The 140,351-nt window shown below is 48.4% G+C and overlaps 4 protein-coding genes across 10 annotated transcripts; 2 read left to right on the top strand and 2 right to left on the bottom strand.

Annotated features, from left to right (window-relative positions):
* The first annotated feature begins 41,566 nt into the window (after positions 1-41,566).
* LOC104308749 (embryonic polyadenylate-binding protein) lies at positions 41,567-51,747 on the top strand. Its single transcript, XM_054173552.1, has 14 exons — positions 41,567-41,759; positions 42,495-42,688; positions 43,201-43,316; positions 44,084-44,223; positions 45,102-45,196; positions 45,446-45,583; positions 46,115-46,210; positions 47,107-47,373; positions 47,907-47,997; positions 48,273-48,398; positions 49,569-49,708; positions 50,022-50,115; positions 50,748-50,878; positions 51,664-51,747. The coding sequence occupies exons 1-14, from the start codon at positions 41,567-41,569 to the stop codon at positions 51,745-51,747; spliced, it is 1,905 nt and encodes a 634-aa protein (XP_054029527.1).
* A 2,676-nt stretch (positions 51,748-54,423) lies between these two features.
* TOMM34 (translocase of outer mitochondrial membrane 34) lies at positions 54,424-58,852 on the bottom strand. The gene is made up of 7 exons (XM_054173703.1): positions 58,699-58,852; positions 58,499-58,598; positions 58,137-58,289; positions 57,099-57,256; positions 56,698-56,842; positions 55,980-56,106; positions 54,424-55,490 (listed from the first exon to the last, which is right to left on the bottom strand). Exons 1-7 carry the CDS (start codon positions 58,811-58,813, stop codon positions 55,392-55,394), a joined length of 897 nt encoding a protein of 298 aa, XP_054029678.1. The 5' UTR covers positions 58,814-58,852; the 3' UTR covers positions 54,424-55,391.
* Positions 58,853-58,950: 98 nt separating this feature from the next.
* LOC104308751 (serine/threonine-protein kinase 4) lies at positions 58,951-108,824 on the top strand. 2 transcript variants are annotated; one of them, XM_054173527.1, is made up of 12 exons: positions 58,951-59,068; positions 62,718-62,798; positions 63,960-64,088; positions 65,905-66,019; positions 66,732-66,896; positions 67,307-67,474; positions 68,013-68,150; positions 68,879-69,007; positions 69,449-69,502; positions 71,226-71,412; positions 87,074-87,231; positions 105,655-108,824. In XM_054173527.1, exons 1-12 carry the CDS (start codon positions 59,037-59,039, stop codon positions 105,811-105,813), a joined length of 1,515 nt encoding a protein of 504 aa, XP_054029502.1. In that variant the 5' UTR covers positions 58,951-59,036; the 3' UTR covers positions 105,814-108,824. The 2 variants fall into 2 exon arrangements, with proteins under 2 accessions (XP_054029502.1, XP_054029503.1); XM_054173528.1 differs by lacking the exon at positions 69,449-69,502.
* A 4,494-nt stretch (positions 108,825-113,318) lies between these two features.
* On the bottom strand, positions 113,319-127,849 carry LOC104308752 (potassium voltage-gated channel subfamily S member 1). Of its 6 annotated transcripts, XM_054173459.1 has the most exons (4): positions 125,959-126,421; positions 125,181-125,459; positions 120,871-121,863; positions 113,319-115,473 (listed from the first exon to the last, which is right to left on the bottom strand). In XM_054173459.1, the coding sequence occupies exons 3-4, from the start codon at positions 121,834-121,836 to the stop codon at positions 115,018-115,020; spliced, it is 1,422 nt and encodes a 473-aa protein (XP_054029434.1). In that variant the 5' UTR covers positions 121,837-121,863; positions 125,181-125,459; positions 125,959-126,421; the 3' UTR covers positions 113,319-115,017. The 6 variants fall into 6 exon arrangements, with proteins under 6 accessions (XP_054029434.1, XP_054029433.1, XP_054029435.1 ...); XM_054173458.1 differs by lacking the exons at positions 125,181-125,459; positions 125,959-126,421 and adding an exon at positions 127,003-127,849; XM_054173460.1 differs by lacking the exons at positions 125,181-125,459; positions 125,959-126,421 and adding an exon at positions 126,439-126,662.
* Positions 127,850-140,351: the final 12,502 nt, after the last annotated feature.

The following is a 140,351-nucleotide window of genomic DNA, read 5'->3' as shown; positions in this document are numbered from 1 at the left end:
GTACCTGCAAGATGTTAATAAGCACTCCAAAGGCAACAAGTGGCTTGAATGAGCCCTGTGGATAAATGCTTAGATTTGTAGGAAACATTTTTCACCTGTGAAAACAAAAGTAAATTTTGCAACTCCTGGGCTTTTTGGAAAAGTCTTCCAGCATGTCTCTCCCAAGGCATTACAAGTTCTGCTTCTGCCCTGCAGACTCCAGCTCCCTGGTGACTAATCCTCTCCCTCTGCAGGGTATTACACGGATCATTGTGCAGACACTCTCTGTCTGTTAGCAGACTTACTGGCATAGCTCACACTACCTTACAGCAGATCTCTTTTCTTTTAAAAACTTCTGATGGAGTATTTAACATTCATTCCCCCCCTCCCATTCTTCAATCAATCCACTCAGGCAAATTCCTAAGCAGATGCAAGAATACATTCAAGTGGAATTTCAGGGGATACTTATTGCATGTTAAATACCACTAGGCAATTATTTAATGAGGTTTAACAAGTATGTAATAGATAGATTACTTATGACCCAGATGTGAAACCTCAATGAATATGTTTAATCAATTGGCATTCAATTAACATACATTAGGGCTTTTCCTGCAGCACGCTGCTTTATTTCAGCTGCCTGGCTAACAGACAAGGCTTACGTACTTGTTAACCACTTGCAGTCCATAATTTGAGGTCCAATATTCTACCTGCAATAAAGAAAGAAAAAAAAAAGATCTCATATTCTAGAATCATAGAATTGTTTCAGTTGGAAAAACTTTCTAAGATCACAGAGTCCAACCATCACCCCAACACCACCATGGCCATTAAGCCGTGTCCCGAAGCGCCACGTCCACACATTTCAGGGTGACTCCACCACCTCTCTGGGCAGCCTGTTCCAATCCCTGACCACTCTTGCAGCAAAAAAATAATTTTTCCTGATCTCCAACTTAAATTTCCCCTGGCACAACTTCAGGCTATTTCCTCTTGTTCAATCACCTGATAGTAGGGAGAAGAGACCAACCCTCCCATTACTCCAGCCTCCTTTCAGGGAGCTATAGAGAGCAATGAGGCCTCTCCTCAGCCTCCTTTTCTCTAGAGTAAACAATCCAGTGTCCTCAGCCACTCCTTATAAGACTTATGACAGAATCACCAAGGTTGGAAGAGACCTCAAAGATCATCAAGTCCAACCTCTCACCACAGACCCCATGATTAAACCATGGCACCAAGTGCCACATCCAATCCCCTCTTGAGCACCTCCAGGGATGGGAACTCCACCACCTCCCTGGGCAGCACATTCCAACAGCTAACAACTCTCTCTGTGAAGAACTTACTCCTCACCTCAAGCCTAAACTTCCCCTGGCACAGCTTGAGACTGTATCCTCTTATGCTCAGATCCTTCACCAGCTCTGTTGCTCCAGCATCTCAACTGCAGAGGTGCTCTTGGTGAGTTTATTTGCCTGTGAATACCCATTTAGAAGCATAGATCCCACCTGGTGTGTCAGTATACTCAATCATCTTCTCTGCAGTCACAACTGTAAGGACTTTTCCATGCCCCAGACACTTGTGTCCCCACCTTTGTTGTGATTCAGCAAAGGAAACCAGCCAGTCTCTTCCTTTGACAGGATTTTCAGTGCCTGTGAAGAGGTAATACAGGATTAAAGTGTAATCTAAATTTGCAATGCTGATGGATGTCCTAGGGTAGAGTTACTCTCTTGAAACATCACAAACAACCCAGAAACTCCTCTGCATCTCTGCAGTGCTACAGTTTAATTGAGGCTTAATAAAGAACAACAAATGTGGGGGGGTCTTTGTCCAGTTGCACTCATTAATTTACATGTGACTTTGTGGCTTTTTGTTCTGCTCAGCAGTAGAAGAAAATTGCCTCCAAAAATTGTCAGAAATAGATGGAGCACTCTGAAATAATGTTGAAGGCAAGCTTAGCCAGGAGAACTGAGAGAGGAATTCATTTTCAGCCCCACTATAAAAGTGCAACAGAGGCCAGGTAGCAACTGATGGCTTCAGCTTCCTCTAGAGATTTGGATACACTCTTGTTCTACCTCTGAGAGCACAAAAAACTAAGCCATTTGCTTCACATGGTTGAAAAGGAAGGTAAAAAACCTGCATAATGCTGAAGAATATTTTCTGTAAACTGGTTTATTGTGCTGCAGAGTCTTACAGCTTCCTCCACCAAAACTGACTCACAGAGCTCTGCAATATGGCTTCTAAAGTCTGTCCTTTGATCCCAGTCTAACTCCCCATCTGACCTCACAGGCTTCACGCCACCCCGTGCAGCACAAGGAGTCATGCAGAATTTCTGGGGAGAGGAAAAAGGCTTTGTGACCACAGAAGCCACAGTGGGAGAAGTGAGAAAACAACCCAGCTCCTGGCATACTGCAAACTGGCTTAAGAACACATAAAATGCCAGTTTTGGTTCCATTCCCAATCCTTCAAACAGAAAAAGCCTTGGCGTGCTCTGAGGGGAGAGCTGGAGTGGAGGTTCAAACACTGCAGAATCCTCACACATCCACTCTCTGCACGCAAACTGAGACACCATGTGCCAGGAGGGGAGCTGTGTGCTCTTGTCCAATTTCAATCTGCATCTTTGTCTTGGGATAGGTTTCTTTCTGGGTATTCTGACTCCGGCTAACCTGCCAGGTTCCGCACTTCCAAGCACGGCTTTGAAGCACCAACGCTCATAGTCACAGGCAAACTTTGGTGTCAGAATCTGAAGGGCTACAAAGCAAGAAGATGCATTTTGTACTTTTCTTCTGCAGAGAGGACACCCTGCAAGATGAAAGTAACTGGGTTTTGATCAGCATTTCCCATTTGCACTGGGCTCTTTACGAATTGAAATGTAAAAGGTCAAAGCTCCAAAAGCATTTTTCATTTCTAAAGAGGTTTGTTCACCACTGTAATTTAATAGCCATGCCAAAGCTGATAAGATTTTGGAACCTGTCCATGGCGTGTATTGATGTCACAGGTCAAAAATAAAGGCTTCAATGTAATTTATTTCTCCAAGCACAGTGAAGATAATAACTCAAACACAGAGCAATATGTTAAAACTAAATTATATTCAATAAAGATGACTTATGCCAGTCTTCTAAAAACTAAATACACTTGGCTCATTGCTGTGGTATGGTGGCCTTCGAGAGGTACTTCAGCCTTGCACAGAGGCCAAGGTATGGTTCTGGGTCTCAGCTGTGGGGTTTGAGAGTACTGCAAGGGGGAGGAGATGGTTCCTCCTTTCTCTGTTGAAAATCTGACTTGAAGGAGCATTTTCCTGCCCTGGCTTCTTGTTCTGGTTTGCTTTCTGCTGGATGGAATGATGCATAAGAACAAAAATTGGCTCCTGCTATAAATAGAGGCTGTGCATGTGATGCAAGGAGGAGGAGAGCAGATGCTGCACACATAGCTTCAACTGGAGTGTCATGCTGTAATGTGTGGTTAGACATGGGGGAAGGAGACACTTACAAAACAGCAGGAAAGAAAATCATCAACAGAATAGGTGCAGCAGAGCCAGCCAGGAACAGCTTCTCCTCGACTGCCCAAGCTGTAATATAAAGCATCTAACACTGAAGTTCAGCAGGTGGTCCACTCCTAGTCTTTCATCCAGTGATCTGAAGGAGGAAGCCGACAGTGCTGCTCTTCCTCCATGTGGATATTTACTGGCTGCAGGAAAACCCACACTGTCATCAGTGGAGTGTTTAACTTTGCCCTTGCAGCAAAACAGCAATCAGCAAGTCTCAGTCCCAGCCTTGATATATCTTTCAGCTTTCGCCTCTCTTTATCGCTCTTTTAGCACATTGCTTCTGCTTCTAAGAGTTTTTTATGTGACCAAAGGTTTCTCCTCATGCTTCTTGTTTGAGGCAATGAGACTTGATTTGGGCTTCTTGTTTCTGACTGGGTGCCACTGGGTTATTTTAGGCAGTGAGTCCTCCTGAGAACTGGTAAAGTCACAAAAGGGTTGTATTTAATTTCAGAGAATTTCGTAGGGTTGTGTCATCAGACTGTGGATTCAGCTCCTGAGACGTCATAAGAGCTGATGAGGCAAACTCTGCCTCCCAGTTGCAGGACTGTGGGACTGTCCAAGCACTGGAGACACCATAAGGAGAATATAGGTTGCTCTTCTCATAGCCCTGGTTGAGACACAGCGAGGGAGAGGCAGAGACCCTGTGATCCCAATATGCAGGCAAATGCTGCACTGGACAAGCCTACAGGATCTATAATGGGCCCTAGGATCCATAAACCAATACAACACCAGCTGCTGTGCTTCTCCTGAGCTGCAGGCACTTCTAGCAGCAAAGTCCTGCTGGGAGCAGCAATACTTCTGTACAGGTTGGCATTGAGGTTGAAATCTTTACGTTATCTAGATGATTTCGGTTTCAGTACAGTGCCTGCACAACTAATTTTGAGTAACTTACACGTCAGAATTGCTTCTAGGCTGGTTCCCAGTTAGCTGATCATAATTTATTTAACACCACACTCTTAAAAAGAGCTGCAGGGACGAGAGTAAGGGTCAGGGCTGTAGCTGTCTCCAGGCTCTAATGAAAATCCAGGCATGGCTTCCTCTAAACAATGGGAGATTTCAGCAGGAAAAAAAATCAACCACTGTGAGGAAAAGCAATCAAATAGCAGTCCTGATTATGAAAATCAAAATAGTGAAAGGTTGGTGACATTTACCCTGCTATCACAGCTGCCAGTGCAGAACAACCAATGGTGCAGACTGAATGAGGTTTAGAAGGATTCATAATGTGCATGGAAAGGTTTAGGATTAAACTAAAACCCCAAATAAAGCTCTAATTCATTAACAAAATTGACAGTGGAAGGCTGTAAGAAAGGCAATCAATTTCAATTTGAACTGAAGAATAAATCAGGTGCTACAAGACACTGATTTACAGGTTCTCACATGTTCCTGCAGGATGCCATCAACTAGTAACAACCACTGCAGTTTACAGGCAAGTAAACCTGAACTCAGGATAGATGAGGCCATCTACCTCTGTAGCACCTCCCCTCTGGGGACAGGATGAAAGAGCTGGGGTTGTTCAGTCTGGAGAAAAGAAGGCATCAGGGAGACTTTAGAGCAGCCTTCAGTACCCGAAAGGGCCTGCAGGAAATCTGGAGAGGAGCCATCTACAAGGGCTTGGCGTGATAGGATGCGGAGCAATGGATTGAAGCTGGAAGAGGCGAGACTAAGACAGAGATTAGGAAGAAATTCTTTCCAGTGAGGGTGCTGAGACACTGGAACAGGTTGCTCAGCGAGATCATGAATTCCCCCTTCCTGGAGATGTTCAAGGTCAGGCTGGATGGAGCCTTGAGCAACCTATCTAGTGAAGGTGTCCCTGCCCATGGCAAGGAGATTGGAGCTAGGTGATCTTTAAGGTGCCTTCCAACCCAAACCATTCTATGACTGTCTGATCTAGAGTACATGTGAAAGAGTTGAAACAGCACCATCATCTTCTCCAAAACACCCTCACAAATGCAGTGGAAGAAATTCTCTGTAAAACAGAGAACAATACTGGAAAATGCCATCTGAGTTAGACAAGAGGAAGGATTTGGATCATGAAGCCAAAGAGGCTTTTCAGAGAACTGACAGGAAAACACTTCATCTGCTTGTTCAGGTCCTTTTGTCAGGTTGCTGCAGCTGCAGTCCCTCTTAGTGATTAACAAAGGAAGATTGCTAATAGGAAAAAGCAAAAGGTAAAGTGGCCAAACCACTTTTTAAAAGCACCAAACAGGCAGAAACTCCATGAAACTATTGACTCTGGCAAATAAACTTCTAGCACTGAGCAAAACAACAGTGAAACAGCACAGAAAACTCATCTCAGGTTTGCTCAAAGCAGAAGTCCGTCAGTGGTACTGGAACTAGGGTGGATGCATGGAGGAAAGCACCTGACTGCTCTGCAAAATCTTGGCTAACAAAGCTCTGCAAGGAAACAGAAATGACTCTGTGGGCCCAATGGGAAAGAAAGAATGTCAGTAAAATGGGAAGGTCTTCTGCAGTGGCCTTCTCTGCAGAAGAGTTGGTCATGGTAAGCTCTGTGAGAGGAGTATCACTGTTTGAACCAGAAAACTGTATGTTGAGCAAGCTGCCCAGAGAGGTTGTAAAGACTCCTTCTCTGGACAGATTCCAAACCCTCTTGGGTATTGTGATCCCGGGCAGGCTGCTGTGTGTGACACATTTCACACCCTCAAGAAATTTGGAGAATATTTGCTTTTGAATCATAGACCCATAAAATCGTTTGGGTTGGAAAAGACCTTTAAGATCGTGGAGTCCAACCATTCTCTAACTCTAGGAAGTCTGGTGCTAAACTGTGGCCCCAGAGCACCGCATCTCTGCCCCTTTTAAACGCCTTCCAGGGATGAGGATTCAGCCATTTCCTTGCAGAGCATGCTCCAGCATCTGAGAACCCTTACAGTAAAGAAGTTTATTCTAATATCTGCTTCAGAGGTGGGGGTGGCGGGAGGGGGTGTGTGTTGACTAGATGATCTCCAGAGGTCCCTTCTAACCCCCACCATGCTGGGATTCTGTGATGCTGTAATTAAAACAAACAAATGATTATAAGCAGATGAGTCTCTAGGCTCAGGGAAGCATCATCATGCAACTTCTAGGCTGCAAAATGAGCTCGATGGTGTCTGTTGCAAGTGCAGCTGAGATGTCAGGAGTGCAAATGCAAATAACAATATGCACTCTGCCAGGTGCCACCTCAAGGCCAGGGCAAAAGCAGTGGCATCTTGGTCGCCTGATGCCAGAGCAATGCTGAAGTCAAAGGCAAGTTCTCCCACACCTACTACTCAGGATCACCACAGACTTCACTACAAGAAATAAAGAACAAGTTTCCTTATGAAATACATGATGTGCTCCCAACCAGAGCTATGCTAAAAAAATCAGATATGGTACTGACAGCATCACTCTTGTACATGACAGCTTAGCCAACACTGAAGTGAGGACCAGAAGGCTATGTGGGGAAAACACAGATAATATTCATGTTGCAAATGAGCTTTGCAATCACTGCAGTAGTTTCAAACTCAAGAAGGTTAAGGGACAGCAATCAGCAATGCTCTTTGCATGTGTGCCATGGAGATTCCAGGAAGGAAATGATGTTACTGCCTGTACCACCTTTAAAAACAAACAAACAAACAAACAAACAAAAAAGGTTTGGTTGTTGAAACTCTGCAGCTTAGTATAAAAAAAGAGCATTTTTTTGGGTTTGTTTTGTTTTTCATTTCCATCTTGTCTTGTGGATGTGAAAACTGAAAATCTGTAGCAGCTACAGGCAGCTATGGAATGCCTTTGAAAGGAAATGCTGTAGGAAACTGTTGACAGCAAATAGAATTCATTTCTACAATTAATGAGCTCTGGTGGTTTAACCCCAGCCAACAACTGAGCACAATGCAGCCACTTGCTCACTCCTCCCGTCTCCCAGTGGGGTAGAGGGGAATGGGATGGGACAAACAAAACAAAACCTAAGCCAAACAAAACAAAACCTAAGCCAAACCAAATAAAGAAAAAGACATACACCAAACATCAAACCAAAACCAACCACCACCACAAAACCAAACAAAAAACCCCCACCAGAGACAAAACAAAACAAAACAGAGCCACCAACAACCTGACTTGGAAAGATTCCAGTGTGTGGGCATCTCCTATCTCTCTGAGCAGCCTGGGCATGACTCTCACCACTCTCAGTGTAAACAATTCCATCCTTCTTGCAAGTGTAAATCTCCCTCTTTTAATTTCAATCCATCACCCTTTCTCCTTGTCACAACAGGCCCTGATAAAAAGTGTGTCCCTAGATTTCTTCAGTACTCAAGGGCCACAAGGTGGTCTCTCTAGTAACTTCTCTTCTTCGTGCTGAGCAACCCTAACTCTCTCAGCCTGGCCTCAAAGCAGAGGATTTCCAGCCCTTGCATCGCTTTTCAAGACCCACTCCAACAGGTCCACGTCCTTCTTGTGTGAGGCCTCCAGAGCTGGACACATGGTTTCCATCCACCCAGCACAGCCCAGCTACAGTTAGAACAGGGATCTTATCTGTTGGCTTTCAGTGACCACTGCCACCGCTGCTCAAAGTCCCCACAATGAGCTTAGCACCCCCAGCCTGGCCGGCTGCTGCTGCACCAGGGAAGCAAACCCCAGCAAAGCCCCAGCTAAGCAGCTCATCAGCTGCTGGCAGCCAGGGATGTCCTCACTGATAAATAACAGCACAACCGTGCTGCACCCGTGACCAGGGGGCTGGTGTCAGGCTAATGGGAAAATATCACAGGGCATAAATAGGAAGGCATCCTTCCCACTGCTAGCAGCTCATTATGGCTCTGACCTAGGGGGATCTGGGCTTATTTCTGTAGCTGGTGGAACTAGTGGTTTACATATAAATTATCTGATGAATGTAGCCTTGTTTTCTGTTCATGAATCATTCATGCCCTGAGTCCAGTTTTGGCAAAAGTGTGTATATTCTGTAAGTATCCTCTGAACCCTCTGAGGAGCACTGAGCTCAGGGCTGTTTGCTGCACACAGCCTGCAACCAGGCAGGTACCACTCATGATCTGATTTCTGCCTTCTTCTCTGGGTAACTTAACTGTTTAAAACCAGGTGTGAAAATCATGGCACTAAATTGTAGTTTCCTTCAGACATTAATTCCTTTGCTTCCTTCAAAGATGTGTGTTTTACAAGCTGCACCTGTTCTTCCAACATCCCTATAGACAAAAAAATCTTCTTTACCTCCAACTGGACTGCCATCACATAACATATTCCTCATCTACTTGGAGATGTCCCTGCTCACTGTAGGAGTGTTGGACAAGGTAACCTTTATGGGTCCCTTCCAGCCAGATGCATTCTGTGATATTCCAGCCTCAGGCTGCCCAGTCCTTCCTGAAACACATCACATAGGAACATTCCCTGATGCTGACACCCAGGTCCTGTTGGCCTCTTGAAGCTCCATTAACAAGCCTTGTAATACACTCTTCACCCTTCACCTCACATGGCTGCTAAAGGGGCTTGCTCCTGCAGCCTGCTATGTAGACTTGCTGCTAATTTCAAGCCTATATTAACTCCTGGCTTATTTAAACCATTTGTCCTCATGCCCATCACTGTTAGTTCTTTTCAGCAGTAATTGTCTCCTTTGGGTGTTTTTCTCCCCAAATGTTCCACTCCCAATCTTTACCTAACTAAACTAAGTGCTTTTTCCTCTCTCTCAGACGAAGAGTCCTTGCATTCCTCTGATTGTCCAAATCCCTTTGCTGGACCATTTACTGTTTGAATTCTTCCCTCTCACACTTGGGGGAAGAGAACTGTGCACACTGTTCTGATGAGGTCAGACCAACCTTTGCAAAATTGAATTGGTGCTCTGCTAGACTTGTAGGCTTAAGTGGCAATCCAAGGTGGGTATATTTGATCATTACACGAGACCAGATAATTGGCACTTAATAGTTACCCTGTGACATCCAAGTACCCTCGAGTCTTTCTCACCCTCAGTCATTTCTAACAAATAGCTGAAATTCTCTCTACAGCTCCATAAGTACTTGTCCATATGTTAGATATTATTGCATTTTATCCATTTCCCATTCCTTCAGTTTTCAAGGTCAGCCTTCAGTTAATAGCCCCATCCTGGTCCGCATTGACAATGCTCCTACCATCGCATCAGCTCCAAGTGTCATTGGCACGCTCATTCCCTTCCAAGGTCAATACAGAAATGAAATATGTTCAGGCCCACTCCTGATCCTCAGGGATGTTTACTGGTAACCTCACTTCAGAGTGATAATTCCCCTCTCGGTGTTCCCTGTCACCGGCTCCCCTTTAGCCAGCGCTGTGCCCACTTTACAGCTCCTGTATAAATCCTCAGCGCTTTCGCTTGAGCTGATAATTTCCCATGTGGCACTATATCAAATGATGCCTTCGGCCCAGATAGATGAGGTACCTTGCATTTCCTTTGTCTAGGAAAATCATTTATCTTATCAATTTTATCATGAATGGACACAGTTTGCCCAGAAGAATTTAATCGTCAGCAGGACGCTCGTGACCGCAACAGGAAATCAGACAGCAGGCTGCTCTCCCCCGCAGCTCTGCTGGGTGCTCTCACTTATCCAGGGGACCCTAATTTCAGAGACAATACTTCCTGCACTGCTACCCCTTGAAATGACCTCTTCTGCCACCTGAGGCTGCGAGTAGATGGTGACTCTCGTTCCTGCTATGGAGGCTGAAGTCAGCAGAAGTGATGTATTTTCGCACAGCTGCGCCCTGGCACTCCGAGGAAAGCAGCCGCAGCGTTCACCTGGTTTGTTTTGGTTGCTGTTATATATCAATTTGTTTATTGCAAGGGAGAAGGAGCACGCTTTTTACACAAACCTGATACGTTTAGTGCTTTCATTTTATGTTTTGAGCAGTTAAGCTATTCAGTGTTTTAAAGGTGGTATTGGATCTTTATAACTCTGTGCCGACAATAGGAGGCTGAGATAATGGAGCCTAAAGAGAGAGATTTTTTCCATTCCCACATTGTTTCTGAAATATAGAGCGATCAAAGGCACTCAGTAGAAGGTTTCTATCAGTAAATCTTCAGTAAAAGTGCCTTTAAAAGTTAGGCAGAAAGATTGTGGAAGGGAAAATGGCTTGAGGTTATGGTAAGAATTTACAGAAGTTTTGTGAGAATTCCTTAAAGGCACTGGAGCAGGTTTTCTTTAATGGTGATATCCAAATGCCTCTCACATCCTTCTCAATCTGGCAGTTTGGATCCATTTCAGCCAAGCTCATGAGTAATGAACACCTGTATTAACTGGAACAGAAAACAAACATTCTTAACATACTCACCTGGAGTACTGTGTCCAGCTCTGGGGCCCTCAACAAAAGAAGGACATGGACCGGATCGAGAAGGTCCAGAGGATGTCCACAAAGATGATCAGAGAGCTGGAGCACCTCTCCTGTGAAGACAGGCTGAAAGAATTGTTCAGCCTGGTGAAGAGAAGGCTCCAGGGAGACCTTATAGCAGTGTTATCAGAAGGGGACCTACAGAAAGGCCGGGGAAGGACTGTTTAAAAGGGCTTTTAATGATAGGATGAGGGGCAATGGCTTGAAATTGGAGGAGGGTTAGATTGAGGTTGGACATTAGGGGGAAGTTCTTCACAGTGAGAGTGGTGAAATGCTGAAACAGATTGGAGATCTTTGCTCACAGCAGGGGGTTTGGACAAGATGATCTTTAAGATCATCACCTCCAAACATTCTCTAACTCTACAATGAGAATGAGAACCCAGGAATCGGTATCTCACTTTTCCTCATCTTCTGCACATCTCTTGCCTTGCTCTGGACAGGAGAGGGAATGGTTAATATGAACCATGCTGTCCAAGCAGAGCACTCCCCATCTGAGGCTGTGGAAGGCTGGTGCTGGTCCCCTCTGGGTGCCTGGCTCTGCTGTGGGGTATCCTGAACGTGCATCATAAATATCTTCTCATTTCTCAGGTTCATAATCTTCACCAAATCCTGCCTGCTGATTACAGCCTGGACGCTCGTTGTTTCCTTTCCAAAGGAAAATTTCATCCCTCTTGGGTGTCTGCTTTTCAATTCCTGCTTGTGCACATTTCCTGAAGTGAATAGAAATGTGGGACTTATCTGCACAGGCAGCTGATAGGATCTTCTGCAAAAACCTGCCCATGGGCAATTATGCATTGAAAGGGCAATTACACACACAGCCACCCCATTTGCATACAAAATCCAAATTATTGCCAAGAATTGCATGTACACCTCTGTGCAATATTCAGCAAATTGGGCCCCAAAGACATCAGCACTTTCTTCTGCCATCAAATAGCTTTTTAATTTCAGCAAGAAATGGAATATATATGAGTCCTATTAGAACAAATATTATTATCAGAAAATGCAAATGGCTACCCCAGGTCAGAGTGCAGGGCTGTCCCTGCTCTCACCCCATCCCTCTGTTGGCCAGTGCATCCCAGGGTTTACCCAGTGTCCTCTCCCAGCTGCCTGGACTCCATGGCTCAGGGACTTTCAGAGTCAAAGAAGGGATCTCAGTATTTAATAGCCTAATAAATGGCTTATTCTCACAGATAAAAATTCAAATACAGAATAAACCAATTCTGTTGGCACACATTTGTCCATATCAATATAGCAACTGATGAGTAAATATGCCTCAGTGAGCAGATTCCCCTTTCCTGCCTTTGCACTTCAGTGGTGACAGGGCAAGGAAGGGTGAAAAAACAGGTGTCACTGCTGGGGCTGGCAGTGTGTGTCCATAAAGACCTCTGCCAGCACAGCAGGCTGTCAGAGCCAAGGAACAGACAGTCCTCCTGCAAACCTTCTCACAGGGCAACTTGGACCTTGGCTGCAACAAGAAGGGGTAGAGCAAGGGGAAACCACAACTGGGCAGACCCCACCAGTGCTCAAAGCCTGTGCAAGCATCAGACAGAGCCTGGGTTTGGAAAACAGACACTGATCTATATGTTGGGAAAGATAAACAAACATATTTACAGAAGGGAAAAAAGACACATATTTATGGAAAGAGATGAATAAATGAAGAACAAAGAACAAGTCTTTAAATCACCACCATCTCCACCAGTCCCTAAATCTTCATCACACTTGGAAGCAAAGGCAGCAATGTGGCCATTGGCCTACTGAGCAGCCCTTGATGGGCACTGGATGTGCCACAGCCCTGCTAACCTGTTCCAGTGTCTCACCACCCTTACTCTAAGGAATTTCTACCTAATCTCCAGTTTAAATCTCTCTTCTTCCAGCTCAAAGCCATTGCCCTTTCATCCTATCACCACGTGCCCTTGTCAAATTTCCCTTCTCAGCTCTCCAGGTACTGGAAGGCTGCTATAAGGCTTCACTGAAACTTTCCAAAGGCTGAACAGACCAAATTCTCTCAGCCTGTCCCCACAGGGGAGGTGCTCCAGCCCTCTGACCATCTTCATGGCCCTCCCACTCAAATAGTTAGATGTCCTTCCTGTGTTAAGTGTCCAAGAACTGGATGCAGAGCCGAGGAGGGGAAGGTTTATTTCATGACATGTGGAGACATCTTCATGAAACTGTACATTTTTTAGTGTCTCTGCCTCAGAGACAAAAAGAGGTGGGGGGTAAAGCAAGGAAGCCAGACATCAAGAAAACTGTTTATTTGCTTCACAAACCACCTGTTAGCAAGGCCAAGAGAGCCTTCCTGCCAGACAGCCCACAAAACACCCGGCGTGCTTGGCTTTGTCACCGAGATGTGGCCAATAAACTTTACTCCAGTAAATGTTCTCATTTAGCCAGTATATTTCCATAGCCCCACTTCCCACTGTCACAGGTATTCAGATTCAAAAATAAAGCCACACTTTATAGAAGTCCACTTAATGAGAGTTTAACATTGGTGCAGTAAATCTGCGAGCAGCTGGATGTGTTTTTAAGTTGCCTTGACGCCTTTTATTTGTTTAATACATGGCTCTATAAAAACCACTTCTCTGAGCCTGCTAATGAGCAATAGGGGACTTGCAGCTATTTGAAACCTGGAACAAGGCATCAAAATGAAGAATGGAGCAAAGGCTGCTGGAGCAGGGAGCTCCAGATGTGACAAATGGTGCTTTATGGTGCAGGAAGATGGAGCACCAGACACGTGGCTGCAGTGGCACACCAGATAAGGGCTTGCTCACAGGAATCCAGAGCATTGCTTTCCGTTGGGCTGAACACCAGCTGACAAGCTTGCTTCCTACAGATGCTAATGAGCTTGGCATTTCACAGAATCCTGGCCTTGTGGGGGTTGGAAGGGACCTTTACAGATCATCCAGTCCAACACCTCTAAGGGTCAACCACAGCAGGCACCCAAATCACATCTAGGTGAGTTCAGAATCTCTCCAGGGAAGGAGACACCAGAACCTCCCTGGGCAGCCTGCTCATGTTCAGGTGGAACTTCCTGGGTTCCAATTTGTATCCATTGCCCCTCGTCCTATCACAGAACACCACTGAAACGAGCCTGGTCCCTTCTTCTTGACATCAACCCTGCAGATATTGATAAACATTGAAAAGATCCTCTCTCAGTCCTCTCTTTTACAGATTAAATAGCCCCAGGTCTCTCAGTCTTTCTTAATATGCAAGATGTTTCAGTCCCTTGATAATCCTTGTAGCTTCCATTGCACACTCTCCAGCACATCCCTGTTCCTTTTGAACTGGGGAACCCAGAACTGGACACAATACTCCAGATGTGCATTATTCTTTTTAAATTTTATTTGATGTATTAGTCTCTTTTCATTCCTGTTTAAAAGCATCTCTAACTGTATCTGGCTCCACTACACAGACACATACATCAGACACTCTACCCTCTATCCCTATACAAACCTCTGCACTTGCACAGAGGCATTCAGCCACATGCAAGCACAGTTTTGTTCAGCCAAAGTCATGTCCCTTCATCTGTGTCACCTGTGAGATCAGCTTCCCTGAGTTGGCTGGAACATCTCCATCTCAAAATGGAAAGATGTCTATTGGGAATGTCACTCCACGAGAGCCTCCCCCTGCCTGGCGAGGAGACCGTTTCAGCTGCACCATATAGCGTGATGCGAGGATGTGCAGAAACCTGTGTTGCAACACCTCCCTTCAAAGGAGACTGAGCCACCTCTTCCCAGAGACATCAAATATTCACCAGTGTGGAAGGATGTCCATAGCCCAGAGCCCGTGGCCACCTCATATCCAGTTCCCTGTTGCCTTGATTACAGCAACATCTGCCTCGTCTTAGCGGATTCTCCTCTCAGGCGGCCAAGTAGTTTCTGTCAATAATAAAAATAAGCAGCAGAGCATCCAATGTATTATTGATCAGATAATAAATATTTTACTCTTTTTCAATAATTCAGCATTATCTTAAAAAAAAACACCAAAACAACAAAAAAACCCAACTACCAACCCAAAGGCCCATGAACAACGGAGAAAAACCCCCCAAGTCCTGAGAGGGCTTTGGGAAGAATGTAAAAAGGATGAAATCTGTGTTAAAAGTAGGCATGTCTCTCTCACTTTGAAAAAAAAAAAAGGTTTTCAGGTTGGATTGAATAATAGAGAGTTTGATGCACTTAATGATTCGCCTGAGCTGCTTGGGAGGGTAAAATATCTTTCCTGTCTCAATAATTTATCAGAAATAATGTTGCAGGGGGAAGTATACAAAGGGCTGAACCCTAATGGAGCAAAACAGCAAGTATCTGCTGCAATGCCATGTAGCTGCATATTTATGTGCTACCTCTTTCTCTTCTCTTAGGCTATAGTTTGTGCCAGATTTACTTATCTTTACCCCTAGGTGAAAAACCCAGCCTTCTACTTTCAGTTGCAGTGGGATGGAGAAGCATAGACCTGGTGATAGCCTGCTGAGCATTAAATACTCTTATGGCTTTTCCCAGTGCATTTACTGGCAGAGTTCTCACAGAATCCTGGCATTGTGGGTGTTGGAAGGGACTGCTGGGGATCATCTTGTCCAACACCTCTGCTAAAGCAGGGTCACCCACAGCAGCTTGCCCAGGATCACAATGTCCAGGTAGGTTTGGAATCTCTCCAGAGAGGAAGACTCCACTACCTCTCTGGGCAGCCTGCTCCAGGGCTCTGGCACCCTCATGGCAAAGAATTTTTTCCTCATGATCAGGTGGAACCTCCTGGGTTCCATTTTGTGCCTGTTGTCCCTTGTCCTACCACTGGGCATCACTGAAAGGAGTCTGGCCTTGTCCTCTTGACACTCACCTCTTAGCTCTTGCTGAGCATTGATCAGATCCCCTCTGGGGCTGCTCTTCTCCAGGCTCAGCAGCCCCAGGGCTCGCAGCCTTTCCTCCTCACAGAGATGCTCCAGGCTCCTCAGCATCTTTGTACCTTCTGCTGGACTCTCTCCAGTAGTTCCTTGTTTCTCTTGAACTGGGGAGCCCAGAAGCAGCCCCAGTACTCCAGATGTGGCCTCACCAGGGTGGGGTAGATACACAACCAGTATAGCTCCTCAAAACTACGAAGATCATAGGGAAAACATTTCTGCTCTGAAACTTGACTGTGTGAACACGGCACTAGCAACTCCGTGGCTGCTATCTTTTACCACATTTCTCCCATTTACAGCTCCAGAGGGATGGTTTCCTAAATGCTCAGTGCTACCTCAGCACCCACACCTGGTGATGAAGCCCCTTGGCTCTGAACCAGTAATCAGTCAAAACTTCAGCAGTGCTGTTATTTAAATGATGCCTGCACTAGAGCAGGATTTCCCTTACTCCCTGAAATTCCCCCAACAGCTGTGAAATGATGGAAATACCTTCTCCCCATGTTTTTCTGCCAGAATTGTTTGCCTCAGCAGTTGACAGACTCAGATTGGGTAAACAAAATCAATTTAATTCCTACAAAATCAACACCAATTTATGAATGGAATCAGAGTAAGAATGTGGTAAATACAACTGGATCTGAAATACTTCTCTGCTACCTCCTCTGCATCAGTAGTGGAGGGGGGAATGGAGGTCACAGTCAGTCCCAATCTGTTCCATGTTTTTCCTGCCATTCCTTCCTCCTCAGTGAGAAAACTCCTCACAGGCTTCCCCTGCAGCAATGTGAGGAGCACTCAAGGGCCAGCTTTGGTTAGCAAAGCTAGACCAGGGGATGTATCCAGGGCTGATCTGAAGTGGATGGCAAATGGACAAGAGGGATCTGCTTGTGATACATCTCTGCAGCCTCTTTGAAGAACAGCTGATGGTGACAGGGCTCTGCCCAATGATTAAAGCATGAAAGTCCTCTCAAGGTGTAGCACAAAACCTCCTCAGGATCCTACTGAAACTCTGCTAAGGCACATAAAAAAAGGAGGAGGTGATTGGTGGCAGCCAGCATGGCTCATCTGCCTTAAAATAGAGAGGCTCCATAACAGTACTGATGAAAGTAGATACCTGTGAGAAATAGAGGGGAGATTTACAGGCATAATTCTCTGTCCTCTTTCATTTCTTTAGCCATCACTCTTCTTTCCATGTTGATAATAACCATTTGTGTAGCTCTGAGAAAGCACCTTGTACCCCATAGAATGCTACTACAAAAGATATGTCCATCTCAGTCTAACCTAGTGCAGTTCAGCTCCAACAAAGGAGGAAGTGGAGACTGTTTGAGAGTGCTGACACCTCTCATGACCCATGTGCCCCCACACTCTGCTTGTGTAAGCCCATGTTAAATGTTCATTCTGCTGGGACATAGAAACATAGAGTTGTTTTTGTTGGAAAAGACTTTTAAAATCATCAAGTCCAAGTGTTCTCTAACCTTAGCAAGTCTGGTGCTAAACCATGGCCTGTATCTGCCTCTTAGAAACACCTCCAGGGATGGGGACTCAGCCACCTCCCTGGGCAGCCTGCTTCAATGCCTAAGAACCCTTTCAGGGAGGAAACTTCTTCTAATGTCCAATCTAAACCTCCCCTGGTGCAACTTGAGGTCATTTCCTCTCGTCCTATCACTTATTACTTGGGAGACTGACCCCCACCTCACTCCGACCTCTTTTCAGGGAGCTGTAGAGAGCAATGTGGTCTCTCTTCAGTCTTCTTTTCTGCAGTCTAAACAACCCCAGTTCCCTTAGCTGCTCCTCACCAGCCCTGTTTTCCAGACCCTTCACCAGCTTTCTTGCCCTTCTCTGCTCCAGCCCCTCAATGTCCTTCTTGTAATGGGTGGCCCAAAACTGACCCCATTACTCAAGGTGTGGCCCCACCAGTGCTGAGCACAGCTACTCTTTATTATCCCTTAGCTAGCAAACAGTCAGGTTTGCTTTGCTCAGCCACTCTCAGAAAGGAAGATGCTATTTGATTTTATTTTAGATGCAGACCTTTTGTTTATTAATGTGAGCTGCAGCAGCATGGACTACACTTAACCCCCACAAATGGCAGCTCTTTGAAAGAATGCCCTAGCTGGGGGAGGAAGGACCATCTCTTATGCCACAGGGAGGAGGTTCAGGTGCAACGTGTTGCTGTTGTTGGTTCTGTCCTCACTGAGCTCCAGTTCCTAATGGAGATCAAAGATCTCATTAGATGTATTTGATGAAGAGACAGTCCCTCATTACAGACTTGGATCAAGCTGAGCAAAAGGAAAAAAAGCCATTAAAAAAACCACAAGGTCTGCCCTTTCTCTGGGCACAGAACCTGGTTCTTCCTCCAGCAGGCATGTGCTGGTCTGAAGCATCCCAAGCAAACATTTTACAGGCTCACTTCCCAAACTTTCTGGAGTCCTACCTAATCTGTCCTGCTTTCCAACATGGAAGAAAGGGTGCAGGAATAGCTCTTTAGTTCAAGTTAAAAATAAACAAGGGGAAACCAAGGTATTAGGGCTTGAGTGCAATTTAAATAAGCAACTTCTGTGGGATAAAAGTGAGAATTCAAGCATTAGAAGAACTTTGGGGTTGGGGGGTTTTTTGGCTTCTACACAGGGACTTCAGCTGTGCTCTTCCTCCTAATGCCCAGGGGAAAGCCACACTGAGAAAGGACCAGAAGCAAAGCTGATGGGGCTGATGTTTATCTAAGTGTCCTGCTGAAGGCAATCCTCTTGTCACTGCCTACCGGAGGAGCTGCTACATCACCTCTGAAGCCTGCACTTGCAGGCCAAGCAGCTAAGTCATCTTTCCAACAGCCTTAGTGTAGCCTACAGCAGCTGGTAAGGCTCTTTACTAGCCAAAGACACCATCTCCAGTACTTTTCCTGTCCCTTCTTGGCCACTGTATAAATATCTATATGTTCTGCCTGCCCTTGAGGTCCCATGTTATTGGCATCCTCTAATATTAGATCAACATACACCATGGACCAGACAAGGTGAAAATCAAGATTTGCATTTCTGTGGCAAACATATTTTAAAACCTGGTGTCATTCTGCATTGTAACTCCCTTCACCTTCTCCTTATTGATATTAAATCAGGATTCCTGGGGGAAATAAACAAACCAAAACAAACACAAAAACCCAACACAAACCAACAAATGAAAAAAAAAAACAACCCAAACCCAAACAGCTATATATTTTTTAAGTCTGCTTCAGCTTATTTGCTAAAATCTCTGATCTTCATTTAGACTGGAGATGAAGAAGTAATTCTTTACAGTGAGGGTGGACTGGAACAGGTTGCCCAGGCAGGTTGTGGATGCCCGCTCCCTGGAGGTGTTCAAGGTCAGGCTGCACGTGGCCTAGAGCAACCTGATCTAGTGGAAGGCAGTGGGGTTGGAACTAGATGACCTTTAAGGTCCCTGTGATACCATGATTCATCAGCAGAAGTTCAGCCTGACACACTTTTGAGTTCCAATCTGTGGGGTGTTCTGGCTGTCTGCTAGCTTCATCATCCCTTGATGACTGGAAATGGCTTTCCCTAGAGTGGCAAGTCCTCTGCCACTTCCCAGCTCCTGCTGCTCAGTGCCTACCTGGAGAGAACAAAACAGAAATTCAGTGCAAGAAGCTTCTAGTTTTCTAGAATAGAATAGAATAGAATAGAATAGAATAGAATAGAATAGAATAGAATAGAATAGAATAGAATAGAATAGAACAGAAATAACCAGGTAGGAAGAGACCTTCGAGATCATTGAGTCCAACATATCCAACACCATCTGATCAACTAAACCATGGCACCAAGCACCCCATCCAGTCTCTTCCTAAACACCTCCAGTGATGGTGACTCCACCACCTCCCTGGGCAGCACATTCCAATGGCCAATCTCTCTTTCTATGAAGAACTAACATCCAGCCTAAACGTCCCCTGATGCAGCTTGAGACTGTGTCCTCTTGTTCTGGTGCTGGTTGCCTGGGAGAAGAGACCAACCCCCTCCTGGCTACAACCTCCCTTCAGGTAGTTGTAGAGAGCAATAAGGTCTCCTCTGAGCCTTCTCTTCTCCAGGCTAAGCAACCCCAGCTCCCTCAGCCTCTCCTCATAGGGCTTGTGCTCCAAACTTAGTGCAGCCCAGTGGCTGCAGCCTCAGTCAGCTGCACACTAAGCACTTTAGTTAATTGGCAACAAATTGGGAGCTATGAGCTGATTGCAATAAATATTTTATTAATTTCAAAAAACAAAGGGTTGCCTCCCTTCTAGCCTGCTTTGATTGTGCACAGTCACACGTATTAATGTGTAATTGCCACATCAATTGGCAATCGTGGGCTCAGAAGGAGCTCATTATGAGCAACACTTACGCCTGTAGCCTCAGTAGGTGTCAATCAGCAGCCTGCCATTGAGATCAGCGGAGCTCAGCTTATTTATAGAGCTGCAGCTCCAGTGATTCACCTGGAAAATAAACCCAACACTATTTCCTCATATTTAAGCTGGGCAGAGAATGGAATGAAATGGAATAGAATAGAATAGAATAGAATAGAATAGAATAGAATAGAATAGAATAGACCAGGTTGAAAGAGACCTTCGAGATCATCGTGTCCAACCCATCATCCAACACCACCTAATCAACTAAACCATGCAACCAAGCACCCTATCAAGTCTTCTTCTAAACACCTCCAGTGATGGTGACTCCACCACCTCCCTGGGCAGCTCATTCCAATGGGCAATCACTCTCTCTGTGTAGAATTTCTTCCTAACCTCCGGCCTAAACCTCCCCTGGTGCAGCTTGAGACTGTGTCCTCTTGTCCTGGTGCTGATTTCCTGAAGAACAGGTTTTCATCTGTGGTGTTTTTGTTGACATAAAAATGCAATTTTGTCTGCACCTATTCTTGGAAGCAAGATATTATTAATTTTTTTTTTTTCAGTAAACCCCTCAGCTAAAATATAAATATTCAAAGCAAATAATGTTACAGTTCTCCATGAGCCATGTTTGTCACCTTGGTTTTGGGGGACATGGTTGTCAAGGGTAAGGGCTGGGCCAGTCACTAGATGAGTGACAGTGGCCTTCTGTGAACCCTCTGCCTTCCCAAAGGGAAGAAAGGAGAGAGACTGATGGGGGGGGGGGGGGGGGGGGGGAAGAAACTAAACCAGCTGGGATGGAAAGAAGAACAATCCAATGAAATAGAGACAAAGAGACACAAACTAATATAGACCCAACTGCTGGTGGCAATGACATGACCAGTGCCACCACTGATGCTGGGGACAGGCACTGGAGGAGTCCCAGACTGGACTCAGTAACAGATGGGAATCAGATTCAGGAGTTGGGTCCTGGAAATGGATTCCAGAAAAGGACTCCAGAACACACAGGATTCAAGGCAGAATGGACAGAGTCCTCTCTGGCCACTGGCCACTGAAGAAGAGGCTTGACCCTGGTTTGACCCTGAAGATTCCATCCATGGGCTCCAACCTCTTGTTGGTCATTTTAGGGTCACCTGTCCTGTCTGCTCCTTCCCACAGGTGCCAGCTCTGACTGACTCCACCCCAAGATGTGGCACAAGATGTGGCAGTGCCCTTGGTGTGCCCAGGAGCAAGTCTAAGCCAGAGCCTTTCTGCAACCCAGCCCTTGGCAGGAAAACTCCCCATCAGCTTCTCTCTGCTAGAAGCAGCCTCTGGCTGTGCAAACCTGCCCTGAACTTCAGAAAGTGCCTCACTGAGCAGAGACTGAGCTGAAGATTCAAATCCCTGAGCAGAATCAGTTCTGGTCTAGCTCAAACCAGGACAATATTGCTGACATGAGCCACGAGTTGTCGTGATGCTGTTGGTGGTACCTGGCTGCTGCCCATCCCATGCAGAGCTGCACCCCACACCCACAGAGTGTGGGGAATGTTTCTGGCTGGGGAGGGTGGAATTGGGAACCCACATTGTGCTCTTTCCATCTCCAGTTTTAAGGTTTCAATGATAAAATCAAATGCAGCGTGTGACAGAAACGTGTGGCAAAGCACTGACAAGAAGTGGTTGAATTACTCATGGGGAATGAATTAGCAACGAGCACAGCCCCTTCCCAGCTCAGGAAGATTCTGAGAAGGGCAACAAAGCTGGGGAGGGGTTTGGAGCACAAGCCCTAAGAGGAGAGGCTGAGGGAGCTGGGGTTGCTTAGCCTGGAGAAGAGAAGGCTCAGAGGAGACCTTATTGCTCTCTACAACTACCTGAAGGGAGGTTGTAGCCAGGAGGGGGTTGGTCTCTTCTCCCAGGCAACCAGCACCAGAACAAGAGGACACAGTCTCAGCTGTGCCAGGGGAGGTTTAGGCTAGATGTTAGGAAGAAGTTCTTCATAGAAAGAGAGATTGGCCATTGGAATGTGCTGCCCAGGGAGGTGGTGGAGTCACCATCACTGGAGGTGTTTAGGGAGAGACTGGATGGGGTGCTTGGTGCCATGGTTTAGTTGATCAGATGGTGTTGGATAATAGGTTGGACTCGATCTCTGAGGTCTTTTCCTACCTGGTTAATTCTATTCTATTCTATCTCTGAGATTATGGAGCCTTGCATAGATCAAGAGCACATTGAGTTAACTCGACACCATGCTGCTGAGAGGCAGCTGGCATTGTGTTCAGGCCCAGTATTTAGAAGCAGGCACTAGAGCTGTCATTGTGTTTTGTTAGCAAATGTGATTTTCATTTTCATCAAAATGTTGCACAGGAAACTGCTGATTTCCACAACATTTTTGATGGGCAAAAGTCAAAATAAAGTGCTTCTCTCATTCTGATGAGGAAGAAAACATCACATCCTCTCCTTAGCTGACTTGATTCAGTTCTTTGCTTCTCTGCATGATTCTGATGTTCTTGCACTTTGGAAACAGAGAGCCACAATTAGATCAAATATTTTATTCTGGTTTGTGTAACATGCTTGTTCTGTAGAAAAGATAAACAGTTACTTGGGATATTTCAGCCTAGCACATGCCTGCCAGCGGAAGAGCCAAGCCGGTGAAGGGTCTGGAGAACAGGTCTTGTGAGGAGCAGCTGAGGGAACCAGAGGAGGCTGAGGGGAGACCTTCTAGCTCGCTCTCCTCTGAGACTGGAGTCAGTCTCTCCTCCCAGGAAACAAGTGATAGGACAAGAGGAAATGGCCTCTTGAGGTTTAGATTGGACTCCCTGCCTGAAAGGTTTCTCAAACACTGGAAGAGGCTGCCCAGGGAGGTGGTTGAATCCCCATCCCCGGAGGTGTTTCAAAGACTTGATAGAGTTACAGAATGGTTGGACTGGATGACTTAAAATGCTTTTCTGACCAAAACAATTCTATGGTTCTACAGTTTTTCTCCTCTCTGACTTTTAATGTAAGGGTTTTGTGTAGCACATACATTCCTTTCTCTGACCATTCTGTGGAAGGGATGAATAATTTTTCAGGCTGTATTTTAATCATAAGCTGTTTACTTTGACTACTTACTAGTCATTCTGTGTATTTGAGCTGTCACTGAAGTCATTGTGGCTTTCCTTCTGCTCCTGGAAGAGAGGACAACATGTTTAAACAGAAAACCAAAAAGCAACAAATTATGAAGAGCAACTAAAGAAATGTAAATAATTCATAAATTCTTCTTTCTGGCCATCCTGGCACTCATGCATGGCACAGCCCTTCTCAAGCAGCTACACAAACACATGCTGTGTGTGCAGCACTGCTCACAGCCTCTTTCTTGGCACTATTCATCAACAGCAGCCTGGAAGAAGAGAGAATAGAATAAGAATAGAATAAGAATTAGAATAAGAATTAGAATAAACCAGGTTGGAAAAGACCTTCAAGATCATCAATTCCAACCTATCATCCAACAACATCTAATCAACTAAGTGCCTCATCCAGTCTCTTCTTAAACACCTCCAGTGAAGGTGACTCTACCACCTCCCTGGGCAGCACATTCCAATGGCCAGACTCTTTCTATAAAGAACTTCTTCCTAACATGCTGCCTGAACCTCCCCTGATGCAACTTGAGACTGTGTCCTCTTGTTCTGGTGCTGGTTGCCTGGGAGAAGAGATCAACCCCCACGTGGCTACAACCTCCCTTCAGGTAGCTGTAGAGAGCAATAAGGTCTCCTCTGAGCCTCCTCTTCTGCAGGCTACAACCAGTTGTACTGGGCAAGATAAGACACAGCAAGAAATATTTTCCTATCACAACTAAGCATGATTAGTCTCATCTCAGTCGTGTCTGATATGATACAGAGTTCAGCATGGTGCAGAGGCTCAGGATTTGCAACGTGGTGATCAGCCTGTTCGTCTCACAGCTTATGGTAATGTCACAAAGCTAAATTCATCAGGTTTATTAAATGTTTGGAGGCTTTGCAGGAGTGGTGCAGGTTGAGGCCATGGACACTTGTGGCTTCTATGTGTATCAGGCAGGGAAAGGAGCAAGCTGGACTCATTGTAAGGGTTCCTGTGAGACTGGGAGAAGTGATGAGGAAGGAGGAGCCAACCTAATAATCACACTCTCCAACACAAGGTCTCTGGGAAATAACTCCATCAACAATGGTAAATATTTCCCAGGGAAGCATGTCTCCATCTAAGTTTCCAGAAGCACTAAATCTGTCCAAGAAATAGAGCCAGACGTTTCTCTTGGCAACTCTTCCACCTTTCCCACGGTGCTTTGGCAGTTCTGAAACAGAGATAAGTCATTGCACAGCTGACCAGAACAACACCAGCTGCTCCAGGCTCCCAATGACCCCATACCCAGCTGCTCAGACCCAGTCTCCAGGCACAAGGCAGAACCTTCTAATGGTGGTGGCCATGGGCCACCCAAGAGATGCTCCACACTAGCCCATGCCAGCAGTTGGCTCTGGGAGTTGTGCACAGAGTGCTCAACCTTTCATTTAAAGATACAGCTGAGGAAATAAACAATAAAGAATGAAGTATTTTAGACTTCCCATTTTAACATGGGCACCAAGGGTTTCTCCCACCTTATTGTATTCTTTATATTGTCAACAGGGAAAAAAAATGACAGTAGTATCTAGATGTGAGTGGCTAGATTTGGATGACCCCTGGAGCCAGCTCTCCAAGTGAATCATTTACCTCCATGAAAGTACAAATTTACTACTGGCTCCCTTCCAACTCTTTTCTCCCTTAATTTCTCTTTTCTTCACCAGCACAGTCAGTCACTGAACTTTTCTTCTCCACAAAGGGTCATTATTTATACAAGGTGAAACAAGAAGGGGAAGAGAAATGGGTGGCAGGAGTGCCAGGACTCTCTCATACTGTAAGTCTAGCTCTCTACTGTGGTTTATGGTATGACAGAAAAACCCAAAACAACATACCAAACAAACAAATCATAAGCAAACCTCCTTCCCTACCATTCTTCCAGCAGAGAGAACTTCCAGGGTTGGAGCAGAGTGGGTGAAGTATTCCAGTGGGCCCCCGACATCACCCCGCAGAGAGCTGCCAAGTCCCCTCTCTCTTAAATCCCTCTTTGTGTTTTACTCAGCCTAATTAAGTTGCTTAATTCCACTTGGTGGATACATTGTGGGAGCAAAGCTCTGTTCCAACAATGCTAATGAGCCTGGGTTAGAAGTTAAAGAAGCCACTAATGTGTTTAAATGAGTTCTTACTTTAGCTTCACAATCCACTAGAAGATGCCTGGCTGGTACTTTTGGTGGCAGTGGGACTGGGTAGGGTCAATCTCAGGTTAAGGTCTCTCTTCCCACACCTCAGCTCTCACTCTGAGCTCCTCAGATTAATCACAGCCTGCTGAAACCTCTTGAAGGAGTTGAGACATTCCCACGTACCTCTTCAGCTTTGTCCTTTGGGATATCTTTGAACTTCAATGATTTGGGGTTTTCCTCAAACAGTTCCTCTTGGGACATGTCTCCATCCCAGGAGGAGAAGGAATTTTATTGCATACCAGCTGCAACAAATCTCTGCCTCCTCCTGCCAAGAAACCCTCCCAGTGCCCAGCAGATCCTTCACACACACCCAGGATCAATTCTGCAGAGATAATTGATGGCTCCTTCATCAAGTCTTTCTTCTCTCAGTAAATGCACTTCCTGGTAGCAGGCATTAGCATAGCCAACCAAACTCTTTGCAGTCAATGGCTGAGGGTGAGGAAGTTGTGCTGAGCAAAAGATTGCCTTAACCAACTTGGAGCCTTGCTGCTGGGGCAGAGCAGGAGCCCTGACAGGAGCAGCGTTTGGCTGCTCTGGGGCTGGTTTATTCCTATACTTTTTTTGTGTACTTTGCATAATAATGCAATAGAGTTGACAAAAGATTTATTCCCAGTGTCTCTAAAATGACACAATACAATGAGTTTTAAATGGAGAGGAGAGGGGGGAAAAAATCAAGAGAAAAGGTAATTATGCAGGCTCTTCTTAAAGCCTGTAAACATTATGGACAGAAATTCAATTAGTGCAGAGGAAGCTGCAGAAGCACTCATTTTACCTTTCTGTTATTTTGTTGGTTTTGGTTTTGGTTTTTTTCCAAGCCTTTTAATGTCCAGGCAACAGGGCATATTTAGAAGATGCCAGTTGTGATGTGCACCAGCATGCAGGCACATACTCATAGACTCATAGAATTGTTAGGGCTGAAAGGGACCTCAAGGTCCCATGGGCAGGGACACCTCACACTACAGCAGGTTGCTCACAGCCACATCCAGCCTGGCCTTAAAAATCTCCAGGAATGAGGTTTCCACCACCTCCCTGGGCAACCTGTGCCAGCCTCTCACCACCCTCATGGGGAACAACTTCTTCCTAACATCCAATCTCAATCTACTCATTTCTATTTTTTTCCCATTTCCTCTAGTCCTATCATTACCTGACACCCTAAAAAGTCCCTCCCCAGCTTTCTTGTAGGCCCCCTTGAGATACTGGAAGGGCACAATTAGGCCCTACATTGCTGCCACAATTAGGCAGCATACATCTGCCTGTGTGTTATCATCACTGTTCTCCTTCAGATCCACGTGCAGCAGTTCTGCTCGGTGCTGGAGCACCCCTTGCTTAAGTAGCAATATTTCTGTAGCTTATTTATAATCTTAACTGGTGGTGCTCAGCCAGGGGCTGGAGCCTGTGCATCTAATTTTTATAAATCAATGACTCTCACAGAGGGCATTTTGGGTTGAAGTACATGTTCAGGCTGCTAAGGAGATGTTTATACAAGCGTGGGGCACCCAAAGCTTTTCCAGCGTGCCTGGCTTTTTGAGGCCTTGTTGAGTTGTCATCCTGAATTGTAACAGTCCCCAGAAAGGATTTCACATGGCTCTGTATCCTCTTGGAAAGCATTTTTACCTTGAAACACTGGCTCAGATTGCCCAGAGAAGTGGTGTATGCCCCATCCCTGGAACCATTCCAGGTCAGGTTGTCTGGGGCTCTGAGCAACGTGCTCTAGTTGCAGATGTCCCTGCTGACTGCACGAGGGTCAGACTACACACTGAAAGGTCCCTTCCAACCCAACCCAAATCCATGATTCTGTGATTCTGCCTGCTGATACATCCTCTCAGGTACAAAGTGTCATCAGCGGTGATGCAGCCACTCATGGAAGTGAAACCTAAATGTGGAAGCTGTAATTGCTATCATTTAAAATGCGTGGCTGGACAAAGCTGGCTGGTGCAGCACCCAGAACAGATGGTTAAGCTCCATCTCTGCACCAGTTGCCAGGGCCAAGGCTGTGCTGAACCTGTGGTGGGTGTGTGTGTCCACCACCCTGTCAGACTTCCCCAGCTCCATTTCATCTGGCTTCACAATTCCTACAAAGAGAACACCATAAACCACAATTCTTGCTTCATCTCTTCTGTCAGGAGTAGGAACTGGCTGGAGCTGAGGAGGGTTTTGCATATCTGTGAACTCTGTGCCAGCTGACCAGAGGAGCTGGAGCTCATGCAGACCATGCTGTTGCCTGCAGCAAGCTGCAGCACCAACCCACAGACACAGCCAAGCCCTGGGGGTATTATAGAATAGAATGGAATGGAATGGAATGGAATGGAATGGAATGGAATGGAATGGAATGGAATGGAATGGAATGGAATAGATTAGAATAGAATAGAATAGAATAAGCCAGGTTGGAAAATACCTTTGAGATGATCTTCCCTCTGCAGAAGGATGTCTCTGGGAGATGGTTGCAAGGAGCCATGGAAGAACTGACTAGTTGCCTCCCCTTTCCAGTGAGGGTGATGAGACACTGGAACAGGTTGCCCAGAGAAGTTGTGGATGCCCCCTCCCTGGAGGTGTTCAAGGCCAGGTTGGATGGTGCCTGGAGCAAGCTGGTCTAGTGGGAGGTGTCCCTGCCCGTGGTAAGGGGATTAGAACTAGAGGATTTTTAATGTCCCTTCCCACCCAAACCACTCTCGGATTCTAACCTTGTCTCAAGGCCCACATTTTGAACTCTGAAGACGTTGGAATTGTGATCTGACATCCCACCGCAGGGGCACAGCACTGCAAGGGGAGCATGGCTGCTGTACGCATAATGAGCCTCAGCACCTTCATGAAGGACAGGTCAGTGCACTGCATACATTATGCTTTGGAGACTGTCCCTATCAGAAGACTTAGCAAGGCAAATAAAATGCTTGGGTATCTCCAGTTTTGCTTCCTGAAGGACTGTTTGACGAAGGACAGGCTGAAGAATGGACAACCTCTTCCCGGTGTCTGCAGGCAACTAATGCAAACCAAGAGCACCATCTGCTGTCGTGTTCTGCAGCACTATCGACGTTCAATAAAGGAGCTGTTTTTCCAGCCAGGTTTCCTGCCTGTTGCACCGAACGTTGCTCAATACCTTATTAGAGTTTACTAATAAGGAAACCTCGTGGAGGAATGGATTTTTCTGTTCAGCACTTGGGCTGAAGGAGCCTGGCATCCTGGGCTTTGTCAGCTCTGTAGAAAAGAGCTTTTCTTAATGCAGTGTATGAGTCACATGGCCCAGGGCTGGGGTCCATCATCACCAAGCTGTGCAGTGGCCTATCTGCAGCCTGCCACAAGAAACACTTGTGTGCTGTAGATGTTCCTCCCCAGGTGTTTTTCCATGAATAACCCAATTTCGTAGGGAAAAACAAACAAACAGGGGAAAAACCCCAAACAAACAAACAAAACAAACCCCCTTTCTCCAGAACATGGCCACAGGATGAAGTAAAGGTTGTGAGGCATGGAAGTACAGGATAGCACTTAAGGAAGGACTATAACAATGCTGGGGACAGACTTTACAGCAGGGCCTGCTGTGACAGGACCAGGGGTAATGGTTTGAAGCTAAAAGAGAGTGATTCAGACTGGAGAGAAGAAAGGAATTTTTTACACTGAGCGTGGTGAAACCCTGGCATAAATTGCCCAGAGACGTGGTAGATGCCCCACCCCTGGAACCATTCCAGGTCAGGTTGTTTGAGGTTCTAGCAACCTGCTCTAGTTGCAAATGTCCCTGCTGACTGCAGGGGGATTGGACTGGAGGAGCATGAAAGGTCCCTTCCAACCCAAGCCATTCCATGATTCTATGCCTCTGATAGTGGTCATGAGGATGGGTCAAGATTCTGCTCCACTTAGTATCTTCATTATTAACCTGAACCCCACCTTGACTGGGAGTCCATGCTGTGGCTGCAAGAACAGAAGCAAACTGGACTTAGCCCTTTCTTGGTCATCAGGAGGCCATATCTGCACCCCATTTGGGCCACCCACTAGAAGATAAACTTCAGTGTGAGCACTGGGACAGGGCTAAGATGCACTCTGCAGCTGGCAGCAAGCATTGCCATTTTACAGTAGCATTTTACACCCACTTTGATTTTTGTGTAACAAACAGCCAAGGCACAGATCAACTGCCCTCATTTTTACAGGGAGGCTTTGAAACCCTTTGCTGCCAGATGAAGAAATGTATAATTTGCAGTCAGATTTATCCACAATGCATTTCACAGAATCACAAAATGGTAGGGGCTGGAAGGGACCTCTGGAGATCACTGAATACAACCCCATTGCCAAGCCATGTTCACCTAGAGAAGGTCACACAGGAACACATCCTGGTGGGTTTTGAATGTCTTGAGAGATGGAGACTCCACCACCGCTCTGGGCAGCCTGCTCCAGTGCTCAGTCACCCTAAAATTAAGGAAGTTCTTGCTCATGTTTAGATGGAACTCCTTATGTTCAAGTTTCTTGTCCTGTCACTGGGCACCACTGAACAAAGGCTGGTCCCATCCCCCTGACACCCACCCTATTATAAGCACTTATGGGATCCCTCTTAATCTACTCTTTTCTGGATGGATTTGGTTTGATGCTTGCTGTGAAAATGAAGGTGGAGGTGAAAACCCAAATCTAAAGAACTTCATTTGCTTCATTTTCTGTTACTTTCCTTTTCTTGTCCACTTTACACATGTCCCAAATTCAAGCAGCTCACAAGAGCTGCTGTAAGTGCTGGGGCCAGGCTGCGACTGCAGGAGTTTTCCTCTCAGTCCTATCAATCTCTCTTGATGGGGTCTCATTTTTCTTGCCATTGCTGCCACATCCACTGTGGGACATGGGAGAGGTGGGGTCCATCACAGAATTGAACACTGCCAGGGGCAGGGTAGGGCTCACCAGCTTGGTGTGATTTTTGACTAGCACCTGCAGCACAATGAGGCACTCCAGAAAGCGATCGCTTCGCTTTTGATGTGTTCTCAGAAAACAATTAACAGCAGGAGTGATGAATGCACTTCTAATTATACCCTCCCTGTCTCACTCCCTCCTAATCCTGAACTACTTTAACAGCAAAGGGCATTCAGTAAAACAACTGCTTCATTCAGTGATGAGAAACTCAATGAAGGCTTCCCACACCTAGTCTAGCATCCAGTTCTGGGCTCCCCAGTTTAAGGGAGACAGGGAACTACTGGAGAGACTCCAGTAGAGGCTACAAAGATGCTAAGGTGCCTGGAGCATCTCTGTGAAGAGGAAAGGGTGAGAGGTCTGGGATTATTTAGCCTGGAGAAGTGCAGCCTGAGAGGGGATCTGACCAATGCTCAGCAACAGCTAAAGGGTAGGAGGGCAAGAGGGTGTTCCAGTATTTCACCATTGTCATTGTGAAGAACTTCCTCCTAACATCCTACCTAAACCTACCCTTCTCCAGTTTTAAACCATTGTCCCTCATCCTATCACCACAGGCCCTTCTGAACAGTCTTTCCCCACCCTTCCTGCAGGTCCCCTTCAGATACTAAAATTACTATAATACATCAGATATTATCATTCCATCTCCATCATGTGCATATGACCCCAGGGCTGCACATGTGGGTCTTTGTCTCCAGGCACTTTTCTCCTCCCCTCTCTTAAAAGGTATCGATAGGCATATCTTTAAAATGTCTCATCATGGATGTATCACCTGAGGATCTATTTCTAACCAAGGCTGGCACTGAGCAAGCATTATCCCTGCTAGAATTTTTCATGCATGAGGCTGGAAGCAAACATTGATCAATGGGAGTTAAAATAACACTGAGCTACATAAATATAGTGCTTTATTTTGTAATTATTTGTGATACTCCACTAGAAGCTAGAAAATAAAATTTATCTCCTCAAGCATGACCTTCTCCATGTGCTGGGGCTGTTTAGCCTGGAGAGGAGCAGGCTGAGAGGGAATCACCTGAGAAGCTGATGGCTTCAGACTCCCCTGTGAGCGAGCAGCCCAATCAGTCTTCGGAGAGGAGCGTGGTTTGGGTGCTGGAGAAGAGCCACCATTTCCAGCCTGGGAGTGCAAAGGAAAGGGTAGCTGCAATGATTTGACATGATACCCTAACCTTGAAAAGATATGGGCCACAAACTACATTTAAAATGGGCTAACACCTGGATTGCCAAGTGCCAGCAAACAAACTGATCTTATTCTCAGCTTTGGTAAAGGGCACAGAGCAAGACAAGGTGGGACATGATCAGAGACTGCTGCAGACCATGGCTCCTTGCAGTGTGCTCAGCGACCCCAGCAGTGAATAGGGCAGGGATGCCATGATTTTTCCCAGCATTGGGGCAGGCTGAGGTTGCCTCAGCAGTGGGCAGCTGTCAGAAAAGCTTCTTCACATCTCTTTCCTGAACTCCTCTGATGACAGCTCTGTGGTGGCTGAGGCTGGGACCGCAGCTGGTTTGCCGTCACTGAGGCTGACTCTGTATAATTTTAAATCCATTATCCAAAATACATAGCACCCTGCATTTTACACCATAATTGAGACTTCTTTTTTCCTCTGTGGATTTATTCTTTTCATGAGTTGACTCATGGCAATCAGATAGATCTCTTCATCTACCCCAGGAACACTTCCAGTTCATTAAAACCCTTCTTTCTTTTCACTTCTTTTTGTTGTTCTTTTGCTTTCCTCCCCTCCCCCCCCCCTCTTTTTTTCTTTTTGTGTTGTTTTTGTAATTAATATTTTCTATTTGGAATCCTGTTATTTGTAGACAGTAGCCAAACATGTTTGGTTAGCAGCCAGATGCTAAGCATATGCAGCAGAGGAGTGAGAGGAGCTAGATGAAAGGCTGTAGGAAAACAGGGAAGACACACGCTGATCGCCAGACCCACCGACCTCCCCCTACCGAGCTGCTGCTCCTGCTAACAGAGATGCCAGTCTGCAAGGTAAAGGAAAGCCAAATTCTGATGGAAACCAGAAGTGATTTGGAGGATAAATTTTTAATTTAAAAAAGAGGAAAAAAAAAAGGAAAAAACAAAACAAAACAAAACAACAAAAGAAAGGCAGTGTGGGATAGCAGGTTTAGAAAGATTGCTCCTAAAAGCTTAAGGTTCTGTTTCTCTTCTCTCTATCTTCAGCCTTTTTTTTGTTTTATTGATGTGGAATGAGGAAAGAGCTTCTTCTAGGCACAATGCAGGAAAGCCCAATTCCTGCTATAAGCATCTTTCTCATTTCCATCCAATATTATTGCTCTGCTCCTTGAAAGGCTGCAAAAAAACCCTCCAAGTAAAGAAGAAAGGGGCTATCTGCTTGCCAAATTATGTATTTCAAGCAGGGAGCACATAGGTCCAGAGCTGTAACAGCTTTTAATTATCTTGCAGGGGTAATTTAAATTAGTTCAACTCTTATTTAGAAGGGTGACATTTATTTCTTTGTATTGCAGCCACTCTTAAATGCCTTAACATGGGATCAATATCTCTTTGCAGAAAGCCAGACCTGCACGATGTGCTTCTCCCCAGAAAGCATTTGTTTTGCCAGCCAGGGCTTTTTACTTGACCCACCTGGCAGTGAAGAAGTGAAGAAGGTTCTGCAAGGTGATATTTGCTTCCTGATTGCTTGCTTGTGTGTGGTTCCTGGTGTCCAGCCAGGAATTTTGGTGGCAATGCCAACCACTCACCACAGCACTTGTGGCCTTTTGCCTGGATAGAGATAAATCTCCATGTGTGTGATGTGAGCATTGCCCTTTACTCCTTGCCCTGTCTCTGGGCACCACTGAACAAAGCCTGGTCCCACCCTCCTGGCACCCACTCTTTAAGTATCTATAAGCATTTATGTGATGCCCCTCAGTCTTCTCTTTTCCAGATTAATTTGGTTTGATTTTTGCTGTCAAAATTAGCGTGGAAGTAAAATCCCAAATCTAAAGAACTTAATTTGCTTCATTTTCTGTTATTTCCCTGTTATTTTTGTTGATATCCAGGCAGAAGACATCAGATCTGAAAGCTTTGTACTGGAGTAGAGATACAGTTCAGACCAGCCTCAGTCCAGTTCTGCAAAATTCAGAGACAGGAATATCCTGACAGTGCCCAACTAACCAACTGCATGATGTTCATCTATCAAACCAAAAGTAGAGTCTCAAAATCTGGCCATTGGAAGGTAATTCAGCCTGTACTTCAGGACCTAAAGTGGTGTCAAGGATGCTGTCATGCTTAGAGTGTATCAACATGGACAGACACAGATAGCTGCCTGTTATCACCATCTCTTCTCCAAAGCAGACAGTTCAGAGACAGCTCTAGCCCAGATAATCCTAACAGTCATATTAGCATGGCACAGAGCCCAAGGTAATATGCCAAACCTCTCATCCTATTCCTACATTGTTTGTGTGTGTTTATAATCTTTAAATCACAGCTCTCTCACATCCTAAAAGATCCCAAACAGATGCAGCAACAAACTGAAATTCAAGACAAACAGATTGTGAGGCAGAGAGAGCAGAAAACAGGACTGGTGAATCATGAGCACTGAAACCAAATAAATGAATCAGTCCTAAATAGTGTAATTAATAAAGGTTAATTTATTTGTCATCCCAGCTAACCTGGTATCTCTGAACTCATTTGAATTAATGCAAAATGAACAAAGCACAGAAAGGGCAGCAGTAATTGGAAAGCCTCTGTAGAATCATTTTCCAGAAGCTTCTTTTTCTCCAGCTTAAAAAGCACCATTAGCACATCAGCATGGTCAGGGTGCACAGACCTGCTCACTCACAGTCTGGTTCACAACAGCCTAATTAAAAGGATGTTAATGGATTAACTCTTCTTGAGTTAGAGACAGATCCCTTTTCCTTTTGTCATGAAAGGCATTAGGGATGGTCACCAAGACCAGCCCCACTCATAGATAAAGTGGGTTCCAGTTTGTGCCCATTGAGCCTTGTCCTGTCACTGGGCACCAATGAAAAGATTCTGGACCCATTCTCTTGCACCCCACCCTTTAGCTCTTGCTGAGCATTGATCAGATTCCCTCTCAGGCTATTCCTCCCCAGGGCTCTCAGTCTTTGTTCACTGTAGAGATGCTCCAGGTCCCTCAGCATCTTTGTAGCCTCTACTGGACTCTCTCCAGTGGTTCCCTGTCTCTCTTGGATCCAGTACTCCAGATGCGTCCTCACTAGGGTAGAGTGGGAGAAGACCCTCCCGCTGGTCACACTCTACTTAATGTACCCAAATCTGAGATTACACAGCAGAGTTCAGGTCATAAATTACTCCTTTGCTTTTCTTTCTTTCTCTCTCTCTTCCTTTTTTTTTTTAAGAGTCTTTTTGGATTTCTGTACCCTGTACACTGTAGGTGGCTGTTTCATTTCTAAAGGCAAAAGTGGCTGTCACTTAACAAGCAGCTACGTGTGGGAGATGGCAGGAAAGCATGTCAGAACCTTCACTTTCAGATGGACATGTGTATTTTTCATTACTTTCCTTGACAATTCTGCAGATGTTAAGGAATCTTTCTTCCTCTCTCAGAAGTGAAGGAGACGACGTTTAGGACTGTATTTGTCTGGGGTTTAAGAGCTAAGTGCACTTTTGGGAAGTGCAGGTAACTTCCCACTCTCTCTGAGCAGACCTGGGAGAGCTCTGAGGCGTCACTGGAGAAAACAGCAGAGCAATTCTGGGAGGTTTTATAAGCCATGGCTTAACTGAACTGTAATGGACTTTCACACATTGATCTGTTATGATTAGTGTTTGCTTAGAAATCAAAGGTTGTTTGATTTGAAGTTATTTTACTGCTCCCAGAGACCAGAAACCCTCAGACGCCTCCAAATTTGGTTATTCCACCAAAACAAAACCAACCAAACAAACAATTGAGAAATTTTAATTCCAGCAAGGCTCTCTTCTTCCCTTCACTCCAGACTTAACTTTTCAACACCCTGTGGAGACTTTGCTTAGCTCTAGGGAAACTTCTGCTTGGCTTTGGCGTCTTTATTATTGTGAGCACTACCCTTTAATATCTTCCAGCTTCCAAATGGATATGGTCAGCAAGATTCTTCAGAAGTGGCTGCTCAGTGAAAGCATCTTCTTCAAACATGCTTACTAGAGGTAAAACAACTCCTTGGTGCTTTCTGCATTGTTATACTGACCCATGCAAGGCAGTCATGGGTTGTAGCCACCAGAAGGTCCCAGGCTTCCATCAAAAGAGTAGAAACTCTTTCACCTTTCATTTCCACAGGTCCTGGTGACTTTATTGCTGACATCATGAAGAGCAGACACACCTCCACAGCCTGAGTGCCCAAGTGGTTTAGTGAGAAATCATTTCCAATTGCTTATTCATTGACTACTGAGGGGAAGAAAGCTGCAGATGTTTCATTTGATGAACATAATCTCATCTGTTTTGGTTTGTTGTTTGTTTGTCTTTTCAATTACCAGTAAATAAGAAAACAGACAGCTTAAAAACTATGTATAACTCCCTTATGAATTACCAGACATTCTTGGAATAGAGTTGTGATTATTAGTCCAAATTCTCATCTCAGCCCCAGCTTGGCAAATTTAATGTCTTCTTAACCTTCATCTTACAAGATCAGTTTGCTGGATCCACTGAGGTTTGCGTCTCTAGGAAGTTAAATTTTCATAACAAAAATTATGGTGATATAAACTTCAATTTCCTGGTTGAAAAGCAGTGAATTTCATACAGGTACATGACTCCACTTGGGACTTGCTGAGATGCTGCAGAAGAAAAGCTGAACCACAATGGCTAGAGGAAGTGTCTGAAGCTCCTGGGACATGACTTTAAAATTACAGCCAGGTATTGAGCGTAACTGGCACTAACATGTATTAATCCCCAGTGTGGCAACTGGTTTTGTTTGGCTGTGCACAGCAGCTAGCAGAAGAAGGTCCTGGGCACAACAGTAGGATAAATAATATAAATAACTTGGGCAGTGACCATATGAGACCAGACCCGAAGCTAGAGCAAGATGAGCTGATCTCCTGTGGAGGATGGAACCATGCCAGCCTATGCTGAGGAAACAGCCCAAGTTCATCATGTTTATGGGAACCAGATGGTGCCTTCTGATTTTTTATTTATTTTTTTTATTTAAAGTTCCTCAGACTGACAAGGGGAAAAGTGGGACAAGAGATGTGTGTTGGAGCAGGTTGGTGGGTTATAATGTGGAGAGGGGAGGAAACAGCAGCATTCCCCTAGCTTTGCGGAGTATGATGTGGAATGAACCAGTGCTTGACACTCTTGGATGTGAATATGTATTCCTGCTACTCACAGAATGCATCAGGTTGGAATGGACCCTCAAAGGTTATCTTGTCCAACTGCCCCACAGTGAGCAGAGACATCTCCAAGTAGACCAGGTTACTCAGGTTGCTCAAAGCTTATGGGATAAAAGCTTTTCCATCTTCTGTTCCACTGAAGCCAATATGGGTCCTGGCTGGTTTGCTCCAGCTGTGGGTTAAGTCTAAGTCTCCTGCATGTTTATCCTCCTCATTGGAGGCTACAAGGAGACTGCTAACAAAAGTGAGCCCATCAGTTCTCCTGCAGGTTTCTCCACTCAAACCTCTACCCACATTTCACCAATGGAAAGAGTGAGTAAACTACCACACTACTTTACTCCTATCCTTTTTTAAAAGGAGCTTTACTTAATCTGAAATGTTGAAGAGCAACAACTCCACAAAGAGCAATGTGGAGGCCAAGAAGCTATTTAAGACCTTCCCAGCACCCTCACCTTTTGGAGAAAATTAATAAGCTGCTAAGCAGGCAGTAGCACATAGTAACTTTTCAGAAGAGAAGAGCTCAGCAGCAGCTCTGCCTCACTCTGCCAGGCAGAAGCTCCCCTGGAGAGCTTGCCTGACGGATGAATGGCAGGAGCCTTGGTAGAGTGGCTGTCAGGCCACTGACAGTCCCAGCATGAGTGTTCATTTGGGCTTCTGGCTTTGTCTCCATCTGTGGATGTGCAGATATAGGTGTGTGCCATGCACAGACAGAGCTACAGACCCTCAGTCAGACTTGTGTAATGTAGACCCTGAACCACCATAGTTAACAATTCTGCAATGGCTCAGAAGAGTCATTTGGAGCTGACCCAGCTCAGGATTGTCAAGTGGTTGTCAGTTAAGTGGGTGCCAAGGAGGAACAGGGCTCCTGGTGCAGACCCTGTTATTCCTGGCCAACCTTAAACTGAAAAGAGCAGACAAGGTGGGCAGAGCAGTCAGAAGTTGTATCAAGACATCCCACAGTCAACCAATCAAAACTCACTGGCTGTGATCACCCCCTTGCTGAGAAGAACCAGCTGGTCCTCCAAATCACTTCGTGTTCACTGCTGGGCTGAGGGTATCTCCTGCCACCTCCCCTCCTCTGCAGGATGTAAGGACCAGATCCCATTTCCACATTAGCATCTCCCAGCACCTGCTTCCCACTGTGGAGAAATTTGCCCAGGGAATGGCATCAGTAGCTCCAGACTGAGCCTATCTGCTCTTGGGGAACACTGCAGAGACAATGATGAAACCACTGATACTGCTTCTAATTGCAGACATTACCCCTGGGAGACGTGGTCTTAATTAATGCAATTATGATGTAGCCAAAGGCAGGCAGTGCTTTTGCTGACCTTGGGAGGGGAACAGAGGCCTTTAGTCACCAAGGGAAATTGCTTCTTTCCCTGGCAAATGGCACACAACCCAGTATGCTCCCATTCCTGCAGGTGAACCAGCTTGTCATCTGACCACGGTGAGTAAATTCCTGTTTGGTGCCACCTCCCTCGCTCTTGCAAATCAGCCAACTGTTTTCAAGTCAGTCTTTTGGTAAAGGAAAATCAACAATAAGTAAAACTTAAAATGGTACTAGAAGTGCACTCTTATGCCTTGATTTACCAGAAAAAAAAAAAAATTAAAAAGTAGCAATAACAACCCTTAAAGAGTACTAATTACAACTATTCAGACCTCTGATTTAATTGTAATTTGAGGCTTCAGTTCAATTAGCCTGAAGGCATTCAGCATGGAGACCTGCTTTCAACAGAAATGTTTCCAGAAATTGAGATTCTCTATCATGGCAAGAAGCTGCCCTTAACAGCAACAACAAGGTGATTAGGTGAACTTTCCTTAATCATTCAAGAAGGTGATCGGTGACCACATGCTACAGACTTGTAACCAAAGCAGGTTATAACCTCAGAGCATCATCTAATCTTACTCAAAAGAACATCTGAGAAGGTCTCATACAAGCTTTCTAAGTACCAATCTGAGAGAGGATTACCAATTGTGCTTGGACTGTAAATGATGGGGAAAAAAAACACCTTCTCCAGACATTAGTCCCAGATCTGTATCTCCAGAAGCTCTAAGAGTGCACTGACTACCATTAAGTTTTGAGTTTCCCCATGTAATAGATCAATCAAAGAAACAACTAAAGGACATGCCAGGACTGGACATCTCAGTTTGAGTACTCAAGGCAGACAGTCAGTAGAAAAGTGAGAACTGTTACTTTAAATAAAATCATACTGAGACCTGGAGGAGTGGGATGGCTTGCTCAAGGTCATTCAAGAAACTGTCAACACAGTTATGGAATGTCCTGGTGGCATTGTCCCTACCTTTGCTGCTGCTGGCTGTGGTGTGCTGCTGGTGGCCCCAGGATAGCCTGTGTGCCAGCCACTAGGTCTTTGGCTGGGCTTCACTGCAGCAAGTAAAGTTGCTGCCTTCAGCACTTTTCACCCACAAAGACCTTGTTGGGGGTCATCTGGGTTTTGTAAGTCAAGGAGACCTGCAAGATCTGTTTTTTTTTTCAAAGTACCAGTAAAAAGGACGAGACCTGTAAGGTCATTTTCCAAAGGAGAGGACCGAGAATGAAGAAAAATAAATTAAGGCATTCAGGGGCTTGAAGGGCAGGTTGGACAGGTTGCCTGCACCTACCCTGAGGACACTTTTCTTTGGTGCAACAGGTAGATGCTATGATGAGGCCCTAAGGAACCATAAAGGCCCAGAGAACTAAACACCTTCACATATTGTGAAGGAATGAGACATGGACAGATGCTTTTAGTCAGATGATTCATCTTCAAGAAGCCTAAAGGCCAGAGTTTTCAAAGACATAATAATACATTAATCAATCTTCAAGTAAAGGCTTCTGTGGACCTCAATATCTTAAAATAATGCTGCCTTAGAGTCTTGGCCAAGGTTGCACAGAAACTCTGACAGTTCCTTTCAGCCCTAGACCACCCAGCTGCTCTTCCTCAGAACAAACACCCATTAACGAGCACAGAGGGATTTGCATGACTTTTACTGTGCTGCTCACAGCTCATGAGAGCTTTGCCTTTTGCATGATGCTGTACTTCAGTCTCCTACTGTTAAGCATGAAAAACTGCCATAAAGCAACAGCTGGTGCTAGCAATATCTGCTCAGTCCCTAACACCACCCAGCCTGTACTGGTGCTGAATATTGATGAAACTCAGCTCTCATTACCATATAGCACAATATGTTCCTTGCCTATAGATTCCTTCCAAAAAAAAAAAACCAACCCTGAGATGCAAAATGAGGATCCAGGTCAAGAAGAGGAAGCTCTGGAGCTCACCAGATCCTGCCTGGTTTTCTTAACTGAATTATGCACAGGACGGGAAGTGCCTGCCGAGAACGGGTGGGTGGGACAAGCAGGTGGGACAAGCGCTGTCAGTGCCAGGGACATGTCCCCGCACCTGCACCTCCTGGTCGTGTCAGGAGACCCGAGAGCTGCTGGCGTCTGTTTCCGCTTCCAGCTGCAGCAACCGGGAGAAGTTCTGTCCCAGACCCGCAGCTCCTGGGACCGACGGCTACCGCTGCCCTGCCCGACGCGATGCCTCCCGAAGCCCAGGGCGGGGCGGGGCCGGGACGCAGCTGGCGGAGGGCGGAGAGCCCCTCCCGCCCCGCCCCCGGCGCCGCCGCGGGAAGAAGCGGCCGGTGCCGGCGCCGGGAGGGGTGCTCCACACCGAGTCAAGTCCGCCGAAGCGCTCGGCGTGAGTGCGGGGTTGGGGTGCCGCTGCCCCGGGCGGGGCTCGGCCGGGCCCGGCTCGGGCTCTGCCTCTGCTCCGGTCCCGGTGTGCTGCTGGTTCTTGACTGTGCACAGCCCCTCCGGTGTGGTTGGGCGCAGGGGCTCTGCTACGGGGTCTCGCTGTCTGGGGCTGGAGCAGGACCGCATCGGTGTCGGTCCCGCCGCACCCTGGTCCGGTGCTCTGCTTCTCCTGTGCTGCCTCCTGCGCCCCGTTCTGCCCCGCGCTCTGTGGCTGGGTGTGCTTTGCAGTGCAGGGCTAGGGGGGGCCTTTGGGGCTCCTTCTGGGGGCGTGCGCCGTGGGGCTGTGTCACGGAGCTGGTGCGGGGCACCTCCGTGTCCTGCTCTTGGTGGTGGCTTGTCCGTGATTGAGTGTTCAAGGTCAGGCTGGACAGAGCTGAGTGCAGCCTGCTGTGGTGGGATATGTGGTTGTCTATGGCAGGGGATTTGGAACCAGACGATTATTATGAGCCGCTTCCAGCTCTAATCGGTCTGTGATTGCTTAATGCACTTTTTGCTGGTGTGTGCAATTCAGTGTCCGTTTATTTGGGGAATCCACAGGGTGTCTCAACAAGTGTTTTGGGTCTTTCAAACATTAAGGTAGGAACCCCCAAGAAAGACTTACAAGCTTCCAGGGCAGGAGCTGTGTTTCTTTTTTCCCCAGGCATTACCTTGGGGATCCCAAGCGGTGATGATCACCTTCATGTACAACTTTACATCCAGTTAAAAACAGTAGAAGGCTGAGCATGAGTTTTCTGTTCTGGAGACCTTGTGAGCAAGCTGAGAAATTGGGAAAGGCTGAATAAATACTTGTGATGGCCTTGTTAGAGATGAAGATATTGGATGGGAGCAGTGTGGGCTGCAGGGCTGCTGGTGGGAAGCTGCTCTCCTGGCACAGCAGTGCCTGCAGCAAAGCAAACCTGTGCCCCTCAGGTTTGGTTCCTCTGGAGGGGGGCCATTAAGGAGGGACTAAAATGAAAGTGTCTGGTGGAGAAAGGCTCTTTCTATCTTCTGGGGAACTGAACTCCATATTATTTCTCTTGGTTTTCGAGCATTAAAAGATGTCTATGGTGTGTCACTCTGTCTGCTCCACGGGTGTGTGCAGGTTGCCTCAGCTCAGCTTTTGCACCAGCATTGAAATGTCCCTGAAAAATTTGGGAACTGCAATATCTTTGGAGCTTCCCAGACTGCTAGGAAGCTGCTTCCCAGGCTGCTTGCACTGCTGTGGTAGAGCCAGCCCCAGCATGGGTCTGTGCAATATGAATCCTGTGCATTGGGTCTGTCTTCCTCCACAGCTGAGCTTTGTGGTTGATCATGAATGCTAGTGGCCCTGGCTATCCATTAGCCTCTCTTTATGTGGGAGACCTCCACCCAGATGTGACTGAAGCCATGCTCTATGAGAAGTTCTCACCTGCTGGACCCATCATGTCCATCAGGGTCTGCCGGGACGTTGCTACGCGCCGCTCGCTGGGCTATGCCTACATAAACTTCCAGCAGCCTGTGGATGGTATGTGCCAAGTAACACAGCCCCAAGGAGCTGCCTTGAAGTACAGGCTTGGGGTGTGCAGCAGATGGAAGGGCAGTGGTGGAAAAGGGAGGGCACTTGTGTGAGTGGGTGGATCAGCTGTTGGGTCTTGGGCAGTACTGTTGAGTGGTGGTTGTAGCTAAACCCAGTCTGCTCTCAGGTGGTGACCCATCCCACTCCCATCCCTTTTTAAGGACTGGGAGAGGATACAGCAGCTAGGCTTGGGGGTTGGGGGGGAAGAAGCTTCTCCATAAGCTGATGAAGAAGGCCACCAAGACCCCTTCTGCCCTTCCCTCAGGCAGCCAGCTGCCCAGTGGATCACAGCATGAGGGGTGCTCCCTCTCCTGGCAGGCATTGCAGTGACACACTGCTGTAACCTAAAGGTGTTTCATGCTGGAGTGAGGCAGATAAGATGGGAAGGTATTGGGTTAGTTGCCCTGGAGACCAAGATCCTCACTGGGTAAATGAGTTGGGCATCTGCCATCCTGTGAGAGTCAGACATGCTTTGGAGAAGGGAAAAAATAAATTAAAAAGGAAGGAGTGTTGTGGCTGGATGAGAAGAGAGCAGCTCCTGCCTGGCCCTGCTGCCCTGTAAGGCAGAACTGCCAGCCTCATTTAGGTTAATGAGCCCCTGTGCCTGTCTCAGCTGCTGTAGGACATGAAGGGGATCTCTCTTGGTTACCCTCCTTTCTCCTTCTGTCTTTGCTTCTTTGCCAGCTGAGCGAGCCCTGGACACCATGAACTTTGAAGTGATCAAGGGCCGTCCCATCCGCATTATGTGGTCCCAGCGGGACCCTGGGCTCCGAAAGTCAGGGGTTGGAAACATCTTCATCAAGAACCTGGATGACTCCATTGATAACAAAGCCCTGTATGACACATTCTCTGCCTTTGGAAACATCTTGTCCTGCAAGGTACATGCTCTCATGGGTCCTGGAGGAAAGGGCTTGCTGCAGAGATGCCCTGGGTTCTTGGCAGCATTCCCCAGCCAGCTGAAATTCACTTTATTTCCATCTCATGAAGTTTCCTCTGAATTCCCACCTGCTCTGAAGACAAAAGACCCTGCTGTATTTCACTTGGGAATGTGGACTTTCCCTTCTTCCCTGTCCCTGCACAGAATTGTTGTGTGTTGTTCTGTCAGAGCTCAGTGCACTGATGGCACAAGCACTTGGGCATCATATAAAGTACTGGGTGCTGGCAGGAAACACCTTGGCCTCAGCAGGGCATCTGGCCCTGGTCAGCCACGGGGCATAGTGCTGACTTGCTGCCAGCACCTCAGTGCAGCACAGTTGCAGTGGGAGGAGTGGGATGTCAGGGAGGGAAAATTCCCCTGGAAAATGGCAATGGATTTTCCTGTGACTTGCTTGTGCAAGTGTAGAGAAACCCAATGTCTGACTCTTTCCTCCTCCTGGCTCTGCATTCATAGGTGGTTTGTGATGAGAACGGATCTCGTGGCTATGGCTTTGTTCACTTTGAGACTCATGAGGCAGCAGCTCGGGCCATTGACACCATGAATGGGATGCTGCTCAATGACAGGAAGGTGTAAGTGCTGGCAAGCAGAGTGTTTCCTGGCTCTGCCCTTGCCTTGGTGCATGCTCAGGAGCAAACCCCTGCCCTGCTTGGGTTGCCACCTCCTGCTGCTCTGTTTTATCTTCTTTTCCCATCCTTTTCTGCTGGGCACGGCTCTGCTGTGCTGTGGAGTGTTGAGTCACTCCTGGTTGATGCTGGCGGAAGCATGATAGTGGTTTGGAGAAGTTCCTGATGGCAAGGAGGGAGTTCAGCCCCAGGCTGTGTGGTGTTGCTGAGGCAGTGTAACTAGTGCCCACAAAGCAGGGCTGGTCCTTGATCCCAGCTGTCAGCATCAGATAGTCTGGGCAGGAATAGTGTTCGTTGTTCTTCAGCTCTCTGCTGACATTCCATCACCTTACTCTCTTCAGCTCTCGCTGGTGCAGAGGCAAGCAGCTGCCCAAAAAGGGCTTGGAGACTCCTTGGAGTAAGACAGCTGGCACATGGTGGCATCCTTTGGCCTCTTTTGTGGTTTCCTGGGATGTCTTCCCCAGGATGTGTCTGTGCCATGTGTTACCAGCCTCTCCATTTCAGTAGTGCCAAGTAGGGTCTTGGGAGGGGAATGGCAAAGTGGAACATGCTGCAGTTGGTGGATGTGAAACACAGGGTGGGTTTATGGGTGAGCAAAGCATGGCCTGAGGTGCTGGCATGTCTCTTGGCCTGTGCTGATATAGATGAGCCTGTGTCTAGCTTCTCCCTGCAGGGGACACAGGGGTTCAGGTCCCTTTCCTTGCTGCCCGCAGGTTTGTTGGCCATTTCAAATCCCGCAAGGAGCGCGAGGCCGAGTTTGGGGCTCGGGCAATGGAGTTCACCAACGTCTACATCAAGAACTTTGGGGATGACATGGATGATGAGAGGCTGCGGGCAATCTTCTCCAGGTTTGGTGAGTGCAGCTGCTGGAGGCAAACCTCCGCTTCTGAAAACGTGGGCTTGGGGTAGTGGTAAGGAAAGTCAGGGAGAGTGGTTGACTGAAATACTGAGCCCCTCCTCTTGGTGGGACTTGACTTGCTTAAAACCACCTCTCTGAAGGGCCTGAGTGGCTTAAATTATCAGGACATTGTGTGCTTTCCTGCTGTGATGGAGGAGGATGATTTGGTTTGGATGCTGTCTTGTAAAAAAAACAAACCAACCAAACAAAAAACCCACCCACAAAACCAAACCCAAAAAGCTTTTACTCTCCTGGGCTACAAAAGTGGAAATTTTTGGTTTATGAGTTTTGGGGCTTTTTTTCCAGTTGTCTCAAAGCCAGTGTGCTACCTGAGTACAGGAGCTCTGGGAACAAGAGGTACTGAGTCTGAACTGAAAGCACAAAGGGCTTTTTAGTTTAGTCCATAACTGGAGGATGCCTCTTTTGACAGGGCTTGGGTGTTGCATCAACCCATGGACCATACTGTCCATGCTTGGCCAGGGTTAGCTCTGGTGATTTGTGAATACCCCTCCATACAAACCCAGTACCTGTGTTCATATGTAAAGGAGATGAGAACTTCTGACCACAGCAACTTGCTGTGCTGCCTGGAGAAACCAAAAAAGCTAAGAGCAGTCCAGGGTGGGAGGAGTTGCCCTCACCATACACACAGACTCCCATTCCTGCCTCATCGTGGTGATTCCACTGTGTCCTCTTGTTTGAATCTTCCATACTGTCATAGCCATCCAATCTCCTTGCTGGACTGGCATCTCGTGGTGGCTCCTGAGCATGGTGCTGTATGCCAGCAGCACTCCCTTGGTGGGCACCTTTCTTCAAATGATACTTTGCTTTTGCAGGAAAGACTCTAAGTGTCAAAGTCATGATGGACAGCACTGGCCGCTCCAAGGGCTTTGGGTTTGTCAACTTTGAGAAGCACGAAGAAGCCCAGAAGGCAAGCAGTTCCTCGCTGCCCATCTGCTGTCTCAGCTCTGAGCTTGCACCCTGCTCATCTTCTCACCTCTCCTCTGGGGGAACTTCACCAGCTTCATGCTTGCCTGGGATGTCTGGGTGGGCAGGGCCTGGGAAAAGGGAGCAGAGCTGCTTCCCTGCCCTTGTGGTGGGGCTGGAACGGAGTGGTGGGCGCACAGCAGGGATGTGGCTGTCAACTTCTCTCTTCTGAGAGCCCTTCCTTCCATGGCAGGCAGTGGCTGACATGAATGGGAAGGAGATCAATGGCCGCATGGTGTATGTGGGCCGGGCCCAGAAGCGGCTGGAGCGCCAGAGTGAGCTGAAGAGGAAGTTTGAGCAGCTCAAGCAGGAACGAGTGAGCAAGTACCAGGTAAAGGGAGAGCAGGATGCCCCTTCCAAAAGGCCTGCACCAGGGACATGCCCTGGGCATCCAGGGACATCTCAGCACAGGGCTCTCCAGAGCAGACCAGGGTGCTGGGTCCCTTCTGTAACGGAAGACCTGCACAGGGGTCTAGTCACTGCCTGGTAACGTCCTGTGAAGCAGTGCTGGGGGAGAAGAGAAAAATCTAAACCCAGGATGATGTTGGCAGGTGAGCAAACAGATCTGCTCCTTTCCAAGAATTTAAATATTAGCCTGGAAATGAAGGAGCTTCCTGAGGTCTTAGAGCAGCTCCATAACAGTGGTCTGGGTACCCTCTTCACTAAGTGTCTTGCCTAGGAGTGGAGCTCCTGTGTGATCCTGGCTCTTCTCCACATCACTGGTCCTGTGGCAGCTTTGGAAAGGATGTCTGGAATGTTGCAACCTCCATCTGAGCTGCTGGTGAAGGGCATGTCCAGCTTGAAAATCTGCTGTAAACTTTGGGAGCCCAGAAGCCAAACTGCTTTTTTTGCCTGTTTGCAGGGAGTCAACCTGTATGTGAAGAACCTGGATGATGGGATAGATGATGAGAGGCTGAGGAAGGAGTTTTCTCCCTATGGCACTATCACTAGTGCCAAGGTGAGGGACCAGGCCTGTCACTGGGACTCTGGGGCTGGCCAGCTGGTGTGCTCAGTCCTGGGAAATGGATCAGGATTATCATGCTGTTGAGTCATGGTTCTCTGCTGATGGCTTGGATCTCAAGCCAAGTGTGAAGGACATGCCACTTGTACTCAATGCTGTCCTCAGGAGCTTCCTGATCTCAGCAAATATTTGGTAGCCTTACTGAGTTACCCCAGCCCTGGTGAGGTGCAGGGTATGGGACCTTAAAGCCACATAATTGAGTATTGCACAGCTGCTCTGCGGTTTGGGAACCAAAGTCACACTGATACAAGTGGAAGTGACCCACAAGCCACTTTGCTCTGGGGAAAGCAGGGTGACAAGCTGGCATTTGGCCTTTTGGAAAACTATAAACATGTCAGTCTTGCCACCCAGACTGGTGTCAACCTTCTCAAAGGCTGCATGCCTGAGTGCAGAAGGAGGTTTAGCTTTAAGGTCAGCTGCCTGTAACCTGACAGATGTAGGGGACAGATATTGCCTGGCCCTTAGGCAGGGCATGGTGTCCTGCTGATCCCCACCATTTGTTGGTTTCTGTGGCATTAAGCACTGGAGCATTGCTGTCCCATGTGCCCCGTGGGCTGGGGCACAGGTTCCCTGAAAAGCCACAGGCCACAGAGCTTGGGCTGGCACAAACTGCCATTTCATTTCCCAAACCTACCGGATAAACCTCTCCATGGTGCCCCAAGGGTGCAGCCCCATCTGTCCCACCCTGGGCAAGGGGGCTGCAATGGGCTGCTGAGAGCCACAGTGAGGTGCCTGCGGGTGGTGGGCCCCAGGTACTTCCCCAATGTGCCACACATTTTGTGAGTGCTGCAGTGATCTGTGAACTTAGCTGTCTTGTTCTAATCCAATTTTAGGTGATGACAGAGGGTGGCCACAGCAAAGGGTTTGGCTTTGTATGTTTTTCCTCTCCAGAAGAGGCCACCAAGGCTGTGACAGAAATGAATGGGAGGATCGTCAGTACTAAGCCTCTCTACGTTGCACTTGCTCAAAGGAAAGAGGAGCGGAAAGCCATCCTCACCAACCAGTACATGCAGAGATTAGCCACCATGAGGGCCCTGCCTGGCCCTCTGCTGGGCTCCTTCCAGCCCCCCCCGGGGTACTTCCTGCCCCCAATCCCCCCGGTGAGTCTCTGCCCCCAAACTCCTTACACTGGGACCTCAGTTTGCCCTGGCTGCCAGAGTGGGGTGGCAGTAAGGCTCAGAAGCATGTCTTGAGTTGTGCAGACCCACACACACGCTGGGGTGGGATCAGTGGGGCTGGTGGGATCAGCTCTGGGCTTCTTTGTAAGCAGCAGGGCTTGCCAAAGGGGTTGAGTGGGGGTGTTCTAGGCAGTGGGCTGGGGATTTAGTAGCTGCTGACTGCTCCTCAGAGGAGGGAACTGAGGAGGAGTTTGAGAGGGTGTGAGCATAGAGCACAAGTCTGATGATGAAATGAGGGAAAGGAAAAGGGTGACAGAGGTGCAGAAGCTTGTGAGGAGGAGATAAGTGGAGATGAAAATGGACACACAGGCAGCAGGGCTGCAGGCTGACCTTTCAAGTGCTCTGGCGTGCTGCAAGAGGTGGTTTTGGCTTGTCTGTCCATGTGTAGCAGCCACTGAGTTAGACTGGCTCACTTCAGCTCCCAAGTCACCTGTAGATGACATGTTCTTTCCTAGCCACAAACCAGAGCAACCTTCTACACCCCGACCCCAGTGGTCCCGGTCCGTCCTGCTACTCGCTGGAGTGCGCAGCCCTCGCGGCCTCCCCGTGAGTCAGCCTGTCCCTCCCTGGGACTCCAGGCTTGAGCTGGGCTTGGTGAGGGGCTGAGGGTCTCTAAAAGCAGCACAAAGCCCGTGGCCACAGGGTGCTGTTGCCTGGAGAAGTATGTGTGGATTTGGTGCAGGGGTCATGGTGTTGGGCACCATGTTAAGGTTGACCCCAGAGGTGAGGTGTTTCTGGGCTTTTCCCTGTTGCTCCCCACCACATTTTCCACAACTCTGCTACTGAGAAGCTGTACTGATCGTGCTCCATCTCTGCCACAGCATATCCTTCATCTACCCCCATCCTGAGGGCTACTGTACCACCCCGGCGCCTGCTGTCCAACATCAGCACCATGAGACAAGCCTCTACCCAGGTGCCCCGTGTGCCCCACCAGGCCCAGAGAGTGGGTGAGTGGGGGAAGGACCCAGCTTTAGTGGCTGCACATTGGCAAGGGTGCTTGCTGTGAGCTTGTGCCTGCCTCTGAAGATGGATCACTTGTGGAGGAGCAGATAGTGTCCTTCCATGTGATGGGGCTGGTCAATGTCTGCAGTAGATAAATGTCACTTCTGGGGTAGTTTGTCTTCTTTCAGGTGATGGGACAGGTCTCTGATCTGCAGATGGGTCTTGCTGGCAGCTGCTCCTTGAGTATGTTCATTAAAGATGATGATGATGCAGCCAGAGCACTGTAAGCTTAGTGTTCAGACTGAGATGGAGATTGGGAAGGGACCTCTTGGGCAGAAGCGGAGGTTCTTGCTGTCTGTGGCTGAACCTATGCCCAAGACTAAGCCTCCAGTAAAAGACATCTGTGTTAGATACATTTGGAGCTGTGACCTGAGAACCAGACCTTGCTGACATCTACAGTGCCTGGCTGTCCCAGGATGTCCTCTCCACCTTGCTGGCTGTGCTCCTGGTGGGGTGGTGACCAAGCTGCTGTCCTGCCCCAGAGTGCTTCAACCCCATTCCTGTCCCATCACCCTTCTGCCTTTCCTGTGAGTGAGGAAGAAGAGGCTCACAGCACAGCCCCTGTTGAGGCTCCTCTGTAGACAAGCTTTGAAGAGGTGCTGAAGTAGCACAGGGTGAATGTTTCCCACCTGGTGAGATGGTGAAGGTCTGATATCCCCCAAAACATAGGACTGTTTGGTGGGGCCATATCTACTTGCAACCATCCCAGCTTCATGTAATTTGTTCCAAGGTCATCTTCAGTGTTGAGTGCTTATTGCTGGAGTGAGCAGAGGGACAGGAGAGAACCCAGGAGGTTCCACCTAAACATAAGGAAAAAAATTCTTTGGTGTGAGGGTGCTGGAGCCCTGGAGCAGGTCTGCTCAGAGAGGTTGTAGAGTCTCCTTTTCTGCCAAACCTTCCTGGACCCTGGTCCTGAACAAGCTGCTGTGGGTGACCCCTGCAGGCAGGATGACAGTGCCCTGCCGGTCTTGGGGAAGCTGCCTTTGACCCGGGGGCTGCTTTAAGTCGCTGAGGATCCCTCTAGTTGAGCACACTGTCCTTGTGGCTGCAGTCTCCTTGGCACAGATACCTGTTTAATGGATTCCTTCTTACAGACGTTCCCATCCCTATTGCAGTCAACATCGGGACGCAAACGGTCAGTGCCCGGGTGCCCTCCTCGCCCACCCTGCCGCGGGGACCCCCCCAGTACAAGTACTCCTCCACCGTCAGGAATGCCCAGCACATAGGACACATGCCACCCATGGTGGCCTCACAGGTAACTGACTCCCAGGCACTGCACCACCTGTGAGCCCTAGTCCTGCTCTGGACTAATGTGACTGCTGACCCCAGGCATCCCCCTGGCTCTGGCTGGTGCTACAGGGGCCTTTTCTGGGGGCTGTTGGGGTAACTGGGGCTATGGATCCAGCAGTCATGCAGCTGGGATGCCAGGCAATGCTGGAGTCTGCATCAGACTCCCAGAAAGGTCAAATGCTCCCCTACAGTTGGGGACCAGCATGGCTCCTGCAAGCCAGGGAACTCAAGCATTGCTACCAGCCTTTGACTGTAGCTCTCCTCTGGTTTATCTCCAGGTGGCAGAACCTGCTGTGCATGTCCACGGGCAGGAGCCACTGACAGCATCCATGCTTGCAGCAGCCCCTCCTCAGGAGCAGAAGCAAATGATAGGTGGGTATCACAGCTGCCCTGCTGGTAGAGGCTGGGCTTTGGGTGTGGGGATTTGCATCCACCAGCTAGGAGAAGCTGTAAAAGCTTTGTGGGATTACTATTCAACAAAAAATGCCCAGGATGGGTTGAAATGGCTTGGAAGCAGCAAAGCCACTCCCTGTCTGTATTAACTGCCTGGCACTGAGACAAGTGTCTGGTGGAGCTCTGCAGGAGAGGCAGAGCCCCATGCTGCCAGGCTGCTCCTGGTCATCGACAATGCTCCAGAGCTCTCAGCTATCCTGCACCACTGCTTTTGGGCTCTGAGGAGCAGTTTGGTGACCACAGGGCTTGGGGTCAGCTCCACTGTTATGTTCCTTGTGCTTTGGGTGCTGTCTGATGTCCACTGCCCTGCTCCCACAGCAGGTCACTGCTGCTGTCTGCCTTCATCCAGCAGCTCCCCTGCCAGCAGACAATGGTGCTGTGACATGCTAGAGTAGGTTTTCTTGTAGCAGAGTTTTTACCACCACCATCCCCACCCTTGTATCCCTTTTCAGTTGAAAGGACAGAGCTGGGTGGGCAGGAGGGCTTGTGCTGGGTGTGAAAATGCTGGAGATCTTGCACAGGGCTGATGTCCTTCCTGGTGTCTGGAGCAGGTGAGCGCCTTTACCCTTTCATCCTCTCGATGCATCCCTCATTGGCTGGCAAGATCACTGGGATGCTGCTGGAGATAGACAACTCTGAGCTGCTGCTGCTCCTGGAGTCTCCTGACTCCCTGCGCTCCAAGGTAGGAGGCATTCAGTGCCCTAGCAAGCCACATCCCAGAGGGCTAACTACCTGATGCTGCAAGGGAGGTGATCATGGCCCAGAAGATGGCCAGGGACATTGATAGCCACTAGAACAGTAAATAGCTGCTCTTTTTGAAGTGAAAATTGAGCATAAAGGCCCCTGGGTTGATGGCGCCCAGTGGTCAGCACACCTGCCTGCCTTCAGCAAAAGAAAGTCAGAGCAGCTTCCCAGAGGCACAGGCCAAGCTCTGAGAGTAGTTTAGAGGTAGCTGGGAAGCAAGAGGTAAAAGGCAGGGTGGGTGTTGCTCCCCAGAAGGAGATGGACAGTTGCTTTTCCCCAGATTATAAACCAGACAACAGTTGCCTCTCTGCAGCTTTTCCTGTTTCCTCTTTAATCCTGGTGAACGTTTGGCTTTGGTTCCCATTAGAGCAGTTGCAGCAAACTGATTACACCTCCTTGGAGACAAGATTTGCTTCCACCCTTTCACTGATCTTTTCTTGGTTCTGCTGGGTGCTCTCAGGCAACTTCACCTACAGAGAAGTCCAATTTCTCTGGGAAGTCCTGACTCCTACAGAAAAGGAGAAATGCCCTAGCATTTCCCTAGGGAAGACACAGAAGAGGTCTTTAGGCTGATCAGTCTCCTGTGGAAGCAGCAGGCTTGGATTTTATAATTATTATTAAAGTCCCTGACCTCTTGGAAGTGGCCTGGAATATTGCATTTTGTGTGCAGTGCTCTTACACTGGAGCAACTCAACCTCTCCTTGTCCTGTGCTCTGTTGCCAGATCGAGGAGGCAGTGGCTGTTCTGCAGGCACACCAGGTCACAGAGACATCACACAAGGGCAGTGCTGTGGCATTCCTGCAGTGATCCTGGGTATGTGCAAGGAGCTGTCATAGGTCTTGGCATGTGTGTGGTGTGCTCAGGGTTTCTGTGTTCTGGCTCTGAAACTGGGGATTTGGTTTCTTGTCCAGCCCAAGTCTGATGAGAAACTAAACTACCTCTGACTATAGTATTCCATTTCTTAAACTGCATTCTCCATTTTCCAGACTTAATTGTGCTGCAGAGAGCTGGTTCTGTGTGGGTTTGTTTGGGGATTTTGGGTTTTGTTTTATTCTTGGTTTTGTTTTTTTTCCTGTTGGTGAGGGCAATGACTGTACAACCAGAGAGGAAGGTAGGAAAGGACCTGTTTTTTCTGTAGGTCTAGTGGAAACCAGCACACTCTTTCCTGGGACTGCCCAGTGCTTTTTGCAGACCTCTGTCAGTATATTCTCCATATAATGTTAGCAGCCCTGCATTCTCCTGGGCTGGGCCAGGAGAGCTGCCCCTGCTGCTGAGGCTGGGACAGATGCATTGGCAGATAAGTCAGACTCTCATGTAGCCCTCTGAAGATTTTCTTGACTTGTGGTCTCAAGGAAACCATGTTAAAACAAGTTGAGGTAAATTTCACCTTGTGTGGGTGAAGTTCTTCCTCTAGCAGCTGACAAAATGCATGTGTGGGTTCTCTGTTTCTTGTAGACTTTGAGCCCTGAGAGCGATGCCTGTGAAGAACAGCAGCAGCACTCCCACTGTGCCCTACAGTGCCCCTGGCTCATCTTCAATGCCCCATCCTGATGTTTGTGTGTATTCTAAGCCTCCTACACTTGCACCAGAAAATATTCCCACATTGGTTTTTGTTTTGTTTTGTCTTTCTCACTACTGACAGCACCCTGTAAAATGTAGTGTGGAACCCAGGCTGGTTCAGTTACCCAGGAAATTGACAAGTGAGTTTACTGGGTTCTGTAGTCTTATTTGTTCCTGACACTAATAAAAAACTGATGCTTCCACACCTGAAGCATGGGTTGGTTCCCTCTGCAGAAAGACAGCAAATAGTTTTTCTGTTTCATGGAGGTGGAGGGCTGGACTTGGGTCATGCTGCTCTTTGAAGCTTGTATTGCTGGTGGGGCAGCAGTCCTGAGAGCTGACAGGATGAGCTATGTAGGTTTAAATGATCAAATTGTCAACCACCAGGCTCCCCCGATCCTTTCTGGCTCTCTAGGACAATGGCTTTAGACAAATTTCAGGTGATCTGCCTGGATTTCATGCTCTCTGGATAGCTGTTTTTAATTTCCTTTTCAAAGGCACCATCTTCCTGTGGTTCATTGGAACAGGCTGCCCAGGGAGGTGGTTGAATTGCCATCCCTGGATGTGTTCAAAGGTAATTTAGATGTAGTGCTTGGGGGATAGGGCTTAGGGGTGAACTTTGCAGAGTAAGGTCAATGGTTGGACTTGATGATCCCAGGGATCTTTTCCAGCCTTAATGGTTCTATGATTCTCTCTGTGCAGTCAGTCTTGTATGCCTGCAGGAGTGCTGGCACCAAGGGTCTCCTGCTATTCACCACACTGAGTGTGTCTATGGTAAAAAGCACCATCTTTTGAGGTGGTGTGGAGTAGCTGTAAATCAAAAGCTGCCCGTGCAGTGTCGAGGAGTCACTGATGGGCCTGGAAACATTCATAAGCACACTGTGTCCCACTGGGCCTCTCCTGTTTTCAGGAGTATCTGGGACCTGTTATTGCTGTTTTCTGCCCTCTGGGCCCTTCCCCGGAGCATGTCACTGTCTTCATCCTTGCCTTAATGCTCTGCTTTTCCTAGTTAGGAAAGAAATTTTGAGTCCTTAGAAGCTCTTTTGGTACTTGAGACTGGTGATGTATTGACCTTACTTGACTGCTCCCTCAAGCTGACAGGAGCACACCTCCATCAGCACCACCTCCCTTCTTTCTGTCTATCTTGAGCGCTGGTGTTGCTGTCTCACTCTCCCTTCTGTGCTGTGTCATGCTCTCACTCCTGAGTCATCCCTCCTACCTTGTTTCCCTTCCAGCATTTCAACAGAATCACAAGTTTGCTCCTGCATTGTGGCTGCTCTGCCCAGCAGAGGCAGCAAGTCCTTCTTCCCTTTTAAAACCACTGCAACAGCGCCACGGCAAGGCAAAGGGCAGGCATTGCACTAGAGAACTCGCCCCTCTGCACACCTCCCTTTATGATTTGGAGGGAAAGCCCCTGCCAAACGGTGTAAAAGGACTGCAGTGGCCAGGGTCCACATGTTGCATCTACTCCACCAGACCCTGCTGGGATGTACAGCTCCCCCTGAAGGATCCAAGGAGTGGTGGTACCCTTGTCTGTCTTTGACTTCTTTTTTCCCCCCCTCTCCTTTTTCTTCCCTTTTCCCTCTGCTCCAACCCATTACCGAGTCTCCCTTGACTCTGACAAACCCACATCAGCAGCTTTTTGGTGTCTGTTTGCTTTAATTTATTCCAAGGGCACTTTTAAAGCTTAGCAGGACCTCCCCCGCTGTCGACAGGGTTGTGACAAGCACTCTGCCCATGCACTGTGTAAGGCTAAAACAAGGGTGAGAAATCTTGATGTACTCTCACTGTTACAGAGGAAGGCACTGCACAGCAGTGCTTGAGGTCCTCTGACAAAAGAAGGAAGACAGTATGGAGTGGTTTAAAGAGCATTTCAGTTTCCCTATAGCATTAATCACAAAACCACACAGCTCTAAAGTGAAAATAAAAATGGCTTTAATGAGAACTGGATTTAACGGTTCATAGAATACCTCCAGGTATCTCCTTACCTCCCATTCTGTCAGTGCCATCACTACCAGGTAAGAAGACCAAAAAGTATCATCATGCATGAAGTAGCAAGCCAGACCTCAGCTGGGATGTTACTGCATATCCTCCTCCCTCTTAACATCCCCTAACTGCTCCAAAAGGCACAGAGGAGCTAAAGTGGTGTAAAAAAACAACCCCCAAAACACACTAAACCCCAAACAAACAAAAAGACCCCCACCTCAAACACAATTGTGAAATTCCCAAGCACCCAGAATGCACAGTGTAACAAGGCAGGCTTAACTTGCTGTTGTTTTCTTAAATGTGCAGAGTAATCGAAACTGAAGTAAAGCTACTACTGTAAACATCTGCCCAGCCACACTAAGCAGCAGAAACTCAGCTGAGGGCCAGCAGGCATCAAGGGGGAAAGAGAACAAGCTCAGCCCTGCACAAGTAACTGTGCCTCCATTACAAGAATGGTACTACTGGTGCAGGGGTAACTGCAGCAGTTCCTGAAGCAACCTTAGGTAATAGCAGCACAAATGCCAGCAGAACTGTCACCTGATTAAGGACAAAAAAGCTCTGTAGCTCCTCAGAAAGAGAACAGCCACTTCACATGCATTTCAGCCAACCTAAAAAGTCCCTGAGGCCAATGGTTACAGAAAAGGTGACTTCACCCAGGGAAGTTAAAACTGTATGCCTCTCAGAGAGGGGTATTAACTTCGAGTGATCACAGAGCCAAATAGCAGAGTTTGATACAGATTGTGTCTTAACATTCATTGTGCTGGCACAGAACCTGGTACATCTCAGCAGCAGTGAAAGATAGATTTCAACACTGATCCTGCGTTAAGATTGGTCCCTCTAACATCAGAAGGGAAAAAGCTTTCTTCTGTAGTGGAAAACAAAGCTTTCCTTGTTGCTTGGTTACCCTAGGTTCTGTTCAGTTCTTGCAGCAATCTCAGTGCAGCTGTGTTCTTTGGTTCAGTTTTCAACAAGCTCTTGATATCAGCAATGCTTGATTTGTAATCCTAGAAGGAAAAGAGATTTTAAGTGTCAGGGCATTAGAAATGCTAAGGCTGCAGAATTACTACCCAGCAACAGGCAAAGGCAACACAACTAAGCCTGTGACTCCCTAATTGCTTAAGCACTGGCATCAATGTGGCTGTTCTAAAACATGCTCACACTACAGCTGAGAAGACAACACTTGCAGTACTCCTGTACGTTCTGAGTCCAACACCAAAGCAGTATGTCATCCAGTACTGCCCACAGAACCTCTCACCAGCTATAAAAAGATAAAGCTCAACACAGCTGCTTTCAGCACACTGGAAACAGGACCTAATGCTGAGAAACTCATGGGATGCAAACAGTGATGTGAAAGAAAACCCCCACTCTGTCCATACCGGTCTCAGCTATCTGATGACAGATGTTGGCTAGCACAGAAACAAGTTCTAAAGGGCATCTCTGGCCCTGATCCTGCATGCACAGGATAGCCCCAAACCATCCAAAAACTGACTTACCTTCAGTTCTTTCAGTGCTTGAGCACGTCTGTAGAGTGCCTTAACGTTTTTGGGATCTAACCTCAGAGCTTCAGTACAGTCCTGTACTGCCTCCTTGTACTGCTTCAGAGTCAAGTAACAGAGAGCTCTGCAACACAGGAACCTGGTTAGAATCTGACGCTTCTGCAACCCCAGCACAACACAAAACTGGACTCTAGTAACAGTCTATATCTTTCCACATGATGTCATCTCACTCCTTCACCTCAAGTTTGTTTCAGTAAAAAGAAGAAAAAAAAAGAGAAATAGTTTTTTTGGTCTGGAAAACAAAAGAGAATTTGGAGAGCAACCTGCTCTAAAGCTGAGAAGCTGCATTTCAAGGATGCAGGTCCCTATCTACACCAGTCCAGAACATCCTGTGCTGGCTGCAATTGTCTTACAGGCACTTAGGAGTCTTTAAGTACAATAGACTGCAGCCTGTGGTTCCTGGGGCAGCAGACGCCACTCAAAAATACCACAGCCCTGACAGGCAAGCATTAAAGGGAGAAATCCCTTAACAGCCCTAACCGACTGCTTCCAAGAATATTACACAACTACAGGGAAGTCTGCACTCAGAGGGTTTGTGTGAGGGTGGTTTGGGTTTATTCACTTGTAGGAGCAAACAATAGGCAGCACTGTCTAAAGTACCCCAAGAGGTTTTAGCCAGGGTCAAGGGGTACTTGGGCAAATTTCTGAGCAGTACCTGTTGGTGTAAGTGGCACATTCCTGGTTGAGCTTTAAACTCTCACTGTACTTCTCCACTGCTTTTTTATGGTTTCCTTTCTTTACAAGTTCATTTCCTTCTTCCTTCAGAGTTCGAGCTCTCTCTCTGCCAGCAGCATACTGGTCTGAAAACAGGGTGAAAGAGAACAGAACACCATAAACCTGACAAGAGCCTCTCAGAAAGCAAACACTGCCATACCAGAGGCAAGACACAGAGACATCAAAGGATCCAGAGTTGACCGAAGAGGCTGTGGCAGAACCAGGCCCAGGTTTCTCCAGGCCTCAGCCACAGCTGCAGACATGCCAAGCAGGCACGGCAGCTGTCTTGTGCATCATCCTGAGCTACAGGGCTCTATGCCCAGTTCAGGGGCATGCTCTCACCTGGTTCTCCACTCTGTGCAGTCACAGGAGAAGCGTTCGCCCCAGGGCCTCCAGCAGGACCGCTCCACCTCGTCTGGGCAGAAACTGGGACTGTGGGGATTGGCGGGAGCTTCTGGCGCCAGTTCACACCATCCTTCTCCAGCAGGGCTTTAGTCATCCTGGGAGAGACAGACACCCTGCCTGCTGGGCCATGCTGTAGCCAGTAGGGTCACTTTTTAATCTGTCTCAGGTAGTGAGGACACCATCTCTCCACTAACCTCTCCCCATGCATCTAAACTAAGTTAATTCTACACACAGGACATTAAGGAAAGGACCTTCTTCATGTCAGCATGGCTAAAAATATCATGGCACAAGGACTGAAGCTGTCAGTACTCAGCTGGCAAGAGACATGCCTGTCACTCCTCAGTCAGCAATGAAGTGAAGCAGACAGCCCCAGGAGGAAATAAGGAAGAACTACAGCAGCCTGTAAACCTAGTCAGCACAGGGAGGCTTAGAGGACAGGGCACTGGAATTTGTATGCATTACTTCCTTTAAAGCAGGCACACAGCAAAGCACAAACAGTGCCAGGGAATTCATCCCCAGCTCTCAACCAGCACCTTGCAAAGAGTGCTAGAAGACAAAGGGAGCACGGCTGAGCCTTGTGTGAAGCATCAGAGGCCTGCCTTGGATACTTGATTTAGGGTGCCCTTAGGACAAGAGGAAATGACCTCAGGTTGCATCAGGGGAGGTTTAGGTTGGGTATTAGAAGAAACTTTTTCACTGAATGGGTTTGCAAAGACTGGAACAGGTTTCCCAGGGAGGTGGTAGAATCCCCATCCCCAGAAATGTTTTAAAAGATGCAGAGATGTGCTTCTGAGGAACATGGGTTAGCACCAGCCTTGGAAGAGTTAGAGAATGGTTGGACTTGATCCTAAAGGATGATTTGTGTGCTTGGGACCCAGCTTGCTCCTGCCACGATTGCAAGAGCAGCACCAGGCCGGCAGGAGCAGCTAACAGAGCCGTGGTGCTTCCGGGCCCACCGGTACCGAGCAGCGTTACCTGTTGACGCCGTCGTGAGCTGCCTGGATGGTGCAGTCCACCTGCAGCACCGTCTTGTAGTCCACGTAAGCTAGCCGGTACCTCTCTAGGGCCTCGTAGGCCGCGGCCCGCCGCAGGAGGGGTTTCACCCCGAAAGGGACGAGCTGGAGGGCGCTGCAACAGAGGAGAGCGGCCGGGTCGGCGTGAGCCCGGCGGGGATGGGCGGCCTCGGACGGCGCCGCGGACACGGCGCGGCCAAGTCAGGCATGCGGTGCTCTGGAGCTGACACCGGCCCTGCCTCGCCTACCGCCCTAACCTTACGGTGAGGATGCAGATGTATGAGACCCCCATCCCCGCCACCCCTGGTCCCCGTCGCCACTCACGTGCTGCAGTCCGCGACGCAGAGGCTGCAGGCTCCGTCCTTGAGGTAGCAGGCGGCACGGTTGGAGAGCAGCACGCTGCGCTCCTCGACGGCGGCCTCCCCTACGCCGGGACACAAGCGGGATTGGTGATCACCCGGGAACCCCCTGCCCAGCCCAGGCCAGCCCGGTTCGGTCCGGTCCCAGTCCGGGAAGGACTGTACCTGCGGCTTCCAGCAGCTCCAGCGCACGGGTGTACAGCTCGGCAGCCGGCCCGTACTGCCCGCGGCGGAACTCCTCGTTCCCGGCCCGCCGCAGGGCGCTGGGCGATGCCGCCATCGCGCCGCCGCTGCCCGCGCCGGGCCGGGCCAGGAGGCCACGCCCCCTCTGCGGGGGCCGCGGGGCGAGGCCAGCTGACACGGCGCCTCCTGCCGGCGGGGCGGGCACTCGCCGCTGGCTTCCGGCGGCGGGCGGAAGTGGCGGCGCGGCGGGCTGCGATGGTGAGGGAGTGATCGGCCGTCCGCTCGCCTGCCTGTCTGACCGACTGCTGCTGCGCCGCGCCATGGAGACGGTGCAGCTGCGGAACCCGCGCCGGTAAGCAAAGGGGTGCATACCAGCGGGGACCGGGGGTGCTCCGGTCCAGCTGGCTCCGCATAGGCCTTCCTGGTGCCGGCGCGTCCCAGTCCTGAGGGGCGTCGGCGCGGGTCCTAGCATCCGTGGGAGCCAGGTAGCCGGCCCCATTGAGTCTCTGCCTCTCCGTATCCCCGGGGTACTGCCGGTAAATCTCACCCCGGGTTGCCGGGCAGCAGCTGAGGAGTGCCGGGGCTGATGGGGTTGGACGTTTTCGCACCGGGACGAACCGAGCAGTCAGCGAAGGTTCAGGCTTCGGCGGCTGTGAAGCTTGCACCGGTTAATGTGACTACACCGGGGATGTACTGACCAGAGCAGGTGTACTGCCAGAAGCTCTCGATAACTTGCTCGTTCCTCTCGCCTCTTTGGGTGGGTTGTGGGCAGGTTCGTTGCCTTCCTGGTCTTTGCCTAGTCGGGGCGCACCCCACAGCCCCTGTCGAGCGCAGCCCCATCGAGGGGCCAGCCTGGGTCCCAAGAGGTGCCGGGACGAGCTCCGTCTATCTCTGTCCGTCGAGCTGTGGCGGAGCGGGTCTGGCAGGGAGCGGTTCGGAGATCAGCGCGGTTTGAATGGAGTGTCCGTCTGTCAGGGTGCTGCTATCAACCCCCTGCAGCTGGGGCCGGGAACAAAGGAAGCCGCTGGATTTGGCCTTCGTGGCCAGGGTCTGTTTAACAAAACAGCCATATGTCTTCTGTTAAAAAATGAAAAGTCTGGCGTTTTTCTGTAATTGCTTAGGCCGGTGTTTAACTGGAAGGTGACTGAGATTAGATCAGCAGCTTGGGCAAGGTTGGGTTTGTATTGCTGTTACATCGCGTGGTATAAACAGGCAGGGAACAGAACAGGCAGAGTGTGTCTGGCAGCAGCAGGGACAGGCTGGACCCTCCACAGTAACTGCACTCCTGAACTGTGGCAAAAATGAGGTAGTTTGATGCAAGCACAGTAGTTATTTGGTGATTGAGTGTTGATGTGTGAAAAACTTTTTTTGGGGGGTGTGTTTGGTGGAATTTAGTCCTCAATTTCAGCTAGAAGGATCTGCCTCTTGCATTTGCACTTCTGGACTCCTTGGACACATTTTGGGCTCCTTGGAAATGGCAGCTTGTGTGGTCACCGATACCTAGATTGTTTTTTCTCTTCTCTTCCCACACCTTCCTCCCTCCCTGTTTTTACAAGGACAAGTAATGTTCTGTTGGTTGACACTTGTCTTTGCAGGGAAGCAAGTGACTACTTTCAGTATTTCACCACTTCCTGCGTCTGCTTCTTTATAATGTTTCCTTTGCTTCAGGAAGCCATTGTATGTACTCCATGCGTGAGCTGCCCCTCCTGTATGGCCTTTGTACATAAACATAATAGCCAGGGATCCATGAGTGGTTTCTCACTCAGTTTCTGAAGAAGTTAGGAAAGGAAAAAAATGACATATTTAGTATCAAAATTAGCAGGCTTGTGGCTAGGACTGTGATCTTTGAGAGCAGCAGTAAGAGCTTTCAGCAGGGTCGGAGTGGCTGGAGAGCTGCCAAACAGAAAGGGACCTGGGGGTGCTGATTGTCAGCCAGCTGAACATGAGCCAGCAGTGTGCCCAGGTGGCCAAGAAGGCCAAGGGCATCCTGGCATGCATCAAGAATAGTGTGGCCAGCAGGAGCAGGGAAGTCATTCTGCCCTGTACTCAGCACTGGTTAGGCCACACCTTGAGTCCTGTGTCCAGTTTAAGAAGGACATTGAGACACTTGAATGTGTCCAGAATAGGCCAACGAGGCTGGGGAGAGGCCTCGAGCACAAGCCCTATGAGGAGAGGCTGAGGGAGCTGGGGTTGTTTAGCCTGGAGAAGAGGCTCAGGGGAGACCTTATTGCTCTTTACAACTACCTGAAGGGTGGTTGTAACCAGGAGGGGGTTGGTCTCTTCTCCCAGGCAACCAGCACCAGAACAAGAGGACACAGTCTCAAGCTGTGCCAGGGGAAGTTTAGGCTGGAGGTGAGGAGAAAGTTCTTCACTGGGAGAATCGTTAGCCATTGGAATGTGCTGCCCAAGGAAGTGGTGGAGTCACCGTCCCTGGAGGTGTTCAAGAGGAGATTGGACGTGGCACTTGGTGCCATGGTTTAGTCATGAGGTCTTGGATGACAGGTTGGACTTGATGATCATTGAGGTCTCTTCCAACCTTGGTGATTCTGTGATTCTGTAATTTGCAGTTGCAAGCAACCACATGCATTTAACTTTAAGCATGGCTCTTGGTGAGAGCAATGAATTCTGAAAAACCTGAGATTAGTAAGTTTCTGTGTTTCAAAAACTTGTGGGAAGTTTGGAGTTGGGGGTGGTTTTGGTTTGGGGTTTTTGTTTGGGGGGGGGCGGGGGTAGCTTTTGTGGGTTTATTTTGTTGTTGTTTCAAATGTTTGTTTAGTTGGTGTGGAAATGAAAGAGCACTTGTTTGTGGGCTGGTCGGCAGTTTCAGAACACTTTCAATGCAGCTCTTGGCTAATTCAGGAGGTTTGCTGGTGAACTGCTCTCACCCGTGGTAGAGCAGGACTGAAACAAACGCAGCTGATCTTGGTGTTTTGTGTACACAATCTCCCTGAAAGCTGCACTGGAGTCGAAGTGAAGTATCGCAGTGCACACAGGGTGGTTTTCCTCTCTAGCAGTTATTTCAGCTGACTCCTCTTAGCAATGCATTTCAAAGGGATGGACCAAGCAGTGCTAAGATCTAAAGAGTCAGGTACCAATTTCCTTTCATTCATTTTTCTTTCTGATAGACTTTTCCTAGTATATGTCCAGGCCCACACAGTCAAGATTTCAACTTTGGATGTTAAAAATGTGCGAGTGAGATCAATATTGCCTCTTTTCTCCCATCAAATGTGTTCCATGTGTACTGTGAGGTGCTGGGGAAGATGATGTTCCCCTTTGCATGCCCCTGGCCTTACATGATGTATCTTTACATATCCATATGAGATATTCAACTTATCAGATGCATTCAGTAGCTGCAGGGCTCTGCAGTGCTGTGTTAGTATTTGACCACCAGCCTCTAGATGCTGAGGTATGTTTCCATTCAAAGGAACTGTAGATTTGTGTTGCCTCATCAAATTCTGCCCCCTGTAATTCCTAATCATCTTTTGTTATTGGATGCTAATAATATTCACTCTCCTGGTCAGGTGAAATAAACTTAGGGAGGCCTTGTAGCTCTCCACAACTACCCTGAAAGAAGGTTGTAGAGAGGTGGGTGTTGGTCACTCCTCACAAGTCACAACTGATAGGACAAGAGGAATGGCATCAAGTTATACCAGGGGAGATTTAAGTCAGACCTTAGTAAAAACTTCTGTGCTGAAAGGATTACCAAGGACTGGAACAGGCTGCCCAGGGAAGTGGTTGAACTGCCATCCCAGGATGTATATAAAAGTTGTTTAGATAGGGTACTCAAGGATATGGTGTAGTAGTGGCCCTAGCACAGTTAGATAATGGTTGGATTTGGTGGTCTTAGAGGTCTTTTTCAACCATGGTGATTCTGTGATCATCAATTTTCCTCAAGCTAAACCTTGTGTATGTTCAAGTGATGCTCTTTATTCTTCTGTTTCAACAAAGCCCCAACTGCTGTAAAATCAAATGTAATAATTTCTCTGTTCTTACATATACAGGCAGCTGAAGAAGTTAGATGAAGATAGTTTAACCAAACAGCCTGAAGAAGTGTTTGATGTACTGGAGAAGCTTGGAGAAGGGTATGTGTTCATGCTTCTCTGAGGACAAACCTGTGTAATGCATACACATTTCAGTGATCTTTGATTTGTCACTTTCATCATGATCCTGTTACTGCAGAGGTGTGTTCTACCATAGTGACTGCTGGTTAACAACAGAATAAGGAATTCTTTCCTCAGGAGTGTGGTATGTTAATCCAGACAGCATCTTCTGGGTCAGCAGCAGGGAGTTAAAGCACTGCTCAAAAGGCCAGTTTGGAGTTGACAGAGCTCGGTGGGAACTGGAGAGGTTTTGTAGCTCATCCCTGGCAGAAGATCCACATAGAAAGGAACTTCTGTTGCTTTGTGCTACTTGGTGAGGCAGAGCAGCATGGGAACGCTGGACAAGTGACATGTCTGCCTTTATAAGCAGTCCATATGAAAAATGAGCTGTAAGTCTGGTTGCCTGATGTAAGTGAAGAGGCTGGAAATCAGACAGATAATATCTGACAAAACCAAGCAAACCTCTGACCAGAGCTGTAGTTTGTACTGGTGCTCACCTGGTACTGTGGGCTGGAAGAAGAGAATTGTATTTGTTTGATTTGTGTAAAAGGCCCTTCCAGAGCTATGGGCAGTGTAATGATGGTTGGCTCCTTTCTCACTGTCTCAGTGTGCTGTGATTAACTTGTGTTTTTGTCACAGAATCACAGAATATTAGGGGTTGGAAGGGACCTCTACAGATCATCCAGTCCAACTCCCCTGCCAGAGAAGGTCACACAGGAAGTTATCCAGGCAGGTTATGAATGTCTCCAGAGAGGGAGACTCCACAACCTCTCTGGGCAGCCTGTTCCAGTGTTTTGTTAGAAACTGGAGGATGGTTACTTACATTAATGTGATGGTGACAGAGCACTGGAACAGGCTGCCCAGAGATGTTTGGAGTCTCCTTCTCTGAAGCTATTCAGACCCTGTCTGGATGTGATCCTGGGCAACCTGCTCTGCTTTAGCAAGGGAATTGGACTAGATGATCTCCAGAGATCTCTTCCAACCCTTATTGTTCTATGAACCTGTGATCAAAAGACAAAATATTTTTAGCAGGAGGATTTATATTTTTTTTCTGATGTCTGCACTTGTAAAAAGCAAACCCACAGCACCTGCTGCTGTTAAATGTTACTGTGCTTGGTGTTTATGTAGTATTTTGTTTTGTAGCTCCTATGGCAGTGTGTTCAAAGCCATTCATAAAGAAACGGGTCAAGTTGTTGCAATTAAACAAGTTCCTGTGGAGTCTGACCTGCAAGAGATTATAAAGGAAATATCCATAATGCAGCAGTGTGACAGGTAAGCACGTCCTGCAAACCCCACTGTCAGCACACAAAGGAAAGTGTTGGCTGTGATCTGGCATTTAATCAGACAGAAGACATGATGTTGCCTTAAATGTTTTTCAAAAGGCTGGACTTGTAGGATCAAGTTGCCTCCTGTCACCCAAGTCATGTTAGCTGACCCTTTGGGTAGTGGTAATCCAGGCAAAGGTAAGAGCAGAAATGGAGCTTGGCAAGAGGGCATTGAGCTGAGTTAATAACCTTGCACTTGCTGCAGCACAGAGCCGAGCGTGTGAGTGGTGACCACAGTCCCACCCTGTGCCATCACCTGTTGAACTGTATAGTAACTCGACTGGGTGCTGAACAGCAGCTCCCATCCCCAAAGGGGTAATGAAATCTGAACAAGTTTTGGTATGGAAGTAGAAAACTGTTAGAGGAGGTGGTTTTGTTTGTTTTTTAAGGGGCACGTGGCTGAGAGCCACTAATGCATGACTGCTCTTGCATGTGCGCAATGTACCTGCTGTCATCTGCTGGGGTGGCAGAACTGTTCTTCCTGGCTGTTTTCTGCCTGTGCAGGTTCTAGTGCAGTACAAGCTCTTTGCTGACCTGAGCATCCCCAGAATAACTTGCTGGCACCTCTGCAGGCTGATGGTTGGCTTATGGATGAGCTTATGGATGAGGAAGACCTCCTTAAAGCGTGTCCTGGGCTGAAAGTTTAAAATACACCAATTTCTTCTGATACTATGGATTTAGCCTTGAGAAACACTACTATGATGGACTTCAGGCATGGAAAACCATTTAAAATAAATGACATTAGCAATATAAAACTATAGTCCTAGTCACTTACTCTGCTGCACTTCAATCTCTTTACATGAAGGTGACTGGTGGCAGACTACAAAACGTAACTTGAAAAGAATTTGTTGGTGACAAGTCTTACTGTGTAACTTGGGAAGCATTACTAAGAGTCTCTTTCTTAATAGAAATTAAATATTAGCATTGCAAGGCCTAAAATGAGACCTTACAGTTAGGAACAGCAGAGGGAGTGCATCACTGGAGCATCACATCTTCTGTGCAGGCATTGAGGGATGCCGGGTGGGTGACTGACTTAGTTTTGCTGGGTTCGTGCTTTTCATTGGCAAATATTCAGCAGAGAATAGACCAAGTGCACTTCTGTTTCTTAGCTCTATTCCTATGAAGTTGGGATTAATCTTTCTTAGTTTTCTCCTTTTCCTTTTGCAGAGGGCAGGTGGTTATTCTGACCAGTAGAGTTTGCTTTTTTGTGAGATTAGCTGAGGCCATACTGGATTCCTAAAATACATTGTGGACAACACTGTAGATGCATGTGGTAGTGGGGGAACATTCCTCTTAATTAATGTTACAGCTATTTTCCAGCAAACTTTGGACCTTATGTTACATTTCCATTGCATTGCCACTGCTCTGCAGCAGGTTTCAGGGACCACCATGGTCTCTTTCTCATTCCCTTGGCCTGCCGCCTTGCTTGCTGCAGCATTGACCTTGTAATCCTGTTCAGGGAGCTAAACCAGATGAAGACCGGTGGCTCCTTATTTTTATAGGGTTTATTTTCAGGTGGTTTAGCTCCCTGAACTGGCTTAGGGGCAGGTCAGGTGAGCACTGCTGTGGGGAAGAAGCTTGGCAGGACTGCAGTGGCCCTGTGCAAGTTCAGACTAGTTTTGGAGTGCTTGTGGTTGAGGCTTCGGTGACGCTTCCATTTTTAAAACTTACTGAGGGGATCTGCAGTATATTGTGCTTATTCATTTATGCTGGTTCCTGGTATTTGACCCTTGGTTTTCTTCTCCTTTCTTTACATCTCACAGTCCTCATGTGGTGAAATACTATGGCAGCTATTTTAAGAACACAGACCTGTGGATAGTCATGGAATACTGCGGCGCTGGCTCTGTCTCCGACATCATTCGGTTACGAAATAAAACCGTATGTTCTCTTTACTTTGAGTGTGGGAGTGGGAAATACAGGTGTCCAGCAGCTCAGGGAAACCAAGCAGTTAGATTAGACATTAGGAAGAAATTCTTCCCCATGAGAGTTGTGAAGCATTAGAACAGGTTACTCAGAGAAGCTGTGTAGGCTTCAACCCTGAAAGTGCTTAAAGCCTTGAACAACCTGGCTGAGTAGGAGATGTCCCACCCATGGCAAGGGGTTTGGATCTAGATAACCTTTGAGGTCCCTTCCAACCCAAGCCCTTGCAGGATTCTATGAATTTGGGCATAATTCTCCTGGTGTTCATTGTCTGACACTGGCCATAGCATGAGATGCAGGTACTTTGTTCCTCTAAAGATGGAAAAGCTGATTGCATTGATCAAGTTTTGGTTATCTGGGGAATTTAATTGGTGGAGGAGATTTGGAGTTGACTTTCCTGAAAATGCAGACTGATTCTGAATACCAGACTCTACTCTGCCTTACTTTGGTTATTGCAGGATAGGAATTACTAGTGGAGAAAGGGGCTTGGTGTTTGTGTGTGTTGATTGTAATATAATTCAACATAATGCTGTAAGTCACTAATTCCCCATTAGTGTGGCAGCCTTTAGTGAAGGCAATTAAATGGCAATTAGAGAATCTCAGGAAAACAGGCTGATGCAGAATCACGTAAACATCTCAGCAGCTGACAGTTTGGCTTTTTGTTTTGTAGCTCACAGAAGAGGAAATTGCTACAATAGTGCAGTCCACACTGAAAGGACTAGAGTATCTGCATTTTATGAGGAAAATACACAGGGATATCAAGGCTGGCAATATATTGCTGAATACAGAGGGACATGCAAAACTGGCTGATTTTGGAGTGGCAGGACAGCTTACAGTAAGTAAACCCATGACAGCTGTGTGCACTTCAGTTTGTTGTTTTAACCTGCCTGTGAGGGTGATGTGCTTGTAGAGTCTTTGAGAAATTGTTCTGAACTGTTTTTTAGCACTTTACATCCCATAATGAAATACTGGAACAGCAGCACTTTAGAGCAGATCTTTCTCTGGGGAAGCTGCTATACCCGCACGATGGTTTGCAGTGGCATTTGCAATTTGCTTCAGGGTATTTGTGACTTCTGTAAGCACATTTAATTTCCTCTCTGCAGCCCTCCATAGCACAGTCTTGCTGAATTTAACAGTGTGTGTGTACATGCAAATGGAAGGTAATTTGGGTGATAATTCATTAAAAAATGTTTATGGCTAATACAGTTGCCGTTGTCTGGATCTTTATCTCGCTGCTCTTCCCAGGACACCATGGCAAAGCGGAACACAGTTATAGGGACCCCATTTTGGATGGCTCCAGAAGTGATTCAAGAAATTGGGTATAATTGTGTGGCAGACATCTGGTCTCTGGGGATCACTGCAATAGAAATGGCTGAAGGCAAACCACCATATGCAGATATTCATCCTATGAGGGTAAGGACTGTAGCCTGTGAAAAATCTGCTGCTGTATGGAAAGGTTTTGCTGTCACAGCTGGCTGAAAAACATCAATTTGCCACCTTGCTTTTGGTTTAGAGTAAATGACTTGTTTTCTGGCAGTTCTTTGTGTTGTTGATTAAGTGAAAACCAAGTCTTTGAGAAGGAGAATCTGCATGGGAGGGAAAATCAGGAGCCTCTTCTGTTAAGACATAGCTGCTGGGTGTGAAGAAATATATTTTCAAGTTTATTACCAAAGTGATTTTCTCATATAAGCACAAATTTTTAAGACTTGAAATTGGCAGATTCACACCTATTGGGAGACATAATGGCTCAAACAGACATGTAAACACCTAGTAAGAAGAGAGTGATTTCTTCATCCCTCTGGGCAAATTCATGATATTGGCACAAGCTCTCCAGAAGCAGCAAAGGTGAAATGTCCATCATTCCTTGGTGCCAGTGTATGTGTGAATTTGTTGTATTGGTGGAAATCTTTTAAGCTTTGTTTGCCAGTCTGGAATGTTCTTCTGTTCTCAGGCAATTTTCATGATTCCAACCAATCCACCTCCAACGTTCCGGAGGCCAGAGATCTGGTCAGACAACTTCACTGACTTTGTAAAGCAGTGTCTTGTGAAGAGCCCAGAGCAGCGTGCCACAGCAACACAGCTTCTGCAGGTCTGCCTTTTCTTAGTGGAATGTAAGCTCTAGAGAAGGCCAGTTGGGGTAGGCAGCGCTGCTTGTCCGTTGAGATGTTTGGTTTGGTACTTGCTGTTCCTGCTCACTCCAGGTTTTACTTCTTGCTGTCTTATTTTAAAAATCTTAAGTTTGACTTCAACTTTTCTTCTTTAAGAGCCAGTCTAACATCATCTTCCTGCCTTTTTCTTCTCTGGGTGGTTCTTTCGTTAGTTTGCCTTTTGGAGAAGTTTTTCCCTTTCAAATTCTCACCAGCACTGCCAAGAAACTGCTTCATAAAGCACTAAGAAAGTGGAAACTAAGTGAAAGTGGTTGCTGAGAATGGTCTAGGCATGGTGATGAGCTGTGTGAATGATTCTTGACAGCTAAGCTGCTAAGGAAAGAAATAAGGGTTTAATACAAGTTTAATGTGGGAGGGGAATGAGCCTAAGTATGTTGTAGGTTAAGGGTTAACTATTGGACCCTGAGATCCCATGGGTTTTTGCCCTGGAGGCTTAAACCAGGACAAAGTCTCACAGCCGTAGTGCCCTTTGGAGCATGATCTCGTTCAGAGGGTGGGAGGTCTCCCTCCTGTGCCAGTCCTGCACAGGATTTTTATTTTAGTAACATACTGAATTAAACCTTAATTTTGATAGGAAGTAGACCACAGTAAGAGTGGTTTATGTCTTGATTGGGATGCAGTGCTTATTTGCTTCTAAAATGCTTCTCAGCACCCCTTTGTTAAAAGTGCCAAAGGAGTCTCAATTCTGCGGGACTTGATTAACGAAGCCATGGATATCAAGTTGAAAAGGCAAGAGGCACAGCAACGTGAACTGGATCAAGATGATGAAGAGAATTCAGTGAGTATTTAATAGCAATGGTGTACACAGTCCAAACCTTTGCTCCTTTCACAAAATTTAGCTGCTTTAGTGTTTGATTTTGCAGTATTTTGTCCAGTTGCTGGTGGATTTGGTTTAGGTATTGAGTTTTCTGGTTTAGAACTGCTTAAGCTGAGGCTTGGTCCCTGCTCAGTCTTTCTATTTGAAGGGAATAGCCAGCATGTGTGGCTTACTGCTTAGCTCAGAGTGTAGCACAAGACCTGTGATTGAACAGGGCTACGAAGTAGTGTATGCAAAAGACCTGATCTGCTCTCCCAGTTGGACTGTACTACATTATTTATGCAGCAGTGAGAATTCTTCACTGTAGATTCAGGGTTTACACTGCTCTCCTAGTAGAAAATAATATCTGTGATGCATTATGATATACATATGTTGTGTTGTTTTACTATTGTTGTGCTTTAGAACCCCCCTTATAGAAACTTTCTACTGCACAAGAGCAACCGACAGAAAGCCAAGGTGAGGGCATGACAAATGGTTCAGGGGATTGCTGTGAGTTGAAGTTTGGGCTCCTTGTTCCAGTGGTTACAGCATGTGAATATGGAACGCATGTTGGGTTTGAGCCTCTGCTTGCTTCAGCCTGAATAAATGAACAACAAAAGGCTTTGTATGCCACTTCTTTTCAGAGGTCAGACCTGAAGAGCATGATCCACGGTATCTGTGCTGAAGATCACCCAGTTTTCCGGTTCAGGGCCGCCTCTTTATTCAGTGTGGAAGCCACTTTAATGGTCATGTTGGCTTAATGTTGGCTCCGAGTGTTGTCCCTACCCTCTCTTCTTCATTTCTGACCCATCTGGAGTCACGCTGCTGGGAGATGGAGTCTGTGTAGTGGAGTTGAATTGTCTCATGTCAGTGTGTGTCTTTTCCCAAACTCTGTCTACTGGCAGAAAAGTGTTCCCAAGCACTTCCCAAGTGCTGTGGAAGTTTCTGCTGCAGTCCTTTGTTAAACGATGTGTAGCTAACAAATCTATTACTTTCTCTCACCCACTCATCTCCACATAAAGTTACTTCTCCTCCATTAACCTCTTGTGTAGTTTTCTTCTCCTCTTGCTATTGGTTTTGAGGTTGAGAAGTAAACTCTATGGACAGCTTGGCTGAACAGATAAAATGCTTGGAACACCAGAATGTGGAGGGGTCTAGCTTCTCTGTGACATTGAGATGTAGTATTGCAGCTTGATGTGTGAGGCCTATGTTTTTTCCTCTAGCACTGATAAAGATCAGTAAGTCCATGTCACACAGGACAGTGAACTTTGTCCTTATAACAAGAGCATTTCATCCAAGGTGTGATGAATAGAAACTCTACAATAAACCTAGGAAGTGACTTCTGTTCTAGTAGATACTTGGTCCACATTTCTAAGAAACTAAGTGGACTGTGGAAATTTTGACCTTGATTAAATCCTGGTCAGAATATATACTTAGTGAAGCACACACCACCTAATGAAGCTCCTACCTCTGGCTAATTTAACTCTCTCCCACAAATTGTCCTACCAGAACTTGTTTCAGGAGCTTATATTTTCCTACAGTCAGTCTCTTGTGCCTTGACTGCAGTAATTCCACTTCTGTAATATTAGTACCTATTAACAAACCAATAATTTTAATTTCAAAACAAATTACTAGACCAATAGTAATTAATTCCTCTTGAAAGATTTGCAAATTCAGTTAGTTTTGCTTCAGTGCTTCTGAAGTTTGTAGCAGGTAAAACTGTCTAAGTGCTAAAGAGAGACTCCTTAAAAACAAGGTGATTGTTTTTCTTCAGTGTCCCACAAGCACTCCAGACCTAGTCCTGTTGCTGTCTAATACCTAACAACTCCTCAGTGAGCTGAACCACTTGAGATAAGGGGTTTAGGTCTACTGTTTAAAGGAGCAGCATGAATAGAAACACTGAATGAATATTGGACAGGTCACCAGGTCAGAAATGAGCCACAGCTTGCACTGAGGAGTTTCTGCTGATTATCTGTTCTCTTATGTTTTTCATGCTGGCAGAAAAGTATGAAGACTTTTCCTTACCTGTTTGGAGATGACAGGGAGAGAACCAAGTGCATAAACCAAAATGTTGCTTCTATGTGTATTTGTGTAATTAATCTCTGAATTAGTAAGGCTTGCCAGTGTCCTTGGCTACAGATATTCTTCACAGGACTTCACCACCATGAGTAAAAAAATCCTTTATGGCATCCTTGTCCAGGAAGAAGATGAAACTGATTCCGGGACCATGGTGAGGGCAAGCGGAGATGAAACTGGTACCATAAGAGCTGTCAACACGCTGAGTGATGGAGCCAACACCATGATCGAACATGACGGCACCTTGGAATCCCAGCTGGGTACAATGGTCATAAACACAGAAGAGGAGGAGGAGGAGGGCACCATGAAAAGTAAGGAAACACCTTTATTTTTATAGAATATTACTTAGAACCTAATGTGGGCTGTGATGGGTGTTTCCAGCCTGGTTTGATATTTTGGTGGCTTGTCATGATGTCTTTTGGTTCTGGAGAGCTGAAAGTCTTAGGTCCATGCCTGATTTTAGGTAATATGAAGGCTTTTTGTTGATCCTTTTTTACCTGTTTTGTGAAACTCTAATATAAGGGTAATCAAAACATTTTGTGTCACCTTAGAAAGTGATCTGGCTGTAACCTGGCATCTGTAAACAGCAAGCTTGTTTCAGAAGTGATGCATCCAATTAAGGGCTACATGTGTGAAATGACAAATCCCTTGCAGGGCTCAAGCACAGCAAGGCACATGGTGGGAGAAGCAGGCATCTATAGGCTTGTGTGCATCTGTAGTGGTACTTCAGTCACTAGGAACAACTAAATAAACTGCTGCTGTTCTGAGGCACTCAAGGTGAAATCTGTTATGCCCTAAAAGAGAGAAGCTTGCTTTAAAACTACAATCCTTGTGATAGGATGTAGGGTTTAGAAATAGGTGACTTTGATCCCTGATAGTCTGTGGAAGACCTCACAGCTTGAGCTGCAGAAGGGTTAAAACTGTGTCTTTGATTAAAGAAATGGCAGGGAGACCCTGCTCAGAAAGGTACAACTAGAACAGAAGGAATCTTTTCTCAGTTCTGGAATCTCATAGAAACCTGTTCCCACTGACTGGGTAGTGGGAACACTGCCTCAGCAGTGTTGAGGCAGAGGTAGTCATAGATGACTCAGCTGCTCAGCATAGGTGCTCCTCCAAGGGCAGAGGAAAAGTGCTGAGTTGGGGCTCAGCAGTAGTAAAATGTTGTGGCTCTTGCACTTCTTCCAAAGACTTCCTGATTTTGGACCTTTAGCTATTGTGGGAGAAGGAAAAAAAAAAATCTCAACAGGTGTTTGGAAAAGTCCTTTTCTTAGGTGTTTCTCTGTTGAAAGCACCTTCTGTGGGGGAGCCTGTAAGGCTCATGGAAAGATGCTGGGTTTGTGAGTGAAATTTCAGCAGAAGCAGTTTAAAGAGTTTTCTCAACTTTGGCAAACACTGATTTAGTGTCAGAAACCAGAGGTGTCAGCCCACAAAGCAGCTTCTGGCAACAAAGACAATGGTGTAATGCCCTGAGATTTTGTGGAACCAGGTAGCTTTAGCAAGGAGACTGACGCTGAGAGTAGCTAAAAAGTCATCCCAAGAGTGGGATGACTTGCCAGCCTTTACTAAACCTGGTGAAATCTGTGGTTTTCTTTACAAACAGACAGCAGTTCATTTCTCATCATCAGTGTGTGTGGTTGCATTTTGTGGTTCACAGGGGCAGGTTTTCCTGTCTGTGGTGCTCCTGCACTGGTTGCCAAGGGTGCGCCTCTTCCCGTCTTCATCACAAGCGTATCTTCTCACTGTCCAGTCATAGTTGCAGCGTTTGTATCTCAAGACCATCCAGTGCTCTCTGTAAAGCAGTGTACAGAAGTTTGAGGAGATGTTATTAAAAGCATCTCCTTTAAAAGGACCTAACTAGTTTTGAGCAGCGTGGGTTGTGAGGATGTAGCAGTGTCTGTAATGCAGTGCAGTGTCTAAACTCAAGAGGGAGCTCCAGAACAAGCTCTGAGAGCTCCGGATCTCTGGGTACTAGAAAGTCCAGGTTTTATTTTAACCTCTCCTCTTAGAATTCAGATTTCTTAAACCCCTCTGTTCTCCAGCTGCTGCTCTGTAACAGTGTTGAAAGCTAAGTGTGTGGCAGTGCTTGAGCAGTTTTGTGTTCTGGAGGAAGCATCTTGAGAGCCTGGGTGCAAGTGATGGTTTACACCGGTGTCACTTTGATATTGGTGGGCTTCACAAAGCACTATCTAGTGAAGACCCAGCCACAGTCAGCACTCTGCTGCAGGTTGTGTTGCATTTTAAAACCTCCTGCTTGATTCCAAGAAATCTGACATTAATGAAATGATTGCACCAGACTAAAATTTAACTTCTCCTTTACACCTTGTTCTCCTCCTTACCCAGCAGCCTAATTCTGAAGTCCTGGCTGCTACGCAGAGCAGGTCTGTGCTTGTTCTCTGGATGCTGTGCACAGCAGTGTCTCTGAGCAGCATGCCCTTCATGAGAATTGCCTATAGCTCCATTTCTCAGCTCACCATTTCCATATTCATGGTCTCATAACATTCAGTTCAATTGATTTAACTGCAAAGCTCATCAGCCTGCTGCAGAACTCTCTGGAGCAAGGTCTTTTTGTGATCTTAAATATAAATGTGATAATACTGTTTGGAAACCACAGAGTTTGAAGAAGCATCATTGATTCATATTTTTAAAGATGTCTATATTTCATTTGGCAGCTTGTATTATGACTCACAATAAAACCTAGTTGAAGTCAATAAAAGAGTTCTTGCATGGCATTAGCAGGAGAATTTAGCTTCACTGGGTGTCTTGGGCTCTTTAATTGCAGGCTTCTGCGCTTGTGTTTCAGCCCTTCCTTCTCGAAAAACCTCTTAACTTCACCAGTTTGGGGGTTGGTTTTATTTCTTTTTAATGTAAAAAGTGCTTATAGGACATTAAAATACAGTGTTTCAGATAGGGTTGTCTTAAAAATCTCTAGCACAGAATCACTGGGTACTAGGAAGTCCAGGTTTGATTTTAACCTCCCCTCTTAGACTTCAGATTTCTTAAACCCCTCTGTTTTCCAGCTGCTGCTCCATAACAGTATTGAAAGCTCAGTGTGTGGCAGTGCTTGAGCAGTTTTGCCTTCTGGAGGAAGCATCTTGAGAGCCTGCTGAGGTTGGAAGAGACCTTTTAGATCATCAAGTCCCTTCCAGTAGGCTTGAAAGAGATTCTTGCATAAATTAATTCCTGGTTCTTCAGAAGGGAAAGGATTCCTCAATTCCAGCTTTTTGCATTGGGGGGGGGGGGAAAGTTTTGTGTTGTAGTCAAATGAGCTCCATTTGCTTAAATTCTTTCCTTTGCTTGCCTTTCTATTTTTCTTCTGGGCACTCAACATAACTACTGGGGCAGCATTAAAAATGTCACAGTGACATTCTGTTACATGTTTTGAAAGCTCTCAGGCAATTGCCTGAAACCGCAGATACTAAATGAGGCGGCAGCACGTTTTACTGGGACATTGATCCCTGACAGATTGCTTATGGATGGCAGCGAAACTATTCCAGGAAAACTCCAGAAGTGGCTTGAAGGACTGTAGATGAGCGGTGCTTTGCCATAACTGGCCTTCAGTAGATTCACAGAATGGTTTGGGTTGGAAGGGACCTTCAAGATCATCCAGTTCTGATCCCCCTGCCATGGGTGGGGATACCACCACTAGCCCTGGTTGCTCAAGGCCTCATCCAGGCTGGCCTAGAACACCTCCAGGGAGGCAGCATCCATGACCTCCCTGGGCAACCTGTTCCAGTGTCTCACCACCCTCACTGGAAAAAGTTTCTTTGTAATGTCCAGTCTAAATGTCCCCTCTTCAAGCTTCAATCCCCTCCATCTTGTCCTGTCACAACAAGCCAAATCCAAGCTGTGTTTCATAAAAGTTCTGTTTTCATGAAGGAATGAAAGAGCCAAAGAAGGAAGCACATAAAGTGACAATGGTAGTTTATAATCCTGAAGAGTACCATAGGATTTCTCGCTTCTTACTGCAGGATTGTTGGATTAGATGACCTCTAGAGGTCTCTTTCAACCCATGATTCTGTGATTTCCTTCCCCCCCCAGTACAAGTGACTGAAAAGCTGGTGGGCTGCAGCAGAAGGCTATAGGGACATCGAAGTGGTATCCACCATACAGAAAGCGTGGGAAGAAAGGGTTTTTTTCAGCCTGGGGGTGGCAGGAGAGACTCTCGCTGCAGTCTCCTACCCCAGCAGGCCATCAGAGCCCTACTCTCCCCAGTGAAAGGATGACAGAAGAGTCTGAACCACATCAAGTATGAACACTCAGCTGAACATGAGGAAGTAAGTTTTCACAACAGAGATGGTTGTGCAGTAGAGCAGGGCTGGAAAGACTGTGCAAGGCCCTGGGCAGCCTGGTCCCAGCCATCACACAGGCAACCAGACTAGTGACTTCCAGAGGTCCCTGCCAAGCCCAGCTCCTCTGACTCATGCTCATCACATTGTCAGACCCCCCCCAGTCCTGCAGTCTCTTCAGGTCTTTCCATCATGTGCTACATTTCATCACCAATTTTAATGCGTGTCTACACATGGGCATCTTTGTTTAGTGTTAGCTGGGGTTTTGTTTAAGCTAATTAAAGTAGAGATTGCTTGCTGGCACACAAAAAATGGGAGAAAAGATGTTATCAAATGAAAACCAGCCAGAAGACGTCAGAAATGTTCACTGCTGCTGTGATCTCAGTTGGGGTGCGTATGCAACAAGACCGACAGAAACTGGAGACTGAAAGACATCAAATCAATCATCATCCCAGCACAACTGGATTTCTTTTCCTCAGTCTGGGCACTTAACAGCAGTGGTATCTTTCCAAAGATGATCTGCTATTAATTCACTGCTATATCTTTAAGAGTTTGATAACAGGCGGCCAAAGACAGAAATCGATCACTGCTATTTGCAGAAGCAGCTCCTGCTGAAAGATGACACAGCACTAAATGAGTCTGTGCCAAAAGCATTTAACTTCCTAGTTTTATAGGGTTAGACTGAAATATGAACATTTGACAGAAAGTGAGATCACAGCTGTGGCAGAGAAGAGCCTTTCATGAGAAGGTCACCCTGCAGGGATAAGAAAGGCTTCACCATGCATTGATCCTGAAACCGGGAGAGCTGCTTATAAGGATGAGCTATGAGAGCTCCCTGGAGCCATGAGCAGGCCCCCATTTCCATACGCAGTCATCTTTGAGGAGCTGTATTAATTACACAAATGGAGCACCACAGCTCTGCTGGAGCTGGTCCAGCTGACTGCAGAAGTGCAGGTCTGTGTTAGCTGCACAGAGCCACAGGCACTGTGAGGACCAGAACTGCTCGTTGTTCAGCCTGTTGTGTGGTGAAGAACAAAGTCCTCCATGGAACACTTACAAGCACTGCCTGGCGTAAAGCCATGGTTAGAAAAGTGTAAGAACATCAGCATTGTGTGTGAGAACAAAAAAAGATGTGGAATTGGTGGTTTCAAAGGTAGAGAATGCTGTAAATTATGAGCAACAAGCATCCTAGATTCTGATTTTACAGGAGCACCACAGTGACCTCACTGCTCTTTTAGTACCAGCATACCTCACTCAGCACTGGAAAGCAAAGTCCAACTGCACATGGTAGCATGCAAGTTGCAACAGTCCCTACCTAAAGCACAAACAGCCCAGACAAGCCCAAAGACAACTGACAGGTACAAGGAGGGCACTGCAAGAAGCCAGCAAGGCCACACCAGCAACAGGCAGTGGCCTCAGCATCCTGGATCCTCTCCTCTGCCTGGCCACAGCAAGGGCAAGTTTTAAGGAAAAACTTTACCTGTGTGCTTCCTCCCCAGAAATGTGACCTGAGGGGATGGCTGACTGCAGCATTCAGACCTCCTTACATCAAGCTTTTTTGACAGAGAACATGAGGAGAATCTGCAGGCTGCTTGCATTTCGGTGTGATGCTGCAGAGAAAGTAGAATGATAAAGAAACAGTGTGGTCAGTTAAACCAGAAAGAGCTTTACTTTTCTTTCCAGCAGTGAAGAATATCCATGAAACCAGATCATCCAGAGTCATCTAGTCCAAAGAATCAAAGCACTCATTTTGTTGATTTTTGTCAAATTAGTTCTCACAACTGAAAAAAATCTCAGAAGCCTGTCAGCTTTATGGAAGGCTTCAAAAGGAAAGTGGGAGTTACAGAGTTCTTCTGTCTGAGCAAGCTTGCCAAGTAATGAAACTGAAATTTCTGCCTTTCTCAAAAATTATTCTTCCCTGCTCAAACTCTAGAGCAGAAGAATCCTTGTTTAATTATTCTTTCCTCTGGAAAGAGATTGCTGTTTTCTACCTAGGGCGAGCATTCTAGAGTCACAAAGATTGTCATAAGATAACCTCAGGAGCACTGCATGCTCTCTGCCTAGGTCAGTTTATACAGTTAATACTTAAAACATCTACTCCTGAAGCCATGGTGAGAATCTTCCTGCCTTATATCACAAAAATTGGAGCTAGAGTGATGGCATGGAACAGTCAGGGCATGCTGCTACAAATTTGTCTACAAAAGGTAGTGCAGATCAGCAAGGAAGCGATCGCTTGCTAATTAGCAACATCAAACTAAACCATGATAGGTAGTACATGTGCTTGTCAGGAGTGCAGGAGGCTGCAGTCTGCAGAAAGACGACTGGCCTCAGCTCTGGAGACCTCTTGTGTTTAGGAGATTGAGGTGTCAGAAGCAACAAGGCCAAGAATTTGTACGTTGGCTTGCGCTAGGGAAGTATCACAGACACCAGACACAGCCCAGAAAGAGCCCAGGGAGCAGCAGCTCTGGACAGCCCTGCTGGAGTGAAGTGAAAAGCACTGATGGTAGCTTTAAAGGAGGCAGAGCTATCACTGCACCAGCAAGGATCCCCTGGGACAAGCAGCAGTCTTGTGCTCTTGGATACAAGATTAAATAGTCCCTTTCACAGCAGGATCAGCATCTGTCACAAGGCAAGTGGCTTGCTTTGTCCTTGCCGCTGTCAGACTCGTTCTGGAGTTACAAACTCTCTCATCTCCAGCCTGAAGTTTTTGTGCGCTCGCTCTTGAGCATGCCTCAGCTCCTTAGTATTCAAAACAACCTCCTCCACAGTGTGTACCCATTTTTAATTGTGATTATTTAGGAGGTCTCACATCTAATCTCATTTTTCATTTTAGTGGTCTGAGTAAGCATAGATCTTCCACTGACTTCTATGTAAAAGGCTTAGCCCCCAGTAGTCTCAGGAAGCTTCTGTCTGCTTTAGTCTAAGTTATGGAACTTTAAGGCTTATAATGCACACACATTTGGGATGCACAGAACAGTGCCTGCACTTCATTAATATTAAATTTCAAATGGAATTGCAGTTTTGTTTGCTTCAGGCTATTTCTTGAAGATCACAGATAAACTTTAGCAGCTGGACAGCGTAATTTGTACAGTACATTGAGAAGTGAGTGCTTTTAAGCAGCAAAGAAGAGAGATGCCAGTTTATTCAACCAGAGCAAAAAGTGCTCCATCATTAATGAACTCACTCCATGGCAACACAGGCTGAGATTTCCTCACATTAAAAGTTGGCCACATATCACTTCATGTCTATTGAAGCTTATGAGGACAAGTCTTCCCATAATTATAGCCTATCTCAAACTAAATCAAAGCAGAACATTACCTGACAGGTCTTGCTAATAAGAAGGTGACCTTAAATGACCATAAAAATCGACATTGCATGTCCTAACCTCTTTTAATTAATATAGGACATCTAAGGAAAAGAGTACTGACAGTCACCCAATGCCATGGTGTCAAAAACTGAGGATTCTTCCTGAAAGAGGAGAAAGTTCTCACAGTAATTAAAGCTATTTAAGACCAGGTTACCTCCTTTTGGATCTCCTCTACACAAAAACTCAGAAAATATTATAAATACGTAGTAGATTTCTTCTGCCATCACAGATATTCAGCAGAGACCTCATATCTTCCACCTTGTTAGCTTTCATTGCTGACTTAGTCCAGCAAGCACAGTACATGACCTAGGCAGCGAGTTGTGAAAGTGCATCAGTAAGAGGTGAAGGTTTCTTATCCTACATCAGCTGGCTCAGGTTCTGATGAACCTTGATGAGGAACAATCTCATCAACAGGGATGAGGTCTTCGGATCCAGCACACTGTGGGCAGGAGCTCAGGCTCCCTCCCCAAATGATTTATAACCAAGGAAGCATTTGCTACCACCCTTTCTATCCAAACCCCAGAAACTCATTTGCTTATCTAGGGAGAACAGAAAACAGCATAGCAATGAACACTTTCTTTTTTCCCCTGAAGCTTGAAAATCTGCTGGTAAAAAGCTAATTTGGTTATAAACTTCTGCAATTAAGGAATTCAAAGTTTATAGGTTTTTCCTTATTCCTATTCAGGAGGAAAGCTTCCTCCAGGGTGTGTTTTGATCCAGTCGGGAGTTTATTCTTAGAAGAGACAGGTTTGCAAATATATGCATATGTATGGGACAGAGCCATACTTACTCTGTGGTTTACTGCAACTCTGTCTCTTGGTTGAGTCTCCTGAACCATACTGCCTCCTGTATGCTGTTCAGGGCTGGGGCAGTCATGCTTCTCATCTTCCTCAAGCCAGCACATGTGTCAAAAACCCCTATGCCCCTGCTTTCTGTCCCTCACCATCACAAATGCAGGAGCTTAATGATAAAGTGTTGGGAACAGCAAAACCAGCTGTGGTAAACACAGACATCTTTCTCCAGTGTCAGTGTTTTTGCAGATACTAACACATGATTAACTTTGTCTTGGTTAAAGCTCTGTCAAATGCTCAGAAGAACAAAAGGTAGGCAAGCATCCAACTTAGATATAACTCTTCACGCATCAGTCTGTGCATAGCCACTATTCCAAGTCCTAGCATGCTGCAGAGGACTGTTGTTCAAAGCCCACAGCAAAAATCTCACAATGAAGTGACAGCATGTACAACTCCTCCCATGGCTCAAAAATCCTGTCTGCCGGGCTGCACAGCTTGATATCCTTTCTTCCTACTCTTTCTTCACAGAAAGAGTAATTGGCCATTGGAATGTGCTGCCCAGGGAGGTGGTGGAGTCACCATCCCTGGAGGTGTTCAAAAAGGGATTGGATGTGGCACTTGAAACCATGGCTTAGTTAGTCATGAGGTGTTAGGTAATAGGTTGGACTTGATGACCTCTGAGGTCTTTTCCAACCTGGTTGATTCTATGATCCTTAAGCTGTGCTGGCCCCTCTATGTCAAGTTTGCCAGCAAGGCTGCTAGGAAGAAAAAAGTCAAAAGTAATGCAGCTGGAGGAGTTATCTGTGAAGATTTGGCTGTACAATGCTGCTACAGTTCAAGAAGAGTTTCATCACTGTAGGTGTTTCTGTAAAGAGTGTGGTATTTAAATGCCTAATGCCAAGAGTGGTTTATGGTCCAGTTATGCCTAAATCGATCCATTCATTTTAAACACAGAACTGTACCACTGGACATTAATAACACTAAGTAGTGGGAAGCTGCTAAGAAAAGCTCTTGTCTACAGAGCAAATCAGAAGCCAAACACAGCCAATATTTTTGACATAGCTGTGATGTAAATCCTGACAAGATGTGGGGTACCTGCATCAGCTACTTGGCTAATGTGCGTCTGATACGGCACCAGTTACAGCTACCAGTAATACTTTATTCAGTTATAAACCTTCTGCCATCCATACTCATTCTTCTGGTCACATTACAGCTTTTATGGTCATTGCATTAGATGACAAATCACAGGTTAATTAGCGGGGAAGAAAAGTTTCCTGAGTCTTGGCAGTGGCACTTCTCTGCTTTAGGTTGAAGCGTCACCCACTGGCTGTCTCACAAAGCCACCAAGACTAACGAGCTTCTCTGAATCATTTTTCTAATAGGAAATTGCCAAGTTTGCATCTTAGCTCATTTAATTTGCTAATGAAACCCAATCTGCCCTCAAAAGGGGAAATGGCTTTTCAAAAAGGACACAGCCAGGCTTAGCAGCGTGGGCATGGGAAAAGCGTAATGAAACCCAAACCATCCCTAACTGCATGACAAGAATAAAGCCTGGGATTTCTTGCTTTAAACATTCACTGACTATTAATACAGTGTGCAGGTAAGAATTCTTATCTAGGCAAAGGCAACAGGAAGAAAGGCAGCAAGAAAGAAATTCAGGGCAGCAGATGTGTCTTTTATTTCCAGCAGGGGTAAACTGACTGATGTACTCCAGTTTATACCTGCTATTTTTTGTATCATTAGTTCTAGTCTGTAGATCAGAAAAGTCGTATTTTAACCTCAAAATATTTCAAAACACTTTCCTAACATGGTAATTGTTTACCAATAGTGAAGACTGGAGTCTTGCCTAATGTAGGAAATAGGAAGTGCTGTGCAGTAATGCAATATTCTGACAATTTCCTGTCAATTTCCTCTGAAGGATGCTGGGCAGAAGGGAGGTAGTGGAGGTGGCAAGGGGCAGGGCTGGGCACCCGGGGGGGGGCACATCACCCTGATGGCACAATGCCATCACCTGGCATCAGCAGCACAACAGTGACTGTGCCCCGGGACACTATAAAAGGGAGCATCCTCCTGTGTCAGCTGCCAGATCCTGGCCTGGGAGCAGCCCAGAGACATCCCCGAGGAGGCCCTTGAAGAGCCAGTGGAAGCAGTTGGTGAGGGCTGAGTGAGGAAGACCAGAAGCTAGACTAGGTTGCTGGCTATGAGAGGAACCACCAATTTCTGGAGGTGCCTGAGGAAATCAGGATTTTTCAGCTTTGAGGAGCACTGCAAAGCATCCCTTCTGGAGCCAGTAGTTGTAAGAAATGGGATGTAGAGATGTTGCCAGGGTATCCAGTGCTTTGGAGCACCTATTGGTGTCATGCCAGGGTTCCTGCCCCGAGGGTCATTCAGGCCAGGGGCATTTAACCACTCTCAAAATGCCCTGAGGTGGCAGCAGGTTGAGGGAGAATAGGGCTCGGGCATCTCTTGGGAGGCGTGACCAGCCTGTGGGAGGAGGAAGCAGGTCCTGCCCACATGCTCAGGGAGTAGCCTATCGCGGGTGCCGGGGTCAGGAAGGAATTTTTTCCCCCGGGGCAGATTGGCTCTGGTCCCTGGGGGTTTTTTGCCTTCCTCTGCAGCACTGAGCATGACCACTTGTCAAAGCTCCTCTGGTCCCGTTTGGCTGGGTTACTGCCTGCTGCTCGTGCACCACGAAGACGGCCTCTCGTGCCCTGCAGCTGGGGGGAGGAAGGCTTTTTTCCCCCAGGTGAGCTAGTAAATGCCTATGGGGTTTTTTTGCCTTCCTCTGCAGCACTGAGCACGGCCCCTTAAGGGCCAGGCCTCCTTTGGGCCATTCTGGCCAGGAGCCTGCTTTGTGCTTCCATGAAGGTGGCCTCTCGTGCCCCGCATCTGGGGGGAGGAAAATTTATTTACTCCCAGGACGGGAAAGCTTCTTGGGTTCCCCAGGAGCTGCTTTTTCCTCTGTAGCATTGAGCACATCCCCTTGTTGGGCCTCCTCTGGTCCTTCTTGGCTAGGTTCATACTGCTGCTCATGCACCACGGAGATCTCTCGGGCCCCACATCCAGGGAGAGGAAGCTTTCTGGACTCTGCAGACGGGGAAGCTTCTTGGGTTCTCCAGGAGTTGTTTCTTTGCCTCTGTAGCACTGAGCACAGCCCCTTGTCAGCACCCCCTCGGGCCCTTTTGGCTCTGTTCTTTGCTGCTGCTGCTCATGCACCATGGAGATGGCCTCTCGTGGCCCACATCTGGGGGGAGGAAGCTTTCTACGCTCCTAGGACAGGGAAACTTCTTGGGTTCCCCTGGAGCTGCTTCCTTTCCTCTGTAGCATTGAGCACAAGTCTTTGTCAGGGTTTCTCTGGGCCCTTTTGGCTCGATTCTTGCTGCTGCTTTTACACCTCCAAGGCACCACTCAAACCCAGGCATCAACTCTGAAACAGGTTAAGGAAAACAAAACTAAATCCTCTTCCAATTGTAACCTTTGTGTTGTGTGTCCTTGAAAGAGTTTTGGGGCTGAACACCTCCTGACATTTCAGGCACATGGCAGTCTTACTGTTGCCTGATTCATGGTGAGTGCAGGGAGTGGAATGGAATGACAAACTCTGACACGGGTCCAGGGGCTCCATCCATAAGAGCTCTCTGCAGTTAGGCACACTTCTAAGACACTCCTAAGTCTGGTGTGGCCATTAGGGTTGGCCAAGGAGTAGAGAGGTGATTGTCCCCTTGTACTCAGCTCTGGTGAGGCCACACCTCAAGTATTTTGCTCAGTTTTGGGCACCTCTATACAAGAGAGATGTGGAGGTGCTGGAGCCAGTGCAGAGGAGGGCAAGGAAGCTGTGAAAGGCCTGGAGAATAAATGTTATGTAGGGCAGCTGAAGGAACTGGTGCTGCTTAGCTTGAAAAAGGAGGCTGAGGGTAGACCTCACTGTTCTGTACAACTACCTGAAAGGACATTGTAGGGAGGCTGGTGCTGGTCTCTTCTCACAGGTAATTAGTGATAGAACAAGAGGGAATAGCCTCAAGCTGCAACTGGGTAGGTTTAGAGTGGACAGTAGGAAAAAAAATATTCACAGAAAGAGTGGTCAGGCATTGGAATGAGCTGCCCAGGGAGGTGGTTGAGTCACCAACCCTGGATGTGTTTAAAAGTCATTTAGCTGTGGTGCTTGGGGATGTGGTTTAGGGGTGACCCTTGTAGAGTAAGGTTATCAGTGGGACTTGGTGATCCCGAGGGTCTTTTCCAACCTGAATGTTTCTGTGATTCTGTGAGTAGTTTCTGGTCTCCCTCTGCATCAGACACTCCTGAAAACATGCACTGACAAAACCCACCCATCCCCACCCACAATTCTTTTACCATCTCTAGATCCCTCATTCATTTTGACCCAAAATCCAGACAGCCTACCTCAGGCCACCTCTGGCAGCTCTACATTCTCCAGTGTCCTTTTATTTGGTACTTGAACAAGCCAGAGACACTTCAACATAGAACACAGGGCAGATTATGATACTAGACAAACTAGATCCTGTTTCACTTGGATCTGATCATATTGCAGTGTCCAAGGAATGCAATATGTTTATCTGCTTTATTATGAAATTATGTCCCACTCTTTAAATCCAAGAGACAAACTCATGCCAAGTTCCCACTACCTAAAAGCCTGCAGCAAACAAAGCATAAAAAGGAAAAGAAAGAGTGAAAATGCTGCACTGCTTACTAGCACTGTATATTCCCACAGAAAAATTAAAAACCAGTTGCATACATGCTAACAGTTCACAACATTGTTCTGGCTCTCAAGCACAATGGAAATTGTGGCAAAGCATGCTCAGGGAGAAGGACTTGTGGGTGTCAGCTGATGATAAACTCAACATGAACCTGCAGTGGTTGCTGGCAGCCCAGAAGGCAACCATGTGCTGGGCTCCATCAAAAGAGGTGTGACCAGCAGGACAGGGAGAGGACTCTGCCCTGTGCTCTGGTGAGACCCCCTAGGAGCATTATGTCCAGTTCTGGTGCCCCCAGCATAAGAGGGACATGAAACTGCTGGAGATGATCCAGAGGAGGCCAGAAAGATGATCAGGGTGCTGGGGAACCTTCCTACACAGGAAGCTGTGTATTTCATACCCATAATGTCCTGCTCCCTATAGATCAATCTGCAAGGTCTCACACTTCCTCTTTCTTCCCTTGCTGCCCCTGTGGGTAATGGAGGGGGAGTTATCTCAAGGCCTCTTAGGCCTAATGCCAGGAGGAAAAGGGGGAAGGGCAATCTCAGATCTGGCCAGCTGAGATTAGCCTAACGGTGGAGACTGGGGAAGAAAGAGCCCTGGGGGTTTTGGCTGTACCCTCAGGTAGGGAGAAGGGAAGTGCTGGGAGGTTTCTGGGTATGCTATAAGGGAGTCTGTGTGCTTTGGGATCTCTTTTGTCACTGTGCTTGTAGCTTCTGTAAAACACTCACTGCTTTCCCATTTAAACTCTCCATCACTTCTGCAACCCGTTTGTCTGAGTCGTTTTTCTGCCCCGGTGGGGGGCAAGGGAGGATCTGCCTCAAACTGTGGCACTTAGAAAGAAAACCCCAAAAATAACTGACTAAGCCAGTGTCATTTTAGTCTCCCATGCTGCAAACAATAGTTGTCAAGACACAGAGTAGAAGCTTGATTTACATTTTCTTCTTTTCCTTGGGAAGCCCGAATTCCTGAGCCCTGGGCTGGCTAGCAGTAAGCCCTGTGTGGATCAGCCCAGGTTGTTACAAATTCCTCTGTTTCTGCCAGATGTGCTGGTGTTAAGCACTGCCATGATTTGCCATAACAGCTCACCTCCTGCTTCAGCCAGGCTGGGCTGCAGCAGAGTGCAAAGGGGGTGTTTGCTTCCTTCTAGATAAATGTTTTATCACTTAGCAGTAATTGGATTGCTGTTGTGTTGCAGTGATTATTCCCAGCAGCACCTCTCTTCTGCACTTCATAGATGTGTTCCCTGCCTGACCTTCACGCAGAGCCTGTCTGAAGGTGTCTGTCTTTCTGCGCTGGGTTAGGAACTGGCTGGAGGGCCGAGCCCAGAGAGTGGTGATGAATGATGATGACATCCAGCTGGCAGCCAGTCACTAGTGGTGTTCCCCAGGGATCAGTGCTGGGCCCCATCCTGTTCAGTATCTTTATTCATGATCTGGATGAGGGGATTGAGTCCATCACTAGTAAATTTGCAGATGACACCAAGCTGGGGGCAGGAGTTGATCTGTTAGAGGGTAGGAGAGCCATTCTATTCTATTCTATTCTATGCTATGCTATGCTATGCTATTCTATATCTAATTCTGTACAATGAGGGGTTTGGTTTGATTTGGTTTGGTTTGGTTTTGTTGTGGCTTTTGTTTTTTTCAAAAGGGGAACTACTGCCAGGGGTAGAACAATTTGTCTTTGCTCCAGTTGTCGTGGTGCAAAAATGTAAGCATTCAGTTCATGCTTGAGCTTTTAGCTGACCCTGGAGAGGCAGTGCCATGCAGGGCTTTGCAAAATGCCTGGTGACATCTGAGGCTGTGTGGAGCCACAGGTCTCTTGCTCTCAGAACCCATCCACCCTGCCAGCAGTTCTCATATTTGGCAGAAATGTGTTCTGTATTTAACATGTCTGTAGACAAATAACTTCCTACAGTATGTCATAGCTGACCAAGGGATTGATATGTACTTGTCTGAGGATGAGACAGTACCTGCCAAGGAATTTCTGGATCACTGGATGTCAGTTTTATGGAACTTTGTGTATTTTGCAGTGCATGCAACCTGGCTCTCCTCCTGAACACCTCTAATGATGGTGACTCCACCACCTCCCCCGGCAGCACATTGCAATGGGCAGTCACCCTCTCTGTGTAGAACCTCTTCCTAACCTCCAGCCTAAACCTCCCCTGGCACAGCTTGAGACTGTGTCCTCTTATTCTGGTGCTGGTTGCCTGGGAGAAGAGACCAACCTCCACCTGTCCACAACCTTCCTTCAAGTAGCTGTAGAGAGCTGTAGAGAGGTCTCCCCTGAGCCTCCTCTTCTCCAGGCTAAGCAACCCCAGCTCCCTCAGTCTCTCCTCATAGGGCTTGTGTTCTAAACCCCTCACCAACTTTGTTGCCCTTCTCTGGACTCGTTCCAGCAACTCAACATCCTTCCTAAACTGAGGGGCCCAGAACTGGACACAGTACTCAAGGTGTGGCCTAACCAGTGCAGTGTACAGGGGCAGTTCTTCAGTGCCTTAAGCTTGGTTCCCTGGTACCATTCTTTGATGGGTGGGTTGCAAGTCTAGAGGCCAATCCCTCCAGCATTGTAATCACTTGTGTGGTAGACTTCAAGCCTCTCTTCTGCAGTTTTCTCACTGTACAGTCAGCTACATGATCAAAAAGCTGCCGAAAAATCATGCTTTGAGAAAATACTTGAGCAGTGCTACCTGGTCCAGTCTGTGCTAAATAAAAACACAAAAAAAAAGAAGAAACCCCTCTGGGGTATAATCTAAGTCTGTATGACTGAAAGGATATTTTTCAAAGCAACTGATCTTTGTTTGTTATTGGTAACATTTCCAGGGAGGGACGAAACGATGCAGCCAGCCCGACCATCGTTCCTTGAATATTTTGAGCAGAAAGAGAAGGAGAATCAAATCAATACCTTTGGGAAGAATGTGTCTGGCCAGACAAAAAATTCATCTGATTGGAAAGTACCACAGGATGGAGACTACGAATTTGTAAGTCTATACTTTGAAATCTAATCAGTGTGGCAATCTCGAAGAGTTTCAGTCCAAGCTGCTATAAGATGACTCTGTGTTTTGACAGGCTAATGGAAATTTGAGGAGATTCTAATTGCTAATGCACTTGGAATGGGGCATTTTGGAAGACTCATTTTCTGTAGGTATTTCTTGGTAGTTACAACCAGTCATCACCTGCATACTTCCCTTGTTTAGAAGCAAACAAATGAGCCAAAAAAAAAAGAAAAAGCCTGAGGCTGGGAGGGTACAAGCTGTGTATCACAGGGTCTGGACCAAAGACATAATCCCAGTCAAGTCAGATACTTCATTTATCTCAATCACCTTGCATGCTGTAACTTAATTTAATGCTAAACAATTAATTTTCAATGTGTGGTGTTTCCCAGGGGAGGTGGGCTGGTTTGGAGTACCTTGGAAGTCTTTTGTAGTCTGCAGAAGATGGCCCAAGGGGAAACTTGCTGTAATTATTTCACTTTCTAATTTGGTTGATAACATGTTTAGCAATTACCCTTATTTCCCCTGCATAGGATGAATTCCACCCTGCACACTGGAAGCTGTGGGAGCTTTAGGTGCAGGCTACACCCCTGCAGCTGCACAGGCAGCAGAAGGCATGAGGAAAGGTCGGTGCCATGCCAGCAAACAGGACCTGCCAGTATTTGTAGAGTATGCAGAGCAGGGGTTTGCCACACATGTGACCCTGTTTACTGATTTCCATTAGGATTGCCATGTGCATGGATTACCAGTGTGCTGGAAGCAATAAAGGCAGGCAGTAAAAGCTAGCAATAACTTGGGCTTTGGGTCACCTTCATGTAGTAATTTGTAGACAATTTGTTTCCCAGCTCTCTGTATTTCTCTGGTTCAGCTGTGGATGAATCTAGCAGCCTGCCTTGCTTGCAGATTTTCTAGCAGAGCTACTCTCTTTTCTGTAGAATAAAAAAAAACCCAAACAAACTTGAAAGCAACCTTACTAAATACCCCTGGGTACTTGTATAGTCCTCCTTTGAGGGTTAGGAGCAGTAACCTTGCATTGTGTGAGGTATTCCAAGACTTAAAACTAGGTATTAGTCTCATTTGGCTAAAAATGGATCCACTTGATGGCTTTCTATGGTTAAAAGTCATGTTTATTCATGGTTTATTAATTGGTGTCACCAATTCATTCCATTCAGTCCATTCAGGTTGGACTCGATGATCCTCGAGGTCTCTTCCAACCTTAGTGATACTGTGATTCATGGACTTGATCTGGGAGCTTTTTCCAGCCTTAATGATTCCATGATTCTATGCAATGAGCACTTTGGAATAAGAAAAAAGTGTATGTTCCTTAGATGTATCAAGTACATCTGCCCTCAACCTGCCTGCAGCTTGGGCTTATTTCTGCAGTAGCAGAGCAGACAGGTTGGAGCAGACTTTGTCTGTAGAATTTGCAGGATTTCTAGAAGAGATGAGATCAGGGAGATGCTGGGTGAGTACTAGTTCCTCCTGGGCATTAAGGAATGATTGAAATATTATTGCTTTGTGCTACTGCAGGCTAGATAAATATGCCTTGTCTTCTCTTCTCTAGTCCTCTCCCTGCTATGTGATTAGCACCTGGAGTCTCCTGTCCTCCAGAATAAAAAAAAAAGGCAATATTAAATTACTGATGATTTTTGCTCTTTTCCCTCATGGCAAAAGCACTTGACCTTTTCTTGACTAACATTGTTCCTCTGAAGCAGGCAAATAAGACACTATTTATATCACAAAGGCAATGTCATGCTGGATAAGGGTTAGACTGAGTCAGCCCCATCCACCACAGAGCTGGAAACCAAGAGATCCTATTCTAAGAGGTGATGAACTCCAGTCCTCCCAAACGTGATGCTCTGGCTGTGTCCTGGTTGTGGTCAGAGATGGCATAAACCCAGCACTGTATTTCAGCCTTGAATTATTCAGTTACTATTAACTGATTAGTCAATGCCTGCCATTGTTCATGTTTGTCCCCACTCATGCTCCAAAGGATCTCCAAAGATTTCAGGCCAGCTTGATTACAAAGAATGTTTTCCAGAACATTATGATTTATGTAACATGGGGAGAAGATAATAATAATTATGGGCAAAAATTCTTACTTTTAAGAAACCTGTAACAAAACCATAAGAGGAAAATGCTGCAGGGGTAGGCCAGTAATGGGCAGGCTGCATTGGATGTGGAATTATTGCTGCAGTCAGAGCTCCTAATTTTTGTAGTTGAATTTAATTTTGCCAGTGAACATTAGTCACATACTGTTTCACAGACTTGAATTAATAATGCTGGAAGATTTGTTTAGACAATGTCATACTCTTTTTTTTTCTTCCCTTTCATCTTTCAGTAGTACTGTAACACCCAGCACAATTAATTGGGCAATGTTTCCTGCCCTTGGACACAACAAACTGCTTGCTTGTTCCTGTTTTAAAAGCCTTTTAACTGGTCTGAGCAGGTCAGTGTTCTACTACTGCTTGTGACTAAACTGGAATCACTGAGGTGGTTTTGTTCTGGCCCTGCTTGAAGGGCCTCCTTTCTTGCCAAGGCTAGTGTAGCACATATTTGTGGATCATCCAGTCATGAATGTTGTGTGTTCTACCACTAATGCTTTTACTGACAGCCTATTTTGGTAGCAAATTAGCGGGTGCCAGACATTCATGGCTTGTGGTAACTGTGCCAATATTGAAACCTTTCCAATTTTATTTCATGAGTGTGGTTTCACTGGTGAGGGCCAGTGGCTGTGGAGTCCCTCTCAGCCTGGAATTTTGCCATCGTGATCAGCTGCTGTTTTATTAATACCTGTAGAGTTAGCTTACATTTTGCTGTAACTCTAATTGGTATTTTTTACATATATCAGCGAATCCATGCAAATTAAGTACCCTCTGAGCTTACATTTTAAGGCCAGGCTGGATTTGTCAGCCTGATCTAGTGTGAGGTGTCCCTGCCCATGGCAGGGGGTTTGGAATTAGATGATCCTTGAGGTCCTTTCCAACCCTAACAATTCTATTATTCTATGATTCTAAGCCTTTACTTAGTAGTTTGAAGCATTATATTGGAAAGAGATACTTAAAAATAAGTAAGTAAAGCCACTTTACCAGCAGAAAAGGGCAGTGTGTTAGTACAGCAGTGTCTCCAGCTTGTTCAGTTGGACAAATGGATGTTGGTTTGCAGGAAAATCACAAATGTGAATCCTTTTCCTTCTAGTTAGGCAAGGGAGGGATTGGTGTAATAGCAAGAGACTGAAGTTCTTACTGAAAAGTTTTTAGAAAGCTTCATCCCTTCAAAGCAAGTCAGATCACATTAGGATCATGCTGGTGGCAGACACCAGCCTGACAGTTCCTGCAGAACAGTCTGATAACACATACCAGGTGTGGTCTGGGTGGCGAGAATGCCAGGCACGATGGATTGCTGCATGCTGGAGTCCAAACCAGGGACATGCCGTGGCTGATAGACACTGCAGCTCCACAGGCAGCTCGGCCCTGCCAGGATCCTGCAGAAGCTGCATCTGGTATCTCACTGTGCACAGTGCTATGGCTCTTGCATTGCCATCCTGCTTCCCCTACTCTGCTGTAGAGCAACTACAGTTAAAAATGAGCATGGCTCAGCACAGTGTATTTCTTCTCCCAGCTCAGGGCTGTGGTGAGGAATGGCTGCGTGGTGGAACCATCTGTTTCTTTCATTGTAAGTGATTTATAGGGAGGAACTGTTAGCGGGCAGGTGATTTATTGCTTATCAATAACAGTAAACACACTCTGTTTTACAATGACCAGAGCCTCTAATTTATTGTATTCTGTCTGTGAAGGTGTCATTTGTCTTGTGAACAGCTTGTTGTCTACAGTACCTGGAACATTCAATGTCTTTGGTTTCTCTTGAACATTCATTTGGATAGCATTTATTAGCAGTCTAGCAGTGATGCTTTAAAGCTTTGCTACCTTTTTGTCCTTCTAAAAGTTCGATCGATTCAAAACTTGGGAGCACTTTCTGTGCAGTTGCAGGCTTGAAAACGATGACAGGCTAAATAATTGCCCCTTGTTTTGTTGGCAGTGGTTTTGGGGTCTTTTCTAAGCAGCAGGAGGAAAGCATGATGAGGATACCTGGATAAGGCAGGTGCTAGAGGAAAAGAACCTGCATAATGTGGGTAAGCTGCTGTTGTGTGACTTTTTTCAGCCAATCATTCTGCAGTGTTTCCTGACTCTGCTGTGATCTTCCCAGCTTCATCTTCTTTTTACTTCTGTCTTTTTAAGCAGCTTGGTAAAGGTGTCAGATGCAGGACTCTATACAGTAATCTTTCTGTTCCTTCTTTTTGCCATCCAAATTACTCAAGTGAATAATCTGAGCTGGTTGCTAAGATTCCAGAAAGTCTATCCACTCAGACAGGAGCAAAAAAAAAAACCCTTCATTAGAATCTGCACATTTGCAGGTCATTTAAAGAGATTATTCCAGAATCAAACAATCCTGAGACTTGCATTGAATTACTATGAAACATGCCATACAGTGTTTCTTTGCCAAGAGAAAAAGTTACTCTGACCTTAGTGTGATGAAGATGGATTGTTCCAGAGATGCATTTGGATAGGTGTAGTTTTGCCTAGAAGAAAAAAAAAAGGTAATGCTTGGTTAAAGTGGAGCTTGTTCCAATCACATCTTTTTCCTGAGACTAAAATGAACACTTTGACTGAATCTTCAGGGATTTCTCTGTCCAAAAGTTTCTTCCCTTCATCTATCATGAACTCCTGTTTTCCCAGCAGTAGCTGGGATGAAAATTACTTCTCAGGCACTGATTTCTTCCAATAAGCTTACTTAGATTGTGAAGTGAACTTCTTAGCCAGGGCATTCTTCAGTTTGAGAGAGAAACCCAGCTCTGGGATGGCTGATAGATATTCCTGCCTAGGCCCCATGGCACTAGGGCAGATTCCTGCTTGAGGAGGTGACAGAAGAGAAATTCAGAAATTGAGGTGGGTACCTGTTGAACTGGTCTGCAGGATCCTGGAGAGGAGCTATGAGTGTGCCCTTGGGTTTATCAGAAGGGAAGCATCTTGATAGCATTGCTGGCAGCAAGGGACCTTAGAGCATCCCTGCCAACACCTGAAGAGATCCTACAGGAAGGCTGGAGAGGGACTTTTCATGAGGGGACAAGGGGGAATGGTTTGAAACTGAGGGAGAGCAGGGTTAGCCTGGATCTTAGGAGGAAGTTCTTCAGGGTGGTGAGACTCTGGAACAGGCTGCCCAGGGAGGGTGCCTCCTTCCTGGGGGGTGTTTAGGGTCAGGTTGGAGGAGGCATTGAGCAGCTGAGTCCAGTGAAGAGCAGGTGATCTCGGAGGTCTCTGCCAACCTAATTCATTCTATGATTCTAATGTCCACAGCTGAAATCATGCTATGGTACCTCCTGCTCATGGAGGAAGAAGTAAAATGTGGTACCTAGATGCAGTTTCACTGTGAAGTATGATATATAAAAAGAGACAGGGTTTTGTGATGTTTTATTCATTTGTTTTAAATGTCACCTGTCTTGATTCATAACATTGATGTCCCCTGCATGGATTTCCTTTTCCTTCAGCCATCTGCCAAGAGCTGTTAATGCTCTGTTAGTTGTGTTTCTTTTGAGCATTACCTTTTCAGCCTATTTATTATGTTCTTCCCAGGAAATACTTTCATACTTGTGACATCCTTTTTTAAGGGGAAAATGGTTCATTTTGACACTTTGTAATCAAACATACAGTCATTTTAAAAGTAAGCCCAGGAACAGCTTGCTTATCTTCTTGATAGTTTGTTAAGTGATCTTGAATCTTCTGTACCATTTGCATGAGGAAGACACTCTGAAGCCTACTGCAAACCTCACTGAGTTCACAGCTGCTTCAAACCACCATTGTCATTTACAGCAAGTCCTGTGTGTGGAGATCTTAGAAACCTTTCCAACTTCCCCTTACAACAACCAGGGGAAAACCCCAACAAAACAGAAGACCTTAAAGTTTGCTAGCAGTATTTGAGATTGGAAGTGGTAGTTCAGTGGCTTGACTCTTTGATCTGCTGCAGAAGAGAATAGATATCTGCTGTCTTCCTCTTGGTAGCAGGGTCATTGTTCACCACCTGCTTTCACTTTGGTGCACATTGACATTGATTGCAAAGCACTTACTGCCACAACTTGCTGTCAAAATCTCCTTTTGGCTGTATTTTTGTATACAGCAGGCTTTCTGTGACATAAGGCTTTTAAATGCAACTTGCGGTGAGTGGGAAGCAGAATGAGTTGCTGTTTGTGTTGAATTACTTAGGTCATAGCTCTTAATGGAGACTGAAATAATGTAACCTGAAATCCACTTCCCATGAGAGTGTTCAGACTTGTAAATTCAACATCCTGGATTGCCTTGGAGGCCCCTTTCCTACCTTAATCAGCTGAGACACTGACTGAAAGTTAGGTGGCTGAACTAAGTAACTAACAGAACTTCATCCAGGCGCTTCGACTGTGGGATTTGTTCCACTACTGCTGCATGTTTAAGGTCAGGCTGCAATGTGCATTTCTGCTTGGGAGGAAGGGAAGAGGAATTAATAATTGAAGGTGTGATGCTGGAAAAATGTCTGAGCATACTGAATTCTTCAGAAAACCTGTTTGAGCCTCCTTATGCCTTGAGATCTATTTTCAAGGCTGGGTGTGTTCCTGGCACAGCATCTCCCTTAAAGAAAGAACACTGTGGCTTAAATGACAGCTATTTGAAATGCTTCTAAAATCTCCTTGCAACTCCTCTGTCAATATAAATGTTTGTAATGGGTAGTGTAGCTTAAAAAGACAAAGTGTGTCCAGGCTTTTCTCATCTATAGCAAAAAGGGCTCCTTCTGGGGACTCTCTGCATCAGGAGCCTCTTGGAGGATGGAGAGTAGGGGCCATAAGGGAAAAGCCAGGGATAAAGGCTCCATCAGGCTTCTCCAAAGGGCCAGATCTCATCCAAACAAGCACCTGAAATGCTGTGCCATGGAGGAGCAAAGTTCTCTCAGCTCTGACTTCAGGATCTGGTGCATCTGCCTTTGTGCACCCTCTCATATTGCTATAAAGCCTATGGGAAAAGCTAAATGTTGCTTATTGACAGTGTTATTTGGTACATGTAGTTACTGGGTGTCTCTCTGCTTTACCCCACCAGGAGACTTTGCAGCAGGGAGTTTCATCATGAGTGAGGCATGTTTGAGGTCTTGCTCATATAGAGAAGGTAATAGGGTTTGCAACTAGCCACAGCTGCTTCCAACAGCCAAGGTGTCCTGGGAGCTTGGCCTTAGCTTTTATTTCAGTAACCTCAGTGACCAAACAGCTTCAAAACCCTTTGACCTTCAAGAAAGAGTAGCCTAATACACAATATAGCCTGATACAGTCTGAAAGGAATGTTACTCAGAAACGGAATGCTCAATTCCTTCTTGTTTTGTGACTTACCAGCATGCAGGATTGTTATAAATAGTGAACATCTGGGAAAACCTTGTATGGTGAGGTGTGCAGGTTCATGAGACATGGATTCTGTGGAGATGGTTCACTGGGGGACTGTTTCACACAAATATTTGTCTCTGAGTTATTAAACACTTGCTCCTGGTTTTAAGGACAACAGCTTCTCCCCTGGTCATGCAGTCATTCATTTTTCAGAATGCCCTGGGAATCTCTAGCTCAGTCTTTCCTCAGAAAGCTTTATTTTTTCTCTCCCATCTTCTTTGCTATTACTTCCTTTCCCTCAGCAGTGGAGGAGAGGCAGAGCAGCACCAGCCTGTGGTCTTGTGACAACAAGCCTCACTTTTGGGTATAGCAGGTGGGGAATTGGTGTGGACTGCTGGGAGATAGACCTCCTGCAGCAGCTCTGCTGGGCCTGGAAATAAATAGACTACGACTTTTTGTTGAACAAAGGTTAATACTCTTAAGTGTTAAGATAGTTTAAAACAGCTTTAACCTAATACCATGGATGATGTAGTCTAAAGCCTTTGAAAATGAAACTGGGTGTCTTAAGCCTTCATTTTGCACTCAGATGTAAGTGTGAAGGCTTCAGATACTTTAATGATGCCAATATACCAGTAAGCAAACTTCTCAGTCTCTTGTGGCAGAAGACTATTTCCATACTCATCTCTTTTTCCAGTTATGACAGCATGATAGGGGATTAACTACATTGATTTCCATTATGTTATTCTGCCTTGGTTTGCTGGATGTAAGCACAGAAGCTAATAGTGCAACTTTGATAGGGCATATCCATTTTTTATGTATCTTTAGAAGCAGAAAATTTGTCACTTCAGAATATCAGCCATGGAACACTGCATGACAGCTAGTTGGTTTCCATGCCAGTTCCATTTGTGTTTCATGAGTTTAGTACACTGAATGATACTGCACCAGGATCCCTTTGCTTCAGGATACCCTTGCTTCAGGTACTCTCAATTTTACTCCTTCAGCAGTTCTGCTTTGCTCAGGCTAAGTGATCCTGACTAAATCAGTTAATTGTTAATCCTCAGGTGAGTAGAGCCCTTAGGAGCAAGGGAGAGAGGAGGAAAGGGTATGTCAGACTGGAGGGAAATTCTGTTACAGACCCAAATATCTTTTGTAGCAGAACCTCAGATTTCTAACAGAAATGACTTGGTATAAAAGGATCAATGTTTTCTGACAAATTGCTTCTCTTAAGAAAGGAGGAAAAAAAACCCCACAGTGGCCAGCTGTGTACTTTACAGCAAATTTGTGCAGCTAGCCAGTGCCTCAAAGCCCAGTGACATGATTTATGTCCAGAAGTGTTTTGTTATTCTTACTTAAGAAAATGAAAGCACAATCACTTAAAGAAGGGGAAAGAAAAAAGCCCCTCTGCTTTGTTTTCCCTTAATCAAATCTCTGGCATGCAAGTGTTTTCTCTAACCAATTGATGCTTCTTTCTTGCTTCTTTCCTTCTTTTCAATTTTCCCTTGTCCAGGCAGACTGCCCTTTTAGCTTGGTTTCTAATTCAGTTGCTGGAGAAAAGCACCAAGGTAACTTGTCTTTGTGCTTGCTGGACTAGTCAGCTGCTTTCCAAGGCCCAAAAGGATTTTTCCAGTTTGGACTTCCTGAAGTTCACTGCTGCAGAGTGACACAGACAAAATGTGTCACTTGCTTTGTTCAGACTGTTTATGGTACTCAGGATGATTTTGGTAGTGAATAAGGTTATTCATACTTAAAATAGATGCTGGGACTTAAACAGGAAATGTAATCGTGGAGCTCAGAGGATTAACATGCATTGCTCTGTTTAAAACCCCTTTTAATGACCACTTATATCAAAGAGCAGAGCTTTGCATGGATTTTTTTTCCTTGGTATGGCTTCTCTATAGAGCTGAGGGCAGTGACAGCATGCAGAGGTTATATGGTTGGGCTGGCTGTAACACCAAGGCTTTCTTGATCCTTTTAAGGATTACAGTAAGGATTAATAAAGTGCACTTCTTGGCTAAGAGCAGCCCAGGGATGCCAATGTTATTGATGTTCCTGCAGTTGTAAAATCTTTGGTCTGTTAGTAGCAGCTCTGCACAATTGCTGTGTGGTTGTGTCTGGGTAGCCAGAGTAGCCAGGGAGATCTGGATGTTTGCTGTAATTCTCTGAAATTGGTTTCTGTTGGGGGGATTTTTGTTATGTTGCCAGCAGCAAAGCTTCCCCCTGAGTCTTACAGGCTCTTGAGAAATGGAGGGGGGGAATTGCTAAACTGTGGGGAGAGTGAGAAAGCAAAACAAAGATGCCTCTTAGCTGCTGAAGGAGCAGTTTGTGTGACTGAAGCTGTGGTGTCTTTTCCATAGTGGTCACAGGAATTAGCTGCTGGAAGCGTGCTTGAGGATGGTCCTTGCTGAAGCAGCAGGATCCAACACTGCATGTGTAACTACAGCCTGACAGAAGACGTAGTTGAGTAATAAAACTGTCCAGTTCTTGCTAGAGATGAGCAGCAACCTCAGCAGCCACTAGTGGGTGAAATTCCATCAGTCAGTGCTGCCAGTGGCAGCTTCCCAAGAAGCCCTTCAAACTGTGATCCTGTGACAGCTTGACAGAAGCCTTGCTAAGCTGTAAGAAGTCTTGGCAGTTGTCCTTCCTGCACATGCAGGACAGAGGGAAGTTGCCAGTTCAGACATGGTCTTCCTGGTGTGTCTGACAGGAAGCAGGGCAGGAAGGAGGCTGGCACACACTGCCTGCCAGTAGTTCTGCAGGCATACTATGGATGCACTGGCCTGGTGTTACAACCTGTATTTTAAACAAGCAAGCAGAGCTCCCTAGAAAAATACCACAGATCCTCACAGGCATTGTAGCAGGAAGATGTTTCACTTTCAGCAGCCAGAAAACTCCACATTTGTGAAAGTAAGGTCAAACCTTGCCCAGGGTGTCACATGAGGAGGCCTGGGTCTTCTCTGAGATAGTTCTATGGCAATACTTCTTTCCAGTTCTCATCACAAAAGGTGATGATGTGATTGTACTCATTTGACCATTTGAACTGCTTGACTTGCACTGTGGCTTAAGTTGACTTGGCTTCTGAACCATGCCCGGGGAGGTGATGGAGTCGCCATCACTGGGGGTGTTTAGGAGGAGACTTGATGAGGTGCTTGATGCCATGGTTTGGTTGATTAGATAGTGTTGGATGATGGGTTGGACATGGTGATCTCAAAGGTCTCTTCCAACCTGGTCTGGTCTGGTTCTGTTCCATTCCATTCCATTCCATTCCATTCCATTCCATTCCATTCCATTCCATTCCATTTGATTATACAGTGAAAATTGAGTGTTACTTCTTTGTGGGAAATCATCTACTGTCCAAATGAGGTGGCCTGAAACAGCTGTCTCCAGATGTGCCCTGATCATGGGTCCTCTACACTTGGTTTTGGGAGGTGCTAGCTGCTGTGCTGGTTTGACATGTGCTAGAAGCCTCAGCCCATGATGTGTTTTGCCAGCACATTGCCTAAATAATTAAGATGCATTAAAAGCAGAGGCTTGTGCAGCTGAGACTTATTTTTCAAATGCTTTGAAAGATTAATATCTGTGTCTTTAATCTTGCATGAAATCCCACAGTGAGTGCCTTTCATCCATTGCTTTCACAACAGTGAGGAACTTTCCTGATGCTAAAAAGAGGGGGGGAAATAGCAGTAGTTGATGCTTGTGTAGGCACTGAGGTTGTTCTGATTTACTGTAGCCCCTCTGTAGGATGACTTCTTGATAGGCTTGTGAAGTTGTAGGGACCTGCCAGTCATGTTGAACAGCGGGTACTAAGTGCCTGTAGGTTCTTAAGATTATTGTGTCCCTTGTGCTGGACAGCTTACAGTGAGTAAATAGTTAATGCCTGCTCATACATTACAGCAAGGCCTCCTTCTGTTAGAAACATAAATGAGAACAAGGCACTTAATTTTTAGATCAGTGATTGAAAGTATGCCAAATGGTATGGAGCCAGCATTTCAGGAAAAATGCTAAGGAGAAGAAATGGCACACTATTGCAGCACCAATTTATGTCACCGTTTTCAGGACCTGAAGTCTGGAGCGCTGCTGAGCGTGAGAAATCACCCTCTGCATTTAATTTTGGCCAGAGAAGTGGAATGCTTTTTTTGCTGGTATAGTGTATAGTACTATTCAGTAATCTGTTCCCTCAGAGTATATTTGATATGAGCAAATTAATTGATGGCCTGTTTAACCAGTCCGTGAAGCTGCAGAAGGCTAATTCCAGCTTAATCCCGGTTTGTTTCTTGTCAGAGCTCATAAACCAGTGAGATGTGACACCTCTCCCTAGCTGGTGCTCTTCTCTAGCACCCATGCACTCTCGCCTGCTGCAGGCTGAATTACACTCCAAGGTGGTTGCCACAAATAGTTGCAGCAAGTGGTATCCAATGGGTGATTGCCTCCCAAAAATAAAAGCCTGCTTGAGGAGGTGACAGAAGAGAAATTCAGAAGCTGAGGTGGGTACATGTTGAACTGGTCTGCAGGGTCCTGGAGAGGAACTATGAGTGTGCCCTTGGGTTTATCAGAAGGGAAGCATCTTGATAGCATTGCTGGCAGCCAAGGTCAAGTGAAGCAAGACTTCCATGAAGAGCCTCCCTTCCCAGAGAACATCTGAACACTTACTAGGCTTAATGCAGGAATTCTTTTCTACTCATTTCTGGTACATAGCCACTTCTGATGATCATCAATAGCCTCCTGTGAAGGACTGACGCACTTCCATGTAGTTGTAGTCCCAGTTGAACATTTTGATTCTGGTTTTGGTTTGTTTGTTTCACAGTAGCCTGTTGCTACTGTATTATAGTGGTAATATTTTTTCATTACCTCCAGCAGCAAATTCCTACTTGGCATTTAATGTTTAGTGTAGCTTGGATAAAGTGGTTTGGATAAAACCCTTCTTTGAGCCATGCTGAGGTTTTTCCTGTCCAGATACTCACAAATAAGTGAAGACTCCTGCTCCCTACTGATGTGATTCAAGCTGTCTTGAGTGTCTTTAGGGGGCTTTCATAACTGGGCATGAAGTCAAGAGCTGTTAGATTGCAGCGTAAAACTAGGCAGAAAGGAAGATATAACAATAAAAGCTATGCTAAATAGACAATTAATTTGTGTTTTCTTTAGTTCCCATCTAGCTCATATCTTTTCCACTAAGAATTTATTTTCCTGTGTAGCGTGGGAAGCTGCAATTTTATTACTTCTGTATTTTAGTCTTCAAACTCCCACTGCCCCTTATGAAGTGATAATTGCTGAAGCCAAGTTTTTCTAAGGCTATTTAAAACTTTCAAGTTTGACATTAGGTTGTGTTGAGCAGTAAATGCCACCTGGAATATTTGGGTGAAAGGCAGCTGAGTGTTTCCTTTTGAACAAAGGTGGGAGGATGTTCAGAGGATATCATGAACGTGTGGAAGAGAAGTGTTCAGACTCACAGAAATGGTGGCAGAGGGGTGTGCCAGGAGGCTAAGGAAGGGAGAACAGCATCATTTATTTGTAGGCTTTGCTCTAGCATCAAGACTTGAAAATCTTCTCTTTCTGCAAACTGTTCAAATACTTAGACCACGAGGAAAAAAATATCTTACCAAAGTCCTTTGTCTTCCTTTCTTGTTTGAGAAGACAAGATACTCCTGAGCATGATAGTAGAACAACTGCATCCTCCCTGGAGATGGAGGGTTCGTGTTTGACACAAACTTCAAGACTTCTAAGGCAGCATGTACAAACAGAGCCCAGCTAGCTTGAACTGTTGCAAAGAAAAGGCTTTGTGCAAAATCTGGGGATCAAATTCAGTGTCAGCAACTAAGAAGCAAGTTGCAAGAGGAACATGTTTTTCACTTGTCCCAAGGTAATATTTTTTGATTCCTGTGCAGCCAGTGAGTTAGTGCGCTGTGGAAAGTCTGTGTTGGAGGAAAAATGTGTGAAAGCTGCTGGGGAAACAGCTCATTTCTGTTGGATGCTCATAATTCATGCAGCAAGAAGGTTTTGCTGGTAGTGTTTTTGGTAGAGGAGCAAATAAGAATGATAGCGGAAGTGACTCAGGGCTTACTGAACATCGTATTCATGGCAGTAGTGCAGACTGGTCTGAGGCAGTGGTGACCTCATGCTGCTGAAGGGCCATTGAGGGACCAGAGAAGCATGCTGGGTCCCAAAGTGATCAAGGCACAGACCCTGCAGTAGGGAAGGCAGACACGGGTGTTCTTCAGTGTCAGGACTGTGGGTACCAAGGGAACTGTGATAAATGATTTGCTTCAGCTTCTAATTCCGGAAGTTTTCACTCTCTGGGTTTTTATTCTTTTTTTCTTGGGAAAAGGAAGGGGCTGAGCTAATCCTCTAGGCTTTTTGTTTTACAGTAGATCTTGTGTGAAACGTAAATGTGGCATGATCTGCTTAAAAATACTGTGGCAGGGTTTTACCCTGCCTCTTTCTCAGGACAGAACTGCAGAGGTACACATTTCAGACCACGGTGCCCTTGAATAGTCAACTTGGGGCAATGTCTAGCATGACTGCAGAGAGCCTTTATTTCCCTTTTGCTGCTCAGATTCATTTGCATTCAGTAGAATATCATCTTACAGTGATACTTTACCTGACTGTAACAGATGGAAGAGGTATTTTTTTCCCCTATTTAAAATAAGCTGACCTGAAAGGACAGCAACTCAGAAGCAGTTTGATGTGAACATTGTTCAGCAGAGCAGTTACAGATTGACAAACTGCAACAGGTTGGAAGGGACCCTCAAAGATCGTCTTGGCCAGCCCCCTGCAGACAGCAGGGACACCTCCAGCTAGATCAGGCTGCCCAGGGCCACATCGAGTCTGACCTTGAATGTCTCCAGGGACAGGGCCTCAACCACATCCCTGGGCAACCTGTTCCAGTCTTTCACCACCCTCATTGTGCAGAACTTCCTCCTGATGTCTTCCCTGCTCCAGTTTCAAACCATTGTCCTCATCCTATCACTACAGGCCCTTCTAAACAGTCCCTTCCAAGCCTTCCTGTAGATGCCCTTCAGATACTGAAATACTGCTCTGAAGTCTCTCCAGAGCCTTCTCCTGTCCAGGCTGAACAGCCCAAATTACCTGCAAATCTGTGTGAAGTGCTGGCAAAAGGGATGTCATGAACTGCTTACAAATCTTCTCAGGGAAGGACTTGTCTGTCAGATGATCTGTTCCTGATTTACCCATTGTAGCTGTGTGTGCATGGAAAGGCTGTAGGTTATGTCCTTCTGAGGGGTGCAATTATCTGTGTCCTTCCCAACTGTACAGTGGAAACCATCAGCACATTAAATGAGATGTTGCTGTCAGTGGTGTCTGCAGCCTGAAGAGCAACAATCAGTGTGCTTGGCCATGGGTAAGAGGCTTTCAGGTGAACGCTCACACTTCTGATGTTTGTCTTCTGCTGGCCATTGTTACAGAGCTAAGAGTCTCAAAACCTTGAGTAAAAATACAGCTGTTAATCAAATGGTTAAAAGTCAGCTTTCTGCCCATAGAACCTCACTTGAACAGTTTCACTGCACTGCCACCTCTCCCTGGTGATAGATGTGTTTGGCCATCCTTAGAACAAGTATTTTGCATCAGCCTTTACATTTGAAATGCGATTCTTTCCTTGAGACGTTTGTCTTGGCTATTTGATTGCTGGGGACAAAAATAGATGGCTTTTACAAAGACACTCAGGCTCCAAACAACAGAGGGATCGCTGAGGAGAAGTGAGGAGAGCAATGGGACTGAGCCCGTGGCAAAAGCCAGCTCTAATTGCAGCTCTTCAGTGCTGAGACTTTACCCTGAGTAACAGTCTGTCATGAGATGCTCTGTCCTTGTCCTTTTCTTATTTTGCTTCTGGCATTTCTCTAAGAGAGTCATGTCAGAATCCCAGGAGTCTGCCACTGCAGAGACAGTGGAGTTTGAAAACTTCATTTCTGGGAGCAGGTCTGTCTGTGGCCTTGGCTTACAGTGAAATGCCACACAGCAAAGTGAAATGGAGGCCACCATATTCTAAGTTCTTTGTGTTCCTTTTCAAGGTGCATGTGCAAGGGGAAGGACAAGCTGGGTGACAGCTCAACACAGGTCACAGGGCTCATGCTGTTAGTGGGAGCAGAGGGCTGGGCGCAGGCACTTGGCTCTCATTAGCAATTGGGTGCTGTCAGCCTCACTTTGGCTCATCTGTGCTGAGCAGTCACATTCTAGACCTTTTACTGGCATTGCCCTTTGGCTTTTCTGCCTCTTTTAGGAGTGTGGTGGCATTCACAGCCATGCTGCTACTATTCCAGGTGAAGACTCTCTAATTAGTTCACCCTCATCAACACACAGCCATGTGCACAGGGTGTATTTCTGTGCTCTTCAGCCTTTTGCCCTGCTTCAGCATGCCTTGCTTCCTTCTCCCACCAGCCCTTTCCCATTTAACCTGTGAGCAGGCTCCTTCAGTATCTCCTTTGTTCCACAGCACACGTCTGTGCGGGTAGCCCACTTCCCAATTAGCTCATGTGAATATGTATCTATGGACTTTTGCCCACTCCAGACATAGCTGTACTGTGTGTCTTCCATCCTGTTAGCCATCTGTCCTGGCAGACACACAGTCCCAGCAATTGTCAGAGCCACTGCATCCCTTGTTCACAGTTAGCAGAAAGACTTTGTTTGTTGGGATCCACAGAGGGTGTCCCATGATGCTAGGATCATGTTCAAGAATATTAATAGAGCAATTTGTTTTCTTCTTACTACCACATTCTTGGGGTCTGGAGAGACCATCACTGTAAATCTGCTCTGCCCCCAGGTCCACCAACTCTGACGCTTTGTGCCTAGCTGTAAGCAGTGCCCAACACATTGTGAGGGTGGTGGAGAAGGCTCAAAGGGCATCCATGGAGGATTTCAGCCCTGGGGCCATTTCTGACGTCCAGTGGTTGGCTTAAGCCATGAGCAAGGTGTTCTAGATTTGTTCTTAAACTCTCTTTGAGCAGTCTGGCACTGGTCACCCTGGGAGAGCTGACAGCCATTTGCTCTGATGTAACTGCTTAATCTTTGTGCTCAGTACTTGAATTAATATCTTCCTTCCCCCTCCCCCTCTTTTTTTTCCTATTTATTTTTGCTTTGCATTTTCATTTGACTGTTCGATTCCCTGGACTGTGAGGAAGGGGAATGCTGAATGATTACCTACTCCATAATAAATTAGTGTGAAAAGGCAACTGGTGCCATGCATCAAGTTAAACTGCTGTCTGGTGCAGTTGCATTAATGCATATAAATAATGTATATCTCTGTGCAGGAAGTGCTTTGTCTTGCTAATGAACAGTTGCCTGATTGGAGAGGCCGAAAGCCTGTGTACCCTTGCAGGAAAGAGTTTGTTTCATGTGTGCCTGGATTATTAAAGTGGATTCATCATCCTGTAGCTGCAACTAGGAAACATCTTATGTGGCTGAACGTGCTAAAAGGTTTTAAAAGAGCATGTGAGGAATCAGCCAGCAGGTGACACTGTGATTTGGGGGCTGCTCTCTCTTCCAGTTCAGGAGGAAGGATCAGGATTTCCCTGCTTTAGCATTTACATGTGTTTTAAGGACTGATGCAAACAGCCAGCGATTCTGTCGTTGCTGATAATAGGCAGCAAGTGTCTCACTCTGTGTTTTGCTTCAGAAATGGCTTGAAGAACAACCACAATAGCTGACTAATGAGCAGCTAAATCAGGACAGCAGCATCGCCTGCGCTTCCGTGATGTGAAGAGATAAAGTCACTCAGTCACGACATTTGCTGAGCATTTGAAAACTGATGCTTCACTCTTCACAAATGTTCACAAAACCTCCAAATTATTTTGCATGTTCTTAGCATCCACAGCAGGTGGTCACTGAAAGCAGCTGCTGCAAATAGTCATCCCCATTCTGCTGCAGTGACTCTGAAACGGTCTCTCTTGTGTCTTGCTGGCGCTCTCTTCATCTTGGTTGGGAAAAGGACCGGTACTTAGCTGAAGATTTGAAGTTCTTCCAGTGCCCCTAGTTTTTAATGCTGTCCTAAAATCTTGTCTGTTCCACAGGTTGTGACTGTAGAATACTACACAAAGCTATGTCCACATAGCTATGGACAGTCTAGATTGTTCCGGGCCACACTTGGCATCTCTAAACACAGAATGAAACTTGGCTGTGCCAGTTCTCAGCAAGCTGGCACACCCAAGAGAGCTAGTTCAGCAAAGGGCAGGCAGAGAGGGACTTCAGGGAAGGAGAGCTTGTCCTGACTCACCTGACATCCTCATGTGTATAGTGAAATACAAATTGTACTTGCAAATGATGCCAGCACAAGGCTGACCCAAAGCGACCTGAGGTGTGTGTTCTGGGGTCTCTGGCTCAGCAGAGTCTGAAGTCCTCACCATGATTCAGGTGCAGCCTGATTGTACCCATATACTTACTTTTCAAATGCAGCTATTATCAATGATTTTTCTCCTTCCTGTTCAGTCTCCTTTTGTCACAAAGAAGTTGCAAGGAAAGGGAAGGTAGAGAGAACTTTGCTTCTGTTCCGCCTCAGTGCAGGATTTCTGCTCTAAGCCTGCAAAATGAAGCGTTAGAAAAGCAACTCAACAGGAGAAGCATTTCACAGGTTGTTTTGTGTGTTCATGCTGCCACTAAACAGCACTCAGGAGAAGTTTAGGTTCGAGGTGAGGAGAAAGTTCTTCACAGAGAGAGTTGTTAGCCATTGGAATGGGCTGTTCAAGGAGATGGTGGAGTGACCGTCCCTGGAGGTGTTCAAGAGGGGATTGGATGTGGCACTTGGTGCCATGGTTTTAGAAGTCATGAGGTCTGTGGTGACAGGTTGGACTTGATGATCTTTGAGGTCTTCTATGATTCTGTGATTCAGTCAAACCAGCAAAGCAGCCCCGTATCTTGAGGCTGGTGCCAGTCTCCTTGACAGCAGCAGTCTGGAGCAGAGCTCTTCCTCCTACTGGAAGACTCATTGTGACCATCAGATGGGCAGCAAAGTCCCTGTAGGTGCATAGATGGTGACTGCACTGATGCTGGTGCCTGTTCTTCTTTTGTCTCCCTGATAGCTAAAGACTTGGAGTGTTGAGGAACTTCAGAGGAGGCTTTCAGCCCTGGACCCCATGATGGAGCAGGAGATTGAAGAAATCCGCCAGAAGTACCAGTCGAAGCGGCAGCCGATCCTCGACGCCATCGAGGCCAAGAAGCGGCGGCAGCAGAACTTCTGAGCTGTGGCTAGAACCTTCTTCCATCCTCAAACAATCAGCTCCTCGCTTCTGTGACTACTAAAGAGATTGATTTCTATTGAAATACGCTAGCAAAATAGAGGGCAATACTTCTGCTCATTTATTTTTCCATAGCACCTTTGTGAACTCAGGAATGCCAGTAAGTGGAAAGTCCTGATGGTATCTTCTAAGGCTAGAGGTGTATTTAAAGGAGTTTTGTTACTGGGTTTAGGGGAATTGTTTTTCAATCAAAGGAACAGGTAGGAGTAGGGTAATGAAACCTGGCTCGCTCTCTCTTCAGCTGCACTGCCAGCAGTCCATTTTGGGTGAGGTTAATATGCAGAGTGGTATTTAACAGCTGCATCTCCTGTGGGATTTGGTTTTGGCTTTTTTTGGCACAGACTCAGTTTCAGGCAGTTAACCGTATCTGTTAAGGTGCTGCTAAGTTTTAGGTCACCGAAGAGAGCAGGTGAAAATGTGTACAAACTGTTCCAGCCTTTTGAAAGAAACTTAAATCTCATTTTCCACAAAGCCTGTAATAAGCCCCATGCCTTACACTGTGTGCTTTAAGCGAGTGTGGTTTCTTGATGACCTCAGTTTTGTCCCCTTTCAGCATACTCTCTGAATCACTTATGAGTAGATAAAACATGTTGTGCCTCCATCAGAAATGACATTCTGTAGTTTAAAATCCACACTGACTTCAAACCCAAAGCCAGTTGGTGATCTGTTGGAAATGGTCTCTTGGTGATCTGTTGGTTGTCTGTTTGGAAATGTCCTTCAGGGAGACCCTGTTGACTGTGGAGTGCTGGGAAGAGGAAACAGTATTCGAGTGGGTGGAACTTGTGTGAACCTCTCTCAGGAATTAGGTACTTCTGCTGTGTCTGAGAGGTCTTAATCTCCACACTTTGTGAAATGTTTTGTAGGTTGCATTTCAGCTTTAGGTCTGTAGATGCTCAAATAAGGACTTAATTTCACAATCCTTCACAGTGCTGCCAGGTTTAGCACATCCGAAAAGTTGGACGGAAAGTAAAGACTTGGTTGAATTGACAAAAATATTCATTTGTGGGGAGGGGAGCAAAGGCAGAGTTGATCTGGATGAGAAGACAATTGCTGATGTCTGGAGAGATTCAGTCTCTTCAGTTCCAGTTCCTCTGGATCCTCTTGCGTTCTTCCTTTGCATTTCCTGCCCACGGTAGCTCAATCAGCGTGTACAATCGCCGTGAGGACGGTGCAATTAACTCACACCTGTAGACTGGAGGAGCAAACAGAAGCAGCAAAGAGCCTAGTGCAGGGCAGAGGGCGATGCCTCTGCCTGCTGGGCTGTAACAGCAGAGTTGTGCAGTCTGGGATGTATCTGGCACATGATGAAGGGTTTGGATACAGTAAGTATTTCTGCTTCGCTCTGGTAGAGGGACCAGCTTCATCTCATTCTTCTGAAACAGGCCTTGGTACACCACCCGGATAATTAAACTAAACAGCAGTGTCTCCTGAATCCAGTGCTGCTAGAGAGGTGTTCATTTCACGCCTCCATAGGCTTTCATTTCTCCTTGGAGCAGGCTCTTGGCTGCTGCTAACAGATGTGCTCCATTGCTGTGAAAGGAACCAAGCCATTTTTACCCCTCGGCAGATCTGGTTGCGTCACTTCGTCTCAGTTTGATGCACAATGTGAGTACCGCTGTCTGGAGATCAAACACACCAGCTGTCCCTAGGGAAAGGGAGGCAGTGAGCACTGCCCCTGGGGTGCTGAAGTAAGAGTTTGACCCGGGATAAGCAGCTGTTAGATAGTCTCAAGGACTGGGAAAGTTTTAAATTGGGAAAACTGAGTAATTAAAGGCTTTATTGCTGTCATTGAATTGAAATCCCTTAGTCTGGACTCTCTAATGAGGTCTAGTGAAGTGCTGAGTGAACACCAGGGCTCATGCAGTGCCCATCTGCAATCTGTGCAATACCTTTTGCACTAAATGTGTCTATTCTGAGCAATATTCACGAGCATCCTTTGCATCAAAGAAACTCCCCCTACTTAAGAAGGAGTTCTCCGGTCAAGTGTTGGATCCTGGGTGGATCTGGCCAGGCACCTCTGGTATGACAGAGATGTGGATATGTGCCATGGTAAATCGTGCACTGCTTGTGTGTGGTGTGGACTGAGCAGATTTTACCTCTGCACTGTGTAGTTAACTTCCTAGTGATTGGAGGGCATTAGAAACCCAAGTTTTAGGTGAAACACCACAGAGTGGTGTCTATTACAGAATATGCAACCTGTGACTGCTGTAACTGAATGTAAGCACTCTTGAAATCCTCTTCTTTGCTAATGTGATTGTCTTAAAGTACAGCAAATGAACCAAAATAGCTAAAACTGGTCCAATGGCTTAACTGTCTTTGAACCTTTCTTAAATGCTTGCAGTGGCAGACACTTGAGGATGTTTCTCACACTTGGAGCTCTAATGCAGAACAATTATTTTCTCCTTCACCGATTTTTCAATCTGTTAGAGAAAATAATTCCCTTTGCGGTCCCTTTGTAGAGTGTCAGGGAGCATAATAACCTGCTCACTTCTGGGAGTCCCTCCAGGCTGAAACCAAGGCTTTGACCCATAAGGGAAGGCTGTTTGGCCACAGTTTTTTAAGGAAGAAGTTTGTTTGCTTGTGAAGCTGCATTTGTGGGCTCCTCGGGTCCGCCTGCATTGCTGAAGGTGTTCTGGACAAACCATTTTCTTTGCTTCTAAGCCCCCAGACATGCTGATGTTCTGTCAGTCACCTGTGACTTAAGAAAAATGTGAAGTTTGTAGCTTTAACTTCTTTTGGTAACAAAGAAAATTAGCAACACTGGCATAAAGTGCTGACTTGAAATGCTATTTTGTAAGACCTGGCTGTTTGTATATAATAGTGTTTGGGTCCTTAGTTTGTATATGTATGGAATAGTAACTTTTATTGCATTCCTCTGAGTTTGATACAGGAGATTTTGGTTGATCTTTCTCAAATACCTTGCCTTACTCGTTCAAAGGGACAAATAAACTGTCCTTCCCTGAAAGCATCAGTGTTGTGACTCATATTTCTGTCTTAGAACACCCTGGTGTGTGTTAGAGCTTATCAGGATGAGTTTGAACCTGACCTGCCTCTAGCCAGCCAATGTTGTGCAGAATTCTGGGGGAGCACACAAGCTTTAATAAACACCAGCAGTAGAGGTGTCAGAGACACGTTTGTAAACAGGCAGTTCTTTAGCCTTCAAACATGGCTTGTTCTGCACCTCGAGGAGCAAGGTCTGTGTGCTGCCAGCTCCGTGCAGCTCAGAAGGATGCATGGTAGATGCTCTGGTGGTTTCCTCGCAGCAGGAGCGTGGACAGCCTGGAGCTGCAGTGCAGAGGAGGTTCCTTTGCCCCAAGTAGTGCTCTGGCAGACGGGGAGGGTGAGCTCTGCTGTAGGCACTTGCTGTCTCTGCTCTTCACACTGCAGCCAGGTTTGGGACTGGGTAGCCATCAATGTATCCACATCCCTGCACTGCAGGTGAGGCTGGAGGCTGGCTGGCCCCATTCTGCCTGGCTTGCTGCACTTTTGGCTTTCTAGCTCTGGAAAAGATGAGGCTGACAGTGAGTGGGTGCTGCCTTCGATGGTGAACTGTTGGCTTCTATGTGGTTTCCCTGAGCAGTTACTAAATCTGTCCTGAAGGGATGACTAAGTGGAGCAGAGACAGAATTCATTCAGCAGTCAGCTTTGGTTAGCAGTCCCGGAAGAAACAAAATAGATCTGAGCTTTTAAATGTTAGGAAGGAGCGTGAGAATCAAAGAAAGGGAGACTGCAGGCATTTCTAGTAATGGGGGAAGCCTGGAGCTCTTGCCTGTTCTCAGAGACAATATGAGGATCTTGTGGAGCCCCAGCATGAGGGCAGGGCTGCACTCCCAGTGCAGCACTCCCAGGCAGCTGCAGCTGCAGCATTCCCATGCACTGCCTGCAGGCTGGGGACGTGGCACACCAGTATTCAGCATCAAATCATAGAATCATTAAGGATGGAAAAGCCCTCTAAGATTGTCAAGTCCAGCTGTCAACCTAACCCTCGTCTACCACTGAACCATGTCCCAAAGTGCCATGTCCACACATTTTTGAACACCTGTGGGGATGGTGACTCTACCACCTCCCTGGGCAGCCTGTTCCTCTCATCCTGTTGCTGGTTACTTGGCAGGAGAGACCAACCTGTGCCTCACTACAAACTCCTTTCAGGTATTTGAAGAGAGAGTTGCAGTTAATTAGGTGTAACTAACAAAATCAGCACTGCCAGGAACTGGGGCTGGTGTTTAGCCAGGTTTTTCTCCCCTGTGGGGGAAAAGTGAGCTTTTCACAAAGCCCATAGCACCAGCAGTTTTTCTTGTCCTGTAACAATTGTCAGCACTAAGGTAGAGGCCTTGCTCTGCCAGCGTCCTTTGTGCCCAGCTACTCGTTCCTACACTCTGATTCTGTCCCATTTCCTCCAGTCCACAAGCCAAAAGAGCCTGAGCATGTGCTTTAGATAAATGCTTTGAGTGTTGGCTGACAGCCCTGCCTTGAGAGATGACAGTTTTTCATTGCATTAATCACTCTGGCAAAATTGTAAAGAGTCAAACCAGGAAACACTCATCAGCTCTTTCCGGTCTGAAAGTGACTTAATTGTCCTTTAATTTAGGAGTCCAGGAAGATGGCCAATTTGATTAAAGACTTTAAAACAATTCAGTTCCATCTATGAGGCACAGTCTGTTCTGCTCCCCTCCAGGTTGTTGCTGTTAAAATGAATGCAGCGCTGGAAGTGGAGGCAGCCCAGAGTCCCTGAATCCCATCCAAAGCGATCACAGCAGCTTCTTGCAGACCTGCTTCTGCACTATCAGTGGACAGCTGAGCTGTAGGGTGAGACCTCCCCCAGACCCAAGAGGCTCCCAAGCTCTGGACCATCACTCACTGACCATAATGGGGATGATCTGGAAAATGAGGTGCCAGGGCAGTTCTTCCTCTCTGTTCCTCACACCAGATTCAGTGTCTGGCTGTGAACATCCACCACTGGTACTGTGCTTCTCTGCCCTGGCCTGTGGTTTTCATTTCCTGTAGTTGTGTGACCTGTCTAGGTGGTTTTGGTTACCTTAATTCCACACCTTTGAGGCTATTTGTTAAGCTATCTCAAATGGTTAGAACAAAAGCCTTGAGGTCATGTTTCCTTCAATATAGCTAATAGCTGTGGTTCAGGTAGAGGCTGGAGTGAACCCATGAGCATATGCAGCCCTTAGGGCTTTCTTAGTACCAGGAGAGACTGTTCTAGCATAGCTTTTTAAAAAGAAGTGAGTTACAGCACTGTTTGCTGGTCCCCAAGCACAGCTCAGCAAATAAGGAACTGCAAGTGACACTGATTTAACACACACATGCTCAAGCAGTCAGCTCTGCTGTCTGATTCCTGAACTCTGCTGAGATCAGCAGGGCTGTAGGAGCCCATGAGCAGGAGAGATCCCAGAAACACTTCCAGGAAGGAGTCTTCCCTTCCTACAGTGCAAGCCCTTTCAAACCTACCAGTTTTCCAGTCACCAGCCGAGAGCACAGGCTCAGGGTAGTCATGCATCTGAAAGGTGCCAAAGGAAAACAGGTTTTAAACAGAACTAATGAAATTTACTTTGTCTCTGAGCAGAGTTGCCTAATTCTCAGCTGCATGAAACAGCTTAATAAGGTCACTCCTGAATCACCATTTTCTGGAGGCAAAAGAGTTGCTCTTTCATCGATCATTCTGTGAGCGTGGAGAGCAGCTTTTTGTGGAACCTGATAAAGTGTTCAATTGATTTCCCCACCCTACCAAATGGCAACGCAGTCACCCTCAGGAAAACTGAGTAGGGATTAGCAGAAGAGAGGAATTTCCTCCTTGCTTTAGCAATAGTCAGCCCAGTCCTGGCAGCCCCTTGTGTGCAGCAGTGCCTTGCTAACGCGCACGTGGGCTGTCCTCACCCACTCCTCTGGTGCTGGGCACCTTCCTGCACCCAGCTCTTCCCTGCTCTGCAGAACACAAGCTCTGCTTAGCTCTGCCTGCACAGCAGTGGGAGGATTTGCCTGGTGCAGTTACTCATGGCCACGCAAATCCTAATGTCTTCACAGAGAGCAGGAGGCTAAAAAGGGAAAGTGGCTTTCGTGGCTTTCCAAACCCAAGCCTGGAGCTCTGTAACACCAGCCCCTCCTCAGCGGGGTCTGCCTTGCTTTTCACCCCCAAGTTGGGGGAGATTTGGGGGAAGAGTAGCACCAGGTGGATTTCAATTTATGAAATGGAAAAACTCTTCAATAAGAGGAATAAAGATGGAACTCTATTTTTAACCCTACCCTCCTGTCACATCTAGAAGAAGAATGCACTTGACACAGGCAGAGCAGCATGAAAGCTTCCCCTCCCGAGCCAGCCCCTGCAGACCAGCAGCCCAGAGACACCTCCTCATTGCACAGCATCAGAGAAGCCATTTCCAGCATGAGGAGCTAGTTCAGCCTTTCAAGATAAAGCCCAAGCAGCATGAGAGCACAAAGCACCCTCTGAAACACAACAGAGTTAACTCCCAAAGAACACCCCCTGCTTCTTGAAGTAGCTGGACACTGGTGGGATATCTCCTCCCTGGGAGGTGACTGAAAGTGGCTCTCTACAGCTCCCTGAACGGAGGCTGGAGCCAGGTGAGGGTTGGTCTCTTCTCCCAAGTAACAAGGAATAGGATGAGAAGAAATGGCTTCAAGTTGCACTGGAGAGATTTGGGTTGAACACTAAGAAATATTTCTACCCCAAAATGGTTGTCAAGCCCTGGAACAGGCTGCTCAGGGCAGTGGTGGAGTCCCCATCCCTGGAGGGATTTAAAAGCCACATAGCTGCGGTGCTGAGGGACATGGTTTAGTAGTGACCTGGAAGTGCTGAGTCAATGGTTGGACTCGATGATCTTACTGGCCTTTTCCAACCCAAACAATTCAATTCTATGACCTGCAGTTACTCCAGGAGCAGTCCAGCTGCTCCTGTTCCCCGAGGGCTGCTTATACAGCCCCGACCCAGCCCCAGCTCAGCTGAAGCACTGCAGGAGCACGAGAACACACGAGCAGCCTCCGGAGCCGTTCACTTCAGTCTTTAATAAAATATACAGTATGCATCCCATGCATAGATAGAAAACTAATTTACATGCTCTTGTAAGTATTTGCATAATGCCTTTTAATTAGTACATGTAATTCAGGCTTCACATTTGAATACATCTTGCTACTGGAATATGTATGGACAGAAGGGGGAACTCCTCCCTTTCATTCAAGTAACAGCGTGGCGGGCACCGGTCGGAGCAGGGGATGGAGCTCACTGCTCCCAGCTCACAGTGAGCCTGAGCGCGGAGCGAAGCACAAACTATCAGTACTGGAAGACTTGATCATGCCAGAAGCATGAGCACACACCCCCCTCCCCCCAAAGTCCCACAGCACTGTTCCTTGGGGACCTCTCCCCGAGTCCCACTGGGCTTCAGAAAGGCTGGACCTGTCTTTTCTTCCCCGGGATCACTGCTGGCAGCTGCAGCCGTGCCGAGAGCCATCCAGGACAGCTGGTGGCAAACACCAAGGCCTGAAGCCATCCTGCAGCCAGCAACAGATTTTTGAGCTGATTCAGTGATTGCAGGGGGTACATTTCTCCTGCTTGGGCTATGCATTGCTGAGTGTATTCCTCTGTGCATGAAGGAGCTGCACAGCTGCCACAGAGAATGGGGGAGGACAAGGTAAGACTGCAGGGAGTTAATGCTGTGCTGGAAGCAGCCCTGAACATGCTCAGCTGGGTGGGGAATCCAGGCAAGAAAGGGGCTGGGGGCTCTGGGCACACCTCCCTGCCCACAGCTCTGAGGCACCCAGAGGTGGTGGTGATGAGTAGTGTGAGATCCTCTTGCCCCAGCTGTTCTGAGGACATGGGGGTGCTCTCTCCCTGCAAAGGGAAGAGGGGTGCATTGGTACCGAGGGAGCTCAGCTCCCTGCAGGCACAGAGTGGATGCCTGGGGCAGTGTCACACAACACCCCCCACACCCCCTGACAGCCTGGCTCCGAGGCAAGGAGGGACGAGACAGCAGTTGTGGAAGTTGTGATGGGGACCAGCTCAAACCCAGCTGGTTTTGGTCATCTCCTCTACCCCACAGAGAGCTGCCACAGCCCCTGCCTGGCAGCCGTTCCTACAGTGAGAATAGCAACATACAGTACTGGCAGAGACAGCTTCTCCATGCCTAGAATTGTCCCTCCAAGTCTGCTCCCTGGTGGCCCTTTGCAGGGACTCTGTCCCCTCTCTGCCCTGGAGGCTGGGTGCCAGCAGGAACAGAGAGCAGCTGCTCTCAAATGCCCCATGGGGCAAAGGGCTTTGGGGAAGAGCCCCCCGAGGGTGGCCCCAAGGCCTCCCCAGGCCTCATCCCCCCTTGCTGCTCCTTCCTCAGAGGACAGCATTCCTTAGCCTGATCATCCCAGCCTGATGTCCCCACTTCATAGACAGTGCTCCCAGTTGTGCCATGCTACTGGGACAGCTCCAGATCCCTGGGGGCTCTGGGTAGTGCCAGTGCAGGAGACCAGTTAAAATCCAGCTGCAGTGGAAGGTGAGTTCCAGTTGATCCCACTGCAGGGGCTGGGGACAGTGGGACTCACCCTGAGCTGGACACCACCTCCCCTCTCATACAGATTAATTTCCAACCCCCTTTCCCCCTACAGCTGTCAGGGCAGCTGAGCCTTTGGAGGCCATTTCCAGCTGTGGGTAGGATGAGGTTGGGGCTGGAGCTGATACCAACCTGGCACAGAACCTGCAAGGGCAGCCAGCCTGGTCAGGGGCTGCCTCACCTTCCAGCTATTCAGTCTCATCCTGGACAGCACAGAACCTCAGAGCAGAGGAAAGTCTTCTCCACACAGCCAGGGCAGGGCCTGTCAGGGGTCACCTGCATTTCTTTTTGTTTCACTGCCTTTCTGCCAGGGCACATCCAGTGCCACAGCCTCTGTTCGCAGCCACAGAGGAGCAGGGCCACCATGGCTGGGTGAAGGTTGAGACATGTCCAGGAAGACCCAGACACTGCTTCCTGGGGACTGGCAGCAGCTGGCACCCGCTGGGCATCTCCTCCAAACCCTTCTGTCCTTCACTGAGGGATTGATGCCAGGTGCTGTGTGAGATAGGGAGAGACTGGTTCCCCCACCGTGTCCTGTTGCCACAGCCGTGCCCCCAGTGAGAACGTGAGTCCCACGTGTGCCATGGGGTCAGGGTGTGAGGTGGGCACTGGGGGTCAGACCGCGGCGGTCAGGGCTGCCTCTGCCCAGGGAGGTCTCGCTCAGAGCCTCTGAGTCTCGGTCCTGGCTGCAGGTGCTCTCCACATCCTCAGGGGTTTTCTTCCCACTGTTCCTCACAGCTGCCTCCAGCGCCTTCTGCTTGCGGTAGAAGTGGGAGAACTTGTTGAAGATGATGGTGATGGGCAGTGCCACAACCAGGATGCCCCCCAGGATGCAGCCTGAGGCGGCCAGCTTGCCCGCCACGGTGACAGGCACCACATCACCGTAGCCCACCGTGGTCATGCTGACCGTGCCCCACCACCAGCACGCTGGGATGGTGTCAAAGCCGACGTCTTCCTCCTTCTCAGCAGTGTAGGCCACACCAGAGAAGACAGAGACCCCCACGGCCAGGTAGAGCAGCAGGATCCCCACCTCCCGGTAGCTGTGCTGGAAGGCAAAGCAGAGCAGAGGTCAGCAGGGCCACCCCACCCATCCCACTGGGATTGCCACGGCGTGAGTGCAGCCCTCACGCAGGCTCCCCACACGCCTCTGTCAGGAGCTCGCTGCCTCTCTCCACCTCTGCCAGGGGATGTCCTGCTGCAGGGCCGGGCTGAGACCCGTTGCAGGGTGCATGAGTGACCCACCCTGGGAAATCAGCCTTGGCACCCACAGCCACCCCACTGCCCTCCACCAGCCCATGAGGAAGAGGCAGTGCCAGGCAGAAAGGAGGACCTTGTGCTCCTAGCCAGGATTCCCAGGCAGAGGCTCATCCTCTGCCTCCAGCCCTCACTCTGACCCGGTCCCAGCTAACAATATTCCAACACCTTTTCCTTTTATCTTGAGAAGTCCCCAGAAACCACCTAATAGGCAGTCTCTAAGTGGAGAGATTTGTATCTTCCCTTGGCTCTGGTGATGTGCTGGCAGGAGGATGTGTGTCTCTCCTGTAGGCTCAGCTCTGGGCTCCCCAGCTGCTGGAGACCCCAAAACCAGAGCCCCAGAGACCTGATCCCTCCTATACCCCATCACCATTTACAGTCCCAGCATTCATTTAACCCCATGTCCACATGTAGCAGAGAGTTTTCTTGCAGAAACAACTGCTTCTGAGAGAACAACATTTCCCTTCAGCTTTTTCTCCTCCATGGGAGACTTGAAGTGAACCTCACAGCTGCCATGAAACCAAGCAGCCCTGGTCATCAGGTTAGCCCAGGGATCCATCCAGCATCAGCATGAACTGGTCTTAGCACCCGTCCCCCAAAGGGTGCTGCATGCCCTGACTCCATGAGCCCAAGCCTGAAGAGTCCAAGAGGAGGCCATGGGACACCTAACCTCCCATGTGGGACATGGGGAGACAGACTGGTGGTAGATATGTGCAACACTCTGCAAAGAAGCCATCATTTCTCTGGCCTCAAACTAAGACATTACAAGTTGTCCAGAGAGGTTGTGGATGTCCACTCCCTGGAAGTGTTCAAAGCCAGATTGGATGGAACTTTGCACAAGCTGCTCTAGTGGAAGGTGTCCCTGCCCATGGCAGGGGGCTCAGAACAAGGTTATCTTCCAACCCAAACCATTCCATGATTCCATGATTGGTGTTGCAATATTTCTTTGGATATTCTTAATTTTTGAGCAAAGTATAAACCTGTGCCAAGAGCCTGGGGGATGGAAAATGCAGTGGGAATCTGGGGGATAAGACAGCAGGTGACACTGGGAAGGGGACTGCCAGAGGACAAGCTGGGACCAGGCAAACTGCCATGGGCCAGAACTGGGTCAGTGCTGGTCTTGCTGGCAGCCAGCTCCCACCCTGCAGCTGGCAAGGTTTGAGCCAAGAGCCCTGCAGAGAGTGGAGATAGGGACCCCCACCACAGCCTGCCCCTAAAGCCTCACAGACTGGGAGGGGACCACAGACCTCCTCGTCCCTGGCAGGGCCAAACTAACCACAACCAGTGCCAAAGCCACTGCCACCCTCACAGCATGGCTAATCCCCTTGCTTTTGGATTGTCACAAATGAATCTCTTAGATGTTTCTGCCATTGATCTGCAGCTTGCAGAAAGAGCTCTGATGGTGGCTTCCCCACCCCCAGTCTCCTAGCAGGCAGAGAATGTATTATGGGAGACCTCATAATGACTACACAAAACATCTGAGCAAAGCAAACAGCAGAAGATGTGGGGAAAGAGATTCCATGGTCAACATGAAACATAAAGGAGGTGGATTCATGGCAGGGAGCAAGAAGATTTGGCTTAGACTGCTGGCAGAAGCTGCTCAGATAATGCCAGTAATACCAAGGGGAAATAGTCTCCTCCTCCACCATCGCCTGTGGCTGCAAATGCCCTACAGAATCTCCAAGGGAGCTCCTCCAGAAGGACAAACAGCTCACAGCTGTTTCAAGGATGTATCACTTGGCCTCCAAAGCCTTGCTCCTGCCTGGCTCTCAACATCACATTTATATGTCCCAGCTGGGAAGCAGCAGAGCCCCAAACCCTTATCCATGTTTAAAGAGTATTGATTATGGCCCAGGGATGTGTTGGAGGGGGAAGGTGAGGGGGGACATCAGGCAACTTGATATATCTTTAATTCACCAGCAAAGTCAGGACTTAAGTCACAGGGGAGGCTCCAAAACTCTGCCAGCTGGTTCTCAGGCACTGGCTGTCACCTCTCTGCAGCTATTTATCCTCAAAAAGTTGCTCATTGATCCAGGGGCAGGCAGCTGCAGCTGGGGTTTGGGTGGGATGCAGCTTAGCTGGGGTTCAGGTGGAGATGTGGTTTTGGCAAGCAGACAACCTTGGGAGAGGGGATACTGCATAATAAAAGGCTCCAGGGAAACAGCCAGCCCAGCAGCAGCCTTTGTGGGCTCCTGACCTGGCAGAAGGGCTGCCTGCCCTTGGGACAGCCATGGGCCACGTGTGGGCTCCTTTTCACACTGGGTGTACACCTTTCCTCCAGTACAGTAGAAGACAAATGTAGTGGAAGAGCCTGGTTTGAGCCTGGCCAGAGCTACCAGTGTGGGGACCCAGTAAGGAGACAGCCTAGGGTGGCAACAGAAGGATGATGCATCTGCTGTCTGCGGACCTGCAGCTCTGTCTCTTCCAACTTATTTGTGTATTTAGGCCCCTTAAAGGACAAACAGCAGCTCCTGAAGATCCCTGCAGATGCCTAAATTACTCAGTGCCTAGCACCTCTTGACTGCCAGTGGGAGCCCAGCCCCAGTCCCACACCCAGGAAGCTGCACCAGCAGTCAGGGTGATGGCACCCAGGGCAGGGAGGAGAAGCAGGGGCATGTGGGCAGCCTGTCCTCAACTAGACCCTGCACCAGGCCTCCAGCCATCTGAGAACTGGGCAGAGTTTCTGATGCACAAATGGCAGAAACCCCTCTGCTGATACTTTGGTGGCAGGGAGCAATTCCTCACTCCAGCTTCCCAGACATCCACAGCTTCTAACTCCTCTGCCACTGCCTTGTGCTCCTGCAACAGGAAGTAAATCATGATTAACAAGGGCTTGTAGTTTCTGTGCTCAGTAAATCCCAAGACCAGGCTGCTGAATCAGGTCTGTGTCTCCACTCATCCCCATTTCCAGCCGGCTCCCGAGTCCCCAGGAAGCAGCACCTTCCAGTACCCCCCCCGGGTGAATCAGTGGCTCAGAGAGGCTGGAGCTGGGCTGCTGCTGGCTCCCTGAACCTCATCTGCTGCTTCATGAGATGCAAATGAACCTGTCAGTCACTGCTCTGCTGCAATGTGTTGTTCAGACTCAAAGGGAGCCCAGGCAAGGTCCAGGGAGCGTTCTCACATGGACAACTGTGTTTCAGTTTCACAAGCAGTGAAACACAGGTCTGTCACTTCCTAATTGCTCTCTCAAGGTGAGCATTCCCAAGTAAGTATGATGCAGGTAGGGTTTCAGGTATCTTCACTTCAAACAATGCTCCCTGGAAGCTATTTTCAGCAGGCTTTGAGGATGCCAGGAGGGTTTTTTCCCCAGTTATGCCCTGTGGGCTTTGCAGGAATAGTGTTGGCTTGGTCCTGCTTCACAGCAGCAGTTGGCAGAAAACCTTTCCTTCTGCCCATCCCCATTCACTCCCTCAAGGGTTGTTTTTCTCTATGGCTCACCCATGGGAATAGGTCCAACCCTGGCAATCAAGTCCTGCTGACACCAGGACATCCCTTGCTGGCTCTGCCATGACTAATAGGATGTCCTCAGCAGCATCTGAGCCCACTTCACCCTTGTCATGGCCCTCTGGTGGGAGCAGCACCAGAAGCTGCAGTTCTGGCCCCTGCCAAGCACTGAATGGGAGGACGGTGTCCCTGGGGTGGAATTCCAAGCTCTGAGATGAAGATTGCTCTCCTTGGCTGTTTCTTTGGCACACATTTGTTTGAAGGGGGGGAAAGCACAAGGATATGTGTGTGAGCAATGCTTGGAAAACCTGTCTGCTGGTTTAAATGTGGGGACAAGAGACAGTCCCATGAGGTGAGGTTTGCCATGGTGACCATTCCCTCATGCCCAGCGTGAGGTCCATGTGTGATGGGGCACTGACTGTCACTTTGTGTCCTGGCAGGCTTGAGGTTTGGCTTTTCAGTTTTCTCATGATGTGGTCACCAAAAATCAGAGACAAAGGCTGAGCTTAGCTGGCCTCCACATCAGGCTGGATTTTCTCTGTGAGCAAAGGAGGTGAGGGGACAGTTTCACCCTCCCCAGCTTTGGGCACATGGCACTCAGCACAGAGGGGAGAGAGGAGGGCGAAACAGTATGGGAGAACAGACACCCATGCAGGGCACTGTGGCAGGTCCACAATGCACAGCTGAGATGCAGCAATGGAGGCTGGGGCTGCAGCATCAGCTTGGTGAGGATTCATGACCGCTTCATGCTTTCACACTTATCACAACTGCTCTTGGTCTGTCCACAGAGCCTGGGGGTGCTGCAGAGAGAGTCTGGAGCACCACAGCCTTAGGGCACACTACAGAGGATGAGGACATCCTCTTACCAAAGCTGCAGGAGTATCACCCCTCAGGATGGATCCCGGTCCTTCACTGCCTCAGCATATTCTCATCCATCTCTTCCTCCTGAGGACTTCATGGTCCTGGGGCCACCTCTCCTCAGCCCTGCAGCTGGTGGCCACTCAGGCTCTGCTAAGGGCATGGAGCCTGCCTTGGGCTGTTTGTCCCAGACCCTTTGATTTTCTGTTGCTGCTCTGCTCTACCCATTGCTAACCATGTGCCAGTCCAAACCTCATCATGTCCTGGAGCATCCAAGTGTCAGCTCAGCTCGACCAGGATCTCTACATCTCCCTAGATGGGAAAACACCATAGTTTGGGCACTGGCTTCTGGCCAGCTGGCATCATGCCCTTAGCAGGTTCCCCCTTCTCCAGACTGGGGACAGGAGCAGCTCCAAGCCACACACACTGGTACTGGCACACCCAGCAGCTGCTGACTGGCCCAGGCCCTGCTCAGCAGGGTGCTTTCCACCTAGCTACACACTGATACACTTCTGGCGGGACATCACCATCCAACTATGCATGGCTGAGTCTATTGCTGCACCACTTGCACACCATGCTGGCAGAGGGGTGGAAGCCCCTAGAAGCGCCAGTTCTACATGAAGCAAAGTCTGCAAGAAACAGGGTGACCTGCTGTCTCCTCTGAGTGTGTGTGCAAAGCAGACTCATGCAAGTGCTCCTCACACTTGGTTGCTTTAGCAGGCGTACAACCCCCCAGCCCAGCCCACCACCCAAAGCAAGCCTGCCAGGCATCATTCAGAGCGGGCAGCTCACTGAGAATGGGAATGTCCACGTTCCCCAGCCATGTCGAAGGTCTTCTTCCCACCCAGAGACTAAGAGGAGAAAAGGAGACAGAGAGGCAGTTTACCTTCAAGGTGGCCCCCAGAGACCTCAGCCCAGTGGAGTGCCGAGCCAGCTTCAGCACCCGGAATATCCTCATGAGCCGAAACACCTGCACGACCTTGCCCAGGTTGCCCAGCTCTGAGTCACTGCCCATGGTCAAGTCCACCATGAGGGTGAAGTAGAAGGGCAACACCGAGACAATGTCAATCAGGTTCAGAGGGTGCTTGAAGAACTTCCTGGGGTTGGGGGAAAGCAGGAGACGGGAAGACACTTCGAAGGTGAACCAGGAGATGCAGAAATACTCCAGCTTGTGCAGGATGGGTTCATCGAGCACGTGGCCGTTCTCATCCACCTGCTGGTACTCGGGCATGCTGTGGATGCACATGGTGGCGATGGAGACCAGCACCACGCTGATGGACACGAAGCTGAAGAGCTTGCTGGGGATGGAGTAGCCGGGGTTCTCCATGGTGAGCCAGAGGCGCTTGCGCAGGTTGCCGCAGCGCAGCGTGCTGTAGCGCAGCAGGTCGTGGTTGATGTCGGAGATCTCGTCAGGGGACGTGTCCACGCTGCTGACCTCGCTCTCCTCGTCCCAGTTGTGATGCCAGCTCTCCAGTTTGCGCTCGTGGTAGCGGTAGCTGCAGCAGGAGTCCAGGAAGAACTCGTTGATGCCCCAGTACTCGATCTCCTGGCAGAAGGAGAAGACGCAGAGCTCCTCCATGACGTGCAGCTTGCCTGTCTGGTAGAAGTGGAGCACGTAGAGGAAGAAGCCTGGGTTCCGGTCGAAGTAGAACTCCCTGGCGCTCACGTCGTAGTCATCGCAGAGCTGCAGGATGGACTCCTCGGAGTCGCAGGAGAGCAGGCGTCCCAGGCGCGTGTCGGGGAACTTGGAGAGGGCGCTGGAGCTGAGCCGCCTTCTCAGACCCCCCACGTTGATGTTGATCACATCCTCCTCAAAGCTGGGACCCCAGTAAGTTAAGGTCTTGTTGACCATGATCAGCAGAGCAGGAGCTGGTTCCACCTGTGGATGAGACACGGCAGGGCTGGAGGGGAGGCATGGCTCCTCCGCTCTGGGTGCTCCTGGGTGAGAGGGCGCACGAAGCACCCTGGGGAGCGAGAAGGGGTGAGAGAGGAGGGATGTTTGCATTTTGAACAGTGAGATTCTTGAAAAAGGAGAGGGGAGGGTAGAGAAGCAGCTTAGGACAGCTGTTCTTCAGTGATATGGAAGGAAAAAAAACAGCAAGCTGATGATTTTTGATGATTTTGCAACTTTTCCTTGCCTTTTTTCACCTCTCAAAGTTCCTCCCTTTGCTAACGACCTAAGAAAGGCAGCTTACTGCACCTCCAGCCCCTCATCCACAAGGCTTTCCTTGTTCAGATAGGTAATTCATCACTGAAGAGAGGATTTATCCCCCAAAGAGCCTATCCCATGGCGGGGGGGGGAGGAATCTCATAGAATCACCACCGCAGTGATTCTGCAAAAGGCTTTGTAGCCCCACTCTCTACACTGCTAATTAGACCTGGTCAAAAAGTCTTTAGATGGTGCAGTGATCCCAGCAACAAAGGCAGTTTTGCCAAAATCAAAGTGTTTTCACAGAAGGTGTCTGTTTTAGAGTGAATTTTGGTGGGAGAAGTGTCAAAACAACTCATCTGTCTGCTTTGTTTCTTCGTGTGTGTTCTGCTGTGTAAAGGATTCAGGTTACTTTTATTAACATTAAAGCATAAAAAAACCATGGTTCAGAATCATCAATGACTGAATTAAAAATCTCCATCTTGGCAGGGAAATAGAAACCAAAGTTTTTATTTCTATTGGGTTTTGGGAATTTCAATCTCAGGGAGCTGAGCTTTTCCATCCACTAGAAATTCCATTTTTAATGAGCAGCAGTTCCATCAGGGAACAAAGAACAGCATTCCCACATCCTTCCAATGTCTTGAACAGAAGCTGAGGATGAAAAGACAGCTAGAAAGGTTGGGGGTCTTCCTAAGTCACCTTGAAATCAGACTTCCCCACCTACCTTATTCATCATACTATGTGGAGCAGCCCTGCACCCACACAATCCCCCCCACACACACACTCCTGCCATGGGGGTGTTGGGTGTCCTCAGTAGGGACACTGCATTTGATCTCCTGATGGAGGATTAAACTTTTCCCCTGCACATTAGCTGCTTTGGGAAAATGCCTCTGTTAGGGATGACTTGCTCCTGAGTTCTGCTTACACTTTCAGGGTTCCAACATGGTTTCTGCAGCCACTGATGCTTTTGCTGCAGTGATCACTGAGGCATTTGTGACCTCCAGACTGTCCTGTCTCCCATCCTAAAGGCTTCCCTCCCTGGTTTTAATCAGCCAGCAGCTTATTAGAAAAATCCCTCCCATTTTGTGTCTTGTGTCACCCACTGAGGTTTTCAAACTTTTAGGTGACCAGGGACAGAGGCTGCAGCCAGACAGGTGAAGCTGAGGGAAAAGACAACCACAGTGCCCATGGTGATGCTGAGGTGCCACCACACCAGGACGGTCCGGTCCAACAGCAGCCACCAAGGCCCAAGCCAGGTCATTGACAGGAGGCAGGTCCCCACCCTGCCCAGGAGAATCCCAGCCCCCCTTGCACCCCAGCCCTGTGTCACTCATCTCATGGGGTTTATGGAGGAAAACCCAAAGCCCAGGAAGGGCTCAGTGTGTTTGCCAGTGTCTGAGAAATATGATGTAAAAGGTTTGTCTGACTGGGAGGGATCTAGGGGACATTTTCACATCTAAATGTGAACTGGTCGCATGTAAATGTGAAATGGTTAAAAGCAAGCCCCAAAGGTCTGTTTCTGTGCTGAGCAGGCCTATGGGTGCAGCAAATGCTAGATTCATGTGAAATAGCCTGGCAAAGGCATCTGCTAACTCCACTGCATCTCCCAGCCAGGGCTCCTTAAAGACACAGGCTTTGCACTACAGAGCCAGTGCTTCCCCTTACACCATGTCTGGAGGAGGCAACAGCCTTGTGATAAGCCTCAAAGCTTGATGGAATCATTGTCTTGCCTTTCAAAGGGGAGGGGAAAAAAAGGAAGGATCAGGTTTTTCAGTGCTTAAGACAAAAGCAAGGGAGGGAAAGGGGGGTAAACACTCCTTTTCAGGGATAAATTGGAATTTCTGTGACAGATTAGCTTTTCCAGAGAAGACATCACACAGCCCATCTGTGGGGTTGGTATGACTAATCCAGGTTCCTTCCAGAAGGATGTTCATGCATTCAGGCTACCAACACACACAGGGGCTGTGGGGGTGGGTTTGTGGGATCCAGCTTATTCCACACCCATCCTCAGCTTCTCTCCACTCCAGAAGACCAGGCCAAATGTCACAGACACCGAAGACAAGATGGTTTGGCGGCTGGGATGGGGCATGAAGCCAGGAGGGAGCTGGCTCCCACCTGTCTTCTAGCTCAGACAAAAAAAGGGGTGCAAATATTTGTACCCAAAGGAAATCCCTCCTTCCCTCCCAAAAAGGGTCACAGACTGTCTGAGGTGCTCTGTTCTGATGTTGGCTTCTGAACAGAGCAAATGATTTCTGCCCACATACAGCTTTCATCTAGGAATCTAAAGCAACAATTAATAGTTTTATAACTCTTTTGCCTCCTGGTTTTATGACTAGCTGAGCTCAGCTTCAGAATGAAGCTGGTGTTTGAAGTGAGATCTGGTGTGATCTGCCCACTGGACCATCAAAGCATGTACCCATCTGGCATTTGCAGAGGGATCTGGTGGGAAACAGGAGCTTGCTCTGGGATGGTTGGGTGGGGTTTTTAATTCAAAACACAACAGCTAGAGAACACCAATGTGTCTGCCTGAGATAATATGCCTTTGCCAAATTTTCCTTCAGTTCACTCAAAATTTCCATTAATTGCTGGGAGAATGGAGGAGAGAAAGCCAGCCTCTTTTCTGATAAATTGTGGAATACACTGTAAGCTATTTTAAGGAGACATCCATCAGAATTACACAAGCCCAGTGTGAGCTGGGTGTTGGGCATCCACATGAATATGCATCTTGTGGAGAAAGAAAGAAAGAAATCTCCTATGTATGCATCCATGACAGTAAAATAAAAGCATAAAAGCAGCTCAAGGGTATCTGTAAGAAATGCTGGAAGAGTTTGACTTTACAGTGTTGGGGTTTATTTAACAAAGGCTTTCAGATGGAAGTTACGTATGTTTATTCTAACAGGCAGGGGGGACTCAAGGGAGTGGGAAGGAAGATGCTAATAGACATTCAAGTGAGGATGCAGCAAGTGTAGGGAGTATTGCACACAGGCTTTTCCAGCCAGGTACAATGGATTTAAATTAATAGCCCCAATAAAAAGCCCTGTACTTACAGCTCAGCGAGGCTTCCCAGCGGGGAGTCGTGTGGCTTGTCTCAAAGGAGCCATTAGAAACACGGAGAGGAGGAAACCCTTATTCCTTGCCTGTAGCTTAGTCCCGAATGCCCTGTCATCCCCGGCTTGCCACTCTGCACGTCCCAGGGGTGCAGGGCTCGTGGCTGCAAACCTCTGGAGAAGTCCTGTATTGGATGCTCATGGGGATGGGGAAAAGCTTGGGTTCCCGGGTGGGGCAGTGGGGCTGGAGGACCTGCAGGATGGTGTCCCGGGGCAGGACTGGGGAGACACCTGCTTTCTAGTCATCCAAAAGTGCCCCTGCATAGCCTTATCCCCATTGCTGAGCGTCCCTGTCCCCATCGACCTAAAGATGCTCAGGACCAAGCCCTTCCATTAGCGGGGGGTTGGCAGACGGTCAGGGGGGAGGGTGGAGGGGAGATTACCACTGCTGGCTGCTGCCACAGGCAGAGCACAAGCTGCAGCTGTACGCCGAGGCCACCCAAATGCCCAGGGCTGGGGATGTGGATGACGGGGGGGAACTCCCAGCTCGTTCCGGAAGGCAGGAGTAGGGATTACCAGCAGCTCGGCTTTCTGCTGCCGGCGGGTAGCCCAGTGCCTGATGCAGATGCCTTGTGCCAGTCCCCGCTCCCAGACCCCAGGCAGCGTGTGCGCGGCTCTCCTGAAGGGATCCCCGCACCCTTCCCCGTTCCCTGGGGAAGAGGAGAATGCAGCCCCCGGCGAAGGAAGGCTGCAGGGAGAGGGACCGTCCTACACCCACCTGCGGAGGAATGCATAGGGGCATCCCTGTGGCCCGAGTCCCAGCAGCATCCCGGGATGCGGGTGCTGGCACGGCGGCTCCCCGCTCATCCCAGGATGTCGGTGTCTCCCTTCCCGCTCATCCCGGTGTGCCGCTGCCCGCATCCATCCTCACCCCCGCATGCCGCTGCTCTGGTTGCCCTCTCACCCGGGAATGCCGGTGGCCCCGGTGCCTGCCGCGGCCCAGGGTGCTGACCCCCGAAATGCCCGGGGGCGCTGGCACCCCGGCTTCCCGGGATGCCTACTTTCCCCCTGGCTGATGATCTCACGCGACCCGGAACGCCGGTGCCTCGAGTGGCCACGATGCCGGTGCCTGCAGCACCCGGGGATGCAGGTGCCCCTGCTCCGCACCCCTCCCTGGGGTGCCAGTGCTCCGGGTCCCCGCGGCGCCGGTGCCTGCCGCACTCGGGGTACCGGAGCCCGGCCCCGCGCCACAGCTCACCTGCGTCGGCGCCGCCCCCGCCGCAGCTTGCGCGCCCGGCGCGGAGCCGCGGAGCCCTACGAGGCTGGCGGCGGCAGAAGCTCCGAGGGTCCAGAGGCGAAGGGGGTTCCGCCCGCTGCCCCCCCTTCTGGGGGTGCCGCCCTCCGGCCCACCCAGAGCCGCGGGGCGGGAGCGGGGAGGCGAGGCCGGTCCCTGCTTCCCAGTTCCAGATCCCCGGTTCCCGGCCGCCTCTGCCACTCGGCGGCACGATGGGGCCGGAGCAGCACGATCCCCCCCGCCGAGTTCCTCCGGGGCGTTCCCTGAGGGCTGTGCTCGGGTCTGGGGATGCCCAGGGAGGACGCCCAGGGGGGAGTCCTCCCCGAGCTCCGGGGAAGCCCACTCCGAGCCCCGGGAAAAGCCCACTGGGACCGCAAGACAAGGGATCCGATTTGGGCAAAATTGGCTGGCGGGTCGGTACAGCTCCAGTGCCAGGCAGGTGGTTTGCCCTGTAAAGGCAGAGCCGGGGCTGGCAGCGGGATGGGAAATCCGAGCAGGCGGTGGGAACGCCTGCTCGGACAGCCTTACCTGCTGGATGTGTCCTCCGCAGCCGGGACAGCCCAGGCGACAGCACTCTTAGTGGAGCTGCGGTCTCACTCAGCCCTGTTCTATCCCAGCTCTTCCCAAAATTGCTCAACTGGAGGCACTGCCCTCTGTGGGGTGCAGCATGTCCCGTGGGGTGCAGCGTGTGTCCCGTGGCGTGCAGCGTTCAGAACGAGCAAGGTCCCAGTAGTGGTGCTGTCCTGCCCTGGGCAGACGATCCTCCTCTGCCCGTGCAGTTACCCTCCATGTGATCCTGCTCCATCTTCTGCTGTGAGAAGGGGTGGTGTAGGTAACCAGGGAAGCGTCCCTGGCTCGTTGAGCTCCCTGTTGTCTCTTTAAAGGCTCATTGGGAAGTGGGTGAAGGCGGTGAGTCCTGGGCATGGCACGCACTAGGTCAGCACGATGCCGCTGCCACCATCCCCACACAGCCCAGGTCCTGCAGCAAGCATACCAACTCCCCCAGAAGTCAGCTGCTGGAGCAGCAATGGGAAAGAGGATGGGAGACCTTTCTGGGGTGCTGGCTAAGGCTGCATGTCTGTGCAGCGATGGTTCATCACTCCATCAGCTGGCATGGAGCTGCTGTGTCAGAGAAGCAGCTCACAGAGGGCAAGACCTTGCACCATCCTCCACATCGGATCCCTCAGCTTTCTGATTCCAGCCCAAGGAGCTTGAGCCCATGGGTGCTCACCCTTCTCTGGGCTTGCTGGTGGGTGGCTGAGAGCTCTTTTTGGTGGCAAGCATCCTTCCCCCTGCCTGCATGCCAGCCTCCCCGCACCGCATGTGCTGCCAGCCGCCCGCTCGCTGCTGCAGGGTCATCAGTGTGGCTCCATGTGTGTGATGTGTCAGACTGCCTGTGTGCTGGGGGCTTGTTTACATGGGAAGGAGGGAGGGGGAAGGGATGACTTTGAAAAGAAAAGAGAAAAAAGGAGGAGCAAAACCAGCCAACAACTGGGGGAAATTCCTCTGCTCTGTGATATAAAGCAAAAAGCGTTTATTTTTATGGCAGTTAGGGGTGGCTGAGCATCCCTGGGAGCTGCAAGACAAACATGCCCAGCTTCATCTGCTCTGGGCATGCACAAGCCCAGCTCATGGCGGCTGCTGGGCCCCAGTGGGGTGCAGCACACACTGTGGAGGAGGGCTGGCTCCTACATGGGGTTTTCTCTGCCTGTCACTGACATGTAATGATCAGGGTGAATTTTCATTTCCCTTCTGAATATATTTCTCAGTCAGCCCCATGCTGTGAGGGTATTCAGTCCATCTGGCACTGTCTCTGCACCAGAGCTTCATTTCTGCACTGCCACAGCAGAGAGCTGAGCCCTGTTTCCCCAAAAAGCAGCTCTCGGCACTGGAAGGTTTTCTCACTGTCTCCCGGGCTGTGAGGGGAAGCTGAGGTATGAGTGGGAAGAGAGGCATGGAGCTGCCAGGGCTCTCCCTGTAACACCACAGGCCAGAGCAGCACTCTGGGAAGGGGCTGGGAAGGCACAAAGTGGAGTCACCTCCATGCCTACTATTGCAGCTCAAAGCTGTGGCTGGAAGCAGCTGCAGAAAAGTGAAGTTCACCTTCTGGGCTGCACCAGCCGTGCACAGGCTAGTGCTGGCAGCACAGCATCCTTCAGAGGGGACTTGGCTGCAGCACCAGTGGTACCCGAGGTGAATTTTCCACTGGCTGCACAAATTCAGATGTGAGAGGCCTGGCTCTTCCATTAGCTGACCAGAGCTTCTTGGCCTGACTTCTCACTGACACTGGCAAGCCACGGCAGGAAAGAGAGAGTCCCATTTTAAGGCTCTATCCCAACAAACTGAGGTGCAAGGGCCCATACTTGGCACAGTCAGGTTTGCAGCCACTCTTGGAGGTCACAGCTCCCCGCAGCAGGGGCCAGCACTGCCACCCTTCCTGAGCTAGCCAGCAGTGATGTGGAGATGGGGAAATCAGAAAATCAGGTCAGCTGGAAACGCCTCTCCATCCCTTCCTTTCATGTCACCCCCAGCTCCCTCTCTTGAGGAAGGCTGCCCCCACCGAAGCCCGGGGGGAATGATGTCAATAACCACAGAGCAAATCCTCCACGTAGGGACGGTGGGGGGTGGGGAGGGGGTGAAGCCTCTTGCCGTGGTCTCTTCTGCAGTCTGGAAGCAGCTAGCAGAAGCAGGGTGAGTCTGAAGCCAGCAGCCATTTCAGTACTGCAGTGAGTCATCCCAAAAGGCGCTCAGCTTGTGGCAGCTCCCTCCCTTGCTTCCCTCCCTTGCTTCTTTCTGCCTTTTTGGTTGCTTTTTTTTTTTTTAACAGCTGATGTAGCAATAAATTTAAAAAAGAGGGGGAAATATGCAAGAATATGACATGTCTGCAGAGCTCCTGCAATTACAAAAAGAAAACCTTCAAGCACTTTTGCATCCCCTTGGACATCCGTTGCAGAAGGTGGGAGGCTCTGGGTACCTGCTGTGTGGGAGGGTGGCATGGGGCAGGACAAGCACCTGCGAGCAGTGAGGATCCATGGAGCTGGCTGTCAACAGGGAGACAAGCACAAAGAATTTCCCAAATTCCCTGTACAGAGGGAAAGAGCTAAATTAGGTCATGAAAGCCTGCTGTTGCATTTCACAGTGGCAAAGATGTTTGGGCTTTCCTTAACACTCTTTTCCCCTGACGGTTTCTGTGCTCGCTGGTGTGCTTTTCCACCTCTGGGCTTCTGCAGTCTCTAGGAGGGTACTGCTTCAGCTGGAGGGGTTTGGGCCTCTCTTTCCCTTGCTATGAGCTGTCCCTGTGCAGCCTTTCATCTCCCTGCAGCTAGCCCATGGGGTGACAGGAAAGGAAAGCCAAGCAGCGAAGGCAGCATTCCATCCTCTGAGCAGGAAGAGGGGAATGGGGACCCTGGGGGTCCCTGTCCCCACAGCCCTCATCTTCTTCCCAGAGCCATAGAGTGTCTGTAGGTGCTGCTGATGGAGGATTATCAGCCTGCTCCATGCTGGAAATTATTTAACCAACCTCTTTCAGACGCTGGAGCCCTCAGATGCACCCACAGCATCCAGCCCCCTGCAGGAAAGTAACTGTGGTGGGCGCAGGACAAGCTCTTGGCGCGTCGCCTGCCTGCAGCCCACGGCTCTGACAAGCCTGCAACTTTTCTGGCTTGGAGCTTTACTGAGCCCACGGGGTGCCTAAGCCAGGGAAGATTAATGAACATTCACTGAACTTGCTGGAGAGCTTGGCTGGTGGTTGGGCTCTGAAGCTGTAACCAGAAGCCTGAGAGAATCTGGAGAGTTGTAGCGCAGCGGTGGCTATTTTTTATAGAGATGGAAAACCTCTGGAGAGGGATCAGGGAGATGCTGCAGTTAAGGTCAGGCACTTTAGAGCAACGATTTCTATCTGGAGAGTTTCCACATGCCCTGATGACATGCACTGACTGCATCTCACAGCAACTTGCAATCTTCGTAGCACTACATCCCCTCCCTCCATTCTGTCTGTGTCCCAGGGTGTTTCATTGTCCTCCAACACCCAGGACACACCCCCAAAATCAAATCCAACAAAGCCATCGGCCATTCCCAGGCTCATTGTAAAACAGCTGGAGCATCTCAGGCCAGGCAGCCTTCTCCAGACCGTTCCCATCAGGGCTGGGAGCCACCATGGGCAGGGATTCCTGCATAAGGGATGGCAGCATGGTGTCAGAGAGATTAACAGTGAGACCTTGGGCTGTTCCCTGTCGTCTTTGGTACAAGAGAGGGCACATCTAGCAGTGGAAGGAGCATTTGCACCCCAAGAAAATATCCATTGATGGGCAGACCGTGCTGGGATGCACAGTGGCACCCAGGCAGGAGCCCTCTGTGGCTGGGTCCTGGATGGAGCTTCCTGATGACATTTCAGAAAAAAAACCATTTTTCTATTTCTAGTGAGCACAGTGAAGAGAGCCAGGGAGGCAGCACGTGAGCTCTGAGTGCTGTCTCAGCCCTGTGCTGGAGCCTGGAGCTGATGTGAGGAGCAGTCGTGCATCTCGCAGCAGCAGCAGCCGCCGGCCCCGCGCTCCTTAACCTGATCCACTCACAGCAACTTTTGAAGCAGAAAGGTCTTTGGGAAAGGAACTGCTGTCTGCTTTTGGTCTCTCTCAGTCAGACTCCACCAGGGTGTTTTCTCTGATTTGCACCACACCTCTGATTTGTGCCTCGAAGGCCCAACCTCTGCTATTGCCTGTGCAAGACCCACGGCACAGCGCTGCTGTGCTGCTCTTGCCCATCTCTGCCTGATTAATGTGAAACCCAGCTCCATGAATCATTCATGAAGCTCTATTTAGCATAATGATTTCTGACATCCAGTGCTTGGGAACAGCATTTTGGGACAGACCATTTGTGACCAGTGAACTCCAGAAACAATGCCCTGATGTTTACCCCATCTGAACTGGGAACGTGCAAAAGGGGAGGGAGAGGAGCTGGGCCCCCTTTGGAGGGAATCACAGGTTGCTCTCTAATTAGCCAAATGTGTAAAAGCTAAATATTGACATAGCTTTGCAGTTCCCTGTGTCTTGCAGTCACATTGCATGTTATTAACCTACATAGCTGGAAGGGAAAGGAGCATCTGTGTGTGTGCCTTGGCACAGGCAGGGCGGAAGGAATTCCCCTGTGCCATGCTGCTGGCGTTAATGGGGAGCTGGTGCCAGTACCCAAAGGAGCTGGGAAATGGTTTTCCCTCCAAAACTGGAGCAAGGGAGTGGTAGAAGTTTGTCTGGGCTGCCCTATAGCATAAACAGAGCACCCTCCTCTTCCATGGCACTATGCTGGGGGAGAGTCTCTCAGCAGGTGACTGACCCCACTGGGGTGTGGGGTACCCTGTGCAGGTACCTGTGCAGGTACCCTGGCATCTGTGCTGGTGGATTTGGGGGTGCTGGTGGATTTATGACCCTGACCTTGCCCAGAGCATGGGTGAGGGCTGTGAGCTGGGATCTGAGCTGCTGTTTGGTGTGTGTGAGCAGGGGCTGGTGTAGGGCAGGTGCCTATGGGAAGTGCTTTGCTCACTGCTGGGTACTTGAGTGAAGATTTTGGCCAAATTCCCAGCACCAGACCTGGTGGGCTCAGCCCAGGAGAAAGTGCCACAGCAGGGAGTCCTGAGCTGTGGTAAGGCCACAGGCAGAGAAAACAAACCCTTCCATCTCCTGGCTTCTCTAGCCCTGGGGAGAGCAGATGACATGGGAAGAAAAAGCATGGAAACATCTCGCTGGCACAGGTCTTGCTGCTTTACCTGCTGTCCCACTGGCCTGTACCTAGGACACAGGAATTGTCTTCCCTGCCAGAGACTCGGATCCACAGGATGTTAGGTCAAAGCACACTGCCAGGAGCTCACTGCAGTCAGTGATGTTGCTCTGTGTGTATTGTGTGCACTGCCCAGCTCCTCCTGGATGGGTGCTGGCTGCAGGGGTGGGTCGCTGTGATGAGAGCTCCCCAGTGCAGCTGTGGTAGTGAGCTGGGTGTTGCTGGGAGTTATGTGGTAGGGATGGTGCCTGGGGAGAGGAGGGCAGAGGATTTGTTGATGAAACTGCAGGTGGATGCACACAGCTGGGGCATTGCCTCAAGGATTCCTCACTTGCAGTGCTCCCAGACAGCAAGCAGCAGGATGGATGCAGATCAGGTGTGCCCACAGCACCCTCTGCCCCAAAGCCATCTCCTCTTACATGCCTGAGCTGGGTGACAGGGGTGACACAGGCAAAGCTAGTTCTGCCTGAGAGCAGGCAGAGGGACCTCTGCAGGCCATTACAAGGAGATGTGGAAGCCCCAGGGAGCAGATTTTAAAGGATGAACCCTTCCTGGGCTGCTGCCTCGCTCCTGTTCCTGCAGAGGGGCTGTTGCAGTGGGCACAGCAGCCACTGGGCTGCACAGAGCCATGCCTGGAGCTCTGTGTTTAATCAAACCAATTAGCAATTTAATCTTGTTAACAAGCCAAGATAATTGCAGTATTATCAAATTATCAGGCTGTATGCAAATGCTTGCTTAATGGTTGGTCCTGCTGCAGCAAGGGGGTTGTGATCTCTGACTAATTTGGCTTCTCTGCCCTTGGCCACTGCGCCAGCCTGGGCTGCCTCAGGGCGAGGATGGCTGGGGGCAGTGCTGGGGCTCTGTCCCTGTCCCATGGCCTGTGTGGCACAGGGCCTGTGTGGCACAAGGCTTACCTCTCAGAAGGGTGGGTTTGGGTAAGGGTGGCAGAGATATTTTCTGCACCAGCAGGGCACTGCACTGGTCAGAAGCAATGTTTGATCTTACACTGAATTTGGCTGGTGAGCCCCCAGCCCTTGCTCTGCCCAGCCCTGCCAGCACTTAGCTGTACCAAAGTTACAAGGACCCCTTTAGAGCTGCTGGTTTATGTCCTGGCTTGAGGCTTTCCCAGGCAATTTTCTTCAGCTGAGTTTTCCTCACCAGCTCAGTAACATTTGGAGTTTGGGTCTGTGTACTGCCCACCTCCTCTGCCCTCCAGAGGAGTACCCACAGGGAGGCTCTGCCTCCTGCATCCTCCCCCTGCTCTTCCCCCAGTACAGGCAGGGCCAGTCCTCTTCCACAGCCCTGTCCAGCTTGGGATGTGTCTGGGGGGCCATGCTGTTCTCCAGGGCCCCTTGTGGCCTTCCAGGAGAGTCTCCTATAGTGTCCCATGATGTTTTGCTCCTTCCCCTTCCCATCACCTCTCCTCCTGGGGTTTGTATGCCTCTAGATGGACTTGGTCCCCCCAGCCAGCCCCTGACCACACTCATCCTCTTCCCCAGGCAGAAATTGTGGGGTGAAAGTGATAGGAGCATGTTCCAGGACAGGCCTGGAGAAGGGCAGAAGGAGGTAAGGAGAGGAGTCACACATCAGGAGCATCTGTGGCACAAGCTCTTTTATTTATCAGAGCAGCAGTGGGGAAGAGGAGGGAGACGATGAGCAGCTGTCACACAGCACGGCATGGCAGCTGTAAGGGAGTGATCCTGCAGCTTGAGCTGGCCCCTGACCACAGGCTGCTGGCTGTTCCCATCCTCCCAAGAGCTGGCATCAGGCAGGACAAGCCTTAGCAGAGGCATGGACAGCTGGCTGGTGCCAGGGTGGCACAGGGAGGCTGAGAAGGCTCTTGGTCTGCTCTGGGAGCAACAGCTCACACTAGGGAAAGAGAGAGATAACAACAGGTTGAGCCTGGTGCCCATAGTAACCCCAGCCCACGTCTGGCCATCAGTCACACGCACACCCCTCAGCCCAGCAGCAGAGGGCTCTGACAGCTGGACACAGCTCCCTGCCCAGAGCCACCATCACCATCCCCCTGCTCTGTTACCCAGGGTGGGTGCTCTCCAGAGCCTACCATAGGAGACAGGGAAGGGAGGAGGGCGTGAGATGCATTTCCTGCCACAGAAGGTCTGGCAGCACTTCTTGTAGCGAGGGCACTGCCGGTCCAGGATGCACCTGTTGGGAGGGTTGAGCATGGCGCAGGTGATGCGGACGGGGGGGCAGGACCAGGCGCTACCTGAAAGAGGAGGGAGATGTTTACTCCAGACTGCTGGAAGCTGAGGAGTCCTGGGGGGGATTATCCCCAGCAAATGCCCCACCCCAGAGGATCCCTGCAAACACAGCTCCTTCCCAGCCCCTGGACATCACCCCAGGGTGTTTCATACCTGTTGGCAGCTCAGTGTAGAGGATGAGCATCCCCACCAAGAGGAAGGCGATCACTGACTTCATGCTGCTGTGTCCCCAGGAGGTGTGAGTGGGGAGAGCTGGGGGGACAGCGGCATTTAAAACCCCCGGGAGGCTGGGGGTGGGGAATGGGGCTGATGTTTGTATCGTTTTCCCCTGCCATTGCATGGTGTTTTCCGGGAGCCTTTTGCACAAGATACAAACAGGATTCTTTGATTGCTCAAAAAGCAGTTCTCTTGCACCACTGTTCCCTGCAGCCACACCTGGGGCTGAGGGACAAGCCAGACTGCCCTGGGCATCGACCCCAGGCAGGGTGGAGGCAGTGGAGCTGCTCTCTCCTGGGCAGGGGCATTTCTCCTGGAGACACTATGCTGGTGACCATGCCGTGTTTCTGTCTGGCAGTTCATCGTGTGGGTTTTCCTCTGTACCTTGCTTCCATATGGAACAGCAAACCAAACCTTAACACCTTGGTCTGGGTCAGCATGGGGCTGCCTGTGCCTTCCTAGGTTTTCCCTGGAGGTGTTCAAAGAAGGATTGGCTGTGGCACTTGGAGCCATGGTTTAGTAGTCAGGAGGTGTTGAGTATTAGGTTGGTCTTGATGATCTCTGAGGTCTTTTCCAATCTGGTTGATTCTGTGAAACCTGCCCCAGCCCCAAAGCCAGTGTGGGGAAAGCAGCTTTAGCTTAGCCAAGGGTGAGCCTTTCCCAAGCTCTGTGGGGGTCATCTGAACCCCAGCATCTTCTCTGGGTGACCACTGCCATGTAGGAAGCAGGTTGGCTCTGGAAGAAAGTGGCTGGTCCCAGCAGTGTAGGAGCATAAGCTCCACACAGCCCAGTCATCAGACAAACATCCCTGGTGTCACTGAGCCCTAACTCCTGATGCCAGCAGGCCTTACTCAGGAGGCAAAGACTTCACTACTCTTCAAGCCTCCATCTTCTCCTTCCCAAGGAGACTTACACCCTGTCTGGGCAAAGTTGTTTTCTTTGGGTGCTCTTGGGCAATGGGAAATGACTCCATTTCCCACCAGTGGGTCAATGTTCCCCTCATGTTGTGTAACAGGTTGCTGGAGCTTTTCCATGGGATTTCTGGTGCTAGCAGGAACCTAAAATGTGCTGAAAATTGGTGCTGGGAATGCCCTGGGAGGGGAAGGCATCCTGCAGCTGAATGTCCCATGCTCCTGTAATGGTCAGGCTGGGACAGTCCCTGATTTCACAACTGGGCAGGGCAAGGGGCTCCTTGCACAAGTCCAGGCATCACCCCTACGTGCTGCAGGCAGCCCTGAGCCTGCTGTCATTGTTCTGCCCCAGCCCCTGGAGCCTCTGGACCTTGTCTTACTGGAGAACTGTTAATTATTGTCCACTTTCCCTAATGATTCTGTGGCTGCTTTTCTCTCTTTGTAATTTATGAAATAACCAGGAGAGTATTTGGCCAACCCAAACAGACTTTCTGGGCTGTGCACCAACAATTTAGCTCTTTTAATGAGAAATACAAGCCTTGGATTAATTTTTAAGCAATTCTTTGGCATTCAGTTGCTGCCAGGGCTGGAGAGGACAGTGCTGTGCTCCCAGCTGGTGCCAAGATCTGCTTGAGGTGTTGATTGGGGCTGTACCTCCAAGAGAGAATACCAAGGAGCAAAGCTTGGATTCAGCTGCAGAGGAGCTGGGGCAGGGGCCAAGGGAAGAGATCCATCTGAAGGATTTTGATGGTGCTTCATCCATAGCAAGTCCAGAGGAGAGAAATCTAAAATCTGATTCTGTTGCAGACTCCCACAGAATAACCCAGACCAGGGCATTTCTGTGCACAGGACCATCTGGACTCTGTTGCACTGTGCTGTGTGGGCAGTGCCCATTGTCCCAGGGTCCTGCAGATCTGTCCCCATCCCGCCCTGCTCATGGAAAGCTCTTTGCAAGCCTCCTCCCTTGGCAGCAAGGACTGAGCTGTGCAATGCCAGGGCCGCTGCTGCTGACACTGCAATTTCCCAGCCAGGCCAGGGCTTTCCAGTTTGTTTTATCCAGGGATGGCAAAAGGGGAGGCCAGCTGCCCTTGGTCCCATGACTCCAAGTTTGAGCAAAGCCAAGCCCCAGCCTTAGCAAGCTCCTGAGCGACACCTTGTGCCCCACCAAACAGCCTTCGCTCCCTACGGGAAAAACTTCTTTACTTTTATTGGAGCAGCCTGCCCAGAGAGGTTGTGGAGTTTCCTTCTCTGGAGGCTTTCAAGGCCTGCGTGGACACTGTGATCCTGTGCAACCTGCTTTGGGTGACCCTGCTCTGTCAGAGGTGTTGGACTGGATGATCTCCAGAGGTCCATTCTAACCTCCACCATGCTGGGATTCCATTGTTCTGTACCGGGTGATTTCATGTTCTCAGCCTGACACCAAGCACCCATCCATCCACCTATCCGTCCATCCACTCATCTATCCACCTATCCGTCCATCCACTCATCCATCCACCCCTCTCCCTCCCTAGTTCACAGCTGCGGATGCTCCGCTGCCGCGGGGCTGGCTCCACCGCCGCGGGGTCGCGGAGCGGAGGGGGTGCCCCAGCCCAGCACACCCTCAGTAGCGCTGGTGTCTGGCGCCATCTAGCGAAAGCCGTCCGTGAGGCGCTGCTCCCAGGGCCGATCCCGCAGCCTGTCCTGGGGATGCTTTCCTGAAAATCCCACCTCAGCTGCTGCCCAGCTTCTGCTGCTCTTCCCCGTGTTCCCGCCGCCCCACCACGGCCCCACTTCGCTATCCCCAAAGGGCTGCCAACCCCTATCAGGCCTCTCCAGCCCACTGCCAGCCCAGCTCCCCTTTGTCTGCTGCTTCCCTTAGTATTTGCCAAAAGGACAGAGGGCCAGCTGAGGTTTAATCATGCCCCCAGGGCATGCTGATATCTGCTCTAATCTAGCCTGTGATTAAAACCCAAACTCAGCTCATTGCTTCCATTGTTTCCCCTCCCTTTTTTTCTACTTTCCCCCCACAATCAGAATATGTTTGTAGGGAGCTGCATACAAAGCAGGGAAGTCCCAGGTCCCAGTTTATTAGGGACCTAGGGCGACAGGAGGGCTGTGGGGCTGCTGGCTGGGATATGCATAGAGCTGATCAGCACTGCTTTGTTTGCTGGCCCAGCAAACAGAGCTAATGAGGCTACTAGTTGATGCCAGCTGGGACAAGAACCCTGCCCACAAGCCATGGAATCCCCACATTTAACTGGGGAACCACTGATATCCATGACTCATGGAGATAACTACTCCTGGCCTTATAAAGTAAACACTGAGCACTTCCCAGCTCCTCTCCCCAGAGCAGTCTCAGCAACTACACACCCAAGCGCAGGACCTGCTTTCAGTCTCCTTCTTGGCCCCAAATTTCAGTCTTAAGCACACAAAACTTTGCCATATTCCAGCTCTGATCTGCTAGGACACAAGTAATAGCATCATAGAATGCCTTGGGTTGGAAGGGACCCTTGAAAGTCATCTTGTCCAACCCCTCTGCAGTCAGCAGGGACATCTCCAGATCGGGTTGCTCTGGGCCCCATCAAGTTTGACCGTGAATGTCTCCAGGGAAGAGGCCTCCATCACATCCGCGGGCATCCTGTTCCTGTGTTTCGCCCCTTTCATTGTGAAGAATTTCCTCCGTATGTCCAGGGTAACCATACCTCGCTCTAATTTAAAACCCCTGTCCCGTCCGTGCGCAGTGGTGCCACCGTGTGTTCGATTGTCGGCACTGCAGTTGTGCAGCGGCGTGTGCCGCCCTGTCAGTGCTCAGTGGTGCCACCGTGTGTTCGATTGTCGGCACTGCAGCTGTGCAGCGGCGTGTGCCGCCCTGTCAGTGCTCAGTGGTGCCACCGTGTGTTCGATTGTCGGCACTGCAGCTGCGCCGCGGCGTGTGCCGCCCCGTCAGTGCTCGGTGCTGCCGTCTTGTGTTCAATTGTCGGCACCGCAGCTGTGTGCGGCGTGTGACGCCCCGTTTGTGCTCAGTGCTGCCACCGTGTGTTCAATTTTCGGTACTGCGGCACGCCCGTCATTCCTCGGCGCTGCTGCCTCGTCTCTAAATGCCCTGAATGCTTGAAATGCCTGAAAATTCCTGGGGGGGTGGGGGATCGGTAGGGAAAAGGGGGATGGGAGGAAAGGATTAAAAACTATTTAGACTTGTAGCTATTAGTGTGAGCAGTTAAGCAGGCAGAAACCCCTTGTTTTTATATAGATATTAAAAGTATGTATTCATTTATAGCTTAAAAAGGATTTTAAACTAAAAACCCTGTGTCCACTCTATTCTAAAAAGTGTTTTAGAAGCTCAAAACCCGCGCTGCCATGGGCCCGGCGCGTTTCTTAGCGAGCTAAGAAGCCATAGAAACCCTCGTTGCTATGGGACAGCAGCGGCACGTTGCTACGGACTCCGCGGATGCGTTGTAGAGCGGCGTCTTGCCAGGGATTCGGCGCAGGGGTCTTAGCCTTCATACGCCTGCGCCGTGGAAGCGGAGTAGGATAGACAGAAGTGGAGCAGAAAGGTACCGACCTCATCCGAGCCGGGCGGAGCCGAGCCGGAAGTAGCCGAGTTTCACAGAGCCGAAGTGCATGGAGCCGACCCAAAAAGGGTCTGGAAGCCTCTAAAGGTGGGTCTGCTTGTATCAAAAAGTGTTTTGGGGGGCATCAAAAGGGGTCTGCGTGTATCAAAAAGTGTTTTGAGGGCATCAAAAGGGGTCTGGAGGCCTCTGGATATTCCCTTCGGGGATCCTGGGTGGTTCTCTGGAGGGTCCCGAAGGAGTTTTGGGGAAGCGTCCTGGGGAGGCTTAGGGCTCTCTGGGGTCCACAGAGCGTCTGGGTTCTTCTGTGAGGTCGTGGGGTACTTGTGAAGTTTCAGGCTTTGGGGTCCCCCAGGATTCACGGGTGCCCTCACCCTGGTTTTCGAGGTGCTTGCATGCCCGGGACCCCCGACCATGCCCCACCCCCGGCAGGTGAAGGGAGTCTCGGAGCATCTAGAGGGGTTTTGAGGGTATCAAAGGGGTTGTGATGGCATCTAAAGAAAGTTCGTGACCATCTAGCGGGTATCGGGGGGTGCTGAAAGGGGGGTTGAAAGCATCTAAGTTGGTCTGGGAGCCCCCACAAGCATCACGCGGAAGCAGCCGGCACAGCGCCGCCCCCTGCCCGCGGAGGCGCCCCGGGCACGCTGGCACCGCTCTAGGCGAAGCGCTTTAGCTTGCCAGCCGCTGAACGGAGAAGCCGCGGGAAGGGTAGTCGCCGGGCGAGGGTGAGCGGGGCTGGCCCGTCCGTTAGCGGGAGAGTGTTGGGGTGGGAACGGGAAGCCAGCCTTGTGGGGGGCGAGGGGTTTGCGAGGCGAGTTGGTTCCCCTCTTCCTCTGAGGGTGCCAGTCAACTGCACCCCTCAGCGAGGAGGACTGCTCTCGGTCCCTCTCCGGTGGCAGCTGGGTGCCGTCGCTGCCCAGCCCACCCTGGCTGGAGTGGCAGGGTCTGTCCTTGGACAGTGGGGCGGCGGAGACACGGGGAGGTGGGGGAGACGAGGGCAGGGAGGGACTCCCCACTTTCTTTACCGCTCTCCCTCCCCCCCTTCCTCCCGCTCTGCAGCATCCTGTCACGGCGCTGACATACTCGGCTTTGGTCGGCGAAGGTCACTCTAGAGCGGGACTGGCAGCTGGGAGGCTGCACTGCAGGCGCCTCCTGTCGGCGGAGGGTGGATGGAAGGTGTTTCTGCAGCCGCGGAGGGGTGGCAGCCCGGC

The sequence above is a fragment of the Dryobates pubescens genome, chromosome 26 (assembly GCF_014839835.1).
Source record: "Dryobates pubescens isolate bDryPub1 chromosome 26, bDryPub1.pri, whole genome shotgun sequence".
NCBI classification, from domain to species: domain Eukaryota; kingdom Metazoa; phylum Chordata; class Aves; order Piciformes; family Picidae; genus Dryobates; species Dryobates pubescens.
The sequence above is the reverse complement of the archived record's forward strand: the minus strand, read 5'-3'. Positions and strand labels throughout refer to the sequence as shown.

Excerpts from the sequence above, each read along its gene's own strand:
- TOMM34 (XM_054173703.1), bottom strand. The coding sequence starts at position 58,813 with ATGGCGGCATCGCCCAGCGCCCTGCGGCGGGCCGGGAACGAGGAGTTC. Across the intron at positions 57,257-58,136 it reads GCTCACGACGGCGTCAACAG|GATGACTAAAGCCCTGCTGG; the intron begins GTAACGCTGCTC and ends TGTCTCTCCCAG. Across the intron at positions 55,491-55,979 it reads AAGCACTGAAAGAACTGAAG|GATTACAAATCAAGCATTGC; the intron begins GTAAGTCAGTTT and ends TTTTCCTTCTAG.
- LOC104308749 (XM_054173552.1), top strand. The coding sequence starts at position 41,567 with ATGAATGCTAGTGGCCCTGGCTATCCATTAGCCTCTCTTTATGTGGGA. Across the intron at positions 44,224-45,101 it reads GGCAATCTTCTCCAGGTTTG|GAAAGACTCTAAGTGTCAAA; the intron begins GTGAGTGCAGCT and ends TTGCTTTTGCAG. Across the intron at positions 45,584-46,114 it reads AACGAGTGAGCAAGTACCAG|GGAGTCAACCTGTATGTGAA; the intron begins GTAAAGGGAGAG and ends GCCTGTTTGCAG.
- LOC104308751 (XM_054173527.1), top strand. The coding sequence starts at position 59,037 with ATGGAGACGGTGCAGCTGCGGAACCCGCGCCG. Across the intron at positions 68,151-68,878 it reads CAGCAACACAGCTTCTGCAG|CACCCCTTTGTTAAAAGTGC; the intron begins GTCTGCCTTTTC and ends AATGCTTCTCAG. Across the intron at positions 87,232-105,654 it reads AGGATGGAGACTACGAATTT|CTAAAGACTTGGAGTGTTGA; the intron begins GTAAGTCTATAC and ends TCTCCCTGATAG.
- LOC104308752 (XM_054173455.1), bottom strand. The coding sequence starts at position 125,982 with ATGCCCCTATGCATTCCTCCGCAG. Across the intron at positions 121,864-125,958 it reads CCCTATGCATTCCTCCGCAG|GTGGAACCAGCTCCTGCTCT; the intron begins GTGGGTGTAGGA and ends TCTCATCCACAG. Across the intron at positions 115,474-120,870 it reads CTCTGGGGGCCACCTTGAAG|CACAGCTACCGGGAGGTGGG; the intron begins GTAAACTGCCTC and ends TTTGCCTTCCAG.